General features: G+C 42.1%; 8 protein-coding genes and 1 non-coding gene across 11 annotated transcripts in view; 4 read left to right on the forward strand and 5 right to left on the reverse strand.

The window, feature by feature from the left end:
* nudt17 (nudix (nucleoside diphosphate linked moiety X)-type motif 17) overlaps window positions 1-315 on the forward strand; it is a 5,065-nt gene extending 4,750 nt beyond the window's left edge. For both annotated transcript variants that reach the window (XM_047599545.1, XM_047599544.1), the window contains exon 9: window positions 59-315. In XM_047599545.1, the coding sequence (XP_047455501.1) occupies window positions 59-218 (160 nt within the window). In that variant the 3' untranslated portion in view covers window positions 219-315. The remainder of the gene's footprint in view (window positions 1-58) is intronic.
* A 270-nt stretch (window positions 316-585) lies between these two features.
* LOC125016584 (leucine-rich repeats and immunoglobulin-like domains protein 1) lies at window positions 586-5,133 on the reverse strand. Its single transcript, XM_047599141.1, has 7 exons — window positions 4,906-5,133; window positions 4,351-4,731; window positions 3,990-4,274; window positions 3,812-3,899; window positions 3,533-3,590; window positions 1,186-1,212; window positions 586-1,146 (listed from the first exon to the last, which is right to left on the reverse strand). The coding sequence occupies exons 1-6, from the start codon at window positions 4,955-4,957 to the stop codon at window positions 1,186-1,188; spliced, it is 891 nt and encodes a 296-aa protein (XP_047455097.1). The 5' UTR covers window positions 4,958-5,133; the 3' UTR covers window positions 586-1,146.
* Window positions 5,134-10,036: 4,903 nt separating this feature from the next.
* On the reverse strand, window positions 10,037-15,795 carry LOC125016568 (dual specificity protein kinase shkD). 2 transcript variants are annotated; one of them, XM_047599121.1, is made up of 4 exons: window positions 15,647-15,795; window positions 13,707-14,275; window positions 12,368-12,478; window positions 10,037-10,579 (listed from the first exon to the last, which is right to left on the reverse strand). In XM_047599121.1, exons 1-4 carry the CDS (start codon window positions 15,693-15,695, stop codon window positions 10,523-10,525), a joined length of 786 nt encoding a protein of 261 aa, XP_047455077.1. In that variant the 5' UTR covers window positions 15,696-15,795; the 3' UTR covers window positions 10,037-10,522. The 2 variants fall into 2 exon arrangements, with proteins under 2 accessions (XP_047455077.1, XP_047455078.1); XM_047599122.1 differs by having other exon boundaries at window positions 10,037-10,955.
* A 655-nt stretch (window positions 15,796-16,450) lies between these two features.
* tg (thyroglobulin) lies at window positions 16,451-45,532 on the reverse strand. The gene is made up of 49 exons (XM_047597641.1): window positions 45,461-45,532; window positions 44,473-44,581; window positions 43,505-43,602; window positions 42,399-42,554; window positions 41,338-41,497; window positions 41,143-41,249; window positions 38,003-38,146; window positions 37,737-37,919; window positions 37,152-37,639; window positions 35,350-35,740; window positions 35,239-35,277; window positions 34,636-34,866; window positions 33,950-34,054; window positions 33,747-33,824; window positions 33,445-33,545; window positions 32,695-32,806; window positions 32,446-32,607; window positions 31,712-31,903; window positions 31,501-31,628; window positions 31,264-31,414; window positions 30,560-30,718; window positions 30,120-30,263; window positions 29,487-29,651; window positions 29,300-29,404; window positions 28,622-28,731; window positions 28,004-28,112; window positions 27,057-27,257; window positions 26,652-26,822; window positions 26,476-26,562; window positions 26,347-26,394; window positions 26,057-26,194; window positions 25,645-25,821; window positions 25,133-25,247; window positions 23,981-24,060; window positions 23,711-23,857; window positions 23,564-23,629; window positions 23,111-23,245; window positions 22,857-23,018; window positions 22,579-22,783; window positions 22,277-22,364; window positions 21,786-21,936; window positions 21,511-21,710; window positions 20,477-20,650; window positions 20,266-20,403; window positions 20,006-20,193; window positions 19,113-19,217; window positions 18,837-18,977; window positions 18,568-18,743; window positions 16,451-16,667 (listed from the first exon to the last, which is right to left on the reverse strand). Exons 1-49 carry the CDS (start codon window positions 45,528-45,530, stop codon window positions 16,579-16,581), a joined length of 7,179 nt encoding a protein of 2,392 aa, XP_047453597.1. The 5' UTR covers window positions 45,531-45,532; the 3' UTR covers window positions 16,451-16,578.
* Window positions 17,550-17,621, reverse strand: trnae-uuc. The gene has a single exon. It is a non-coding gene; the product is annotated as a tRNA-Glu (tRNA).
* LOC125015724 (zinc-binding protein A33-like) lies at window positions 39,398-40,869 on the forward strand. The gene is made up of 2 exons (XM_047597642.1): window positions 39,398-40,538; window positions 40,819-40,869. Exons 1-2 carry the CDS (start codon window positions 39,398-39,400, stop codon window positions 40,842-40,844), a joined length of 1,167 nt encoding a protein of 388 aa, XP_047453598.1. The 3' UTR covers window positions 40,845-40,869.
* Window positions 45,533-49,476: 3,944 nt separating the features above from the next.
* LOC125016410 lies at window positions 49,477-55,232 on the forward strand. The gene is made up of 6 exons (XM_047598892.1): window positions 49,477-49,623; window positions 49,838-50,233; window positions 50,310-50,585; window positions 50,674-50,761; window positions 51,253-51,310; window positions 53,839-55,232. The coding sequence occupies exons 1-6, from the start codon at window positions 49,572-49,574 to the stop codon at window positions 53,884-53,886; spliced, it is 918 nt and encodes a 305-aa protein (XP_047454848.1). The 5' UTR covers window positions 49,477-49,571; the 3' UTR covers window positions 53,887-55,232.
* Window positions 55,057-67,224, reverse strand: cmtm6 (CKLF-like MARVEL transmembrane domain containing 6). Its single transcript, XM_047598893.1, has 5 exons — window positions 67,093-67,224; window positions 64,716-64,836; window positions 57,553-57,729; window positions 56,613-56,711; window positions 55,057-56,520 (listed from the first exon to the last, which is right to left on the reverse strand). Exons 2-5 carry the CDS (start codon window positions 64,827-64,829, stop codon window positions 56,332-56,334), a joined length of 579 nt encoding a protein of 192 aa, XP_047454849.1. The 5' UTR covers window positions 64,830-64,836; window positions 67,093-67,224; the 3' UTR covers window positions 55,057-56,331.
* Window positions 67,225-68,040: 816 nt separating this feature from the next.
* On the forward strand, window positions 68,041-116,432 carry cpne4a (copine IVa). The gene is made up of 16 exons (XM_047599737.1): window positions 68,041-68,242; window positions 77,757-77,942; window positions 84,112-84,291; window positions 87,678-87,749; window positions 89,049-89,123; window positions 89,640-89,723; window positions 90,548-90,637; window positions 94,604-94,702; window positions 100,536-100,622; window positions 101,577-101,636; window positions 103,361-103,494; window positions 105,061-105,115; window positions 106,375-106,426; window positions 109,880-110,013; window positions 110,180-110,416; window positions 112,662-116,432. The coding sequence occupies exons 2-16, from the start codon at window positions 77,772-77,774 to the stop codon at window positions 112,791-112,793; spliced, it is 1,662 nt and encodes a 553-aa protein (XP_047455693.1). The 5' UTR covers window positions 68,041-68,242; window positions 77,757-77,771; the 3' UTR covers window positions 112,794-116,432.
* The last annotated feature ends 13,529 nt before the right edge of the window (window positions 116,433-129,961 follow it).

The raw sequence follows: 129,961 nt of genomic DNA on the forward strand, positions 1-129,961 counted from the left end.
TACTAAGTTTGAAACTTGAGCGCAGCAGAGCGACCTTTGACCTCCCGCTGTGCTCCAGTGTTTCTCAGGTGTCTGCAGACGGAGCTCTGACCGACTCCTCCCTCCCTCTGGCGGTTTTTATCAATCGGGCCCCGGCCAGCGGTCCGGACGTGGAGCGGGTCAGCACCGGCACCAAGTTCGCCCTGGAGCTGTGGCTGAGGAGACTGGAAAGACCCTGACCCCTGACCCCTGACCCCTGACCCCTGGATCAGACTTTCATTTAATCTGTCATGAACGTTGTTGCTGCTTTTCTAAATTAAACTCAGATTCTGTTCATTTCTTCTTCACGTCTCAAAATTATTCTCACATTTTGAGTCACTTTAAATCGGACCAGTGTCACCTACACTTATAAATAAAATACCGCCACAAACTTAAATTCAAAGAGTATAGACCCCTTCACAGTTTGTAAACAGTGTGATGTTTTGTGAGGGGCGGGGCTTAGCTGGAGGCAAAACATCTCAAACACTACAGCCTGTAAACACTGGCAGGTAGGGCTGTCTCCATATCAGATTTTCACCTAACGATTATCGTGGGCCAAAAAAAAAAATGTCACGATAACAACATTGCAACACATCTACTGAGAAGAAGAAGATGAAAAGATGATGATTTGTGGGTAGAATTTACTTTTTGATGATTTTTTTCACTGAAGAAAACTGAGCAAACCAACCTTCCCCTGGTTCCTCTGCATTACACTTCATTCACATACTTACAGACAAAAGACAAAATTTACTCCTTGACAGACAAACAAATCAATAAATTTTAACGCTGAACATTTTATTTGTAGATAATTCATACATACATTCATAGATAACAAAGGATAAGTCATGTGAAGCTTGTGGGAAAGACAAAGTCATGAATGATTCTGATACTTGACTCAAGTTTAAAATACTTCAAATAACTTAAAATGTTTAAACAACAGAATAAACTCAAGTCTTTTACTGAACGATCAATCAGGAGTTAAATTAGTCGTCTTTCAGCTTTGTTTGAATTATGAATCATGGCCTTAAAGTCAGTGTTGAAAAGACCAGAATCTGTTCTATTTTCTGTTCTGAACTGAAGACATGATAAACCACTAACAGCATCCAGTCCATCAGGTCGGCTCCAGCAGATATTTTACAGCTTAGAGAGGTGATGTTCTTCTGAGCATCACAGCTGCTCTGTAGCATCTGGAGGCTACAACAGAAAGTTCAAACAACACAGATGATATCAGATAAAGAAAAACATCAGAGTTCATTATCTAGAGCTGCACCATCTGAAACCTCAAAATTATCACATGTTCTCAGATGTTCCCTTTGTTGGTGAGTTTTCTCACATTTTATTTACCAGATATGTTGTTTATCTTATTTAGTCCAGACCTTCTGGGCTCATGGAAGTAGTAACTGTTAAGGGTTTGTTTTACTGTGGATAGTGCTGTCAAAATTAACACGTTAACGTGGATTAATCCATCATCGTGACTGATGTGATTAACTTTAACTCAGTGAAGCGTCTGCAGCAGAACGACTGTGAACGTGTCTCAGTTTGTCCAAGTAGCGTTAGCGTTAGCACCAGCTGATCCGGTAGTGACAGGCAGCAGAACCAACCCATAAAGATGGAAGACACTAAACAGCACGTTGGTCCTCTACATGGGACATTTGAGGACAAAGAAACCAAGAGGGACCAGTGGAGACACATAAAGTATCATCACACTCTGCAGGAAGGAGTTTTCTTTCCAGCTTCAAACAGCACATGAACCAAGCCACATCAACTCTGAGATTAATCTCATTAAACATTCTAATCCTTTGACAGCACTAATTGTGGATGAATCAGTTCCATTTACAAACTCCCCTGTTTCAAACACACTAGTGAGCATCAACCCAAGTTAACCTGCATGAGTTGGTTTACAGCCTCAGTTTAAGTTTCTCTGACCTCAGGTCTTATCCACTGACTTCTTTGTACCCGGTTTACAGGTAACTGCAGTACTCAGTCAATCTTTTACTAACATATAGTTTATCTGTCCATCCTCTAACAATCCCTGTTACATGTGTGTTGAACGAGTGTTGAGTGCAGGCTTGTTATTATTGTACAGTTGAAAGGTTTTGAGCAGTGTAATAATAAATCAGATGTGAATTCTAGTGAGTTTATGTGAGAGACTGTTCTCAGTTGCAGATATATTGCTTCTTTCTGGAGTCTGTTTGCTCAGGAACAATGAAATGCCATCAACAAAGATTTGATAAATGGAAATTTTAAACGTTCGACAGCACTAGTTGTCACAATATTTATTAATTCTGTGAGTGCAGCTTATTGTTATTATACGACTGAAACTTGTTGTTTATTTGTTGTTTTTTTTAAGCAGTGCAATCATAAATTCATCTGCATTAACCCTTATGAGTTCTCTAGTATTTTATCAATGACTCACTTTACGTCAGAAACAAGAAGAGAAGCTTCCTTCTGCTTTCGTGGTAGGAAGTGACAGTTTCAACACATGTGCTTCTCACATCATAACATATTGTGGATATTGCAGAAGAAGATTTGTAACCAGAGTGGTACAAAACAACAACTCCTCTGTTCAAAGATAAACATCATCCATCTAAATGAAGTCTATGGAGTGAATGTGAAGTCTGAGATGTGAGAAGCCACATGTGTTGAAACAAACACTTCCGTGTTCTGTTAAGAATCAAGAAAAAAAAACACACTATCTGGCAAAAAAAAAAAAAAAAAACAACAAAAAAAAAACATCCCCTCTAGACTGTGGGCGGAGCTCCTCCAGCTTTGACTCAGATCTTGTATTGATGATGTCAGAGTCTGAGTCTACAGATCATCCCAAACATTCTCTATGGGGTTCAGGTCTGGACTCTGGTCTGGTCTCATGCTCCCTGAACCTCTTTCACTATCTGAGCCCCATGAATCCTGGTGGTGTCGTCTTGGAATATGGAAGAAAAACTAGTGATTTGACTATTCTCCAACCACTGCATCAGTTGGTCTTAAATAACTTGTTGAATACGAGCTGAAAGATAATCGCATGAACTATTTCTCACCAGGAGACGCTGAGCTATTAGTTCAATTAGATCTAGGTGGAGACTTGTTGGTTTTGGCCAGGCTGTGTATATTATTATATCATGTTAAGAAAACAAGCTCCAACTTCCTGTTCAGTAATTGTTAGAGTTCATAGTAGGGGATCTTTTGAACCTAACTGATGAGCTCTTTCCAGTCTTTTTGCTATGCTACACCTATCCCACTTACAGCTCCTGAAAACCATGAGGCTGAAATCAAATGACAACTGTCTATCCAACTATCAAAAAATTCTTCGTTTTAGGGTCAGAGCTTCAAAATGAGCTCTTGCATTTTACAGTTTTAGACACAGAACATATTTAATAACATCATCTAACTTCTCTGAACATTTCAATTCATTTTTAAATTCAGTTTTCAGTTGGATGTCATTCGGATTGTTGAGGTGGTGTTAAGTCAGTAGTGTGTAGTGTGTGTTAATTCATGTGTATATGAGGGTGTTCTTCACCTTTACTTCCACATGTCTCTCAGCTGCTGATCTGCTCCTGTCCTGCAAACAACACGTCCTGTGAAGACGCCCAGAGGTTAGAGGAGGAAACAGGACTTTTAGGAACTGAAAATATTCCTTATAAGAACAGACGTTAGTTTAAAGTTATAGCTGTTGTCTCATTCTATTCTACAGCAGAAAATGTGTCAGTGAAATCCGTTTCATAGAAAAGTTTATAGTTTAATTAATGCAGTGTTGACTGTAATGAAACACAGACAGTGATTTGTGGGTAGAATTTACCTTTTGATGATGACTGAAGCCACGATGATGATGAGAACTGTGTGTCCACTGAACAGAACCAGACGGACGACTGTCACTTTGTTGATTCCTGTGAGAAGATTCGTTAGATACAAACAATAAAGATGTTGCTCTGCAGATATTCCAGTGATTCACTGAAGAAAACTCTGATCAAACCAACCTTCCCCTGGTTCCTCTGGTTTCCCTGGTTCCACCTGCAGGCTGCGCTGCAGAGACTGTGTCTTCATGTTGTTCTTCAGAGCACAGGTGTAGTTCCCAGAATCCTTTGCAGTCACGGAGCTAAGATGGAGGGTGGGGCCAGACTGTGAGAGGGCGTGTCCATCTTTGAACCAGGTGACGTCCAGCTGGTGGAAAGTGCAGTGTGCAGTACACTGCAGTGAGACTGATTCACCTGTAGACAATGTGTTCTTGTTCCTGGAGCTCTGTATCATCATCTGAATCCCATCTAAAATAAAAGACTTCATTAGTTTCATTTAACATCCATTAATATTTGTGTCACAATCATGATCTGATGTTCTTACCAACAACAAAGACTCTCACTCCTGTTGTGTTAGTAAAATGTCCTGCTCCATTATCAGCTTCCATCCTGAATCTGAAGCTTGCGTCGTCTTTCTTCTGAATATCTATGATCTGTAAAGTGCAGTTTCTCTTCTTGTCTCCCAGGTATTGATAGCGAGGGTCGTTGTTTGTTGAATTACTGTCGTACACAGACGGGGTGTTGCTATGACAGATTGGATGGTTCTGACACCAGACGACTCTGACGATCTTCAGTTTCTCATCTTTTCCATTTATCTCGACAGACGTTGCTGGTGTGAAGGTGCAGGGGAGGGTGACAGTCGATCCTTCTACAGCACAAGTTCTTATAAAAGGATAAACTATAGATGGTTCAAGACTCACTGCACCTGAAAGACCACAACACCATTGTATAGTGAGAGTACTCCAGCTGGCTTTGAAATCCATTCATTCTACCACAGACACAGAACAGGACGAACTGGGACACAACAATAAAAACACATAAATAGTTAAACATTTCTAGATTTCATTCAGCAGTGACCCAGACTGAGTCCACGAGTTACCTGGCAGCAGCAGCAGAAAGCACCAATGAATCAGTTTGTGTTGAACCCCCATCTTCCTGTTTTAGCCACTTTACTTCTAGTTCTTTCTTCGACTGCAGTGGTGGTGATGAGTGACTGAGGGAAAGGAGAGATGGTCAGTTACATGGTTTTTGTTGCGACTTCATTATTTCTCATGTCTCCTGAGACATTTTTCCTGAGAAGTATTTCTAACTCACTGTTAGGAAATAAATAGGTCTAGTTTCATCCAAAACACTGTGTCATTGTATCGTAGGTTTGCGTCAACTAGATGTTGCAGAACGACTGTCCAGCTTCCTCTCATCTCAACCTGCAACCTGTGAGGACACCACCTGTCAGTCAAAGCAGCCACGCCCCTTTATTCTGTTTCTTAAATCTAATTTAAACACGTGAGTCACATTTTAGTCATTTATCCTTCACAGCTTTATTCTCGTTTTAAAAGTCATTTTGTACTTATTACATTTAGTCAAACTCCAACTCTACGTCGTGTTTAGACATAATATTAATCAGAATCTTTCTTGTTTTAAACCAGTTTGATTGAACAAATTTCAAATTAAATAAAAATAAACAGAAGCAGAAGGAAGTCTGGACGGTCTGGACCCGAGGCTGTCACTTTATTTCACAGGATTCAGAACTACTAATTCAGGTACAGACACAATGAGGTGGAACGATTAACAGCGAACACATTTTGAAGCTAAATAAATAAATAACTTACACGAGACTTCATTAAACTAATATAAGTACTAAATAATAAGTACTTAGGTGAGAATTCATGTAACTAGTAAAATATTTAGAATATTTAAAATATTCTGCAGCTGTTCTCGTCTAACACCTGCTCCTTCTGACCAGCAGGTGGCAGCACAGTGCTGATCATCAGCTCATGTTCACACAGGAAGTTCAGAGATTCTTTGCAGCCCTCAGATTTAAACCAGCAACCTCCAGCGTTAACCTCCTCTCACTGAACACGTCTTCATATTTCTATCTTCACTTTTTACTTTAAGCCTTAATATCAACTGCTAGTGACAGTACACAAAGATGCCGCAGGTGTTTTCTTTTAAAAATTCTAGTCTTATCAAAAATCCAATCTTTTCCATATTGATAATGATGTTTAACTTGTCCCGTCACACCTTCAGCCAACAGGACGACGTGGGTTTGGACCAGAAGCTGCTGACTCACAGTCTCCGGGTGGAGGCTGAACTCTGGACGTCCCTGCTCTCCGTGTTTTCATACTTTAATACAATGCCAGCAGTTTCCTTTTTATTGAGGAGAAGGGGACTCATTGTTACGTACGACATTGTTCTGACACACTGTGTGGTCTAATATCAGTTACTTGGAGACTCCTGGTGGGGATTAAATACATTTGACCTACATCATGTGGAAGTAAAGTGTTCCAGGGGAAACGTTCACACAAGTCAAAGTCAGATCTAGTGGCTCCGCTTCATAAAATCCTGTAATCATCATAGTTAGAATATTAGACTCCGTTCAGAACATCTGTGTTCACGCCTGGTCGTAATTAATTCAAATCTCCAAACGCGTCCCCAGCCAGTACTGGAGATCAGAGGCCTGTATCATGAACCAGGATCACAGATTTATGGAGGAATCTTCAGGGTTAACTCTGGGTTTCTGGTTTCATGAAGCTGACCTGATTGAGATCGGAGCCCAAATCACTAGAACAGCGTTACGGCCTGAACGCATCTTCCAGGAGATAATCGCACATAGAAGAGGATGTTTTAGCTCAAACACAGCTCAGAATCAGGATCATTTCATTCAGGACAACAACCTGATGTATTGATGTGATGTCACAGCTTTATTGTTGCCCAGGTAACATGATAGAATGATGTTTTTATCTTTTTACTCCAGAGGGGTCACATCTGATTCATCTCTGCAGCTCGGTGGTTGGGATTCATGGCTTCATTAAATCTAAACTAACTGAACTATTGATGTGTAGTTTACACATGTATTTAATCTGCAGTCCTTTACCTTATGGCGTCTCTTCGTTGCAGCCAACTTTCTCCTCTTCATATCTGAGGAGAATAAATCTTTGCTCCGATTCACAACAAGACAAACCTGGATTGAGTTAGTGAGTTGATAACCAGCGTCGTGATACCGCTGATCCAGAAGTTCAGCTGGATAAGTTGGAGTAAAACCGGATAAGTTGAGCTCACTTCGTGATACAGGCCTCTGGTCTGTGTTTGCGTGTGCAGCGCCACCATGTGTTGAATATTGTATCAGCTGGAAAGAAAGAAAAAGGGATGAAGGAACAAATGTAAGACTGGAGGATGGAATAGAATGAAACCCACGACTCATTCAGTGGGTTCACACTAACCAAAATAAATGAGGTCACATGGTCCCAGACCACCTCCACATGTGGACTGACACCAGATCAGGGTTCACACCAGGACCAGATCAGGGCTCCCACATTTTTAACACTTTCCTCATATGGAGAGACGCTGACATCATAATTCATTCTCCTGTAATTTCCTGTAATCTTTCCACATCCCTTTCTCCAAACCAGCTCTCTGTTTATAAGTCCCAAAGTCAGTTCTGTTTGAGTTTTTCATAAAAGATAAAACCATTCTTTGTGAATAACAGTAAATAAACTGACGTCAGAGACGAACCCACCCAGAGAAAACTGTGCTGAGCCCAAAGCGAATAAAAGTAAGAGTCAACAGTGTTGACAGAAAGTTGGGCCCTGTCACAAACTGATGTGTTCCCTCCAACAACAAACACTCAGGTGAGTCAGTCATTTCCTAACAGCCGTCATGAAACGTCCGTCACTCATAAGTATTTTACTTTACATTTCATCGGTGTCCTTGTGTTTTACAGGATTTTAAAGGACGAGCATCTTAAAAAGCATCAATAATAAAAACTGTCTCCAGGTACTTTACAGCACTAAAACATGTACATAAAATTATTATCAGGCGATAATCGGGCGAAACTTGGCACATGACAATCATGTTACGTTTTCCTGAAACAATTACCTCACCTGGCCACGCCCACTTTCAGTTTTTCCCACTTCCTGTTTTCTTTGCTAGGTAGATTGGTCAACACAGCTGGCTCATGACATAACATCTACATTTAGAAGGAGCCTAGGATGCTAAGAAGCCACTATTAGCTAGGAGATTAGGAAGAGCTACTGTTAGCAGGGAAGAACTAATGTTTGCTAGGAGGCTAGGAAAATCTACTGTTAGCTAGGATGCTCAGAAGACCTACTGTTAGCTAGGAAACTAAGGAAAAGCTACTGTTAGCTAGGAGACTAGGAAAATCTACTGTTAGCTAGGATGCTCAGAAGACCTACTGTTAGCTAGGAAACTAAGGATAAGCTACTGTTAGCTAGGAGGCTAGGAAAATCTACTGTTAGCTAGGATGCTCAGAAGACCTACTGTTAGCTAGTAAACTAAGGATAAGCTACTGTTAGCTAGGAGGCTAGGAAAATCTACTGTTAGCTAGGATGCTCAGAAGACCTACTGTTAGCTAAGAAACTAAGGATAAGCTACTGTTAGCTAGGAGGCTAGGAAGATAAACTATTAGCTGGGACAACATTAAAAGCTACTCTTACCAAGGAGACTAGGAAGAGCTACTGTTAGCAGGGAAATACTAATGTTAGCTAGGAAAGGCAGGAAAATATACTGTTAGCTAGGATGCTAGAGAATTGAACCAATCAGAGCTCTGGACACCAGCTGTGTTTGAATAAATGCTGCATGATGTAATATGTCATTTTCTTCTGGCTTCACTGATAAAAGTCATTATAGGATTCAACCAACACATTTTTAGAAGACAAAACACAACAAAAAAATAATCAGGTGAACCCAACAACTTTAACATTTTAAACATTTTTTTTTTAACTGTGTTCCAGCTTTGATTCCTCCAGAACTAAACCACTTAGAGAGATTCTGACTTTTGTGACAGAAACTTAGGAGTCTTGTCTTTAAAAAGAGACCGAGACCATGAATGAGCTCCAACATGTTCATAAACAGGTTTCAGTCCAATGTTTTTGCAAAAAGTCTGAAATGAGAAGAGGATAATGTCGTAAAATAATAGAAACAAATAGAAGTTGAATCAGTCGAGCTCCTCCAACCTTTGACTGGATCAGCATGTTGAAAATGTTGCTAAATGTTTAACTGGTTTTGAAGTAATTTATCAAACAAAGTGAATAACGTGACAGAAACATAACGTGACAGAAATGATGTTGGAGGCTGAGCTAACGTTTCCAGGTAAAGAACGGTGTGTTGTCGACTGACTCATTGAACCCAGCCCAGTCTCTTTTATGTCAGTATCAGCTCCATCACTCCTCCATCCATCAAACAAAGAAATGAGTCGCTCCACACCTCGTCTACGCTGCCGTCTCTCTTAATAAATTAAACTTGAACTTTGGTTGAATACCTGGAATCCAATCTGCAACGCTGATGATTAGTTTCTATTTTCCGGCTGCAAACATGATGCAGAGAACAAACGGGACAAGGCCACAGCACTGAATCATAGAGTTATGATTAGCAGTACAACACTTGGAAGCTGGGAACACTTCTGTCATTTACTCATTTATTTATCGTCTATTTAACAGGGACAATCCATACGACATTGCACAAGACGACTGTGTAAGACTTGTAGCTTGGTAAAGATACTTAGACGTGACACGAAACAAAGATTAAAGCCTTTTGGAGCCTTTTGCTCCAATGGTCCTTGTCTCTGTAGCTCGCTCCTCGACCATCTGAAGAATCTTGAGGTCTTGAGACTTTCTTTCATTCTTTTTAGATAGAAGCTGTTTTTATTTTGTAGTTCCTGGTGTTTTAATTGTGTATCCTGGGTTTTTACTCTACTAGCACACTAGATTTTTAATGAAAAGTGCTTTATACTGAGGAGGATGATTGACAACATGTTGTTCTGGACCTTTGGGACAGAAAAACATGCTGGGACAGTTCTGATGAACTGAACCTCTTGTTGGACAGTTTTCTGTCTTTTTGATGAACTGAGACACCATTTAACCTCTTAAAAACAACTCTCAAGCTAGAAACCAGTTAAAAATCCATGTAATAATATTCAATATGTTTGTTTTATATCAGACTAATTATGATTCATAAATGAATAAAATAACACATTAAATACAAAGCACAAACTGTTTCAGGGTTAAAAATAATTTTATTTAAAAAGCAAAAATAACAGTGATATCAAACATATCATCAAACATGTGTCATTTGAAACATTTCAAGTCTCTATATATTTTTTATTGAAAATAATAATATTTATTGTGGGTGAAAACAGGATTCTGAATATTAGTAGCAGAGTCAATCGATCAATGTGAGTAATTAAAAACAATAATAATAATTATACATATTTACAGTATTCAAATTGGAATAAGGAATTTAGAATTTACTGAATATTTACAGACAATTTCCAACAAATTATAGCATCAATGATTCACCAATAGCTGGATAATGACAGAAAGTACCTTTCATTTAGTTTTTCATTAGCAAAAATATAACAGTTTATTAATATTATCATTATGTTTCTAAATTGTATGTTTCAGCATGGATGTCTTTAAAAATAAAACTCAAACAAGCAATAAATAAAAATTGGTCTAAATGAAGACCTGCTGGTCTGGTCTCTAAGGGTTCACCGTGTACATTCCCGTTCGGTTCTTCCTCGGTTTTCCGAGGTCGTTCTGAAACAGATAAATTCAGGAATTGAAAAGTGGCAGCAAGATCTAAGCAGTCTTTTCGTTTTCAGATGACAGTGGTCAGCACTGATGCCTCCCAGCGAGAAGGTCCAGGTTCAAGTCCAGCTCTTTCTGGGTGGAGTTTACATGTTCTCCCTCTGTCTGTGTGGGTTCTCTCCAGGTTCTCCGGTTTCCTCCCACCTCCAGAAACGTGCTCGTTAGGCTGATTGCTGACTCTACACTGACCCTAGGTGTGCGTGTGAATGGCTGTTTGTCTCTGTGTTGGCCCTGCTATAGGCTGGAGACCTGTCCAGGGTGGACCCGCCTCTCGCTTGATGACATCTGCGATAGGCTCCAGCAACCCCCCGCGACCCTAGTGACCCTAGCAGAAGATGAGATGAGATGAGATGTGTCATGAAGTTAAATAACTTAATTTCACAAACAAGGACATACTCTGGAATCAAGTCTTCCAGATATATGCACCCACCACAAATCTCACACCCTGGCTTCCTCCTACCAACCATCAGAGTACCACCAAGCCTTCATCCCATCCCAGTAACCTAACCTCTAGCCCTAACCCCAGCATCCACTATCCTTCTCTCTGCACTCACGCTAAAAGTGCATATATAGGTGGACTACGTATATATATATATGAAAGATACAAGCAAACCTGGTCAAAATAAACTTTGTACCTACTGAGGTGTGGCCTTGTTGGCGATTTACAATTTGTAGTATCCAGAATGAGTTCTTATCAGAAGAGGCCGGTAGGTCTGGATTTCATTATCAGGTGTGGTTAAACCAATAAAGAGCAATAAAGCCCCACCCACAAACGATCTGATTGGTTCCGGCAGATCTTTGTTGGAGCCTCATCAGTTCCCAATGCAGAGACTCCAAACCAATGCACATGCAACATTGTATGCGGAGAAAGTCGGGATCTTTGTTCCTAATGTTTCAGCAAAAATGCTAAGTAAACTCGTAAATGTTCCACTTACATTTGTGACAGTGGTACAATGATTCTGACAGTAATGATTATCTCAGGTTTGAACAGTTGTCGCCAACGCGCTGATGTCTCTGTTTGTCCCTGTCGTCAAAGCGACTTTAATCACGCTGCATGTGTACGTCCCAGTGATTTACTCACGGTTCCCTGTTCAAACTCTGACTCAGTAGAATACAAACATTTCTCCACACGCCCGTGTACATCTGACTCAGATCAGCTCCTATTAACACGCTGCAGGGAACAAACCTTTTGTCAGGTGTCACGTTACAAACACAAAGACACAACCGGCGCACACTGCACCGTCCTGACACGCCGCCATGTTCGTGAGGACGTGCAGCGTCAGTAATCAAGTTTAGTCTGTCAAATGTCAGATTCATCAGGAAGGATATACAACAGGACTTCACTGTCATATTCTAAAGAAACATCATGCACACTCCTCCAGTTCCTCATCTCATCTCATCTTCTACTACTGCTTATCCTCACCAGGGTGGTGGGGGCTGCTCCTCCAGTTTCACAAATTTTAAATCTACTGAACCACAAAAGGAGACTGAGCGATCCCATTGAGAAAAACACTAACTTTAAAGTTAATGCAAAGTAACTTGTCAACACCCTAATATGTGAGCACTGTGTATTGTGTAAATGTTTAGGTCATTTGTGTATAGGCTGTATTTATTCATTCATAAATGCTATAAACGCCCGGTAAAGGGACTGAAATTTAACTCAGGTGCATTTACATTGTCAACATGTTGACTAATCAAATAAAGAATTTGAAAAAAGACAGTGAGATCCTGACTTACGGTTAGCGTCCCGTTGGTGCCTCCGAAGTGACTGTGGGTGGAGTAGAGGGGGACGTCGTTCTGGCTGCTGTACTGGCTACCGCTACCCTTGTAGCAGCAGCACCACATCAGCTGGAGACAAAATGGAGGCTGTGTTACCTCAAAAACTCAAGTATGAACAACATCATGGGCCTAGACTGAAATGTTAAACCAGCTGTAACATTATGGCCACAGATTATTTGGTTGTAAGACAGGACACTGAACATTTGGATGTTGGAAACAGGTATAAAGACCAGACTGAGACGTCCAGATGACTGGATCTGAACATCTCCATGATTCTGGTCTGCAGTGATCAGAGGAGGAAGAAGAAGTAGAGGAGGGATATATTTATATAAACAGTACCACAGACACTTGTGTCCAAATGTGAGTACAAAATGTTGTGAACCTGCTACAGCTCCGGGCGATTGGGTAATGACGCCCGTGTCCTCTTTCACAAATAATTATCGTTCACAAACTGCAGAATAAAAGCCCAGCCAGATGTCGTTCATGACCCACAAGTCTGATGTTTCATTTGATTTGTTAACTCTCTGGGGTCAAAGGCTTTTTACACAGACTGACTCAGAAGTGACAGCTGTCTAGAAGTTCCCCTGGGTTCCTCTGGTTCCTCTCCCACTATGATGGAGTGATGTTTGTCTTCAATCTGTCTGACTCTCTGTGGATTATTTTTGGCTTCCAGACTCTTTAGAGATGGTTGTGGAACCTTTTCCAGCCTGATGAGCAACAACAACTCTTCTTCTGAGCCCCTCACAAAGCTCCTTTGTCCTTTACCATCACACACTTCAACACAAACATGAGACAAATCCCTGATTTATAGAAACTAAACCAGAAACTGAGTCTCATCACATTGATAGAAACACTTCTGGACACATGGACTCTGATTGGACCTAGAAATTAACTCTGTGATATGTAATATTGGCTCATTTTAGTCTAATATTTCATGTGTCATGTGTTTGATTGGGTTCTCTTTGTCTACTTTCAGGACTTGTTTGAGTCTCTTTATGAAGAAATGTAGAAGATTCTGAATTCTACAGAAAATGATCTACCAGGAACCATTGACCTTAACTCAGGCTATTATTATTATTATTATTTTTTTTAAGTTTTAACTAAGTCTGAGTAAGTCCTAAAGTACTGCAGTGACATAAAAGCCTTGACATGCAAACAAATGACTGATAAATCCTCAAATGTGACGCAGTTGAAATGAACCAAGTTGATGCTGTTTCCATTTGAATCACCAAAAGTGAGGCCTCCAGGATTAAATTAAAGAGGAACCAGGGTCGTATAGATCAGTACTGATGCTCACCAGTGCTATCAACACCAGGATCACCGCCAGAAGAATCAGAGCTGCCAGGACCAGCAGAGCTATTCCCCATCCAGGAACGCCTCCATTACCACCACTGCCACCGCTGCCACCGCTGCCGTTGCCACCGCTGCCGTTGCCATCGCTGCTGTTGTTGCCTGCAGGTGTGGTCATGGACGGCGTCGCAGTATTCTGGTTACCAGAGACCGAAGTCTCCATTGGGGAACCTGTCGATGTGCTGCTGTTGCCAGGTTGCATGGTAGTTGAGTTGGTGTCGGTGTGGTTGTTGTTGCTGGGTTGCGTGGTGATGGTGGATTGATTAGTGGTTGTGTTGGCAGTGTTGTTGCTGGGTTGCGTGGTGATGGTGGATTGATTAGTGGTTGTGTTGGCAGTGTTGTTGCTGGGTTGCATGGTGATGGTGGATTGATTAGTGGTTGTGTTGGCAGTGTTGTTGCTGGGATGCGTGGTGATGGTGGATTGATTAGTGGTTGCGTTGGTAGTGTTGTTGGATGGATTAGGTGTTGTGGTGGTGTTGTGAAAGATGGGAGCTGGCGTGGACGTTTGGGACGACACTGGTAGAATGACAGGAAGAAAAAAGTCTTAACGCTACGTTCGCTACAACATGGTCAGCGTAGCTCGCTACATTAGCACAAACTAGGAACCGACTCATGATACTTTGATATGTTGGAACAGACAGTTAGCTTAGTTTAACATAATAAAAGAGTTAATCTGGAAGGAGTTTTATATAAACTGACTTAAGCCCTATTAAAATGAGATTTGTTTTACTTGAGGACGTCCTGTGATTCACATATTACTTCCTACGTCTGCGCTTCATCTGGTTCATTCACACAATTCACGTTCTGTTGTAATGGCTCTGCTACTTTCCATCTCACTCCACATCATCAGAGAGTTTTAATTATGATGGATGATAAAATATATTGTTGATACTATTTATCCTGGTGAAGAAATTCCCAGCTGGCTGTATTTAAATCAGCTCCACCTTTTCAGATGAACATATTAATGGTTGATTTAATGGTTTCATCCCTGGTCTAGACAGACAAATAGTTTGGCGACATCTTGACTTTGCATCCTTACATCTGACCAAACTTTGATTTATAGCACATCCATCATGATTCTTAAGTGACATGAGCCAGAAAAAAAAAAAAGTAAATCAAAAGTCGGAAAAGAGTGAAAACTCACCCTTAAATCACAAGATGTCGATTAGTTTTTTATCAGAGGGCCTCTGTGTTACGAGAATTATGTCTCAGGTAATTTGAGGTGTAATTTTTATTTCACAAATCATGGACCTGGACAATTCACACGGGATTAAGATCACAGACGACCTCCATGATTATTAGGAATTAGGTGAAACATCCTCAGGTTAAACAAATCCTTTATACACTATCTTCAAATGGAACTTCTGAGCACCACTGCTAACAAGCGTCTAACTCTTGAATTAGGACTCGATATGACTGAATTAGAACACATTAACTTATTACCCATCCACTGTTTCTGTGGACGACAGCTAACGTGTCAATACTCTAAAGCTTGGAGATTAAAGATGTTGAAAACAACACAAGAGGGCGCCTTTCATGTTAAACATAACCCATCTGAAGGCAGCTTCTTGTCTAAGGAAGCAAGAGTATAAATAAATGGTTCGTAAATGGCTTAAAGTGACGTCTGGAACTAATGTTTAGTAATAAATGGTCAAAGAGATAAAATCTGATCCTCAGCTCAGGTAACAGCTCCGACTACATGTGACTACACACAAATACGAAAAGAACATTTTAAGAAGCTGAAAGTTAGATTGCTTTTTTTCTGTAAACTAAGGGATACTTTAATCTCTTTACCACATTTGAGCGTCACATACACGCATATATTCTTTTTATATTTTGTTCTTTGAGAAGAAGCAAACCCTGAAAAAGGTGGAGGAGATTTCTTACCCAAGGTGGTGACGCTGAGAGCGATGCATAGAGCGAGTAGAGTCTTCATCCTTCTGCAGGAAATCCAAACGGTTTGTGACAAAGATCTCAGTGTGAGCGGCTGCTGGAGTCTGTTTCCATCCAGAGAAAGGCTCCTTTATACACCTGCCTCACCTGCACACAGGTGGAGGAGGGAGGAGGGAGGAGGGAGGAGGAAGGAGGAGGAAGGAGGAGGAGGAGGAGGAGGAGGAGGAGGAGGAGGAGGAGGAGGTGGATGGGAGAGTCCTCCCTTTATTCCCTGAAATATCCAGAAACAGCAGAGCTCCACTCTGTGGTCACACAAAGACTTAGATTTTAGTTTCATTCTGACAGGATATGAGCATGTGAAAGAAATGTTTTTAGTGGCCAAAACATTAGGTACAACAGTGAATGCATTCTAATATAAATCCTCCTTCATGAATGAATCAAATGATATTTCTATAGTAACTTTCAAAACAATCGTTTTCACTTAGGTTCCCTTTAATGTAGAATGTAGTCTAATTGTCTAATTTGAATTACAATCTATTAAATTAAGTTTGAACTGATAATAAACATACACTGTCTGTTTGTCTCCACCTGGATTAAACTGAGCAAACAGTTCAGAGTCTCCTATTGGATAATTAGTGCATTATCGCTCAGTTGGTGTTCAACAAGTTATTTAAACCCAGCTGATGCATTAAGTAGCTTGGACCAGTCGTTGACTGTGATTGGCTGAGACACCTGTCAATCAAGGAAGTCACGGTCCCAACGCACACAGAGAAGAAAATCTCATTAAGTCGAGCTCTGGTGGTTTCAGATGCTTTTTATTGATGATTAGGAACAAGATCGATCGGCAGAAAAATGGTTTGAATCAAACAGAATTATGGGAGATGAAGCGGTGTGATGTCATCAGAGTGGGTGATGATGTCACTAGCTCAGCTGTAGGCGTCTTTCTCGGTCTGTGATTGGCTGGAAGGGGCGGCCACGGGGAGCACAGGCTGGACAGGATCCGCCCCCGACTCACCTGGAGACAGGAAACCGAAATCAGAGTGTTCAGCTGAGTCTGTTTTATAAAATTCAAGTGTAATAATCTGATAAGAATTTATGATAAACTGGATTTCCAGCAAACAGTTAAAAAAAAAAAAAAAAAAACAGAGCAGAAGAAATGTAGAATTAAAGGATCACTGCTCAGGATGAACTGACATCTAGTGGTTGGTTTATAGACTGCAACCAACTTTTACTCTGAGGAAACTTCAGTGGCAAAATAAATACCTCACTTTGAGTGAAATACATCAACACTTCACAATATGGCAGAAAACCTCAAACCCAAACATTAATAATAATAATTACTCCATCTAATGACTAATGCTAGTACAGATAAGAAACTCAATACAGCCATCTGTTGCTTGCTCTACTGACTGAGCTAAAAACTAAGTTCCCACCCTAGAAGTCGAACGGGGGCCGCCTCAGTGAAAACCAGGAATCCTGACCACTAGACCATATGGGACCTTGAAACTGACAACTGTCATCCTTTGAAAGGCAAAACCCAGTGAATTTCTCACTTAACGAATGTTGGTGTTGTTCAGGTTTTAGACTGCTCTACTCTGAACCCTTAAAATAAAGAAACCATTTAATTAAACCTAATTAAGGTCACCAATACGTTGCTACATATTGTGATCTTACTACAATTTGTTTTTGAGACCTTTAGAAAATCCAGATAATTCTCCATTAAACTGTGCACCACATGATGCCTGACCTGACAGAATCGGGCCCTTGTTCCTCATGTTCATACATATTCCTTTATGAGTGGCTTAATTTTGGTTACAGATAACAAAGAGAGTACCTTCTAAGTGCTTGTTCACGGTACCTCAGAGGTCTCACTCTACCAACTGAGCTAAAGATTATGTTCCCATACCGGGAGTCGAACCCAGGCCGCCTGGGTGAAAACCAGGAACCCTGACCGCTAGACCATATGGGACCTGGAAAGGCACAGAAATCCTTTCAAGGCAGCAAATTTCTCACTCAATGAATGTTGATATTGATTATTAGGTTTCAAAATGTTCTGTTCTGTACACATAACATACTAATAAACTAACAAATCAAACTTAATCACGATCATCACTATAATACTATATATTGTGTTATTACTGCAATTTAAGTGTATCCACAGAATTCTCCATTAAACTTAGTCTGACAGAATCAGATTTTAGTGATTCAGTCTCCTTCCTTTATCTCCATCTCATGACTAATGGTACTGCAGATAATATATAAAAAAAACAGAATATCTGGTGAGTGCCTGGTCAAGGTACCTCAGAACTCATACTAAGCTAAAGACTACATTCCCATACCGGGGGTCAAACCCAGGGCCGCCTGGGTGAAAACCAGGAAGCCTGAGAGCTAGACCATATGGGACCTCGAAGCCTATGTAAATCCTGTGGAAGTGAAGTTACCTGTTGATCAATAATTCAAAAAACAGTTCACTGTTTTACGTTGTTACTGAAAGTAAACTAAAGATAATGTTTCTGTTGAGGTCATTACTGTCCCGTTCTTCATGATTTACCTGAGTGCCTTAGGGTTGTGCAAGACGAGATCCTGTCTAAGTTTAGAAAGAAGCCTTTTCCTATTTTTGTGTGACCAGTTGTTACAGGAATGTGGCTCAGTTATGGATGAGCAGCTATGGTCATCTTCATAAGTAGTTTCAGGGAGACAGCATCCTTCTTCTTCAGTGGCACATATTTCTGACCATCGTCAGCATAACAGTGGAAAGAGATCCCATGCTTTCTCAAGAACCCAGAGGCAGTAAATACAATGAAAAAAACAAGGCCTCTAAAGCTGAACCTTGTGGAACCCCACATGGACACATAGCCCTGTCTGCCAGATAAAACCTGAGATGAAGACAGTAGAGTCCAATAGAACAGGCGAACCTTTCACGCTGGTCAGTTTGGTTCCCAGTTGGCCCCAGAATGAACAGGAGCCCTGACTCAGACCCTGCCGATGGCGGAGGGCGTGGCTTAACTGCAGGTAGGTGGGCGGAGCCTCGGAGGACAGGACTGGCTGCCAGCGGGGCAGATCTGAGACCGAGCGTGATGGGTTTGGGTTCCTGAGAAAAGACGTGAGGATAAATCAGCTTGTCTGTCTTAACCAGAACTCGACTGACTCAGAGTCCGATCGGACGTCAGAGTGGTGTTCTGACCCGGTCCGCACGAAGCTGGAGACGTAGGTCATGAAGGCCAGAGAGAGACGGCGGTCGGTTGAGGTGAAACGCTGGGAGCTCATTGGACGATGAGGAACCCCAAACACAAACTGAACATCCAGAGGAACAAACACATCAGCCCTGCACAAAAAATAAGACCAGTTAGATTTCAGTTAAATAAACTAAACCACTTCTACTTGATAATTATTGAAGGTTAATTGGAGGATGATGTATCTATTTTAAAAACCCAACATGGCATCATGATAGTGATGTTACCTGTCATGAGCACTGGAAGCTGGCTGGTGGTACAGGAAAACGTTAGCTTTGCTGTTAGCCCAGTGGCTAGCCATCTTCAGGGTGGGACAGATGATGAACAGATCTCTGTGGAACAAAAAAATAATTTTCAGGGCTGTCAATTAACTCGTTAACGTGGATGAATCCATCATCATAATTAATGTGATTAATAATTTGAACCCAGTGACACATCGCAGCAGAACGACTGTGAACGTGTCTCAGTTTGTCCAAGTAGCGTTAGCACCAGCTGATCCTGTAGTGACAGGCAGCAGAACCAACCCATAAAGATGGAAGACGCTAAACAGCATGTTGGTCCTCTCCATGGGACATTTGAGGACAAAGACACCAAGAGGGACCAGTGGAGACACATAAAGTATCATCACACTCTGCAGGAAGGAGTTTTCTTTCCAGCTTCAAATAGCACATTAACCAAGCCAAGCATACGTTAGTCGGGGATTCTGCTAGCACTTGGGCTAACGCGGCTAACAGCTGGAGACAAACCAAGACAAACCAAGACAAAGACAAGCTGCCAATGCTGCTGCTAATATGTGTCCACTCCTGCAGCCACTGTTCACTGGGAGAGACTGTTCTCAGCTGCAGCAACATTGGAATAAGAAGCGGTCAGCTCTCCTCTCATTGTTCAGTTCGAAATTATTTCTGTTGAAGGTGTTTAATGAACCCGTTCAGTGCAGATATATTCCTTCTTTCTGGAGATAGAGATCGAGATTAAACATGAATGATATATAATATATATATATATATAATCAAAATTAATCCATAGCAACTCTGAGATTAATCGAATTAAACATTTTAATCGTTTGACATCAATAAGTTTATATCAGACATGTTTAGCTCACTGTGGTTCTGCTTCTAACCTGGTGGCGTTGTTGAGCGCCCTGGAGAACAGGTTGTACCCAGCGGCAGACGGACTGTGGTCCAGAGAGTAGAACCAACCGGCTGCCTCCTTCAGCAGCTCGTTTCCTGAGGCTCCGCCCAGAGAGCGACTCAGGGCCTCGTAGAACGCCGTCTTCCCGTCGGCTCGACCCTGCAGAGCCTCGAAGTCCTGAACACAAGAAATCCTTCGTTAAATCTGAACCCCTTTACCAGCAGCAGAGTTTAGGACGTGACCTCTGACCTTTATCCTGCGAGCCCGGCTGATCAGGCCGTCGTGGTCTGAGGTTCCCAGCAGCAGGTCAACTCCGTGGAAGGACGACTGAGGGGCGGGCTGACGGACCGGGGCCCAGGACTGAAATGGGCCGCTGACCGCCAGCAGCTGCAACAAACTCAGAAAGTCAGACATCTACAAGCTTTGATCCACACAAACCGTCCTGGAGCTCAGACTCTACCTTGGTCTGAGCGGCGTTCAGCTTCTGGACAGGGGTCGCTCTGAGGCAGGCGGCCATCTTGTTGTCATCGGCGAGATCGGAGGTCATACAGCCGAGCTCTTTGGCCAGAGCAAGCGCCTGGAGTCTGGAGGTTGAGGGAGTCTGAACCAGTGATGGAGAAAACACAGAACCACCCTGCAGGAGGAAGAAGAAGAAGTTTAAACATGTAGTCGTTCTTCTAATGTTCTATTATTATTATTATTATTATTTGGTGTCTGCATTTCCAATCTTCAGAATCAGAATATTAATTCTTCAAGAAAATTGCTTGGTTGTTGCATGTAAGATGCCTCCTAAAAAGGCACCTTCAGCTGAGGAGGGAGAAAGACTCAAAAAGACACTTGAGTTTTTGGCTGAGGAGATTTGTGCAGTTAAACAACAGCAGAACAACATCCTGGAGCTGGAGGAAGAAATGAAGGTTCTCTGGATCCAGAACACAACGATGACACAACTCTAAGGATCATTGAAAACGTGGAGAACATTTCTATAAACAGACCATAACCTGCTGGACTTAGAAAACAATAGAGACCCAGAAAACAACTTCCTTACCAGCATTAATGACAACTGCTGCTATTAAAGAAGTAGTGCAAACATCTTTAATCCAGTTCAACGTCATAAGCCCGGATGCAAACTTCAATAAAATCAAGGAGTACGTAAGCTAGTTTACAACACCATTCAGCATTATTGCCATATCAGAGACTGGGATCAACGCTGACAAAGGAATGGATTTTGAGCTGGATGGATATGAGCTTAACTATATAAACAGAAAGAACAAAAGTGGAGGAGGTGTGGCCGTATATGTGGACAATAACTAGATCTAAAGTAGAGCAAAATTTTCCGACTCCAATCTGTTAGAATGTATAACTACTGAAATCTGTAATGACCCAGTAGGTATTAGGCTTTGATCTGAAATAAAGTAAACTCTGCAGTGTAAAGGTTCTTATCAGTAACTATTCTGATAACTGACTGGACGGAGTGACGGCCTCTTTTCCTCTCACCATCAGAATCATCCTTTGGAAGAGAGGAGGAGACAAGGAAGAGGAGAGGAGGTGAAGGCTGGCGATGTCAGCACCGCGACGCTCCGCCCCCACCGTCACTCTCATGTTGTCTCCGCCCACCAGGGAGATGTGGGCGTGGACCCAGCGAAGCACCGCCTCCTGATCTGACAGGCCGTAGTTACCACGGAGACCAGACGCACCTGAAACACAACAGAGGATTAACGGGTCGACCTGTAAGTTTACATGTGCAGGTGTGAGCGGGTGTTTTTACTCACCTGTGCTCAGGAATCCCAGCGCCGCCGTCCTGTAGCTGGCTGTTACCACGACGACATTACCAACCGCGGCCAGGGCGGAGCCATCCAAGAGTCCTGGGTTCTGATTGGCCGAAGGGTTGAAGAAGAAAACGAGGACTGGAACAGCTGCCCTCTATGACACAGGAAAAACAGACGTATAAGATAAAAAGAATAAGACAAGTATAAGAACATGTCAAACAATTAAAACGAATCGCGATAAAATCTCCTTCATGTTTAATATCTATTGATGCGTTTCAGTGTTGATGAGCAAACAGACTCCAGGAACAAGAGAATATATCTGCACTGAACGAGTTGATTAAATGCCTTCAACAGGTTCAACAACTTTCTGAGTCTTTTTTTGTCCACCATGTGTCCACATTAATGTGTCCCTGTTGCTACTAAGACAATAATAATTAATCGCGATGATGGATTAATCCACATTAATTAATCCACCTCCTTGTGGAAGAACTCACCAGTGAAGCTGGAGCGAAGATGTTCAGGTAGAGACAGTCCTCACTGGACCCTGAAGACTCTTCATCGCCGGGCTGGACACAACTGGGACTGTGGGACAGAACAAAGGAAAAGTGTTTGAGAGACTAAAATCAGTCCAAGGAGCATAAACACATAATCCTGTTGATTAAGGAGGGCTGTATGTTGTGTTGGATTGAATGAGAAAGTGTGTCCAAACTTTCTATCTGCTGAAACCAGATGGTAAACATGTCTGCAGCCTGTAGGGGGCGCTGACTGGAGGTTAGACAGGTGTACAGGTGGTTACCGTGGTCTGGTGGCGTCCCAGGTTCCCGTCCAATCAGCCGGCTGAGCTGCTTCAAAGCGGAGCGATCCGGTTGGTGGTCGGGCGTATGGGACCCCGAGGAACTGAACGACAGACTTCCTGTCTGGTCCCAGCGCTGTTTCCACGGCAACGCCCTTCAGGACCCCATGACCGGGGATGGAGACGGACGTCAGCGCCGGGATCCGCTCTGACGAAACGGAAGCAGAAGGGTGAGTGACAGGTGGTCGGCTCTGCTGTGATTGGGTGACGGGCTGCCTCACCTGTCCTCAGGTACACCTGTTGGGCGGGCTCTCTGACAACCAGTCGGCAGGAAGGGGCGGAGCTTAGCCCACAGGCTGTGGTGTCTGGGTAGAGGACGCAGCGAGTGGCAGACTCCGCCTCCCTGAGTGACACGGCAACACAAGACTCCGCTTCCTGGCAAGCTGACAGGAAACAGGAACAGAGGAGAATGTTGTAAAGCTTAAATAAATAATTTTGAGGAGATGTGTAGTATGATGGAAACTCTGGTGGTTACCGTGGAGACACCAGTCCCTGGTCTTGTCCGGGTTGGTGGCGATGTCGCGGCTCACGTGGATGACATCGTATGTGGAGAGAGACGGGTCGATCAGGAAGGAGGAGTCGGAGAGGAGACGCCACTCGTCCATCGACACTGAGACACATAATTTTATTGTAATATTTACTTCTCTCTGTTTGCATCATGTGTCCTCTACTGAACAGGACCTCGATCGCCTCGTCTTTAAGAAGCTTTATAAATACAGTTTGAGTTGAACTAGACTCCTTTGGATGATTGTTAGCTCGTTCATTTCTGTGGATGAGTTTGGAACAAGTAGCTAGTAGAGCTCCCCCTGGTGGCTGGATGGCTGGACTATAGGTTATAAGCTCCACCCCCTCCATGTTAGTGGGCGGGACTTTAAAAAAGCACACATTAAATACGGGGACTAGTAACATTATTGGATGACAGACGTACCGTTGTTTTTGGTCGGGGGCAGGGTGAATGGAGGACAGAGCGCAGGAGATGAACTCCACTGATTCACTGAAACACAAATGACACATCACACACACGCCTCTCTATGTGTGTGTATGTGTGTACTTTGTGTGTGTGTGTACTCAGTACCAGGTTTCTGGTACCAGCCGAAGGGTTCTGGTGTCGTCTTCACCACGGACGGGCGACAGTCCTGAGTCCTCCAGGAGGTCGAGTCGTCTTCACTGCAGGTCTGAACCCCGAGGCTGATCAGAGAGAGACACACCACGTCTGAGCTTCCTGCAAACGCACAAAAAACAACACAGCGAGTGATGTAAAAGATGTTCACACTGTCTCCCACCAAGTAAACTGATGAATAAAAACACATCTGAGAGTCTATGATACACCGGTAACCGTGGATACCTGGTGATTTGGTGTCACGGACGAAGCCGATACCACGGCAACAAGGATCCTCATCACAACGACGCTCACACTCCCTGAAGCTGAACACAAAAAAAGAGAGAAAGATTAAAAACATCTGTACAAGTTCAGACTCGTTTTAAAAGCACATTTTCTGTTTGTTATTGTTGTCTCATTGTGATGACATGTGTAGTTATGTGTGTGTATATATGTGTGTGTGTTACAGTTATACAGTATACATTATTTTTGCTATTAAGTTATATATGACCTGTTGAATTACATAAAAATGTGTTGTTTTACTTGTTGTCATATGATGGTTGTCGTTTGTTTTTTTTTCATTAATTGTTTATTTTTTATATAGTTTATATTTATAGGAATTATTCAGATTTTATAGTTTTGGTTTTGCAGAAAAAATAAATCTGTTCTAGACTTTGTCTGAAATTACTTTCATTGAGCAGCCATTTTATTTCCTTCTGGGTCCTTCTGAGTCTGTCCTCATGATTCTACATCAGCTATGAACCACATGGAGACTGGACTCATAGAATCTGGACCTTTAGTCTCCATCTAGTGGTCTAATGGTGCTACTACAGATAATACACACAATGCAGAAAGTTCTGTTTTTCTAAGGGTTTGTTGTGTGTGTGTGTGTGTGCGTGTGCGTGTGTGTGTGTGTGTGCGTGCGTGTGTGTGCGTGTGTGTGTGTGCGTGTGTGTGTGCGTGTGTGTGTGTACGTGTGTGTGCGTGTATGTGTGTGCGTGTGCGCGTGTGTGTGTGTGTGTGTGCGTGTGTGTGTGTGTGTACTAGGCGCAGTGCGTTTCCTCTCAGACTGACTCGTGTACGACAGATATGAACCATCTCTGGAAGGAAACTGCTCATAGAAACTCTTCAGGTCAGAGAGTCCCTAACAGCGCTCATTTCAGGACAAACACACATCACATCTGAGTATTCTTTCAGACAGAGAGTTCTTTGTATAATAGTAAGTGCTGTGATGCGCGTGTGTGTGTGTGTGTGTGCGTGTGTGTGTGTGTGTGTGCGTGTGTGTGAGTGTGCGTGTGGGTGTGTGTGTGTGCGTGTGTGTGTGTACGTGTGTGTGCGTGTATGTGTGTGCGTGTGCGCGTGTGTGTGTGTGTGTGTGCGTGTGTGTGTGTGTGTTACCCCTCAGGCAGCAGTGCGTTTCCTCTCAGACTGACTCGGTTACGAACAGAATATGAAACCATCTTCTGGAAGGAAACTCGCTCATAGAAACTCTTCACAGGTCCAGAGAGATCCACTAAAACACAACAGCATCATTTCAGGACACAACACACATCCACACACTCTGAAGTATTTCCTTTCAGACAGAAGAGTTCTTTCAGTAATATGATATAAAGATGCATGAGATTAAAGAACAGCCAGATAAAACTAACATGGTCACATTTTAGCAGAGAAACTGCTGAAGGTTAAAAGCTGCTGGATTCTGTGCACTGCTGTGGTTTCCAGCACTGCTGGATGTTTTCAAGTGCATGTGTGCGTGATGCATTAATAGACGGGGTGGGGAGTTATCATGGACTTTTATTTATTGATCCCCTTGAGGGCAATATTATATATGTTTATATATTCTGTATTTTTTATTGTATTTTTTGGATCCTTCCTCCAGTCTGAATGACTCTAATCTTGACAATCTTTACCTTTCTTGCTGTAGGTGTTGTTGGGCATCCTGTCCAGCAGGGGGCGGCAGGCTCGTCTCAGAGGTTTATCGTAGGCGCCACAGACTCGGCTGTCGGGAAACAACGAGCAGCTGAAGAAACCGGATGAGTCGGTGTCTCTGAGGTCAGCGAGCGAACACTGAGGCTCCTCATCACAACCTGAAACATCACAACACAACAGGCACGAAACAAAGCGAGACAACAGACAATAACCAGTGTGTTAACACATGAACCTGAGGATGTGTTCATATGAAGTAAAACACAATAAACAGTCTTAAATAAATCTATCTGAGCTACGAGGCGGTGAATGCAACTAGAGGGCACCATTCACATGAAGTTTACACTGAAAATGACTTGATTTGACAACATGAGAAGAGACGTTAGCGTGACGTACGTGTGAGACACCAGAGCAGTGCCTGCTGGGAGTTGTAGTTGTTCTTGTTGAGCCAGAAAGAGAGAGAGGGGAGTTTCCTCTGAGGGTCGACCAGGACGTCCACGTCGGTCAGAGACTCAAACTTCATCTGGACTGAAGCTGAAGACAAACACACGGACTCATCGATATTATAATAATAATAACAATAATTATAATACTACTACTACTACTAATAATAATAATAATAATAATATAATTCTCTAGGATAATTCCTAGAGAATAGTGAGTAATCATTATAAAGTGATACAAACCATCCAGAGGAGGACGGATCTCTGCTGCAGCACATGAAGAAGAAGAAGCTGGAACAAACAAACACACAATTAATAGAGATGAGAGACCAGGGGTCAAAGGTCACAGGTCAGAGTTCAGGGGTCAGGTACCTGTGTCCAGGTAGACGGCCTGGAAGCTGATGATGGAGGCCTGGTAGTCCTTGTTGTTCTTGCTGTGGGCCGGTAGAGCCGAATCAGCTGCACAGAAACAAACCCATAATAATAAATGACCTGAGTGGATTAGAATCCCGTAATAATCCTGAACGTTACATGTTTTATTCTCTCACTGATCGTAAACTTCTCTCCACCAAAGTCGAACACGAAGCTACGCTGACGTTCGTTGTACGTAAGCCCCGCCCCACAGATACGATTGGCTGCTCCCTGTCCAGTCACATCCCAGTCCTGGTCCCCACACGTCAAGACTGACGGAGCTCTCAGCCAACCACAGAGCAGAGATCCTGGGGAGGGCGGGGCCAAGGAGGAGGAGGAGGGGTTACTCTTTCATTCACATTAAATTAAATGTTTATCATCTGTCAATCAATTTATTCACTCATTCATATATATATATATTTATTTAGCTAAATAATTTCACAAATTCATTATTTCATTCACTCACACAGTCACCCATTCAGTCAGAAATACATTCACTCATTCACTCATTCACACATTCATCCGTCTCCATGGTAACCCACCTCCGTCCAGGCTGTTCTGGTTGAGGATGAACCCGTGGCAGCAGGCGTCCCGGCTGCATCCGTCCTGACAGAAGCGGTGGGCGTCGGACAGGGAGGTCGTCCCCGAGGAGAACACCTGAGTCCTGAACACACCTGAGAGGGCCTTCATCATCCTCATCCTCACGAAGCTGCGCTGCTGCTGCAGCGACGAAAACTCCACCCCTGACAAAACACAGCATGATTTATTTCTTCCTGGTAGACCATGGTTCTCCACTATCCTTCCAGTCTGTAATAAAGGTCTTAAGCCAGTTTTAGTAGTTTCTAGATGTTTCCTCTGCTTGATGCAGCCAATGATTTGACCCTTCTCCACCAGACTAACATCTTCTCCTCCACCAGACTAACATCTTCTCCACCAGACTAACATCTTCTCCACCAGACTAACATCTCCTCCACCAGACTAACATCTCCTCCTCCACCAGACTAACATCTCCTCCACCAGACTAACATCTTCTCCACCAGACTAACATCTTCTCCACCAGACTAACATCTCCTCCTCCACCAGACTAACATCTTCTCCACCAGACTAACATCTCCTCCACCAGACTAACATCTCCTCCACCAGACTAACGTCTCCTCCACCAGACTAACATCTCCTCCACCAGACTAACATCTCCTCCTCCACCAGACTAACATCTCCTCCACCAGACTAACATTTCCTCCTCCAACAGACTAACGTCTCCTCCACCAGACTAACATCTCCTCCACCAGACTAACATCTTCTCCACCACCACAGGATATGGAGGAAACAAGAAGCTGCTCATAAATACCTTGTTGAAGATAATCACCATGAACTAATTCTCCACCAGGAGGCGCTGGACTATGAGCTCAGTTAGATCCATCTTTTTTTTTTTTTTACCATTATAATGTATAATCCAGCTGTGATTGACCAGTTGCCGCGGTAACCGTACCTTTCTTCCTGATGACCAGCAGGTCTGACGAAGCCCCGCCCCTCACCCTCACAGAACAGCTCAGCCAATCAAAGCGCTCGGCCTGAGGATTACCCAGAAAGCCACTGGACTGAAGAGAGAAAAATACAAGATACATAACGTGTGAATGTTGGGATTAATTCATTGACTGCATTTTATTTTGTTCTCATTAATTAATTAATTTCCTTCATGTAGCCGTCTGTCTCTTCCTCCTCTAAAATAAATAAATAAAAGTATTTGGTGAATCTGTTCTGCAGTTTCATTGTCAGTTGTTATTTGTAACAAAAAATATTTAGAAAAAAAAATCTTCTTGTAGAGGAAATGCTAGAAAAGTTTCACTAATATAAGTTATCAGTGGTTTAGCTCTCAGTTGATGACTGCACATGAAGTTATTAAAATTACAACAACAACTATTACTAATAATAATAATATTCATAATAACACTACTAGTAATGACTCATACATATTTACATTGTAAATGTTCATTAATATGTTCTGTCCCATTAGGAGCAGGTTCTGATGCTGAAAGACCTGAAGGTCCCGATCACTGACTAACATGAATTAAAGTTTGACCCATGCAGGTGTATTTGTGGTGCGTACCTGCTGCGAGGTGTTGCATTGTGTGTTCTGAGTGTTGGTGCTGTACAGTTCACACTGAGTCTGTCTGCTGAACAGCGCCACATGGTGGCAGGACGGCTCTGCTGCACAGGCTGGAAGGAACAAACACACTGTCAGAAGAATCCATCACGACAAACCGGGATCAAACCGCTGAGTTAACTGATGAACTGTTAATATCTGAACCTAAGTTTCACTAATCACACGTTTTAAAAGTTGAAGCTTATTCAGACACTTTTTTACTCACTCAAATTGTATTTGAGTGAAAACACAGGACCCCAGCTGTGCCTGTTCATTAGGTACACTAGTGAATGCATTCTAACTGAAATAAGGTTCAGTCAGTGGAGTTTGTGCTGCTGTTAAACTGGTTTGACTTGAGGATATGATACTATCTTATCTCATCTTATCTTATTCAGACCGTTATGATAAGATTATTGCTCAGACTTTCGTCAGAAACATATGAGAATTAAATATTGATGAGTTTAGACAACTGGTAGATTTCTTTTACATGTTATTGCCATTTGCTCGTTAAGGGCATTTTAAAATTGTAAAAGAAAAGTGTAAAAATGGCAGAAAGGTAAGAACTGCTTTAAAGGTCCAGGCTGTGGGATGTAGTGACACCTACTGGTGAGCTCATAGGCTGCATGTTGGACAGCGCGTTACCTTGGACACAGGTGCTGAGGTCGGAGGTCATGGTCTGAAGGACGTCGGTGTCCTCAGCTCCGACTATCAGATCTGATCCAGGAACAGTCTGAAACCTGCGGAGAACTAAGACCGAAACACAGCAGACCAATGAGAGACAACGACCAGGAAGAAAGAGCTGCTCCCTGATTGGCTGCAGCATCTTTACCTGAGCACTCGTCGTCAGTGAGAGTCTTGTCGCTAATGGTCCACTCAAGCTCCGCCCCCTCGCTGCTGAAACACCTCCACCTTCCGGACAGGAAGTCGGGCTGCGCTGGCAGGAAGTCACCTTGCTGTGAACAGCGCAGGCCCCGCCCCTGACACTCGGTCTCACCTGAAACACACAGAAAAAATTAATTAACACACAGAATTAGATGCGACAATAAATTAAAACACATTCGGTGCTTAAAGAATGAAAACATACTAACTTTTTCCAAAAACTGAGTCTTTTCATTTTTAAGGCGTTTTATGACACGTTAATTTAAATAATATAAATAAAACTAAGACTAATAAATAAATCCTGATCCTAATGAACCAGTGTTGTGGGGTCTGTCAGGCATCAGAGACGCTACATCCCTGGTCCTTTAATAAAATTTTAATGCTAATGCTGTTGAATCTAATTCCAGGTGTTTCCTCCTTGTTGCATCTTTAGAGGTGAAGTCCAGACAAACTTTAGACAAACGTTTGGTCTCAGACATGTTGGATGCAGGACCCAGAACTCATTTGAAATGTCTTGTGATTCAAACATTTAATCAACAGTCAGCTGACCGGCTGGAGGATGTCCAGCGTGCAAAGGACTCACATTGACTGACAGATGAAGCTCCGACAGGTGAAGAGCCTTTTGGACACTTGTTGCAGAAGTCCCGCCCCTCTTCGTCCTGATAGGTTCCCTGAGGACACAGGAGACACGCCCCCTCTCCGGAGAAACTGCCGGCAGGACAAATGACTGCAGAGACAAAAAAAAAGGTGTTGAGAAAAATCATGATTTGAAAGCTTTGTTGGTTCTTACATGGACCCGGGAGGAGGAAAGTGTTTAATGAAGAACCCAAACTACATAAAAGCAGATGCACGACACCATGAAAGCAGCTTTTGAAACATCAACACAGGATAAATACAAAAAAGCTGGTTCTTCTAGGTGGCTGTTTGGACCACATATCCCACAATGCATTTGCAGTGAATCAGAACTAATTACAAGAGACTCTGAGTTAATGTCTGACATGTTTTCATTGAAAACCAACTCACCACAACCTGCAGAGTCACGTTCTAAGCGGTAGCCACGGGAACAGCCAAATCTCGGTGTCGTCGTAGAAACAAGTTTGGGCTCCGATGTGAGCGTGGAGCGGATATTACCCAGAAGCCCCTGAATTCCTTCCAAAAGTCTGGACTCATTAAGGAAAAGCTCTATAAAAAAACATACGTAAAACATCTTTAACATCTGCAACTAACCACAACAGATCAGTGGGTCCTTTAGAGTCTGTCCTCATGATTCTACATCAGCTATGAACCACATGGAGACTGGACTCATAGAATCCGAACCTTTAGTCTCCATCTAGTGGTCTAATGGTGCTACTACAGATAATAAACACAATGCAGACATCTAGTAGTGAAGGTTAGCTTAGCATTGCTATGTAGCATGTAGCCTTGGTGGTTGTTAGCTTAGCATTGCTATGTAGCATGTAGCTTTGGTGGCTTGTGTCCTGGGGAGTTCCATGTGTAAATCTCCATCTTCTTCTGGATCGTATAATGAGCTCAATGGTAGAATGTGATGATGTCCAGGAGAAATAAAACCCAGGTCCATGTCTAGTCCAGGTCTAGTCCAGGTCTAGTCCAGGGGTTGGTGAATGAGTTCAGAATGATACCAGGGTCCATAGAGTCCAGGATCGTGAACATGGACCCAGTGGTTCTGGACTACTGGATCACTTTCTCTTGCGTTTGTCTGAACTCACCGATGTCGTGGAGGTCGGGGAGCTCAGAGGTCGGGAGGTCGGACAGGGCGAGCGTCCATCGGAGCGTTAGCCTCAGAGAGTCGTCGCTGTCACACTGCAGAGTCACCGAGGAGTCGTCACACAGCGACACCGAGCGCTGAGACACGGGGAGCTACACACAAATAAAAGTTCACTGATCAGGTTAAATTATGGTTAAAACCATAAAGAATAATAATCACATGTTGGGTTTGAGTTGACCTGTGCAGAGCAGAGCCCCCTGCTGGTCATCGTGTTGAACAACAGAGACTTTAAGCTGCTGATCTGAGAGCAGGACGACGACAACGACCAGATCTGAGAGGACGACAACGACTGTGGAGGCTGAGAGACTGAAAACAAACAGGTGAGTTACAGACGGGTTTAGAGGAAGTGGTCCTTTAAGAGGTCAGAGGTCAGAGGTCAGGAGTCTTACTCTGACAGGCTCCACTTAGAGGTTTGTTGTCTCCGACCCATCGGCGACTCCCCGTCTCACACAGGAAGCTGCTAACAGGAAGTGAGTTGTGGTAACCGTGGTGACAGACCAGGTCACAGCTCTGGCGTCCATCAGGGGCGGGGCGGCAGACCAAAGCACCATGGGTAACGGGGGGGGCGGGGCAGAGAGGACCTGGACAAACAGAAATATGTGGACCAATTAACAGCCTCGACTAGATAAAAGTATTATCACACTCTGCAGGAAGGAGTTTTCTTTCCAGCTTCAAATAGCACATTAATCAAGCCAAGCATATGTTAGTCAGGGATTCTGCTAGCACTTGGGCTAACGCGGCTAACAGCTGGAGACAAACCAAGACAAAGACAAGCTGCCAATGCTGGCTGCTAATATGTGTCCACTCCATAAGAAGCGGTCAGCTCTCCTCTCATTGTTCAGTTTCAAATTATTTCTGTTGAAGGTGTTTAAAGAACACGTTAAGTGCAGATATATTCCTTCTTCCTGGAGTCTGTTTGCTCATGAACAATGAAACGCCATCAATAGAGATTAAAAATAACCATTATTTAATCGCGATTAATCACAATTAATCCACAGCCACCCTGAGATTAATCGGATTAAACATTTTAATTATTTGACAGCACTTTATTAAACTATTCTAAGAGATAATCATCATGATGGAGAAAGAAGACTGACCCTAACCACAAAACAAAGACGCTTACGGTCACATGACGGCGTACGTCCCGTTTGTCTTAGTGTTCTGGTCCCGCCCACTTCCTGTCCATCCTCAGACACGCACCAACAGGAAGTGACGTCGCACTGGAGAGGGTTGAAGGTGCCGTCGGGTCGACACTGGAGACTCTGCAGCTCACACCAGCTGGGACCTGAATGCACCATGAACACAGTTACAGGGAGACAGTGAACACATCACCACATCACATGGACGCGTGGACGTGTCTTTATGTTCATACATGTCAGCTGCCCGGCCGCGTCCCGCGTTGCTGTTTGTATCGTCTCTCCGGTCAGAGGGTTCACGCACCAGCCTGCAGCGCCTCCTGTCTGCAGCACCGAGAACCGACCGTCCTGGAACAGACACAACATATTAATGAACACTATTTACTGGTTTTATTTTAGATTCCTCTAGACCGGGGAGATTATTAATAAATGATGAAATAATAATGAATAATGAGAACTACAGTTTTTTCCATTTGTTTTAGTGCAAAGAAGAACAAGTTAATTAGGAGAATGTTCATATTTAATAAACTATCCTTTAACAAAAATGAAATTTCTTAAGGAAAATTAAGTTTAATTTGGGCTTTGTCTGCTGAGTGTCCTGGGTCTCAGTGTAAATTAGGAGTAAATTAGGAATAGAAGGTATTTTCATTGATAAATTGCAGCCTTTTAAGGTTTTAATGGCCCAGATGAGCCCACCTGGCGAGTCAGTTTTGTCCTGCAGGCCGTATGTTTGACACCTGTGTTGTAGCTGGTGGCTGTAAAAATGTAAAAGCTGCACAAAGTTTGTTTTTTTACACCAGCTCCACTTTAAGCATCAGCTCTGGTGTTTGCGTTCTTCTGCCCTCTAGTGGTGAGTAATGAGCAGCGCAGCTTGAGACTACACTCCCTGTCCACTTGAGATTAGAGTGTATTTATTGGTGAACCTAATGTTTTGCTCACATGAAGGAAACCCTGTATGTTACCTGGGGTCACATGTGTCCTCCTACCTGATCACACTGGGGTTGGTAAAGGGAGTTGGTGATGTCAGAGCCTTTCGTCCAACCAGAGAGCAGAAAACGAGCCTCAGCTCTTTGACAGCGAGTCAGACCTGAAGAACACAGCGTTGAGACAAACGGACAGACAGAGCATATTTTCAGAACCAAGCGATGAGTTAAACTCAGAAACAAAGATTAGGTCAGAAGCTGATTCTGATTCAACTTGTTTGAATTTAACCTGATCTCAGCTGTGAGCTTGAGTCATTTCTAAAAGCCTCTGTTAGTGTTTGAATGATCTTAAGGTGTTTTCTTACAGGTGGGCAGGCTGAGAGAGCGACTCTTCAGCGAGTTGGCGATGTATTCTCCGTCTTCATCGACGCACCAACACTGACCTGAACAAACACAATCAAACGTTTCACAGAAGCTTTTTCCTTCTTGGATGTGGACGAGAATGTTTGTGTCTTCATGATGTTTCACATGTCTGAAATTAAACTCGTTTGGATTTGAAGTGTGTGACCTGTGCTGTGGTAACACTGAGTGTGAAGCCAGCGTCCGTCAGCGCCGCACTGTGGAGAGAAGGGCTGGTACGAGAGTCGACCGGGAGGCAGCGACATCTGAAGAGCTGGAGAAGAAGAACAGACAGGAAGCACTCGCATCATCATCGATGATCTGCCTGTGAACTTTAACCCTCTTCATTCCTCTGGGGGTTTATCTTCAGGAACCAATCAGAGCTCTGGACTCCAGCTGTGTTTCAGTGAATGCTGCATGATGCAACATGTCATTTTCTTCTGGTTCCATTGATAAAAGTCATTATAAGATTCAACCAGTTCAGGTGAACCCAACAACTTGTTTTTTTTTAATTTTTGATTCCTCCAGAACTAAACCACTTAGAGTGATTCTGACTGTAGTGACAGAAACTTCAGAGTCTTTAAAAAGAGACAAAGACCATGAATGAGCTCCAACATGTTCATCAACTGGGTTCAGTTTATGTTGGCTACATGTTAAATAGATGTTTTATTGTGCAACAAGGCTGAAATGATTAATAAAAGAAAAGAAAAGAAAAAGTAATAAGAGTGAGTTAAGTTAATCTGTCTGAATAGCCTTATATCTGTTGTTTTTATCTTCCGTGTGTTTTATTTGTGTTGCACACACACACACACACACAGTGATCCCAGTGATGATGTTAATGTGATTGTGACTCACTCGAGGAAGCAGCCAATCGTATAGCAGCTTTGGAACGACTCAGCAGCCAATCAGAGACCTGCAGCTCCTGCTCTGATTGGCTGACCTGGAGCTCCTCAGGGGTCAGACGCAGACCTTCAGCCAATAGGAATCCGTATCCCAGAGGAAAGTGGGAGGAGTTAGACAGCGTGAGGATGCTCTTCACTTCCTGTCTGAAGGCTGTGACCTCGGCCAACGCCACCGAGCAGCTTCCTGAAACAGAACAGCAGCATGTGTTTAACTAGAGCTTTTATCCTGTTACTTTAAAGAAAGAGTTATTTATTAAATCTGACACCAGAAAAAAAAAGAAAAAAACGCAAAACTTAAAATCCATTAAAATCAGCGATGCTACTAATCACTGACATGTCCAAGGCTCTAATAACCCAGTTTTAATGAATGCTGCTTATTATTATGTATTTATATATATATATTATATATTTATATATTATATTATTATGCTGATTATTAAATAGAATATTAAATTATGAAGTTGTGTGTTGTTATTTTGTATGTTTTTGAATATGTATATTCTACGTGATGTATTTTAGTGTTTTATTTTTTTAAAAAAAAAACGTTTTCTCTGACCTGCCGACGTCTGAAGCTTCTGTTTCGTTTTCTCTGGACCTGAGAAAAGAACTTGGATCAGTAAAAGTTTCTAAAATCTGTAAAATCTGTTGAGTTTGAATCATGTCTTACATGTGACAGCGCCTCCTGTTGACCCGGGGGTCATAATCATTGTTTTCCCCTCTGTGTCGGCGCAGAAGCAGCGAGATCCGACGCATTGCAGCGGCAGGAAGTCTCCATCCTCTGAACACGCCGGGACGTGGATTTCGGCGCCGGCGGCCATGTTTGATTTCACCTTCAGCGCCATCGCTCGATCTTCCTCACAGCGGGACGGACAACGAGGCCGACGCCCAGCGACCCGTGACCCCGACACCTCTCGACCGCCAGAGTCCACGCACCAGCACTCACCCCCCCGACACTGGACCTGCTGGAAGCCACCGCTGGACGTACAGCTGGGAACAAAGATGGCTCCGTCATCATCATCATCCTCGTCAGAGCAGGAACGAAGCAGAGGAGTCAGAACCTAAAAGATGAGACGAGGAAGTGACAGAAATATTAGGCTTCTGTATTTGTTAATTCGAGGAAAAGAATCAATATGACGAATCTGTGAGGTGTAAAAGAATGAGAACCGTTTCCAATGTCATGGACAATTCAGTGATACATTCACAGCCCGGCCAAAAAAAAAATGAAGTCTCCACTTGGATGTAACTGAGCTCATAGTCCAGCACCTCCTGGTGGATCATTAGTTCAACAAGTTCTGTAGGACCAACTGATGCAATGGGGAGCTTTTTATTTCTCAAACAACCATGTGGAAAGACACAGAAGATGTTAGTCTGGTGGAGAAGATGTTAGTCTGGTGGAGAAGGGTCAAATCATTGGCTGCATCAAGCAGAGGAAACATCTAGAAACTACTAAAACTGGCTTAAGAACTTTATTCCAGACTGGAAGGACGGTGGAGAACCATGGTCTACCAGGAAGAAATAAATCCTGATTGATGGAGAAACGTTTGGAAGAAAAGCAGCAGTAGAACTCAGGGCTGTGTTTAATAGTGGAAGGAAGAACATTTCACACCATGGACAATGTGAAGGGAACTCAAGGGACTGGGACTGAACAGAAAACCACTAATTAGGGAGGACAACCGGGAAGAAAGGCTCCAGTCTGATAGGGAGCAGCACAAAGACTGGACTCTGGAGACATGGGGGGAGGTCATAAGGTCTGAAGAGTCCAGACTGGGCCTGGTCCAGAGTAATCATCAGGGGAAGAAGAGGGGCAGATGAGAGTTGAGATGGGAGTTTTTAGCGACTCGATTCTTTCAGCTAACTGATTGATTGATTGATTTATTTTACCTTTTTTTAGCTAATTGCTATTTAGCCACCTTTTAGCTAACTGTTGCTATAGTGCTATGATCTGTGGGGTCACTGCAGATGTTCAGGTCCAGGTTTAGAGAATAAGGGTCAGCTGACTCCATGAACACACTGAAGGAGCAGTTTCTTCCATCCATGGAGTTTTTCTTCCATATTCCAAGACGACACCACCAGGATTCATGGGGCTCAGATAGTGAAAGAGGTTCAGGGAGCATGAGACCAGACCAGAGTCCAGACCTGAACCCCATAGAGAATGTTTGGGATGAGCTGGAGACTCAGACTCTGACATCATCAATACAAGATCTGAACTAAAAACACTGGATGGAAGAAACCTGGAGACATTGGAGAAGCTTCTGATTGAACCAATGGAGTCAAAGCTGGAGGAGCTCCGCCCACAGACTAGAGGGGAGAATGTTTTTTATTGGCCAGGTGGTGTGTTAGTGACTGTAGATTCCTGGAAACAATGTTTATGTTGGAGTCTAAGGTCAAGTTCTAGTGCGAGGAAAATAAAACGTGAAGAAGTAGTAGAAGAAGAAGAAGAAGAAGAAGAAGAAGAAGAAGAAGAAGGACCTGGTCCAGGGAGGCTGAGCTGGAGCTGCTGAGACCCATCAGAGTGTTCTGGAGGGCGGACAGTAAGGCCGGGTCCTCCAAGGCTCTGCTAACGGACTGAACCCGGCCCCGGTTCTTCTGAGGACCCATGTGGGAGGAGAGCCGGTCCACGCCCAGAGCCCCCCGACCCCCCACAGCCCCACTGAAGTTCAGCGCTGCAGCGTTCTTCAGGAACTTCCCTCCAAACAGGTTCTCCTGGAGGCGACGGGGCGAGGAGGAGGTCAGGGCCTGAAGAGCTCCGCCCACCGACGGGAAGAGGCCGTGGAGGACCTCGGTGAGGTCAGACAGGAAGGAGGTGGCGTCCTCCTCCACCGGCAGGAGGTCCTGGAGAGGACGGAGGAGGGAGAGACAGGAGGACCTGGCAGAGGAGGTCTGGAGAGGAGGATCAACAGGACCAGAGAAAAGACGAGAAAGAGCCAGACGGCGCTGAGAGAGGCAGTCACCAGCTCCTGGAGGAGGAAGAGGAGGATTAAAAACATTAAATGAACAAAAACAGAAGAAGCAAAAATAGGATTTAAAGCAAGGAGGAGGAGGAGGATCACTCACCACAGGAGGCGTCTCCCTGCTGCCGTGTCCCAGGAAGCTCTGTCCCCGTGGGGTCTACGCACCAGCACTGCCCCCCCCTCTGACACTGGGTGGAGGTGAAGGCTCCTCTGGAGTCACAGGACGGGATGAAGATGCTGGACGCCTCCTCCGCCGCCCTCCGCTCCTCCTCACAGGGGGACGGACCTGGTTCAGAGACAGGGACCAGGTTTATAGACAGGGACCAGGTTTAGAGACAGGGTTCTGATCCAGGTCTAGAGGCCGTTTACATCTGAAGTGTCCGGTGGTGGCGAGGCGGACTCCCAGCATCCTCCTCTGGAGAACCCTGTACACGTTGGTCTGAGAGAAGGAGCCGCGAGAGGGAGGACCAGAGAAGGCGGAGTCATACACCTCCGTCAGCAGGAGCTCCGCCCCTAGACAGGAAGCACACACCTTCACCATCATTAAACACATTAAGATGATAAAATAACTGAGATGTTAAAAACATGAAATGTGAAAAAAGTGTTTCACATTACTTTTGACTTTTTCGATACATAGGATGAATATTTATGTGTCAAGTGTTGATTGTGTTCTCTTTGTCGACTTTCTGGATGTTTTGAGTCACTTTTATGAAGGAAAGTAATAAAATTGTGTTGTGTGTTGTATCCGTGTCCTGTACCTCTCGGCCTCTGCTTCCTGAACAGAAACAGCTGTTAACACAACATTTATTTACAAGGAGCCATAGACTCACACACTGGACACAAGGACTCAACGACATGATCAACACTGGAAAATGTTAACAGAATATTTCTGTTTCCATTTCTGTGTTTTGTTGGGTTATCTTTGTCTACTTTCAGGACTTTTGAGGATATTTTGAGTCATTTTATACAGAAACATAAAAAAGACGTTAGCTGGCCAATACTTTCAGAAGTAGAACTGTTTAGTTTAAATGTTTGGGCATCGTCATGTTTGGAGACCAACAGATTCACATCAAACCTCATCCCTCATGAAACTGAGGCGCTAATGTCCTGATTGGCCGTTCGCTGCATTGCTCTCATTGATGGCCAATGAACTGTGATTCTACATGAACTCTGAAAGAAAATGTCAGGACATTTCCATGAAGTCATGTGAAAGAAATGGTCATGAGGAAGATAAGGAGCCAAGAGATCATATAGTATATATATATATGTAAATGATGATATATATAGATATATATATAATATATATATATATATATATATATATATATACATAGTTCACACTGGAGGAACTCACTCCACAATTAAACACAATCAGACTGACTCTTCCTCTGACATTAAACCTTTGGACTGAAACACTCCCTGAATAACGGGTCAAAATTCAACATTTATCACAATAGTTCTGGTTAAGCTCCACCCCCTCTCTTGATTCACCTGAGACAAACCAGGAACCAGTTTATTATTGTGTGTGAGTAAAGAGAGACACAGACGATCAGATTCAGCTTCAGACCAAACTAACACCTTCCTCTGAGTGAGTCCAGCTACAGGAGAGAAAAGTGGAAACTACAACACTGCTGCTTCAAGCTGCTGACTCTCCACACACTGATGGTGAGTTTGACCAAAAACAGGAAGTTAGTAGAAGATGGAGGAGAGCCATGACTGACTGGACTTCATGTCTGCTGTGTTGAAGCTTCACTCAGAGACTAAATGGCTTCCAGATCAGAGGAGGATCTCTGCTGTCCGGTCTGTCAGGAGGTCTTCAGAGATCCTGTTATTCTGTCATGTAGCCACAGCTTCTGCAAAGTCTGTCTGAAGAACTGGTGGAGAGAGAATCCATTACATGAGTGTCCAGTTTGTAAGAGAAGATCTTCAAGAGATGATCCACCTTTAAACTTGGCCTTGAGGAACCTGTGTGAGTCCTTCTTACAGGAGAAAGATCAGAGATCTCCAGAGGCTCTCTGCAGTCTGCACTCTGAGAAACTCAGACTCTTCTGTCTGGACCATCAGCAGCCAGTGTGTGTCGTCTGCAGATATTCAGAACAACACTCCAACCACAGATTCAGACCCATTAATGAAGCTGCACCACAGCATAAGAAGAACCTTCAGGAAACTCTGGAGCCCGTAAAGGAGAAGTTAAAGGTTTATGAAGAAGTTAAAGTGAAGTTTGATGCAACAGAAAAATACATCAAAGTCCAGGCCCGACACACAGAGAGGCAGATTAAGGAGCAGTTCAAGAAGCTTCACCAGTTTCTAGCAGAGGAAGAGGAGGCCAGGATGGCTGCACTGAGGGAGGAAGAAGAGCAGAAGAGTCAGATGATGAAGGAGAAGATGGAGGCTCTGAGCAGAGAGATAGCAGCTCTTTCAGACACAGTCAGAGCCACAGAGGAGGAGCTGAGAGCTGAAGACGTCTCATTCCTCAACAACTACAAGGCTGCAGTGGAAAGAGTCCAGCGCTGCCTCCTGCTGGATGATCCACAGCTGCCCTCAGGAGCTCTGATAGACCAGGCCAAACATCTGGGCAACCTGGCCTTCAACATCTGGAACAACATGAAGGACCTGGTCTCCTACACTCCTGTCATTCTGGATCCAAACACTGCTCATCCAAGACTGATCCTGTCTGAAGATCTGACCAGTGTGAGAGGAGGAGATGAACAACAACTTCCTGATAATCCAGAAAGGTTTGATTCTTATCGGTCTGTCCTGGGCTCTGAGGGCTTTAACTCAGGGACTCAAAGCTGGGATGTTGAAGTTGGAGATAACACAGGATGGATACTGGGTGTGTTATCAGAGTCTGTCCAGAGGAAGGGACGAATAGAGTCTGGATGGTGGGGAATAAGGTTCTATAAAGGTAAATACTCAGCATTGTCACCACCAAATCCTCCCACTGTTCTCTCAGTATAGAAGAAGCTCCAGAGGATCAGAGTGAATCTGGACTGGAACAGAGGAAATCTGTCCTTCTCTGACCTTGATACTAACACACACATACACACCTTCACACACACTTTCACTGAGAGGATGTTTCTATATTTTGACACTGTGGATAAACTCCCAGTGAAGATTTTACCAGTGAATCAGATCGGTTAGAGATAAACAGAATGATTATAAATGTGTATTGTGCTGTCCCTTAGGCCTCAAGGTCCTACTTCCTGTTTAAAGAGGCAGCTAGTCCTGACCTTCATCCAATAGAAATGTTGGAGCATCAGTTGATGAGAGGAAACCACCAACATCTCACAACTCAACTGGTTCTGATCTGAGGAATGGGATCAGATTCCTCCAAGCTGCTGTAGACACTGATCAGCAGTTTACCGTAAACCGGGAAGGACTTATTTACTTTTATTTACTTGTATTTATATGCCATGTGTTTGGTTGTGTTCCCTTTGTCGACTTTCTGGATGTTGTGAGTCATTTTTATGAAGAAAAGAATAAAAATAAAATTGTGTTGTGTGTTGTACCTGTGTCCTGTATCTCTCGGCCTCTGCTGTCTGAACAGAAACAGTACGAGGAAACCAGCGGGAAAAACTTCCTGAAACCAGTGAAGGTCTGGAAGGCCTCAGGAAACCTGGAACAACAGCAACACACACATAAACATAAACCACTAAACACACACACAGACACACACACCTGCTGAAGGCTGACAGGTGTGGTACCTGTTGAAGGTGTGCAGCAGGTCCAGCTCTGATTGGTCGGTGGTGTTGATGAATTTACACTGAACAGGGAGGAATGCGCCATCGTCATCGCACTGAGGAGGAGACGCAGAGTCGGCGGCGTGAAGGAGACGCCTCGTCCTCACCTCACAGCTGCCAGGACCTGGAGGTCAGAGGTCAGAGGCAGTGATGTAATCTGACTACTTATTTCAGTAACCAGTAATCAGATTAAAGTTACTTATCCAAATCATTGTGCGATCAGTAATTCCAAAAATTCATAATGTACGATAGTTTGATCCCTTCAGTACATGGCTATTAGCAAACACACACATTATCAGCTGCATTGTCAGTGCTACTATATGGTCCAGGTAATGTTTTACTGTAGCAGATGGTACAGAGTCAAAATGGGTAAGCATGATAATATTCCTCAAAATATGATAATTTTAAGACTCTGGTACGATAATTTGTCATTTCCTGTCTGGCACGACTGACTCCCGTGAAATTCCATGCAGTAACACAATGTAAACATTCAATATTTCAAGTTTCTGTATCAAACGTATTGATATTTTGAGAATCAGTTTTAGAGCATAAATATCTGGTATCAGAGGTATCGACATTTCAGTATCAGTATCACATCACCACCACCCAGAAAACAAAAGCTGGAGTTTGGTGCAAAACCACTAAATGGGGGAGAGTTAAAGAGGTTGACCGGGCTGCATGTTAGAGAAAATGTTGCATGCATTTTTTTTATAAAAATATGATTATTATTATTTTTTTTTTTCAGGAAATACTTTTAAAGTTAAAACTGTTACAAAAACATTTTCAATAAAGTAACTATTGGAAAAACCAGTTGTTATTTTCATGTAGAGGCGGCTGAATGTAACTAATAAAGTAACTTTGAAAATCAAGTAATCAGTAACCAAGTAACTTTTTAAATGAGTAATTGGTAATCAGTAATCAGATTACTTTTTCAAGGTAACTATGTCAACACTGGTCAGAGGTCATCCTGTCAGTCAGAACTCAGGGAGGCAGACTCCTCTGGTCTGGAGGGATGTTCTACTCACAGCGCTGAGGCCTCCCGCGCTGTCGGGTCCCGTAGAGCTCCATACCGTCCTGGTCCACGCACCAACACTGCCCCCTGCTGGAGTCACACTGAACAGACTCAAAGAGGCCTGAAGGAGAACACTTCAGGACGGACTGGAGCTGGCAGGAGGACGGACCTGAAGGCAGACACATTCAGACAGAATCCACCTTAACTCCTTTCCTGTTTGTCTTTTGTTGTTGTTGTTGGTTGTTTGTTTTTTTGCTGTCGTTTGTTCTCTCCTCCTTTAACCCTACATGGACCAGGAACCTTATGTGATAACTTGATGTCATTATTTCACATTCTCAGGTCTAATCAGGGACCAGATATGGGAGATTCATTCATCTGGATTTACTGCATGAATATTGAGTCTTCTTATGACCCACAATAACACTTTAGGGTTGTGATTTGTAATTTCCAAATATTTCAATGAGAGACCTGTAAAGGATTAAGCTGTTAGATGACTTTTCTTTTATTATCTGGATTTTTTTACAATGTCATGTTTTGTCTTTACGAAACTAAAATACGATACAAAGTTAAATGTCTGATCTTCAGTTAATTTAAGAGTGAAAGGATGTGTTCAGAGAGGGTGAACTTTCGTCTTCACGTTGTCCCCGGGTTTTGTCCCTGTAGCTCACGTCCCTTCGCGCTGCAGTATATGGTCCTGCTCCAGGGTTCAATGCGTTTATTGATTAGAGGGATTAGGTTAATGGTTATTGACTAGTTGTGAGCTCTTAAGTGCTAGTTGTACAAATACCAGCGGTGAGGGATAAAAGGACTCTGTGTTTGTGACGTGGAATTCTTGGAGAAAAGAAGTGATATATAAGTAATAATAAGTGTGTGAACTGAACGAGAGGGGATTCTACGACTGGCACCTGGAGCTCCCTCAGATTCGGCAAGAGTTTAGACCCTGTTCATTCATGCAATAAACCTTTTAAAATGCAAGAGAAGACATGTCAGCGGTGATCACTTCTTTACGTCAACACATCAATACACAACAGGGCTTCGTTAAATAAACTGTGATGAGAAATTAATGGATTAAATCAGAGAACAGACAGGAATAAAGCTCATCGATGAAGAGTTTCTCACAGTGAGGAGCAGAGTTGTTGGTTCGAGTCCCGATGACCTCCTGACCTTCAGCATCAACGCACCAACACTCGTGACTCCGCCCACTACACTGCACAGGTCTACACACAAATAAACACAAAACACCACAAATAAAAAACTATTCCACATATTAGTTTCACTTTGTATCATATTTAATAAATCAGACATTAACCATCCATCATTCCTCTGATTGGTTCATGGGACAGCAGCATCTCTATGAACCAATCAGAGCTCTGGACACCAGCTGTGTTTCAGTAAATGCTGCATGATGCAATACGTCATTTTCTTCTGGTTTCACTGATAAAAGTCATTATAGGATTCAACCAACACATTTTTTAAAAAACAAATAAATTCAGATGAACCCAACAACTTCACATTTTTAACTGTGTTCCAGCTTTGATTCCTCTAGAACTAAACCACTTGTCTTTGGTCTTTAAAAAGAGACCGAGACCATGAATGAGCTCCAACATGTTCAACAACAGCATTCAGTTTAGTTTGTCCTAAATAGACTGAAATGATGAGAGGTTAATGGTAGTTTACTGACACATAAATATTTAAATATCTGACCCTAATGTTGAATAAAATCCATGCATACACTACCAGTGAAAAGTTTGGAAACACCAGAACGTGTGTCCAAATTAAGGTGATATTTTAATGATCAGTTTAATTAAATGTGAATCATTGTCATTGTGTCAGGTGTCACGCAAATATACAATATCAATACAGTAAATGTTCATATTGAAATATCAGTAATAATACGAATTCTATTATTTTCCAAATGAGTAAAGATTTCCAGGAAAACAAATGTCTCAGAAACTCATTTATCAAATTTGATCAATCTGGAGCTGAAAGGTTGAAAATGCAGATAATAAAAGCTGCTGTCTGCACCAGTTCTTACATTTCTGTCTTTAACCACAGGATATAAATTTAAATGTGAAGGTTCCACATACCTGAACTTTCCATCCTGGGTGCAGTGAGGGACGTCTCCTTGTTGCTTGTCCACAGCCGAGCCTCTTAGGAGCTCACATTGGCTCAGAGCGTCGGCCTCCAGCTGATACTCTGAACAACAACCACAGGAAATGATGCCAGTCTACAGCAGTAATCACTGTTTGGAAGAAAGTCAGCTCTACGTGTCTGTGAAGGTTCTCAGGGAGGACACAGTCTGACTGTGGTTCTGTCAGTCATCTCTGTCTGGTATATGTTCATTAATGAATCCATTCTGGATAAAATTCCTTCTTATTTATCCATTAACACGGTAACAAGGAGGTTACAGTCTCCACTCAATGGGCATTTTGCGTTTGGTTGTTTCCAAAATTAAGAACATAATTGGAAAAGAAAACTTTTATTACTTGGAGTAAGTTTCAAACCTCATCTGCCTCATGTTATAATTCATTCCATAATTCACCAGAAATATTCCAACGACATTTTACATGACAATTTTCCAGAAAAAATAGAAAGTTCCCTCCACCAGCGAGGAGCAGAGACATAAATTCCCAAGTAAACATGCAGTAAAGCCAACAAGTAAAATGTATAAATAAAAACTCTCTTTTCTCCTGTTGGAGGGTGAACACGTCAAAAAAAAAGCACATGAACCACGAACAAATCTGTAGCTCAGACCAAGGGGATCAGTAATTTACCAAACACAGTGTCTGCTCTCAATGGAGACACAAGATCAACCCACTTCTTCAATTCATCTGTTTTTAGTCTAATCAAGTCTAATTAGTTTCTCCATCCTGTGATGGCTTTTTTTTTTACCTGCTACCAACATTATTCAAAATATATATTTCTCTCCTGAACCTGTGATCTCCTGGATCTCCTCCCAAATATAAAACTTCAAATGTAAATGGAAGCTGCACTTTCAGAGTTGTTTCCATTCTCTTCTTTATCTCCTGCTAAGCCTAAATAAGTAACCAGACCGGTGTGTCCAGGTGGTCTTACCTGAGGCTTTGCCCTGCAGCAGCTCGGGGCAGCAGACCAGGATGCAGGCGATGCGGAGCAGCCAGGCCATCGTTTCCGTGGTGACAGACTGAGCATCGCCGCCTCCTTTATAAAGCTCCAGACCTGCTGAGTCACCGTGACGACGGCCGACCGAGCCACGCATCTTCATCCCTCTCCTTCCTCCTCGTCCGTCCATGGCGGCGGAACCGGGCGTCCTCCACCTCGACTCAAGACGCCAGCGTGGAGCCGTGACCGCCTCTGATTGGACGAGAAGATCTCCAAAGACCAAAGGCCAAGGTTCAGTGCTCAGTGTTATTGTTACTGACGCAGCTTCACCTGAAACAACTTCATATGAGGAGAAACAAAGCACCTCTGTCAGGTGGAGGAGGTTTACATGGACAAAACATTTATCCATGTGTCACGGCGCTTTCTCCTAAAAAGTTAATGTTTTAACTAAAGCTTCACAATTAACAGGTTGATTAATCATCATGATGATTAAGTTTTTACCACACTTCACTGAGGAGCTGTGACATCCAGACCAGGACCAGAAAGACCAGATCACAGGTTGGTTCACGAGAACTGAACCGTCCCTTATTTCTGCTGTAATCTGGGAGATGATGCCTCGAGCCCTTATCTTTTAGTTTCTTACCAACTTTCTTCTCTCTTCCTACTCATGTATAGCACATTAACAGCTGTGTGCATGTACAGAAACATTTAGCCACAGTCTGAAAGTCTGAAAGCATTAAATCCACCATCTGAGGTTCCCACACTCAGAGTCTTTATCACCACAGCTGTAGACTGAGGTCACACTGGAACCAGACTGAATCAACTCATTTAAGTGTAAGGATGGCAGTTTGGGATAAAACCCCTCTTTTGTGTTTTCTGGTGTTTCTGGCAGGTAAGACATGATCTGAAGCAACAATGTTTGATACTTGTTCTAAGGCTCAGCAGTTATCACTGTGTTGTTCTTTCAGATGCTCAGACGCCATCTGTGAGTCCTGAACCATCTATAATTTATCCTTTTATAAGAATTTGTGCTGTAGAAGGATCGACTGTCACCCTCCCCTGCACCTTCACACCAGCAACGTCTGTCAGGATAAATGGAAAAGATGAGAAACTGAAGATTGTCAGAGTGCAAACTGAATGAAAAATGAATTGATGTGTTTAGTTTTCTAGAGAGGTGAGCCTCATTGGTTTTTGTTCAGGTGTAAATATTGAGTTTGAACATGTTTGGACAGACGTCGCTTAGCAACAGGACTGAAAAACAAGAGAAAACAACCAAGTTAACTGTTAAGTTCAAATTCACTTCCCATCACATCAGAAGATCAGTGATAACACGCTGGCCCTGGTTTGTTTAACATATACGAACAGAAATAGTCGATGAGTCCTCTTGACACTTTAAATAACAGGGAAGTCACGTTTCAACACAGCCAACACTGTTCACAGCCTATTTAAGTACAAAGAACCAACCTGTAGAAATCTCTAAAGTAGTGACGAATACTGGAGGATGTGGTAACTTTGAACCCTGACCCTGATCTTTTCTTTGTGAGGAAAATAAAGAGGTTTAGATACACTTAACAGGGTTGTGTGAGGAAGGTCAGCAAATTTAAATGTGTGTGGAGGATTAACAGAGTACTGCAGTTACCCAGAAACCACATGTACAATCTTCTCTGTGCACAGATAGGTTTAGGTCTGGATGGTTGATTTGGGTCGATGCTCACTGGAGTATTTAAATAGAACCTATTCAGAAGTCAAGTCAGAGGCCAAACTAGTGAGGATCAGAGCACAAAATGTCTGTGAAGGTTCTCAGCCATCCAGGTCATGGTTTATATCCAAAAGCCTTTTACAGAAAATCATCTGGACTTGTTGAGTTTAGAGAAGACGTTTCATCTGAGGATCTTCTTCACTTCTAAGGGACTGGAGGGAAGTTTGAGGTTTAAATGGAAACTCTGTGGGTAAAACCATCAGAAACTTACTGGACTTGATTCTGGTGCAACCAGAAGCAGGAACTGATGCAACCAACTGGTGCAACCAATTACCATTGTTAAGTCCTACTCTTCTGTTCAGTCTGACATAGATGGACTCCTCTACTCCTCTCATAGATGAACTCCTCTACTCCTCTCATAGATGGACTCCTTTACTCCTCTCATAGATGAACTCCTTTACTCCTCTCATAGATGGACTCCTTTACTCCTCTCATAGATGAACTCCTTTACTCCTCTCATAGATGGACTCCTTTACTCCTCTCATAGATGAACTCCTTTACTTCTCTCTCAAACCATCCGTCTCCTGTGGCTCAGATTTGGACATTGTTGTCTTCAGAGGAAGACGTCCTCTGTCCTCCAGGTGGGGATGGACCTCTGAGTGGTGTCTCTCCTGTTGGTCCATGAGTCTGTGGTTGTTTGGTTTCTGTTCGTTCCTCTGGTTCTGTCTGGCTGTTTAGTCTTCAGGGTGGACCGGTTTCTGTCTAAATGTATTTTTTAACTGGGTTTGAAAATAAACTGGAACATGGTGTTTCCTGAATAATCAGGAATGACCATCTACGCAGGGGATGGACATGTTCTTCCTCCTAATAACACCTACATACATCTGACAACATTTTTTGTGTGTTGGGGATATCACACAGCTCTATATTATCAACATCTCAGCTGTTTGAACTCTACCTCCAGACGTTACAGAGGAGCTGGGACGGCCAGAAGAAGGAGGCCAGGATGTCTGACATCACCTCTATCACCTGTAAAATAAACTGTCCCAACTTTAATCCTACAACCATCCTGTAGCTCATTAATAGACACCAGGCAGGAAACAGGGAGAACTCAGACTAAAGCTAATGCTGCAGAAAGAATACATGAACTGTTCCACACAAACTTTACTTTAATATTCTAATTCACTCTTTATTTTTTCTCCTTTTACACAAATGCTTACATTGCTTCAGTTAGTATCTTCGTGTCATTTCTAATATTTCTATTCCTCTTAAGAAATGTAATGTTTAAATTTGTACGACTGGAAGAATCTGGGAATGGGATCATAATGGTACTCGTAAATGCTACTATAGCTCCCGTCTGGCTGGTGTATTGGCTGAAATGTTTCTATATAGACAAATTTTTTATTGTTTATACGTATTGTAATTTGTCTTTTGTATTTAAGGCCTTGAGTCTGTAATGAAGTTTCATCCATTCATGAGACGTTTTAAAGACTCAAATATTTCTTTCATTCTTGCAGCCTTTGAATATTTCTGTAGATTTGATCAAATCTCTGTAAAGATATGAAATAATGAAACATGAATCATTTTATTCCAGTAATTGAGGGAGATTGTTTCTGCCCAGAGAGAAGAACACTCAACATTCATCCACATCTACCATGAAAGAGGAGGAGAGGGAAAAAAAACTACTTCCATGTGATCGTCCTTCCACAGAAAACGTCTTTCAAAAGGCAAAATATGAAAATATGAAAAAATATGACATTCAAGATTCAAGATGATCTACTTGTGTAGTGTTATATGAATGAAACTGAGTATTTTATTGTTAAAGAGAAAGAAACACTTCCTCGTCTGCTGTATCTTAGGATGTTTTCAATCCCATCACGTCGTCTTTTTAGAAGACGAGTGTTGATGTGATTTGTTAAAAAGCTGAGTTGTGGGCAGATGCTGGATGTTCATTCATTATTTCTTCATCCGAGCAGCAGGTGAAAGGTCTGGAGTTGGTTCCATGGTCTAATATCAATGCATCAGGGTTGTTCAGACTTTTTCTAACCACATATCTGCTGTAATATTGACCAGAGCTGAATCTGGAGCTGACAGGATTCACAGCATGAACTGGGTTTGATAGAAAAGACGAAGAGATGATTTCTCCCTGTGACACAAGACGGAGCGATTTGTGTAGTTACTGTAAGTGTTGAGACAAAATGGAAGTCAAATAATTATTCTGAGAGAAGAAGGAGAAGTTAAACATTGACGTCAAAGGTGTTAAAACCACCTACACTCAGTATATTTCATCACCATAGCTGTAGACGGAGGTCAAACCGGAACAGTTCAGTTTCTTATCTCAGTCTCACTGACATCCTCCATAAAACTGGACAAGGAATAATTGAATCAACTCATTTAACTGTGAGGATGGCAGTTTGGGATAAAACCCCTCTTCTGTGTTTTCTGGTGCTTCTGGCAGGTAAGACATGATCTGTGTCTGTTACTGTTGTTGATACTTGAATGTAAAAGGTTAAATCCAGAACTTTTCAAACACCTCATCCATGATCGTTGAGAATCTGCAGCTCCGACTCATCAGTCTACATTTTCTATCGCTGGTTTCAAACTAAAAGACCAGGAATAATTCAGTGAGTGTGTTTTAAGACTCAACACTTATCACTGTGTTGTTCTTTCAGATGCTCAGATGCCACCACCTGTGCGTCCTGAACGATCTATAGTTTATCCTTTTAGAAGTACTTGTGCTGTAAAAGGATCGACTGTCACTCTCCCCTGCACCTTCACACCAGCAACGTCTGTCGAGATAAATGGAAAAGATGAGAAACTGAAGATCGTCAGAGTCCTCTGGTGTCAGAACCATCCGATCTGTCAGGGCATCACCCCGTCTGTGTACGACAGTAATTCAACAAACAACGACCCTCGCTATCAATACCTGGGAGACAAGAAGAGAAACTGCACTTTACAGATCAGAGATATTCAGAAGAAAGACAACGCAAGCTTCAGATTCAGGATGGAAGCTGATAATGGAGCAGGACATTTTACTAACAGAACAGGAGTGGAAGTCTTAGTTGTTGGTAAGAACATCAGATCATGATTGTGACTCAAATATTAATGGATGTTAAATGAAACTAATGAAGACTTTTATTTTAGATGGGATTCAGATGATGATACAGAGCTCCAGGAACAAGAACACATTCTCTAGAGGTGAATCAGTCTCACTGCAGTGTACTACACACTGCACTTTCCACCAGCTGGAGGTCACCTGGTTCAAAGATGGACACGCCCTCTCAGAGTCTGGCCCCGCCCTCCATCTTAGCTCCGTGACTGCAAAGGATTCTGGGAACTACACCTGTGCTCTGAAGAAGAACATGAAGACACAGTCTCTGCAGCGCAGCCTGCAGGTGGAACCAGGGAAACCAGGGGAAGGTTGGTTTGATCAGTTTTCTTCAGTGAATCACTGGAATATCTGCAGAGCAACATCTTTATTGTTTGTATCTAACGAATCTTCTCACAGGAATCAACAAAGTGACAGTCGTCCGTCTGGTTCTGTTCAGTGGACACACAGTTCTCATCATCATCGTGGCTTCAGTCATCATCAAAAGGTAAATTCTACCCACAAATCATCATATTTTCTTCTTCTTCTTTCTATGTTTGTGTCAGTAGATGTGTTACAGGGTCCATCACAGTCTGAATAAATAAAACTACATTTTTTTTTTGCGACTGCCAAAATTAACGTGTTAACACAGATTAATCCATTATCATGATTAATTTAACCCAATGAACTCCTCTGCAGTTCATTTCAGGCAGTTTGTCCACGTGGAGTTAAATGTGCAGTTGATCCTGTAGTGACACATTAATGTGGACAAATGTTGGTTTAAAAAAGACACAAAAAGTTCCTGAGTCTTTTTAAGTTGTTTCGTTGAAACTGTTGAAGATGATTAATCAGCATGTTGAGTTCACTGACAAATTCTGCTGTAAAATAGAATGAGACAACAGCTATAACTTTAAACTAACTTCTGTTCTTATAAATAGTATTTTCAGTTCCTAAAAGTCCTGTTTCCTCCTCTAACTGTTCCTCTGGGCATCTTCACAGGACGTGTTGTTTGCAGGACAGGAGCAGGTCAGCAGCTGAGAAACATGTGGAAATAAAGGTGAAGAACACACTCATATACACATGCATTAACACACACTACACACCTTAACACCACCTCAACACTCCCACTGACATCCACCTGAAAACTGAACTGATACGTTCAGTTTTGTAATGAGAGGAGAGGCCATGTTGGTTTTTCTTCCACTGTGAATCTTTACAGACGTTAGACTGGACGGTGTCTTTAAGAGACTGAGAGGAAGTGATTTTAGAGGAAGGAGAAACAAGTCTGACGTCTTCAGTCACACATTAATCACTTATTTATTTATTTGAAAATGAAGCTGAAAATAAATGGCCATGGTTGAGAACATCATGTGCTCAACAGTGAACTAAGAAAGGCTGGAATGGAACATCCTCACTGAGGAGCCCAGAACAAGTCCAGCAGTCCTGTTTTTATGTGACGTACACAAAAGACGCACATTGAACTGAAACGCCTCGGCCCAACTCACTGATAAACGTCTTGATGTGCTCAGTCCACGATGGACGACTATCAAGGACTAGGCCCAGTTTCATGGGACACAGCAGCTCCAGTTTAGACTTAAACAACCCAAAAACACTGCCTTTACACACACGTCCTCCATCTATACAAATATTCAAAGGAAGGAAGGGAGGATCTACCCCTTCCCCTGGTTTCTGTGGGTTACATATTCAGACTGAACAAAAACCTGAACGTTAGACAGATGGAGCTTAGCAACAAGACCTGAAAACAGATAAGCAGCTAAGTTAACTGTGGAGTTCCTGTAAAGATGCACCTGCCATCTCCTCTAAGGTCACTGAATAACTTCAACATGTAGAAAAACAGAAGTAGAAATGTTTAACAGAAAGGGAAGAGACTCCTGTGGTATCTCATACATCATCCTCTATAGAGTCTATGTTCACATCATGGATTATAAATAGATGGATGATGATTAATGAAGTTTTTCAAAAGTCACCATCTTTGTGCCTCGTTGTCATGTCAACCATAACGTGTGCAGTAGTGAAACATAAGCGTGTAAATTTGAGTCAGTGTGTTCATGAAGCTAAAGGTCGGCGGCTAACTGTTCCAGGACGTATAGTCCTGACTCACAAAAGACCAGACGTGCTGTTGTGGTCCGAAGTAGAAAAGAAAGTTGTGTGGTCCCGTGGGAAGACAGACTTGAGGTAGATAGATGTGCGGAGACGGCACCAGAAGCTGAGCAGCGAGGCCCAGTGGAGGTCGGCTGCAGTGGATTTGTTGCAAAATCCGCCATTGCTCTCCTGTTTGAGTCGGGCATTCAGGGAAAGAACAGAGGGTCCCTGTAAAGAATATGTCCCCGGCAGCGGAGCCAGCGAGTCAGTGGCTACGCAGGAAGCACGCCAGCTGGGGAGCATGCTAAGCTAAGGCTAGCTGTGTACTGTTAATAGGTAGCAGTTGTAGTTAGATTAATCTAATCTGTCGGTTGAAAGGCTCATGGTGGCGCCGTGGCTGCATTGAGGGCGGAGACTCCAGGACTCACTGTTAAACCTTCCTGAGGCGTCGTGGGACGAACTTAACAAAACATCGGGGAAGGGACAAGCCCACGTAAAAACCCCAGTGATGTGTCGCATACTGCACACTGCTGTTGGCTAGGCTAGTTAGCTGGTGTCTATTAGTGTTTTATTTCTGATTCTAAGCGAGGGGAGAGATGTTGGTTGAAGTGTAGTTGAATGTCCCATCGCTTCTCATCACTTGCTGCTGTGGACGAGGCTACGTCGCTGGTGTCTGGTTGTATCTTATTTCTGACACAGGCAGAAAGGAGAGATGTTTGGTTGGAGTGTGGTCACATTCCCATCACTTCTCTTACCTACTGCTGCTGGCTAGGCTAGGCTAGGCTAGGCTAGTTAGTAGCTGACCGCTGGTCTGCTGGTTGGTTCTCCAGTTGGACTGAGCTTCTAAAGAAGTTTTTCCTCAGATCATGGCACAAGGGATCGTAACATCTCGTCCTGTGTTTTAATAAATACAAAAGAAACCGGTTCATCCATAAAATATAAAAACCTGTAGAGTTCCAGCTTCCATGAGCTCAGAAGGTCTGGACTAAAGAGAAGAAGAAAATCATTTGGTTTTAAGAACCAAGCTGCTTCACTACTTTGAAGCAAATGTGTTTTTCTGTTGTTGGAGTAAAAATGGTTTGACCTAATCCTAACCCTACATGGTTTAAAAGGTTGAACAGATATTCATCAATTTAAAAAAAAATAATAATAATAATAATAAAAAAAGGTCAATATGAACTCACACTGAATATAAACTTGAAATTTGTACTTGTATGAGTTATTTTTTATTTTATTTTGTTGTTTTTAGGCTGTTGAAAATCAGCTGAATGTGATCTTTTCAGTTTTAACTGATCAATTAAGAGGCAGACAAATAATAAGAACCATTTTCTTCTTGCTGAATTTAAAATGTAGTGACATTTATGTGTGAATTCAGTTTTCTCAAGGAACAAATAATTAAATAAATAAAAGGTGCACAGGGACTCACCAAAATAAATCAGACATGTCATGATGATGAATTTTCTGGTGTCATTTGTGTCGTAGCCTCCAGATGTTACAGAGGAACCAGAAGAACGAGACCAGGACGTCTGACGTCACGTGTGTCACTGAGATTTGTCTGTTGTTTAAACATTTTTAGGTTATTTCAAGTTTTTTTATAAACAAGTATCAGAATTATTTCACGTGACTTACGCTCTGTTATTAATGTTAGTTAATGTCCTCAAGTTGAATTTATCAATAAGTAAAATATGTTCAGTGATAAAATGAGCTGATATGTCTTTCACCTCGGAACGACGCATATTTTGTCTCGTTAACTATTTGAATTCATATTTAGTTGTTCTCCAAAGGTTTGACTCATTTGTTGAAATAGAAATCACATCTCTTTGCAGCTCTTCACAACAGAACTGAATTTCTCATTCGTTTCATCAAATTACAAATGTCTTTGTAAATGATTAAGTACATGTAGCACGATTTCCAGATGAATGGATCTTGTTAATGTAAACCAGTGGTTCTCAAAGAGTGGGGCGCCCCCCACTGGTGGGACATGGAGACACGACAGGAGGCGTCGTTCTGTTTGTTCTGTTTGTTCTGTTTACTCTGACGTATGGAAGCGACTTAATGTGTGAGAATGAAAATGACAGTATGAGAGCAACATCTGTGTGGCAGTGACCACTGTCAATGAAGGACTGGGCTCAGACTGATTTCATTGGTTCATCGGTTCTTTGACACGATGACAGGACGATGACTATTTATAGGAGAAAGGAATTTAGTTGGGATGCACGAGTGAAGAGTTTTGGGAGAGAGATGAGGTTTTGTAAGTGAACTAAGATGTTGAGACAAACCAGTGGAGAAAAACTGGGATCAAATAAAATGTCAGAAAAAAACTAAATGTTGTTCAATAGGAATATATATTAATGTATATGTCGCGGTGTTGAATGGTGATATTAAATATTCAGTATCGTGTTTAAATGCATATAATGATAATATGTAAATGATCCAGTTCCATTTGTACGAATTAAACATCTGCTCCTGTTTTCTTCTGTTACTGAGTTTAATTTATCTAAAAGAGAGAAATGAGATTTTATGTTATTTACATTTATGTTGATATCGTCATATTTTCGTCCTGTTTACCTTTAAAAGCAGCTTCATAACGAACGAGAGTCTGAGAGATTAGACTCTCAGCTTCATGAAACTATTCAGACTCGAGTGTTTGAGGTTTGGTTCAGGTTTAACTGGTCATGAAGAAATAAAGAAGAAACTGACTTTACTCCAAATCTGTTTATTATGTGATTGTTTGTAGAAAGGTTTGAAAGACACAGTTTGTGTTACACACTATAAGACGACTAATGGAAAACAAAACCTGATTTTCAGCAAATTCCATCCGTTCAGTGAATCCTGGGATTCATTTTCATTATTTCAACTTGTTTCCTGATTGTCACGAAAATGTTTGGAGGCAAAATAAAAATAAATGATTTATTCTTTAATGGATTTGTTTTTTTTTAATGATTTAACGTCTATAGATTTCAAATCATTTTGTAAAAAAATTCTTTCTATAAAACTGTTTAAAAAGTGTTTGAGTGAAACAAACAGGAACGTGTGACAGTGAACACAGGAATGTTAAAGTAAAAACACAACACACCTGGAAAATGATGCATGAAAAAAGAAGAATAAGGCGTCTTTTCTTTCTGATCTTAACTTGCAGTCCGCTTCATTTTCTGGGCATAAAAACATGAAATCTGAGTTTTTCCTTATTTTTCTCTGTCACTGGACATAAAGAAATATTTCACCCAGACATTTATTAATTCATCTGATTCCATGGATAAAACACACGCATTCATTAAAAATGATGAATGAGTGACTCTAAAAAAAAACCTCCTGCAGCAGAGAAATAAACTCTGAGTAACATTTAAAAAACATGATCATTAATATCTAGAATAGTTTCCATCATTAAAAATCAGACGATAATTAAGACGTGATTGAGTGTTAGAGTGGAAGAAAAATTAAACAAAACAGAAAAAACAAGTAGAGACCTTCACAAAACGTCCTGAAACACAAGTAAGAATATAAAACTATATTTATATTTATACAGAAAATGAGACGGCTCCAGGAAAGGCTTTCAGAATAAAAGATCAGATCAGAGGTTCAGGATGATGGAATGTTTTTAGGTGAACAGCTCCACCTGCAGGACGCTTGCAAACATCACATCTAATGAATCTAATAAAACCGTTGTGATTGGACAGAAAAGACGAAAAGGAAGAAGAAAAGTTTTCACGGATGATTCTCTCTCGGGTTCATCTAAGACGTGTATGACACAGTGTTTGTGAGATAATGATTTGTTGCCTAATGTCATGACTTTGGTGCAGGATAAGAAGCGTATGGAGGCGTCTGGACCAGCGCTGCAGTGGTTTGAAGCTTTTAGTGTCGGTCTGTGTGTGTCTCAGTATGTGGACGTTAAAATGTCCTGAGGTTCCTCCTCGTCGGCCGTAGTTTCAGAGCAGAGCGCCTAAAAAAAGACACGTCAACAACATGAGGGCGGAGTTACTCTCCCCCGTTGGCCGTGTTGAGTTTCTCCGTCTCTGCTGGAGGATCCGCCTCCCCCGCCGTCGCCCCCGCTGCCACGCCGTTCCCGGGCTGAGGCTTCCCGCCGCTCTTAAAGGGAAGCCCTATGGTCTTATAGAAGTAGGCGCAGTCAGCGATGAACGCCGCCATCGCCAAGAACCCGAAGATCTGGAGGAAGAGAAGGAAGAAGACATGGTCTCAGAGAGAGGTTCAGCTCAGAGGAGGAGGAGGAGGAGGAGGAGGAGGAGACGGGTTCTCACCACGGCCGCACTCTCCAGACCCGTGCCGCTGTTCTGTGACGCGAAGATGATGGAGGCGATGAAGAACAACACGCCCATGGCAGCGGTGTACAGGAAGTCCTGAAGAACACAGACAAACCAGGAGCTTCAGAACCATGGACAGAGACCAGGGACGTCCCCCCAGGTCTGAGCTTCAGAACCATGGACAGAGACCAGGGACGTCCCCCCAGGTCTGAGCTTCAGAACCATGGACAGAGACCAGGGACGTCCCCCCAGGTCTGAGCTTCAGCACCATGGACAGAGACCAGGGACGTCCCCCCCAACACTCTAACACTCAATCACGTCTTAATTATCGTCTGATTTTTAATGATGGAAACTATTCTAGATATTAATGATCATGTTTTTTAAATGTTACTCAGAGTTTATTTCCCCCCCAGGTCTCATGAGCTTCAGTCACACGGGATGAACAAACTAAATGAGTTTCCCTCTAACGTCCAGAGTCGTGTCTCTGCTGCAGTTCAGTGAACTTATTGAACCTTAATGTTTTTCTGTCCCGTCTGTTTTTATTCCTCTTTAGCCATAAAAACATTTAAAAAAAAAAAAAAGGTACTTTTTTCCAATGAAGTGTCAAAATTGTCCACATTATTAATTACAAATTTCTTCCAGTGTAAAATAAATATCTAGAAACTTTAACAGTTGTATTAAGTCTTAGACGTTACTTGCTGATCTGCTGTTGAAGTATTTACACAAAGTTCTCCATCTTGATTTTGACTAAAAAAATATTTTAAGAAGTTGTACTTCCACTGACAGGCCACTGGGTGGCAGTGTATTGACTGATACACGTCCACCAAAACTCATACAAACACATACACAAACATAAACTGCAGCCTGCAGCCACCAGGGGGCGCTCTAGTAGCTTTGGCTTCACTCCAGTGGGGGTTCTGAGTGGACGGGTTCTTACCAGGACGCTCCAGCAGGTGATGTTGACCTTCTGGTGCAGCTTGGTGGAGAGGAGGATGAGGAGGAGCAGCGTGAAGAGGAAGGCCGTGCAGCTGACAAACTCAAAGAAGTAGAGGGCGGAGCAGTTGTTACAGTTCATCACCACCTCCTCCAGGATGAAGGCCACGAACGAGAGGAGCTGCAAGGAGGAGCAGAAAATACATCACCCGAGTTCATGTCCACGAGGAGAACATAGAGGAGGACATGGAGGAGGACATGGAGGAGGACATGGATGAGGACATGGAGGAGAACATAGGGGAGGACATGGAGGAGGACATGGAGGAGAACATGGAGGAGATACTACTAGTCCTTATTCCTCCTCCTCTGAGATACAACATTAAAACCAAAACCAGGATCTAAAGGAGGCTCAAAGCGTTTAAAGTGAGAATAGATGAGTGGACAGATGTGGAGGAGAAGGAGGGAGGAGGAGGAGGAGGAGTTGGGAGGAGGAGGAGTTAGGAGGAGGAGGAGTTACGAGGAGAAGCAGGATGAGGAGTTGGGAGGAGGAGGAGGAGGAGGAGGAGGAGGAGTTGGGAGGAGGAGGAGTTACGAGGAGAAGCAGGATGAGGAGTTGGGAGGAGTTGGGAGGAGGAGGAGGAGGAGTTAGGAGAAGTTAGGAGAAGGAGGAGGAGTTAGGAGGAGAAGTTAGGAGGAGGAGGAGGAGTTAGGAGGAGAAGTTAGGAGGAGTTGGGAGGAGTTGGGAGGAGTTGGGAGGAGGAGGAGCAGTGACTGTGAAGTGAATGTGGTTCCTCCTCAGAACCACAGGAACCGTGAGTCAGTTATAAACAGACTGAGCTGAGACCAGCCCTGGACCACAGACTGAAACCAGACCAGAACCGGAGCTAAAACCAGAGCTGACGTCAGGAAACTTTCCCCAAACTCTGGAAACAAACACTTGGTCCATGTGGAGAATAAATAGGACGAGTCCTCCAGACGTCACTCACTCGCTGTCCACGTCCAGTCAACGCCTGCGGCCACTTTATTAGGTACACCAGAGACCAGTCCTGCTGCAGACCTGGTCCCTGAGGAGGTTCTGCTGTCCAGCTTTAGTTCCTAATATCATGACGTGTTTCCACATTAGAGCAGCTGGTCTCTGAACGTGTTCACTAGTGTCCCTCATGTTTTGGTAAAAACCACAGACGCTTCCATCACTGCAGCTCAACACGTCCAGATCCAAACCGTCTCTGATCCATCGTCAGTATTATTCTGCAGGATCCTAATAGTTTAATGCACAGATGTTTTTCATTGGATTTTGTCTCTGTTGTGTTACATTTATGTGCAACAAAAGCTACGATGACAGTTTCATTTCCCTTGTGGATCATTAAAGTCTGAGTCTGAGATCGTTTAACAGGCAGTGGGACAGTGGGACAGGTAACTGTGTAGACAGTGGGACAGTGGGACAGTGGGACAGTTGGACAGGTAACTGTGTAGACAGTGGGACAGTGGGACAGTGGGACAGTTGGACAGTTGGACAGGTAACTGTGTAGACAGTGGGACAGTGGGACAGGTAACTGTGTAGACAGTGGGACAGTGGGACAGGATGACAGGATTAATAATATTAATAATGATTATTCCTTCATGTCAGGCGACAGGGACTCTAATTAAATGAATGAATGTCAGATCTGTGAACATCCTGAGTCATTTTGTTTAGTGGCAGAAACATAAAAATCTGTTTCTCACAGCGTCTCAGTTCCTCAGCGTTCAGATTCCTGGAAACCTTAAAAGAAATAACCAAAACCAACCCCAGAGGTTCAACCGTCCTCAGACGTTAAACTAATCCAGATCATGATCAACCAAACTTCCCCTAACGAGGAGCAGTGGACTGAACCAGATCAGACCTGGAAGATAAGTCACGTCTACAAAACTATTAAAACAAGACGTGAAGGACGAGCTGCTGCTCATTATTATATCATCCTCATTTTAGTTTTAAAGGACATAAACAACAGAACATTACACAGACTAACGCTAATATTATTATGATGATTATTAAAGCTGCTCATGCTCTGGAACCAAAGGTCATTTATCATCAGTAAAACAACTACTTGGTTCTGAAGTTTTATTTATAGATGAAATCATTCTGGATTTGTCCTTAACTTTATTTTCCTGAAGTAAATCTGTGCTTCTTGTTCTTCCCCTGAAAATTCATACGTGAATCTACACCCACTTGCCAAAACATTAGGTACAGTCGTGACTGTTCCTCAGGGTTTAAATCACCTGGATGATGTTTGTTACTAAAGCAGAACGTTCTCTCCGTGTGTTTACGCTGAGAACACACGTGTTTGTGGTGCGTCGTGTTTTTCCATCTCATCAGGAAGTCGTTTTACTCTTTACGTGCTGGTCAAACCGCAGTTTTTCTGTTTGTAATTCAAACTGGGGAACTTTTAGCCGTTAGCTTAGCTTAGCTCATCCAGACAAACACACCAGAGAATCTGAGGCTCAAACTCGCTTCATCTGCACATTTATCACGGTATCACCTCCTCTGGTGTAAATGATGCTCCAGCTCCTGCCTCATGTTCATAGCAGCTCATCAGACCCGTTCAGAGGTTAAACCTCCTCCACACACACTGACTGTGGAGATGAGCGTTACTTTAGTTGTACCTGTACATGTGGAGTGAGAATGAATTTGAATGAAATCTGATCTAAACCCAGAATTACTGGCAGCACATTTTTCCTGCAGGTCCTTCCTCCCCTCCCTGCACATCCTCTTTTTGTCCAGCGCCGGCTACTGAAAGAATCTGAGCTGAACAGGCCCTCAGGGTCCGGATGCAGCCCAGCCGGCCCCCCCTCCACCCCCATCCACCCCCCTCCACCCCCCTCCACCCCCCCCTCCACCCTCCATCACCCTTCACCGCCTCCTTTAAGCAACTGTTGCGACAGCGGAGGGTCAGGAGCTCAGAGATCTGCTAACGACAGCCAAACGGACACTTCTGCAACACTTTCACTTCCCAGTGAGGAAGAGGAAGGTTCGGCCGGAGAACGGACACACACATGTTGCACCACAGCCTCAACGCTGAGCTACAAACTTCTACAAACACGTCACCTCCACATCTTCCCTCATCAGCAGGAACTCCCACGTGTCCCACACGTCCCACGTGTCCCACGCGTCCGTCCTGCAGCCTCTCACACTGAGCTTCACTCCACCACACGTTACTGCAGGATTATGATATTCTACATATTTTGCAATATTCTACATAGTTCACTGGTTCATTTTAAATGCAGCTTAAATACAAGCTGCATATATGAACCTCATGGACAGAGACGATTCACTGGACAAACCGAGTCAAAAAAACGATATGAATCCAGTCGTTCACGACTTTTTCTTCTTCTTTTAAAGTCAATAGAAAGAAGTTCAAGTCGATATCGTATCTGAAGAAAAAGCGTTGTGATACATCCGATATATTTGGATTAAAATAGTTCTCAACGAATGCAATGAAACCAAACTGCACAGATACTGTTCAGAGTAAAAACCACTAAATATTCACTGAAAGAGACGGAAGTTTTGATGCCGGGGGTTAAAATACGCACAGTTTAAAAGTAGATAAATAAATGTGTGTCACGGTTTGTGGAGCTGAAGAGACGTCCCAACAAATACACTTAAAAAGCTGCAAAGGACACGTCTTCTTTTTGGGCTTCTCGTATTGTATGAAATATACGTACATTTGTTTATTACAGTAAGAAGTTTAGAGAATTGAGAAGTAAAAGCAGTTATTTCTGAGTAAAACTTACTATGAGAGTATTTACTGAGGAACTAACTCAATTCCACCGATTTAAGGGGAAGAGGTGGAGTTAGATACGTGTTTAACTCCTGTGTGTGTGTGTATATGTGTGTGTGTGTGTGTATTTGTGTGTGTCCACGGTTTATATTGTATTTTTCTCAGTTAAACACCTAAACTTATAATCAGACCCTGTGTTCTATGTGTAATCAGTTTGTCACTGTGAACGGGACAAATGAAACGAATGTGTGTCAGTCCTGTGTGTTTAGCCTTTTAGCAGCTAGCGCCAAAAACCAGAAGTCACAGAAGAACTGGCGGGTGCAGAAAAATAAAGAAGGAAGTGTCGTCTGAGACGAAGTGGTTTACTACAAACTACACTTCAGCAAAACACCAACAGACACAAAGACAAACCATTAAAAAACGGATTCATACGACGCAAACAGGAACATTTTCTCTAGGAGGCTTCACAGCCTGAAAAAATTAAAAACACTGATCCAGGAAGGAAAATTTAGACGTAGAAAATCTGCAGCTTGTTCCAAAATCTCCTCAAATTAATGCAGTTTAACAGCAACACAAACTCCACAAACTCCACAAACTCCACAAACTCTACAAACTCTACAAACTCTACAAACTCTACAAACTCCACAAACTCTACAAACTCTACAAACTGGCCACTGACGAGTGCAGGATCAAATCTGCAGCACCAAAGAGAAACGACCTTATTTATTTATACAGGATGGAAGCTAACCCTTCGCTAACCCTCTGCTAACCCTTCGCTAACCCTTCGCTAACCCTTCGCTAACCCTGCGCTAACCCTTCGCTAACCCTCTGCTAACCCTTCGCTAACCCTGCGCTAACCCTGCGCTAACCCTGCGCTAACCCTTCGCTAACCCTCTGCTAACCCTTCGCTAACCCTGCGCTAACCCTGCGCTAACCCTCTGAGGTTATGACACGACGCACAAATAAAACAAAAGTGACGAAAAGATTCATCAGTTTCCTGTTTGGTTAAAATAAGTCAGCGAAATGAAATCAACCTGGTTCAGTTTCAGAGGTTTACATGAGCTAGCTGTTAGCATCACTGTTAGCATCACTGTTAGCATCTGCTCTGCAGCCTCTGTTGACTCTTGAACCATCGGACTAAACTCAGGACTCAGTTTTAGGAAGGAAGACGTCTTCAGGTTCTGTCTCCTCCTCCGTCTTTGTTGTGTCCTTCACAGCGTGAACTCGTCTTCTTCTCCTCCATCTTCTTCGTTTCCTCCTCCTCCTCAGGATAAACTCCTCTTCCTCATCCAGAGGATGAACTCGTCTTCTTTTTCTCCTCTTTCATTGTCTTCTTCTTCTTCTACATCTTTTTCTCCTCCTCCGTCTCTGATTCCGTCCACATTTGTTGACGTCTTCCACGTGAGACGTTAAAGAAGCTAAAGAAGAACTTTAAAACGTTTCCTGTGTCTCTGAGTTTATTCTGTGTCAGAGCTCAGTCTGAATCCACCTTAGACGATAAAAACAAAACTAAACAGAGTCTGAAACCGGTTTCACCAGAACTCTTTTCCCACAGCGACACCACAAACTGGAAAACTGGTTCCACAACATTTTATTACAACCACTGTTCACAGGTTTAACATCAACCGGTCACTGGTTTAATTAATCATATCTGATTAAATTCAGGTTCTTACTCAAAGCAACTTCAGCCACTAAATATTAAAAATCTTAAAAACCTAAAAATAAACTCATAAAACATTTTAAAAATACAAAAATGTAATGAAAATAATACAATTAAATATTTATAAAAAATAAATAAAATAAAAAAATAAAATAAAGTAATTATAGAAATATATATATAAAAAAAGTAAAAACTAAATAAACCAACAAGTGGAGCTCAGAGAATTCTAATAAAAGTTTCTTTGTGGTATTTTCGTTCTATGGCCTCATTTCTTTTTCAGTTCTGAGTCAAACCTCTGAAACATGAGCTTTATGGAGTTTCTAGACCATTTGTCACGTGTTCGAAAGACTGAAAGCAACTCAACGAAAAACAAACCAATAATAAACTCAGTCAGTCTGATGTAAACAGCATGATACCCATAAAAACCCTGTTAGGTTTCAAATGTCCTTTCTGTTGATATTATATTTTAATGGTTCATCCTCCTGTGACTGCGTCTGCACCACGTGGCCACAACAACAACACAAACCACGGTAGGAAAAAGCTGCTAAAAGGCCACGATGACAGAAACACAGAGCGGCAGAAACACGTGTTCAGGTTCAGAGGCTCAAAGAGTTTAGATCATCAGAAACAGAAACGAGCTCAGAACTGAACAGAACTGAACATGAACCCAAGACTGAACCGATACTCAGACACAACACGACCGGACGTCTCCATCAGGTCTGGGTCCGGTTCAGGTTTTATCCGATACCGGAGTCAAACCGATTCTTTAGAAACGGAGCCTTTTCATTTTTAACGCATTTAGTGACACGTTGGTTGAACAGAATATTTATTTAAATAGTATAAATAGAACTAAGACTAAGAAATGAATCCTGATCCTAATGAACCAGAGTCGTGGGGTCTGTCAGGCATCACAGACGCTACATCTCTGGTCTCTTAATAAAATGCTAATGCTAATGCTAATGCTATGTGTGGTCAGATGTTGGATCTAATTCCAGGTGTTTCCTCCTTGTTGCATCTTTAGAGGTGAAGTCCAGACAAACTTTAGACAAACGTTTGGTCTCAGACGTGTTGAAGCTTCACTTCCATCCATGCAGCTATAGAGCTAAGGAGGCTAAGCTAATGAAACACTCACTGGAACCAGATCGGTCTGGTTACTACTGTTAGCATCAGCACCGTTAGCATCGGCACCGTTAGCATCGGCACCGTTAGCATCGGCAGGTGAATGTGGAACAAACTTGTCCCACATGCAAAATTTGCAAAAACACGAGGGTGTCTGAGGACAGCAACACAACGAATTCATTCCACCACCTGAAGAACAACCACAAGCCACAAAGAGGACGATGAGTCAAGAGGAAGCAGCAACATCCTCCGGTAAATGAGGACGACTGATGTGTGGACACAGTCCCTGTTCTGGGTGACCTGTCCCTTACTTTTTTATGAACGAGGGGAAAAAAGATGGCGGTTACTACGGTAACCAGAGGCACAGCTAATGACATCACAGACGTATCGGTTTAAATGTGAGTATGTTTCCTGTGTAGATAGAAGTGAAGTTATTGAACCTGGAGTTAAGCAGCTTCTTAAGGAAAAGACGAAGCAGAATATTTTATCATGATTTTCATCGTTATCTCCATATTATTTCAGCCCACGTCACCCGTCCCTTTTACAGACTTATGCGTTGTCATGTCTCACTCCTGTGACGGACTGAAAGAAGACAGACCTCGGTGAAAGTGAGGCTTGTCTCTGTGAACTCACCACTTCCAAAATCTTCAGCAGGAAGCGGATTTTGTTGAGGAGCTCCGTAGGAACCACGAAGAAGGAGGATTTGGGGTTTGGAGCCGTCGTGGGGGAGTAAACTTCCATAGCCATGATGGAGCTGAGGGACAGAACAGAAAGACGTCAACAGGCGGACGATGGACCATCTTCCTCAAAATAAAGTCCAGAGTTAAAGCTCGTTCACACTCAAATTCACATTCAAACTTCTTTTTTCTGAATGTCCTCCCTCCTGTTCTCACCGTTCTGTGTCTTTGATGTGTCTTTAATTTTGTGGTGGGACTTTTTAAACCCTCTGTCCTGATGTGGATCTAAGATTCATCTCCAGAGGAGTTTTAAACATTTGATCTGGTGTGAATCTACTCACCTCAAAGAGACTGACGTCATCTCTCAAAAATAAAATGAAACACAGATTCACTGAGCTGATCCATGGCCACCATCCTGGTAACCAGTGTTATAGTCCTGGTTATTAACCCTCCATCGTTCCTCTGGTGGTTTATGTGACAGAGCAGCTTCATGAAATAAATCCTAAATATTCTGGACTGATGAACTGGTGGGAGGTTAAACTCTGGGTTTTACTTGGTCACCAGCTCGTCGGGGGTTTTCTGATTCATTTCACACATCTGATGTCATTAAACTAAAATAAAAACTGTGACCTATTGATTTAAATGTTAGAGAAGCCACAAACCTCTGGAACCAACGGCTACAACAGTTTTATTTTCAAGAAATTATTATTAGAATTATTAGAATTGTTATAAATAGAAACTGAAAATACCAAAATAAATTGAAAGTGAATGAGTTCAGGACTTCAATAATGATACTTGGACATAATATACGAGAAGAGATGTGAAAACATGTCCAGTCCTTTCTGACTCAACACCGTAGTAAACACACTTCTTCTTCTTCTTCTCTGTCTGCGTCTCATACGTTCGGGTTAACGTCCTCTCATGGTTCGTTATGCACAGAAATCTCTTTACGGCTCTTTACGGGCGCCTGGACGGCTCGGGGATAATTATACGTCTGACTTAAACTCAAACCTACAGCCTGTGTTTCACTGTCAGATAGTTTCTTATTTGTTTACTTTACAGAGCGTCCGCTTCTTATTCCCATTGGTTGGTTTAAAACATTTAAAGCTTCAGCCCTGTTGGACCAGGAGCTTTTATGATGTAATGTTGACTTTACAAGTCGTGCAAACGTCAGTGAAAACCAGCGAGATACGTTTAAAAACCCAAAAATACAAATAATACAGTTACTCACACAGTTCCCCCAAAACTACTAACTGCTATCACTACATAATAATTACGTTAAATTAATGTATTAGATACATTTAAAAAAAGACTCATCTAAGAACTGAAACACTAACTTCTTTTTTATCAACATTCATGAAATTTACATTAACAAACAAGAACAAGCGTCAGGAGCTTCAGCCTTAAACTCACACGTTTCTTATTTCTATCTGATCATATTCATCATATTTACTGATCCCACTTCTTCCAGAGAGACATCAACAGTTATAATAATCTAATTCAGTCCAAAACCAATTATTATTAATTATTATTAAACATTAATATATTTATGCAGTAAAAGCTTCCAGTGGCCGATACTGATCCATGAACCACTGAACTTTAAACTCGTGTCTTAAACAGATCGACAGATATTCTGGTTAAATAATAATTATCCCGGAGTGAAAGTGAAACCAGACACACAGGTGTGTAAGGTGTACAATGCAAATACTGACGAACAGTTTACACAATAAAAACGGTTCAGATCGCCAGAAGGAAGGTCCCAGTTTGTACTGTAATAAAACACCACCAGACTTACTTCAAAAATATTATCATTTAATAATTCCTTGGTTACAGATTATTAGAGAAACTGTTCAGAAGACGGGTTTATTCTCGCTTTGTGTTCCAGTGAATTCGGAATTCGTTTCATCTACTTTGCTGTAGTTTATTTTGATAAAATCTGTCTCTATCCCTTTTTATCAAAACTCGTCGTTCTCCGCCTTTATTTCCTCTGTAATCAGATGGAGGGGAATACCTAGAAAATTAAATGGGCTGCCTCGAAGTAAACGATGAAGAGGAAAAGTGAATAATACAGAAAAGCCGGATGGATCTTTTACAACATTTATCAAGTTTTTTATTTGTTTTCGACGGATAAAGTGACACTTTTCTGTAGAAACGCCTTTAAGAATTAAATTGAGCAAATTTTAAACGCAGTCTGGCGTGCGGCCATTCCCAGACACACACCGGAATTCACTTTTAATGGTGGCCTGAAATCTGCTCAACGTAACCGAGTAAAACTAGAAGTTAGGTTAAATTATCAACTTATTAAAACAGGAAAGTGTAAGAATTAAACTCACCGCTCAGTTTTTCGCCAGCTCTGAACAAAGTTTCCAGCTACGAAGTTCAACGCGAACTCTGCTTTGTTTCTTTCACACGAACTTCCGCATTTACTTCTTTTCCTGCGATTTACGTCAAGTTACAAGTCTCACTCTCACTTCCGGTAAAGACCTTCAAAATAAGTTTCATATTATGTCCAAGATCATTAAAAATAAAGAATTATGACATTAAGTTCATTTAAATAAACACACATTAGCTTAGTGTAGTGTTTATACATTAAATATTAGATTGTTTATGATTATAAACTAGTTGTTTGAATTATTTACATACAGTATTATTTATTTTTTTATACATTTATAAATTTTCAAAAGAAAAATATTATGACTTACATGGTAAATTAAATTAAGTTAAATTCTTAAAATTTGCACAGTCATTTTAAATCACCATGTTTCATGATGTCAAAAAATAAAATAGATGTTTAGTACATATAATGTTATTGCATTAAAAATTACGCATGCAAATGTTTGCAGAGAAAAATTAAATTATATTAAATATGCACAGTTACTTTAAATCAGCAGTTTTATGATGTCAAAAATAAAATAAATGTTTAGCACATATACATTAAATTAAATAAAAAAATATATAATAAATAATATAATAATACAATATATATTTTTTTTATCAAATTACAACATATGGAATGTCACTGAAAAAGTGACAGTTTAACAAAATAAATAAAAACATAAAGGGGGATAAAGAATGTCTATAAAATACATCAAATCTAATCTAATCCTAGCTGATGAATGAATGAATGAATGAGTCTTTAATTGGGTTGGAGGAGCTTTCCTGTAGCTCCTCTGTTCGTCCTGCAGGAGACGCTGCAGGTCTCTCTTTCTCTCCTTCTCCTCCTCCTCCTCCTCCTCCTCTCGGTGCAGGCTTCCCCGTCTTTAAAGCCGTCGCTGGTGGCTGGAGGTGGTGAGGACTCCCCAGTAGCCACAGGAGGAGGAGGAAGAGGAGGAGGATGAAGCTGAGCGTCCGTCAGCGTGGAGCTGATCTCAGTTCAGTCCGTCTGAGCTGAAACTGGAAACTTTGGGATTCTTTTCTGGCTCTGGAGCTTCTTCTTCTTCTTCTTCTTCTTTTTCTTCTTCTTCTTCATGTCCATCTGAGCAGGTAAAGGCAGAGACGCTGTGACGTCCCTGAGGATGTGATCAGCTGCTGCTCATCTCATTGATTCTGTTGTGCTCTGACATTAAACTGCTGCAGTTCTAGTTAAATCCTATAAATCACCTCCTAGAACACAGAAATATCTTGGCTGCACTCTGCTCTCCTTCAAACTAGAACGAATCATTACTAGTAAAGAAGAATTCAACATCCAGCCATGAATAAATCAGTGTTTTAAGTGTTGAGGTCAGTTTAATTCTGAATGAGACGGAGCAGATGATTTATCAGCTGATCCTGGACCAGGTTTAAATGTGTGGTTTGAGGATGTTCTGAGGCAGATTTCTGCTCCTGGTGCAGAATATTTAAAACCTTTAACAGAACTTCACTCTGCTGTCGTTGGTTTGTCTTCTCGTCCTTTGTGCATTTAATTCTCAGAGCTGATTCAGGGTTTTTCATGTTGGTGTAGTTCTTGTTTCTCTTGCGCTGTCTAATCATTTTTTATTTATTTTTATCAGACTCAACCGTGACACAAACTTTCAGCTACAGCAGTAGAAACGTCCCCAGATTTTATTGACACTACTTCGATTTCCTCAGATCTCTGTCTAAATCTGAGACCAGTCAGTCGATTATTGTTTCAGCGAATCAATGAATCCTTTAATTAAACACAAAATTATTCACGTTTTATTCAAATAGAATCACGACATCAGTTTTTCTATTAATGCTCGTGCACAGTGTTGAGTCTGATTTAATTATTGCTCTGGATTTGGAGCTGAATGCTAGTGGAAGCCTACATGGTTTAGATCTAGAGGTTTATGAGTTAGCATCACCATTAGCATTGCCTTTAGCATCACTTTTAGCATCACGGGGTTCTGTTTCAATTTTAAGAAGCATGCAGCTACTTTCTGTTCTCATTTGAGATTGTATTTATGTCTATGTACATTACTCAGTTTGTGGATTTTGAGGACCTTCATGCTGTGATGCTAACCACAGCTAAAGGTTGCTAACACTCACTTAGAGCTGAATATTAATGAAAACTATGTAGTTTATTTTCTGTCTATACCTGACATGCTATCTGTTAGCATCAGCATCGCTGTAAATTAATTTCTTATTACAATCAGTGGGTTAACGGTTTAAAGCTGCAGCGTGGAATCTTTGGCTCCCCCTACTGGCAGTGAGAGGAGCTGCATGAACACCACCTTTTCTTTTTCAGACTGTTTCAGATTTATCGGCAGCATCTGAAACAACAGTTTCTTAGAAACTACTTTTTATTCACTTCAATCACAAGAAAACTTAATTGCATTTGTAGTAAATAGTTTTATTTTTGTGTGAGTGAGACCTCCCCGCGCAGCGAGACCCTACGGAGACCAAACATAGCAGCAATATATATATAATAGAAGTTTAATGAATGAATGTTGTTGTCTAGCTCTGTTCTATAGACTGTATATAAACATGGACGCCGCGTCTCCACTTTCTCTCTTTGGCCAAACTGATGCTATTTCCCCATGGATACGGGCGGCGCCATCTTGCGAGTTTGGAGTCAGAGTCTAATCAGTACGGTCTGAGGGCGGAGCCACGATATCAATGCTCCACCCACCCTTCCTCCAGACTCACTGTTTTCATTTAATGAATCCTCCGCTCTGCTCTTCCTCCAGCAGCTACAAGGACATGTTGGATTATACACTGAACTTGTTTGTAAAAATAGTTTTTATAAATCTCACGGTCCCACGGGACCTCTTTATGGAGCGGTTGGCATGGCAACTGGTGGTCGCCATGATGTCACATCCTGTTTCTATTGCGTCATATAACGAACTAAAACGAATCAACATTCAACATTATATTAACTACCTAAAATGACAGAAAGAAGATCCCTGAAAAAAAAAAAAAAATTATGTGTATTTTATAATTTTGGTTCAACCCAAGTCCCGCCCACCAACAAGGAGGGGGTGGAGCTTATGACCTCTACTACAGCCAGCCACCAGGGGGCGCTCTACTGGCTTTGGCTTCACTTTAGAGGCGCTGTTCTATATTTATTTACAGTCTGTGGTCCGTTCCCAGAGAACTCTGGGTTGTCTTCGTAGTAACGGCCACTGAGGATCATGGGTAGTGTAGTTGTGTCAGAGGGTAGTTGAGTTTTTGTCATCGTCTCTACAGGAAAAATAAATGTGTTAGAAAAGGTCTCTGAAACTCCAATAAACAGAAACACATCAGAGTCACCAGATGCGTCGAAGCGGCTGTGAAGATAAAATATTAACGCCAGTCCAGTGAGTCGGATGATTCAGAGCAGCGTGTGTTCTGCCTTCATTAACAACACGTGACCAATTAGAAACATGATGGATGGAGTTCGTTTAGCTCGTTAATAGCGTGTGACCACACAGCTCTCAGTGAATAACGACTGATCTGCCAGACGCTGGATTTTCCCATCTGGCTATGAACACAGCACAACTAGTAAATACTGGACTCCATGATGAGTTTAAATCAGAGTTTATTTTCAGACAGTTTGTGGGCAACTGTTTATTCTTTAAACTGTGTCATTCACTTGTGTGTTTCTGACCTGTAGAGTTGTGTGTTTGTGGATTCTCTCAGCCTGTAGTTCCGTGTCAGTTTCCACTATTCATCCATGAAAAGATGAATGAGAAACACAGTAAACTTGTAAATGAGTAATTTATCTTTTAACATGAGCAACAAAATAAAATGGTCCCTGTAAATCTTTGTCTCTGCTACATCAGCGAGTGTAAAAGTTCCTCTAATAGCGGCTGGTGTTCCATGAATAGTTGGGTCTCCAGTAATGGCCGTTGTTTACAGGAACAAAGAAAAAATAACCGTATATTTCACTGTTGATGCACTAGTCAGCCAGTTATAGATGTAGTAACACACAGGTGCCACAGGTGGCAGTAACTACATTTGAAGAGCCACACATGAGCCCAAACACTGTCCAAACCACAGAGAGCTTTAACAGCACGGTACCAAGAAGAAAACTGGACATGAACTTCAAGAAGAAAGTTTTGAAATGTGCAGCAAAATACAGGAGAGGAATCTGTGAAACGCTTTAATATTTACCCACAAAGACTGAGACACCGGTACGCTGTGGCGCAATGATGATAAGTTGCCATCATTTTACAGTGCTGTTTCTTTGTTGTTGTTGTTGTTTTGTTGCGTGTACAGTGTCACTGCTAGTGTAAAAAACAAATGAAAAAACATAGCAGAGTAAATAGTAGGAAAACACATGTACCAATATGAAACAAAGGGAATTAGAAAGAAAGGCTTCCCTCTAATTAAAGCCTGCCTCCAATATCCACCTAATCTGGGAGACTGAGTCTATTAGAGGAAATACAGTAAAGAAACTCAGCGCAGACTGACCGTGGTTCTACCAGTGACCATGATCCATAATAAACGTGTCCCTCAGGAACCGGTGGGATTTCCAGAGAATGACGTCGGGCTGATTAACGTACACACTTCCACTAAAGATCGCGTAGCTACACATTTGATTTGTTTGATTTAAAGAAAAAGAAAAACAGGGAGTCAACAGGAAGACTGAGCTAATGGGAGGGGACCAGAACTTTGATGTACCTTTCTGTCAGAGTGGACGGTGTCATTGGGTCATTTAGTTTGATCTAAACTCCTGGATTCGCTTGAAGGGTGATTTGACTGGAAACGCTTTCACACACTGGGTCATGGTCCAGTGTGGAAGCGGCTGTCGTCTTTAGATTCCTGGGGAGCTGAACATCCTGAGACCATTCAACCATCTTGATCTGGAGCCTCGTCACCACCGACGGGGACGAGATAAAAGCTCTGAACAGCTGGACTTTTTAAAACTAATGAGTGTGATCTCATGGTTATTAAGAGGAGAGAAGTCAGGCTGAATGGTCCCACAGAGACTGTTTGGATGGCTGCTTGCTGAGGTCTGTTCTCTCACATCGTTTTTACCCACAAACATTTAGTTTGTTCTGAGCGTGGAGCTTCTCGCTCACCCAGAAAGCAGCAGCGCTTCTGAATGAGGTGAATTATTAACCGGGCGGTAGAGCTCCAGCTGTACGGGGATCTGTGTGATGTGATTCTCATGAGCAGCTCTTTAATCTGCTGCTGGATGTCGGCTCAGCTGGTGGGAGATTCATCCTCCGCTTGACTGAACAGGCCGAGCTTCGACGAGGCTCCACCTGCTGAGAGCTCGCTGAGGTTTACAGCAAAACCACTCGAGGTCGGAGAAGACTGACGAGCAGCCTCACAGGCAACACATTTGACTCTCTGAGCCGAGGATAAGAAGCTGGTTTTACATAATCAGGATTCCCCACCATGTCACAGAAATCAGTTTAGGCAGGGAACAACAGGTATTAAAGAAAACTAGTGGATGATGTCTCCTCCGAGCTGATTTACTGCAGCAAACAACACAAACTGAATTTCATTCTTTCGAGCAGTAATAGAAAATACTGGGTTTAGTGTTTCAAATTGATCTGATGCACAAATGAAACTCCCTCCAGTTATAAACAGGTCTTTTTTCACTAACATAGAGCTGCTTTAGTTCTTTTTCATGCACCACTTCTTGCAGTGATTCCCAACCCGTTTTGTCTCGTGTATCCATTCACCCATTGATTCTTCAAAAGTAGGACTAACTGATTACTAAATGAACATTTCATTCTCAGACATTTTCTTCTTTTTAACTCTGATGAAACATAATAAATAAATAAACCAGAGTGAGGCTTTTTTGATTTGGCCACAAGCAGAGAAATGGTGTAAGACGCCTCCAGTGCTTTACTTTCATCATTACAGTCTGACCTGACTTAAATTCCAGCAGCTTTCGTTTGTAAAATTCTTCAGTTTTTCCGACCTAGCAGTGTTTGATGCTCTGGTGTCGCTGTAAATGTTCTGGCCTCAATGAGTTATTCACAAAAGAAGCACTGAGGCAGCGTTGGGTCTGCAGACGTATATTAATCCAGTTTTCAGTGCCTCGGTTTCTCGTGGGCTCCTCTGACCCCTCTCCTGGATCAGCTGGAAGTTTCAGCCATTTATCCATGTTTGCCTGCAGGTAGGGGGTGATTTCATTTGGCTGCGGTTGCCACAGGTTATGTGTCCCCGAGGACACTACTGATTTATTGGCAGGCTTATGAAAATATTCACTTAGTCTTGGAAATAAATGATGAAATGTTTCCATGTACCTGTGCAGTTTCTCTGGGAATCAGTTACAGAAGCAGTCGTCCTGATGTCACCTACAATGAATCAGCTGCTGCATTTGTTCAGTTCTTTTAAATACTCAGAAAACCATCACGTCATGTTTTTATTTATTTATAGGATTAATTGTATGATTTCATTTGATTAACAAAAACAATTTGCACATGTTTGTAACATGTTTAAGTCTAATTGAAAGGGCTGTTTTAATTTAGTTTTATTTCCATGGGAGTGGTCACATGTGCATCTTTATACATCCATTTTTTCATTTTTAACTTACTCTGGATTTTCCTGTCATGTATTTATTTTAGGGCTGTTGGTAGATTAAAACATTCAATTCACTTGTTAACATCTGTTTTATAGGCATCTGGAAAGGCTTTTAATCATCTTATCTACGTGGGAGTGGACAAGTGTAGGTTATGATTAATATCAACAGTCCAACACAAAGACAAAACTACCCTTCCAGAATATTGTTATCCAGCCATTTTGATCCGGTGGTCACTCAGTAACAGTAACAGTAAATGCAGATAAATGCAAGAGTTTGAAGATGAACTAGGTCAAAAACTTCTTCTTCTTCTTGTCAGCTTAAAAAACGTATTTGCTACGAACACACTTTAGGTTCTTCTTCCTAATTTGTGCATTAATTCTGACAACATTGATAGAAACAATGGACAATATAAAACCTTGTGAGTAGAGAAGTTTCCGTGAGCGATCTATCAGTGAAGGTGACATCCCAGCTACTGTGTGTGGCAAAGCATCGAGTGGTGGAGGTCAGAGGTCATTTCTGTCCCCGAGCTGCAGCTCATTAAAACAGAGTGAACAGGAAACGGTGACACGTTCACTGCAGGATGATTTGTCTCCTTCAGAACAAAGAAACCCTTCTCCTCAGCCTCCTCGGTGCAGATGCGTGTCTGTTATCATTTTCTTGTTAACCGTGAGATGAGGTGCATTAATAAACGGTGAATTATTGAGCAGTGACATTGGCTCATAGTCGCTCATTGTGACATGTAAATGCATCCAAACGTGACAAGAACAGGAGGCAGACTGGTGTAATTAATGCTGCCTTCAAGTGATCATCATATCCAACCAGCTTTCATATAAAACTACCCTTCTATGTGTTTGCTGCTGCAGTCATCTCACAGAGACAGGAACTCTGTTATTTAAATAATGTGATTGGTTTTGTGACAGGAGGAGCTGAACACGAGGAGCTTCTCTTGTAACTTCAATTTATTATAAGACAGTTGTTCCCAAAGAAACACGTCTCCAGGAAGATATGAGCTCCAAAGCACAAAGAGGAGCTGCCTCGGGAATTTATACTTTTCACTTCCCAATACATTAGGTACGCTGGTGAAAAGGAGTCCTGCTCTAAAGCTCATCTCTGTGAAGGTTCTGGTGTTCAACAATAGTTTAAAATAACTAACAGAGTTATAGAGTGTGTGTTTTTTCATTGTGGAGGCTGTGGTTTGTATTGAATTGTAGTTTGTTCCAAAATATTAAACATCTCCTCAAATATCATCCAGTTGAATTACCACCTTTCAATATCATGGACATTAGAACAGTAATTCCAATGTATTCATTTGTGTACCTAATGTTTTGGCAAGGGAGTTTATATGTCAAACCACAAATGAATACAAGTGATAGACAGCACTGATTCAGAGCTGGAGAAAACAGAGTGGAAGAAAAACCCAGAATGACTGTACTGCATTGTCCTTCATCCGGAATCCATATTTCGTAAATTGAACTTGTGCAGGTATGAAGCATTCATTAGCTTTGATAAAAAGCCCTTGGTCAGATGGTACTTTTGCGCTGAGTGATGACATTTCACAAGAACTTTGGGCATTTATCTGAACCGACCCCAGGGTACATGCGACAGTACACAAATGTCCAACCTCCATACCTGGTAAACTATTAAAATATACTTAAAATGAGTATTTTGAAGACTCATTTTATGTTATACAAACTGAAATCTGTTAGACAAAGCTGTATCAGAAAGATATAATCATGACATTGATATATTTGCACATAGTGGTGCATTGTAAGTCCATCCATCTATCCTGAGTTTTCTCTCTTTGGTTAAAATCTATGTTCATTTGGTTTTAAACATAGTCAACTCGATAAGTGAGATTCATTCTAAATATTGAATCGATCAATCTGAACTCAGTAACTGGAGAAATAATCAATAATGTCAATATGAACACATGAACTCCATGAACATATACTCAGAATTTATTTCCATCATCTCCTTGTGGCTGAAATTCATCAGGAATATAAAAAAAGTAAAATGATGCAATTTTTACTGATTTTTACTAATCGGCTGTGAAATGAAACCAGAAGAACCTAAACAGCTGATCTCTGAGTTTCTGAAATAGCCTCCTGAACTCTTCTTCCTGGTATCTCGTGTAACCTGAGCCGTTTACGTGGGGGAAGGACGTTTTATATTTTTACTGAACGATGTCAGTAACTTCCTCTTGTGGAGTTCATCGGATACCTTAATCAGATGATGCTGCCGCTGATGGGATAATGGAAGGAAGTGGTCAGTGGTGGGGGTGGAGATGCGATCACTTGGTCCTGAGACAGCAGAAATGACTTCCTGTCAGTTCATCAACAGCAGTGATGGAGGTGGTGAAGCCGAAGATCACAGAGGTTATCCCCCTCTGCATCCCCCACCCCACCAGAATGAATGTTGATGGAACTCATTGACATGTGATAATATAAGAAAAAACCTCCAGAGACGTGAAGTGGGTAAAGTTGGACTGGTCTTAACCAACAGAACCAACTCATTCAGTTTAATGACAATGTTTGTGAACACTGAGTTGAGTAATTTCCCAGAAGGAAACACCGTCCATCATTTTGGTTCCTACCTCCAGATCCTCCTTGACAACAGCAGCTTGGAGCATCGTCTGAATCCTGATGATGCTGCATTGAAGTCTTTGGTAATGATATGATACACTAGACAGATTTTCATGTCTAATGAAAGACCACCAGAGTGTGGGACGTCCACTGACTTTGACAAGGCTTTGATCCAGAACATTATGGAAGAGTTGGGACATTTTTGGAAATCCAAAACACCTCAGGAACACAGAAACCTTTAGTTTGGATGCACAACCAGGACAATTTGTTTTTGTGGATGCATTCGGGGTTTTTTGAGTTCTGTTTTCCATGAACCATGTGTAGAGGAGAGGCCAACCAAGTATTCAATTCAATTAAATTTGTCTCATCTCATCTTCCGTACCGCTTAATCCTGCACTAGGGTCGCGGGGGTTGCTGGAGCATATCCCAGCTGGCTCAAGCCTATCGCAGGGCTAACACTGAGACATACAATCATACACACTCACACTCACACCTAGGGTCAATTTAGAGTCAGCAATTAGCCTAACGAGTATGTCTTTGGAGGTGGGAGGAAACCGGAGTCAATTCAATTTATATAGCGTCAGTAACAAAACATATTGTCCAAAGACGCTTTATAAAAACTGAACTGAAACCTCCAGAGCAGCCTGAGGGCGACGGTGTCAAGGAAGAAAAACCTGGAGCAGAACCCACATCTGGTTCATATCAACACATGTGGTGAAGAATCAAAGCTTTGGATTTACTGGTCGACTGACATTCCAACCTTCACCTGAGCTTACGAAATTTGTTTAGTGACCCAAAGAATGGAACAGCAGATATGAGCCCCTGAAATAGGGTTGTTCTCTCAGGTGGTTGAGGTCTGACTAGAGCTGCTGCTCCTTGTAGGTGGTTTATACTTCTGCATTAAGTTGGTGTTCTGGAGGTGGAATATGTTTTCAGCAAGAGATGAAGATTCTTCTGGAAGGGTGGAAGTTTTAAACATTTTATTCATTTAATTTTTTTTTCCACTTTATCTTTAGAAAATGGGTAAAATTTTGGAGATTTGACTTTGTTGAAGATACCTCCGGACAGTGAAGATTTTATATGTCCACATGTTCTGGATTAATTCAATCTGCAGACGGAATGTGAATCAATGAAGCTGATCAGCGTCTCATTCCTGTTAAATTAGCTGTTTCATCAAATACTATAATAAACTGAATACACACAGTGAATGAAGTGATTTAAGATAATCTGTTATTCTAATTTAATTAGCCCTCATTCAGCAGACGTGTTGTGGCTGTTGGTTGCATCCATCTGAATCCTGACAGGATGCAACTATTATATGTAACTCAGTTCTTATGGATCATTCAGAGGCTGGTGAACGTCTTCTATTGTAATAAAAGCTTTTTCTGAAACTCTGCTCTGAACTAGACGCTCTGAAATACTCAGAGCTGGTTTCGGTTCTGTCCGCTGTTATTCAGATACATATTTTCGTCCTGGTCTGATGTGTCTTGTGACCTCTGTGTTTCCCGTCCAGACTTCCTGTCCCGCCATGAGTGACATCTACGAGTCAGCGGCCAACTCCCTGGGTCTGTTCAACAGTCCCTGTCTCACCAAAGTGGAGCTGAGACTCACCTGTAAAGGAATCTCGGACCGAGATGCTCTGTCCAAGCCCGACCCCTGCATCGTCCTCAAAATGCAGTCCCATGGACAGTGGATGGAGGTAGGTCCCCACGGCAACCAGTGTCCTTTAAAACCTGCTGGTTTAAAGGGTTTAAAGTTAGTGAAGCCAGTCCTGTCCTAAATCTAGTCTCCATGAAGGATCTGGTGTTCAGCTTCAGTTTAAAAGAACTCAGAGGTGTTGAATCAACTGTGTTTTCATTTTGCTGAACTATTGAACAGTAGCTTGTTCTAAAATATGTCTCATCTCCTCAGTTCAATCCCATTCAACAGTTCACCACAAACTCCATCATCCAGATTGATCCTCCAGGTGAATCATCACCTGTTTCCACTTCAATTCCACATTATTGTAGTCAGGAAGGAGCATTTAGGTTAGAATGCATCAACTACTGTACCTAATGTTTTGGCAAAACAAAAAAATGAATGAAATTAAATTATACCCAACCACAACTACAACACCAACAGAGTTTTTTTTTTCTCTGCAGTGGTTAGTGCTTCCATGACTCCATGTTCTCCTTGATTATTGAGTCACTATATATGTGAGCAAAAATGGTGAGTGCATGAGAAGGGAACAGAACAGAATAGATTTTAATGCCATTTGCGCAGGTATGTTGGAAGACTTGTGCAAGGTTCCCAGAGTGAGCCTTTTTCTGAAAATACAAGAAAATAAAGGTAAACATTTTAAATAGCAACACTAATATACAATATATATGCAAATATAAGGAAGAAATATAATTATAAAAGTACACAGGAAGGTAATTGCACATCAGGTTATTGCACTTGTGTTATGACTCTAGGTCAAAATCCTTTTTTTTTTGTTCCTTCAAAGAAAATTGTGACCCAGACGTGTTATGAGAAAACAGACTTCAGAGTAATGAAGGGAAAAACGGTGGAAGAGCCTCCAGTTTATGTTATGACCAGCCTGGGGGGAAACCAGTACGAGTCCCTGCTCCCAGAATTAAAAAACAATTTTTAGTTAGTATTTATCTCTTCAAGGTGAGCGTAGCCAAAACAACAACCAACCAACCAACCAACAGGATTACTATCTGAATACCAACCCATGTGAAATAGAATACTATGTTCTTACCTGACTCCCCAACCAAAAACAAGAGAAAATGAAACTAGCTTCCCTACCTGGCAGGATTGTGGTGGTAAAACACTCTGAGTGTGAAGTGATCACAGGAAGAGAGAATGAGCCCCAGGCATCTCCTACAAAGACCTTTTAAACTCCAGCTCCTCAGGTCTCCTCCAAACCCTGACTGGTCTACAAGAAGCTGAAATAAAAAAAAAAGATGAAAGAGAGCATAGCAGCACACAGGCACTGAGACACATGACTCAGAACACATGGTGTGAATAAAAATAAAAGCTAATGGAGTATAACAGAGACAGTCCAGACCGTGAGGTGTGATGCTCTGTAGGGAGGCGTTAAGTGTTCACGGTGTGAATGAGGAGGAGGATGTGGTGATTCCTTCCAGTCTTGATGTCCCTGACTTCCATCCTGATAGTAAATGAAGTAACTGTGATAGAACCAGGACCTGTGGGAGCTGATGCTCTCTGGTCTGAGGTTGTATCTGAGGCCACGTCCACACGTAGCGAAACAGTCTCTTTTTTCTCTGGTTCTTCTTGTGTCGTTTAGAGAATTTCTCCGTAAATGTCCATCCATTGCAAAACTGCATCTAGTTGTAGAAAGGCTGTACTACATATCCCAGGCCTACGTGTGGCGCTGTTTCTGCTACAGACCTCAGCCAAAAAGAAGAAGAAGAAGAAGAAGAAGAAGAAGAGGAAGAGGAAGAGGTGGAGCATGCACACCAACCCTGCACGCTGTACACAATCATACAGTCTGGATGAGAGTCTGTAATCGTTTTCAGGTGATTATGTTGGTGAAGGTGGTGAGCTGGGTGGTGTTGGTGGTTGGGGTCGGGGGTGTAGCTTGTGTCCATGGAAGGGACGGCTTGATTAGTCTTGTGGAGTTTTTCTCTCGGGCTCTGTGGTGTTTCCAAACCACACCCTGAGTCACTGTCCTGAGAAAAACAACGAAATGCAGTTTATCAGCTCTTTGGTTCAGGAGTAATAAAAATAGAAACTACAGCAGCTACACACAATAAAATACAATCTATATAATAAAAGCACCAGCGGCACAGAAATGTGTGGAATTGGTACAATGAGGGGAAAACACCAGGATTTAAAACAAATTAAACAATAGTGCAAATGCACCAACTGAGTGTAGGTGGAATAAATGTGAATATGGGGATTTGATGGCTTGAGAGTAGAAGCTGGTTTTTAGTCTATAAAGAGAGAGAGAGAAGTTAACCCAGAGTTAAAACCATTTCCAAACACAGCTACAGTGTTATTTATTTATGTATGTATATTTTTTAGAAGTGGGAGCTGGGACACGATTAAAGGAGCTGATTATCTTTGACAAACTGCCGGAGACAAGAGGACGTATTCAGCGTCCGATGTTTTTCTGGTGCTGGTTGTTTGTTCCTGGAGATAAATGGATATTAGCAGCTCTGTTGATTTAGCCTGAGCTGCATTATCATCAGCTTCCCGTCACATTAATGTCACCGCTGCTGATTTAAAGGCTGTTTTCACCTGCATGAGCAAAGATCCGTCAGGTTAAACCGCCTCCACTCACACAGCTCTGTTCAATACGACACAGTCAGAAGACGAGTCGCCTTCGCTGTCCCCAGCCTCAGCTCCAGCTTCTCTGAACGAATCCTGCAGGAGCGTTTAATGGACTGAAAAGTGCTGAGAGAAATGAATGAGTAAAATGAACCAGCAATCATATAAAATGAGAGTGGCTTAAAGACTCAGGAGTCTTCTCCTTCCCTTCTGCTCTCGTTGAGATGCACTGTAAAACACGCTCTGGTTGGATTAACTGTTCTGAAGAAGAACAAGAAGAAACTGAAAGAAAAAAGTGAGTGAACTACAAACAAACTAAAAAAGGTCCATTTTAACGTAGGGAAAAACAACATGTGATTAATTGCGATTAACTGAGATGAGCCTTTGACACAAACACAGACCAAGACGACAGAGGTTTGGTTTCATTCACCACTAAAGATCCTCTAACACGACTAAACGGTGACACCAGCAGTGAATATAACGTCTAGCACAGTGAACACACACTGCTCAGCGTCTTTTAAGCCTGGAGCTATTTTTATTTTACTTATGAAAGGTGCTTGGAAGATGTTTTAAAAAGTAAAGGCTGGATTAGCATCACTGGGTGCCCTGCAGGGACAACTCCCTCCATCATCAAACCTCCACCATGAACAGTAATTTTGTGTGGATCCATTGTATTTTATTTGGTTCATAAATCACAAAATCACTGGAACCAATTTCTGAGCCTCGATTCACAAAAGACTTGGTGGATTTCTCAACACACATCCCATTGCTAAAAAACACTTTTAGTCTGTAAAGCTGCTTCATCTCTCTGAGGAGACTTCATGTCTTTGACCCTGTTGAACCAGCTGAGAGTCAGACCTTCAAACCCTTCAGGAAACATCATGCGTATACAGATTATTCACATAACAACAGCAGATGGAGAAAAAAAAACATTCATCTACATTTTTTCTACAAGTTTTCTTAAAATCCAAAGACATTTGTGTGTCTGAAAAGTTGTATCTTCAGGTGGCGTTTATTTGACTGGCAGCAGTAACACGAGTGAATCCCGTCCTTCTGTTATCAGCCATCTGGAGCTAAACTGTTGGAAAGCGTTCTCGTTTGTTATTGACACGACGGATGATGAAGCAGGAACTGACATAATTCTCAGCTGCTTTCTGTTTGTTTGAGATCTGAAGCTCAGACGAGTCCAAACAGACTCCGTGGGCTACGGCTCGTCCATATCTCCCCACGCCGCCACTGAAGACACACTGATGACTTCTTTATTGGGTAAAGAGCACACACATTTAACTGCAGCTTCTTTAATGGCTGTAATTTGAGACTTTCCTAAGAGCAGCCTCTTCAGCCTCCAATGATTCCTGCAGTTCTCACCCAGCAGCTGATGAAATGTTAAGATCAGAGGAACGGATGGATATCAGTCACACTCCGATATTTCATGTAATGTCTCACAGAGAGAAGCTTAACCCAACACAGATCCCTCTCAGCAGTGGTCTTTGATAAGCTGTGGTGGAGCGTGAGCGGACACGTTAGGAGTTTTAAAGCTGAAGGTTTTTATTCTTGAACAGTTACTGCTAGCTGGGAGGCTAGGAAGCCAGAATGAGCTAGTATTAGCTGGAAAGCTAGGAAGAGCTACTGTCAGCTGGGAGGCTGGGCTCACAACTCAACATGTTTCTTTCTTCCTCAGTAAAAACCTTCCTGTCATTGTGTTTGTTACGACCAGATTTTCATAATGAGACCAGCTTGTGTCTTGGTGTAAATTGAACGATGATTATTTCCCTTCGTCTCCTTCCCCGCTGAATAAATAATGATGCCGCTGATCTCAGAGTTCATCGTCTCTCTGTTCACCATCCGAGTGATTCCTGTAAACACCAGCTCTGACGGCTTGATTAAGTAACGAGGACTCCACCGTTAAAACCAAATCTGCGTCCTCATTAGCAGCAGAGAGATATCGTCACATCAAAGGCACTTCTTCCTTTTCTTCTTTTCCTTTTCATCTGGAAACACGTGAAGCTCCAGGGAAACCGATGTGATCCATGACTCATTGTTTGTTCAGGACAACACAGAGGAAAGACATTTGTAAGCTCGCTCCAACTCTTCGCTGAGGTTTGAAGAGGAACATCTAGAAGAGAGAGGAGAGTTTAGGAAACTGTCTGAGTCTGCTGCTTAAAAGTTACTGTTACCTTCAAATAGTCCTACATTTCTGCATAAAAGTGACTCAAAACATCCTGAAAGTTGACAAAGAGAAACCACTAAAAACACATAAAACAGAAACATTAGACTTGTTAGTTATTTATTCAAGAAAATGAATCATTTGTTCAAATTGGTGACTTTTAAATAAGTAAGTGAATCCTTCCTGGTTTCATCTGCAGCAGATCCCATTGCTTCAGTTGTGAGATGTTGGTGGTTTCCTCTCATCAGCTGATGCTCCAACATTTCTACTGGATGAAGGTCAGGACTTTGACTTGTTCCTAAACATTCATCTGGTTCTTCTGGAGAACCACTGGTGTTCTTGGACTCCTTGTCTTCCTCCATGACCCAGTTTCTCTTCACATTCAGCTCATGGACTCATGTCCTGACATTTTCTTTCAGAGTTCACTGGTAGAATTCACAGTTCATTGGTCCATCAATGATGAGCAGATGCAGCAGAACAGGCCCAAACCAGGACATTAGCGCCCCCATGTTTCATGGAGGGATGAGGTTCTGATGCTGGAATGCAGTGTTGGTTCATCTCCAAACATGACGATGCCCAAACATTTAAACCAAACTATTCTACTCTGGTCTCATCTGTCCACTAAACATTGTCCCACATGTTCTTTGTGGACAGAGAGCAGTGTCTTTGGTTGTTGAGTGGATTCATCAACATTAACATCAGCCAATGTGAGAGAGGCCTTTTCTTTTAACCTTATCTTGAAGAAATAAAGATGCATTACGTCGTCATTTTAACAACTGTATGCAAACAGAATGAAATTGTGTTTCTCTCAGAGATCTGTGCAGACTCAGAAAAAAAATCTAAAAACCACAGTATAACTTAAAATAAAATAAAATAAAATAAAATAAGGTAGGTAAAAATAAAGTAACTTGTTGTCTCCCCTCGGCCTCGTTAAAAGAAGAAGTGACTCCTCAGTCTGACCTGGTCTCTGGAGAGAAACCAAACAATAGGACGAGAAAGTCAACACACCAACACGGGAAAACAGAAATAATGAGGTATGATTGTGCTCCTGAGTTTTAAGGTCGAGAAACCAAAAGTATTTCTCTCCGTCCAGACTCAGATGTGACGTTTCCCCAGAGGTCGGTCAGATTTTACCTGGAGCTGCAAACTTTAGGTAAAATGATTAATTCTGCTTCTTTTTTTTTTTTTAACAAAGACGTTAGAGAAACTCCTCCTCCTCCTCCTCTTTATTACCCCCCTCCTTTATGAATCAATAAACATGAAGGCCAGTTGGATGCCCATCCATAAGAGAGACATACACAATATTAGGAAGGCGGTCTTAATAATATGCTGGATCGGTGTAGTTTCATATAATATAAACATGAGTCCCAGTTCCCTCTGTTGACATATGTCTCATCCCTGTGCCTGTCGGTGTCTCCTGCAGGTGGACCGCACCGAGGTGATCCGGAGCTGTGTCAACCCCACGTACTCAAAGGTTTTCACCCTGGACTTTTATTTTGAAGAGGTGCAGCGTCTGCGCTTCGAGCTGTTCGACATCAACAGCAGCCACAACGGCCTGAGGGAGGCCGACTTCCTGGGCTCAGTGGAGTGTACGCTGGGACAGGTGGGTCCAACTCAGCCTTTTATTCACGTTACACACAGTCACTGTTTCAAAGAGCTCAGCAGGAACCTGGAGGTTCAGGGGGGGTTCAGGTCTAATCTGAGACTTAATAACTTAACGTGGGAGGGACGTTCCAGCTGGTTCCAAAACCTGGATCTGGATCGTCTCCCCGAGTCTTCCTTCCTTCCTTCTCTCCTTCCTTCCTTCCTTCCTTCCTTCTTGGTTCTGATCCAGTGTTGATGTTGGTCCTCTACCTTTAATGACCATGAATAACCACAGAACTGTCTTTATTCCCAGAACCTAAATAATCCACTGATGTTTTCATCAGTCTTGTGAAGACTTATGGTCTAGGACCCATGTGACCTCATTCCTTTGGTTTATTGTGTGAACAGACAATGAGTCCTAGTCCCCAACTCATGAAATAGTTTTTCCTTTAAATGTTAGATAAAAACCATCCTTGTTGCTCTCTGTCGTTTAATTGAAGGTTTTTCTTCTGGGTTCTGTTGCTTCTTTCTCTTTTGTCTTTGCTGTGATTATAACTTGGTTGAGAGACACAGAGAGCGAAGGCGTCTCAGTAAACGAGTTGAAAGCTAAATGAGCTGGAGGGTCTGAAGATGTGTTTGAGCTGCAGGTAAAACATCAGGAAGCTGTCAATCATCAGCCTCACCTGAACTCAAAGGTTCAACTTTCTGAGTGAAAACCTTGTGAAGCTTCTTCTGATCGACTTCAGAACTTCAGAAAGTCGACTCTTCTTCTTCTTCTTTTGTTGCTGAAAAGCTGATTGTTGATTGGTTCCTGAATGCAGCAGAGATAAGAAGACGTGTTTGTGTCAAACGTTTCACTGATACACAAGAAAGATTCATTATTTCTGCACCTCAGGACCAAAATGTTTTTCTTCAAAGGCCACTGCTTTTTGTTTTTGGGGGCATAACTTCTAAAAAGAAGAAAATACGTGATGATAAATTCTTCATGGACACGAACATGAGTGAATTAATAAGCTCAGTGTATTTATTTGTGGTTTGTTTGTGTTCTAGAACGAAGAGAAACTGTGTTAAGAGCAGAGGAGTTGCCCCAGGTCGTCTTAAAGCTGCTTTGAGGTTAAAATATGGAGAGATTCAACACAAGGAGAGCACAGCTTTTTAGAATCAGATGAAACGACTGATTCATGTTCATTAATCTGACAAATCTTTGACGTGGAAAGAAAACGCACTGAAGGAAAATGACATGAACCAAACTCCTGGTAAAAATATTCATAAGATGGTGAGATGAGAGGACGTTCGTCCAGATGAGAGGACGTTCGTCCAGGACCATGGAGCTACATAAGACCCAGGACTGAGAATAAAGCTTGTGTGCCAAGGAGCTGCTTTAAAATGGCTGTTGAATTATTGACAGGACAGAGATCGGTATGTATCATTTAATGGGCATTCCTCATACAGAGCTAACATCCTTCGGGGTGTTCCCCAAGGTTCTATCCTTGGACCTCTCTGGTTTAAATAAAATATTTGCCAGGAGTTTGCAGTTTCTTCTTAGCTCTCTTTTTGGCTGATGTCGCACGTCTGGTTGTATCACAGAGAAATGCTGATTGTCTGTTTCTAGTAACTAAGGGAAGTTTCTTGCACAAAGTCATGCTGCTTTGTTGCCGTTTTTATTTATATTTCCACTTTATTTTTATCTTATTTTCTTTTTTCTTAACTATACTTTTTTATTAAATCTATGCTGTTTTACTTAATATCTATGTATTATAGTTAATATGGTAACAATATGGGACCTGATGCATAATTTCATTCCATCTTATGCTTCTGGTTGCGATTGACAAATAAAAATCCTCGTATCTTCGAATTGTCATCTATTTACAATTTGGCAAAAAGTAAGACAAAAAAACATTCAAAAGAAAATGCCAAAATCACAGAAGTTGTCATGCGTTCCCATATTTTTTTTTTTCAGTTTTCCTGTGATAATGATTTTATTTGTCCTGTTTTCTTGAGATCTCTGTAAAAAGACAAAGACTTGACGTTAACTCTGTAGCAGAAGAAGCTTTTTTATTCGCCGTGGTCACAGGTGTCCTCTCTGTTGGTCGAACAGCATTAGTAGAATTAAAGGGTGAAAACAGAGGAGAAGAAGTGGAAATGAGCATTCGTATTGTTTCAGGATTCACGCAGAGTTTCTTCATCTGCCGTCGTACTCAGATCGTTTCATTTGTGGACATCCGACCGTCCTCAGCCCCCCACCGCGAATCAAGACGCCTTGGAAGAGGTTTAACGTTCGCAGCTGAAGAAGAAGAAGAAGAAGAGCAGCAGCCAAGTCTGAGATGAAACGATCAGCTCGGAGGATGGTGGAGAGTCGGGAAAGGCCTCCTCCTCCTCCTCCTCCTCCTCCTCGTCCTCGTCTTAGCGGCTGCCAGCAGTGTGGTTCGGCTCGTCTCGTCTCAGCTGAGGCCAGATGGCTGACGGAGCGCTGCAGGTTTCTACTAAATGTCCTGGAAGCTGAGAGGAATTCCTGGCAGAAACAGGATGCACAGATTCCAGCTCCACAGGAAAAGAGCGTCTCTGTTTTTTCTGCTGAGAGTTGAATTCATGAAACAGACGAATGAAGCTTTAACCCTTCATGGTCCAGGAACCATATCTGGTAACTAACACTGTTCCTCTCAGTGAAGCATGTGGTTTTCATTGAGCCAATCAGAGAAGATCCAGGAAACATTGTCAGGTCTAATCAGGGTCTAATGTGGTCTACAAGGTCCCCCTCTGAACTGGTTTATTAGGAACCATGAAGAAGAACAAGTGTTCATAATGTTTCTAAGTATGATGTTGACAGTGTCTGAATCAGCTCTGATGTTCTAATGTGACAAATACATGTTTACATTAGTTTAAGGACCAGAACCAGATATGAGACCAGAACCAGATATGAGACCAGGAACCAGATATGAGTCATTCATTCATCTGGATTTCACAAACGTAACTCTCTGGGGTTCGACATTTAGAATTTCCAAGTATTTCAAGTAGAGCCTATGAAGGGTAAAACACCACTGGAGAAAAGAGTTGTCACTTTCTAAGAATGTCTTCGATCTTTGGCCTGAAGTTTCTGCCAGAGGAAAGTTTATGTGAGTCTTTCTGTTGAGGACCCGATTCTGCTCCAGCATGGACTGTCAGGTCGTTTACGGGCAGCACAACATGGTTTTATTTACAACAAAATGAGAAAGTTGTGTAGATTCTTTTTGCATCATTTGAAAAAAGATATTTAGAGGAAACGTTTGTCTGGTCGCAGTGTCCATCCTCACCAGTAGATGTCACTAAACCCCCCAGACTGGTCCTTTAAGAACAAGAACAAAAGAACCTCAAACCTTTTATCTTTTTTAGTGTTTTTGAGCCGACTCTCTGTCTCTGTGTCTCCAGATCATCTCCCAGAGGAAACTGTCCAAAGCTCTGCTCCGACCAGGAGGCACCGTGGGTAAAGCCATCATCACGGTGAGCTTCTTCCACTCCGTCCTGTGTCTGTCGTGTCTCTGTCCTCCGTCTCACCATCTCATTCCCATATTTGTGTCGTCTTTTTATCGTCTCCTTCTTCTCCTCCAAATTTCAGTTCCTGGCAGATTTTTCTCTCCATTTATTTCTTTGTTGTATTACCATCTTTCTCCCGTCCTCTCATCCCCTTCTCATCGTTCTTTCCTCACCATCCTGTCACTGTCTCCCTGTTTCTGTCGTTGGACGTTTGTCTCGTGTCTCTCAAACCTCCAGACCTCCAGGCTTTTCTGATCCTCTCAGCTGGACCGTCACCGTTATTTATTTTCCTCCTCTCACTCGTTTCATTCATCTTCAGATTCACAGCTGGAAAATCCTCGTCTGATCTTCTTCTCCTTCACCTTCTCTGCTCACATCAGTCGCTTCACGGGGATTTATTTTTGAAAGGATTTCTGGCCAGGAAGCTGATCCAGGACTTTTATTTTCTTCTTTCCATCTTTCATTTGTTTTTTTTAAATTTAATTTATTGCATTTTTTTATTGCGTTTTTTCCTTCATTTTTCTGCTCTTCCTTTCCTCTTCTCTCATCTCTCTTTTTGTAATTTTTCTTTCTGTCATCTCTTCTTCAGCGGATTCTTCTTTCTGTCTCTTGGCTCATTGTCACTCATCTTCTCCTTCTTCTTGTCTTCTTGATGCTCTAATAAATAAAAATTAAATGAATAATATGTAATAATAATATGAACCCAATTATAAATAACAACAAAGGTAATAAACAATAATTCATAAAAATAAATGTGGACATTTATGTTAAATACAATTCCTGTTCCCCTATAAAATATTTATTTAATAAAACTAACCTAAAGATAAAGGCTTGACTTCATCTGTCAGAACATCTCTGACAGGTGCATAAGAATTATAATTAATTATTATAATTAATTATTATAATTATTGCAGTTTGCAACAGCAACATAGAGGCAGAGAAATCACAAGAACAAAGAGCGGACTGTGTAAAAAATAAATAGTAAATAAAACAATATATAAGTACTGGTGTATATATACAAAAAGTATAGAATTGCAAACAGCTAATAATTGTCGAATATTGTGCAGAGCTGTAGAGTAAGAAGTGAGTGGTGACACTTTTGAACATAGAGGACTAATAATATTACAAGTGTTCATTGTGTAGGAAGGAGAAACCTTCTGTCTGCAGCCACCATCTTCTTCTCGTCTGTCTCTGGACACTAGGACAGCTTCAGTTTCCTCTCCTCTGTCCTCAGTGTCCTCTTTGTCTTCGTGTCTTTGTCCTCAGATTAGTGCCGAGGAGCTGACGGGGAACGACGACTACATCGAGCTCTCGTTCAGCGCCAGGAAGCTGGATGATAAGGTAACGGTGTCAGTTAAACCCATTAGTGCCCAGAGAGAAAAGACATTTATTCCCTTTAATGCTCATCCTCATTAACACGATTATTATACTTCATCATCACCAGGACGGCAGCGTTTAGTAAAACCCTGACTATAACCTCGTATCATAAGCTCCTTTATACATGCAGATTATTTACAGCATTTTTATCCTCTTTGGATATTTATTCTGGTGCTAATGTTTGGTCGTGTTAAAAGCTCGCTAATATTTTCAGTGATAAAAATCTTAATTTTATGTTTCTGAGGTTGTTTTTTGTCACTTGAAACATTTTCTAATTGATATATTTTCATCCAACGTTTCTTTTTAGTTCGTTTGGTTTTCAGACTGTCGACCTCCACACACCAGGGGGTGCTGCAGTCAGTCAGAGAGTCCCTGGTCATGTTTCTGATTTCCTGCTTTCTGTATGCAAATGTGTTTTTATCATTATTATTATTATTATTTTGAATTTGAACATAAAAACGTGTGTGTTTGTGTGTTCAGGACTTCTTCAGTAAATCTGATCCGTTCCTGGAGATCTACAGGGTGAATGACGACGCCACCATGCAGCTCGTCTACAGAACCGAGGTACAACCAACACTTTATCAGAGAAAGAAAACTTCTTATAATCTGATCCAGTCTGTAAATGAGCAGCAGCGCCACCATGTGGTCAGTAGAATACTGTATCAGCTGCTGTCTCTAATGGATCTCTACCTACCACTGGACCAGAACCAGGGACACATGGTTGGAGACATGATCCAGGTTTAGGAACCAGATGGAAAGACTCTTGAAATAAATTAAGTTCTAATTTATTTTAGAGACAAAGAGGATTCATGTGGTGACAAGTTATTTCCTCAGTAATAATCTGTGTCTTTATTGTCTAATTATACAGCTTGGATATGGATCATCTCCACATTTAGGAAATTCTGAGGAGATGTGTAACTTTTGCCAAGTTCCATTTACCTCGGAGGTCAGAAGTCCATGAAAAACTTAAACAAAATTAATTTAGTGCAACCGCAACTAATAAACGGAATATCACAGGAGCTTCTAGTCACTGTTTACACATGGGGCGGCCATCTTGGAAGCTCAGCTTGGACGTAGTGAGGATTCAGACACCGTTAACTCCACATGGCTGCAGACCTCCTCCTCCACAGACCAGCCCTGGTCAGTAGCTGGTCTTTAATGGGACCAGGACTGAGTGGGGTCACATGGTCCCAGACCACCTCCTCATGTGGACTGACACCAGATCAGTGTTCACACCTGGACTCTAGAGACCAGACTGACTTGTGAAGTAAAGCAGAGTAATGCTTCCAGTGCTGGGTGTTTATTAAAAGAACCCAGATTAGATGAAGGTTAGCACACGTGTGCTCCAGATTAGTCCTGACCTCGTGTTCTTTCTTTCTCTGTTTCAGACGGTCATGAATAATCTCAATCCTGTTTGGAAAACCTTCAAAGTGTCTCTGAACTCACTCTGCAGTGGAGACCATGAACGCAAGCTGCAGGTACTGATGAGTAGGATCCACTCAGATAAGAACCAGAGGTGGATCTGTGTCCTCAATAAAAGGTTCTGGAGATTCAGTTTGAAAGGTTTTATCCAACAACACCAACCAACCCTTCTGGTCTTAGTTTCCTCCTTTATATGCTCAGACTTGACAGTTTGTAGATTAGATTCACTGTTTCTCACTCTCAGACATTTACAGCCAACACAGTGAATTCAAACATAGTCCTCCAACCAGTCAGAGCCATTCAACTGGAAACTAATTCAATATCTAAGACAAGATGACGAGAAGGTGACAGGAAGAAGAAATTATGAAGATTATTATTATTATCATTATTATTAATGATTCAGGACATTTATTATAATAATGAGGATAAAGTTCTGGTCATTACGTCTCTTTAACCTTTTAACCCTGTATTTAGGTTCTATCATAAACTCTCTGGTTTTTTATCTCTAACCTCATTAGAACCGTTTCCCCTTTTCCTTTTTAACCAAGACTTTAGTTTAAATCTACGTGGACCAGCTTTGTCTCCTCAGTGTGAAATTCTTTTACGTCCTCACTCTCTGGTCTCTGGTGTCAGTCGATGGACGTGTTGTCTCCGGTCTAAATGTGGACGTCTGGGTCAAACGTTTGTTGGCTCTGATTCTTACTGACAACAACTGCTTCACTCAGCGTCTTAGAGCAGGAAAGTCCCCAATCCTTCCCAGTTATAATTAATAGTAGTAGACTATAAATAATAGTAGCAGTAGTAGCAGTAGTAGTCGTCGTTATCCTCGTCTGCTCTGTGTTATGATGAAGTGACAATAAAAACCAGTTCAACTTGAAATGAAAACAGAAAATAAAGAAGAAGCAGAACTTTCACATCCAGACACATAAACACTGTGTGAATCCTTCCTGAATTGGACTTTTATTTATTCTCTTTAACGCAGATTTGAATCAGACTCAGAACCGACTGATTGTTGTCATTTTCATGCACATTTTGGATTTCAGAGTGAGATGATGCTGCAGTGAGACGGAGCCAGACTCACATCCTGAATGAGACTAATGAGCGTCATCACATTAACGTCGTTCTGCTTCAGGCTCAACATTTACACTCACACATCTTTTACAGAGGATTTTCAAATTAAAACCCCGCTGTGCTATCAATGTTTCTTACGTTCCGCTCAAATCTCCCATCGCTTCTAAATAACAGCCCTGGTGGAAGTTTACTGTCACAAACCAAGATTACTTAATTAAAATCTTTTTCTTGCATTTAGCCTGACGAGCTACAGAGGCCGTGTTGATCTAACAGAGTTACTGACACTTAGCCAAACAACATTTATCGGGATCTTTATGAATCATATTTAAATAAAGTTACCGTTGCATCCAGAACACGTGGAAAAGAAAAGAGTTTTGATTGTGTAATGGTGGGTGGAGCTATGCAGTGACGCACAACAGTGTGTCCTGAATTATTCTCTACATACAAAAAGAGAAAGTAGAACCCAGTGAAACAGAAATATGAGACTAAAATGAACCAATATCACTTATCAGTGAGGATTGAACCAGAGTACATGTGTCCAGGAGTGTTTTCATCAATGATGAGACTCAGTTCCTATTTCAGTTTCTATAAATCAGGGATTTGTCTCATGTTTGTGTTGAAGTGTGTGATGACAACAGATCAAAGGAGCTTTGCGAGGAGCTCAGAAAAAGAGTTGTTGTTGCTCATCAGGCTGGAAAAGGTTCCACAACCATCTCTAAAGAGTCTGGAAGCCACAAATAATCCACAGAGAGTCAGACAGATTGAAGACGACTGTTCCCCTCCACAGGAGTGGTCCACCAACAAACATCACTCCATCATAGTGGGAGAGGAACCAGAGGAACCCAGGGGAACTTCTAAGCAGCTAAAGGCCTCTCTCACATTGGCTGATGTTCATGTTGATGAATCCACTCAACAACCAAAGACACTGCTCTCTGTCCACAAAGACATGTGGGACAATGTTTAGTGGACAGATGAGACCAGAGTAGAATAGTTTGGTTTAATGTTTGGCATCGTCATGTTGGAGATGAACCAACACTGCATTCCAGCATCAGAACCTCATCCCTCCATGAAACATGGGGGCGCTAATGTCCTGGTTTGGGCCTGTTCTGCTGCATCTGCTCATCATTGATGGACCAATGAACTGTGAATTCTACCAGTGAACTCTGAAAGAAAATGTCAGGACATGAGTCCATGAGCTGAATGTGAAGAGAAACTGGGTCATGGAGGAAGACAAGGAGCCCAAGAACACCAGTGGTTCTCCAGAAGAACCAGATGAATGTTTAGGAACAAGTCAAAGTCCTGACCTTCATCCAGTAGAAATGTTGGAGCATCAGCTGATGAGAGGAAGAGACAAAAGAGAAAACACAAGACAAGAGACAGAAGACAGAGGACCAGACATGACGAGACAAAAGAGACAAAAAAAGCCAAAGAGAAAAGATAAAGACCAAACATGATGAGACATGAGAAAAGAGACAAAATAGAAAGGACAGAAACCAGACACAATGAGACAAAAGAGACAAGACAGAAGAAACAAGACCAGATCAGACAAAACACAAAGTCAAGGGATAAGAGGAACCAACCAGAGACCATCAGTGAGGGGACAAGTGGACATGATACAAGAAAGTCCTGATGTCAGCTGATCAATGAGTCCATCAGATCCAGACTGGAAGACGACAGGAGGACTACTGGAGGACGACAGGAAGATGACTGGAGGACATCTGAGCTGGAACTCAATCACTGGTTTAATTATTGACTCAGAGACTGAATCCGAACTATTAGTGTTTTAAATGTCAGATACACGTCCACATGTCCATCGTGGCTTCTTATTGTAACTGGTCCCCACAGAGACAGACATGTCCCAGATGCTCTGTCAAACCTGAATAAATGAAAATATTAAAGCTCCAGAGCCAGAGACCCCTCCCTCCCCTCCTCCTCCTCTTCCTCCCCCTCCTCCTCACCAGTGTGGACACCGTTCTCCTTCACCTCCTCACATCTATTTTTCATGAACTCTGTCAAACTGTCCTCATTCCGTCCTCCGTCTCATTTATTCTGGTCCCAGTGCTGCCAGTCGGAGACGTCCACTGGGACGGAGGCTCCAGGATTCCTCCAGGCCGAGACCAACACCCCTGTCCTCTAAGTGGAACGCTACTTTTTCATATGCTCTGGATGTCCACAACCAAACCACTGCCACCAGGTCTGTCTTCATGGACAGAGACAAGGGGCAAGACATAAGAGGAGACCAGAAGAAATAAGACACGAGACAAAACAAGATGAGAAAGTACAAAGGAATGAGACAAAATAATAAACATGAGACAATATAAGACGTGAGACAAGTCCAAAGAAGACCAGATATGAGACCAGATGAGACGAATGTCTCAGATCTGGTTTTAACTGAGGCTGAAGAACAATAAGAAGAATCTGAGTTCGTTCTCTTTGGTTTTCTGGCACTAATGGACCAGTTTACAACAAACTACACGACATGTCTTTTTCTGATATTAGAGGGAAACTAGAGCAACTAGAGCAGCAACTAGAGCAGCTTCACACAAAGTCCCAGAAACTAAACTAAGAGTCTTAAAACAGAACAAACAAACATGTTCCTCCACCGTCTCCTCACTGCAGAACCTGAGGGTTCAGGGTTCGTTTAGTCCTCATGGTGGTTGGGAGGATCATGTCCAGGCTGAACGTGTCACATAAAAACCTCCAGGTCCTCCTGGTCCAGGTCCAGGTCCAGGTCCAGGTCCAGGTCCAGGTCCTTCTCCAGGTCCTCTGGTGTAGCTCCTAGCTGAGCCCAGAGGAGCCTGATCTGAGGAGTGACTCCAGGACAGGAGCTTTGATGTTAGTGAGGAGGTGTTAGTGAGGAGGTGTAGTTGAGCCCATCATCAACAGACTGAAGATTGATAGAAGACGTAGAAGGACGTCCTCTAACTGATTTCTTGTCTCTGTCCTTGCAGTGCACCGTGTGGGACTGGGATTCCAACGGGAAGCACGACTACATCGGTGAGTTTGAGGCCTCATTCAAAGAGATGAGAGGAGCCATCGATGGACGACAGGTGAGACGACACCAACCCCCCGACATCTAAACCCGACTATTTAAATAACACAAGGCTCACAAAAGCTACGTCCACATGTAAAGTGATTCCCTGGTCGTCCATGTCTCTGTAGAGGACAGTTGGTCTCTAGTAGATGTCCCACCCTCTGGTCACCCTGACTAGCTGAGAGACAAGAACCCTCTGAGGTCTTCTGTGTCTTCAGGTGGTCACTGCTCTTTATTAGTCTGACCCTGTTTGGTTTTTCTAGTCTTTCTCCTGGTTTTATGTTTTGCTCTTTCCTGTTTTACTTCCTGTGTTTTCCCTCCTCTGATTCTGGCTCCTCCTTGGTTCCTTGGTTCATTAACTCTCCTGTGAAGGTGTTTATTTTGTCCTCTTTTCTCTTAGTTTGTCAGTTTTCTTGGTTCTCGCTGAGCTTTTGTTTTTAGGTATTTGTGTTCTGGGGTTTACCTGCCGACCCTGCAGTGCCTCTGGTTTGGGGTTTTATTAAGGTTCTTTGGTTTGTTTCCTTCTCTGAGCGAATAAGCTCTCAGCTAATAATGAATACGCTCTTAAAGAGGCGCTGGTCACGAAGGAGAAGGCTCAGTTATCTGTTCACAGCGTTTCTCCTTCAGCTTCAGACTGAGCGACACCAGCTCCCAGTTACAGGAACCAGTCAGAACCTCAGAGACTCCAGGAGACACGACGGCAGCCGAGTCCGTCTGGCACCAACAGCCACAAATGTACCTTTATGTAGAATTATGATGGAATCATTTCCTCAGACGTGGCTGTAAAGTCCTCTGTCATCTCTGAGGAAGCTGCTCGTAGTCTGCTGCTCGTTGCTGGAGGAAGCAGATAAAGAGTTATTTCCCTGAGGAGGAGGCAGCAGATGGAAGATGAAGTGAATACTGGGCTCTCTAAATAAATGGTCATGTTGCTGTGGGACGCTCTGCTCCGTGTCTCTCACATCATTTCCTGAAAGACTTTCTCGGTATTACACATAGATGCCCTCGTGTTCCAAATCAAATCCAGCCAATGGGGAAGGAAACTAGTCCTGAGTCCAAGGACCACGACACAAATTTTTCCTCTCATGAATGAAGCTTTAATATTGTGGAATGAATGTTTATATTGAGTCAAGGCTGAGGGATTAAAGAATGTGGTTATGATGGGACATTTTTTGTAGTAAATTTAAATCCTGATAATAATGCAGTGAAGTCAGAAGTGAAGTTACAAAACAAAACAAATGTGCCACATGCACTAACACAGATAAACTGACGGCCATGTTTAAGAGGAAAGTTTTACCCAAATGGACAAAAATGTCCCTAATGATGCCTGAGGGTTAATGTAAGTTCTTAAATATGTTAAACTATGTAGCAGCTGTTGTGTATTTGGAGGCTGACGTGTCTCCAGCTCTGAGACCCTGAGCCCCGGCAGGTTGAAGCAGCAATGACCTGATCTCCTTCAGGTCCTGCGACTCCAGGTTAACCTCAACGCGCCAATTAGCAAAGTGACGGCCCTTTAAAAAAGCGCTCCTGAGAGGCCAGAACCCCTGGAGTTTATTTAGACAGACTGGTGATGTGATTAACTGCTGAGCTAATGAAGACACAGCTGTCTGAAAGAAAGAGGATCGAAACTGGCTGCTAATTAAAGCAGCCGTCCTCCACCTTGTGTGTTTTCTCTGGAAATTCCCAGAAGATGACAACAAGAGGCTGAAAACCCACAAACCCCGAGCGGAGGATTCCTGGGCTGCAGCCGGAGCTGTCTCATTATCATCTGCAGTTTAATGAGGGGCCGAGCGGCGGCTGGAACCCGCCTCAGGCTTCGTTAACCGCGCAGCATCTTCTCAAATCATCATTTGTTGAACTTCCACGATTTTTACCCACATTTGACAAACATCATTTCCCATCAGCCCTCACAGTTTGGGGTTTAAATGCCACCTCTCAACAGAAAAACACAAGGAACCGCAGTTAAGAAGCGCTGGAAAAAAGAGACGAACTGAACGGGAACAAGGAAAGAAAAACAGAGCTGCCTCCGTCACATATTTCTACACTTCTGCCTAAAAATGGCTCAACTGATCCTGAAAATAGACAAAGACTTGCAGCCTTTAAGGGTCACCTGTAACCAGATCTAAGTCACATACATTCAAGTGTCCCAGTGTACAGAGAGTTCATGTGTATAAACATCTGTATTTATTAATCCTGTGCAAATAGAGCTCATTGCAACTGACACCATCACATCACAGAGCAGCAGGACAACGTGCATCCATGTACTTTTACCTCCACTATCTCCTGCTCTGTAATGAGCAACACCTGATACCTTCTTAATTAAACTGTTGTATATGTGTTTCTGTCCTTGTTGTTCATGTTAACTTTACATCGACCTGCTGAGCGACTACAGATGGAAACCAGCCTCTGGTTATAATCTCACATCTTTACGTTAACATGTGCTGTGTCCCAATAAATAAATGAAGGAAATATTACATGAGGTGAGCCCTTGTCTTCTGTTTCTGCTGATCTGTCGTCTCCAGCATCTTGGAGGAATGTTAGTCCGTTTTTGTAGGATTACAGGTTGAATTAGACTCCATCTGTTCAGACTCATCAGGTTTGGAGATGAACCTTCAGGAGCTGCAGTAATGTCCTGGTTAGGACACCTCATCATTCACTATTTTACTACAAGTCTCTTAATACTGACAGGAACGGAATAAAATGAAATGAATGAATAATGCTCGGTGTGCGGCTGAAATGAGCTGCAGTGTGAAGACACCTCCTTTCGTTCGCTCCAGCACAGGAGCAGAACCTTTGGGGGAACCTCCGTCCTCCTCAGCTTTTATTTATTGGCCTCCTTCCTCCGCTGACAGCTTCCTCTGGACCGACGACACTGAAACAAGAAATCCCTCCGAGCGGAGGCTCTGCATTCATACATCCTCCCTCCATCCTCCCTCCTCCATCCATCCTCCCTCCCCATCCTCCTCCCTCCTCCATCCATCTTCCCTCATCCATCCATCCTTCATCCATCCTCCCTCCCCATCCTCATCCCTCCTCCATCCATCTTCCCTCATCCATCCATCCTCCATCCATCCTCCCACACAGATTCTTTTATTTAAATTCAGGACTTAAGCAGAATATTTACACCACCTGGCCAAAAAACCCTCCTCCCCTCTGGCCTGTGGGTGGAGCTCCTTCAGCTCTGACTCCATAGATTCAATGAGAAGCTTCTGTCTCCAGCAGCTCTTATGTGTTTCATGTTTGATAAATGAGTTCCTGAGACAATCTGATCCTCGTCGTCTGCAGCCATTTCCAAAATGGCCGCCTTTGTGGGCTTTTGTTTGTTTTCAGGGAAATTTTCACTGATTTAACCGTGTCATTTAGGTCATTACTTATATTTCACTATTGGTTTCCCCCAAACCCACGGTGCACTGGAAAGAATGACTGAAAGAAAACAGAAGAATAGACAGAAAAATGTATAAAGAATCCAGGACAGATTGTAGAAATTAAATTAATTAATTAAATTAAAGGCCTTTCACTTTTCAAACCCATTTCAGTGCCTGGACCTGGATTTTTTTATGCGTTTCTCTGTGTGATTTTTCCATTTTCCTTCAATCATGAATATTTCCTACAACCTTTAATGACATATACTTTATATATTATGTTAGAGAAACATCAGCTATGATACAGCAGCTGTATGTGGTTACTATTACAATTAAATGAGTCATCATAATGTATGAAGATAGGAAGTCAGAGACAGATAAAGCTAATTTACTGAGTCCATCTTTGTCTGAACAAGAACAGAAACTGAAGAAGCAAAAATAAAAAAGGAAAACGTTTGATTTTTTTTCTGAAAAAAAAAAAATTGATGAGTGACGTTACAAACTATAATAGAAAAGTGGTTAAAATGATGCCGGTCCATGTGTGGAGGAGGTGACCTGAGCCTCAGGGCGTCTAACGTCCAACATCGTCCTCATCGTCCTCATCGTTTCCTGGAAATTATGCTTTCAGCCGTAAACTACAGGCTCCACAGTCTGAGGCTGAATGGGAAGAAAATGGGAGATTGGAAATTATTCTGCTCTACGTTTTCACAATTTGTGCAGAAAGTGAATGAAATTTATTTGTCACAGTGTTTAAAAAATAAAATGACTCCAGAGAGCTGAGAGAGATGGACAGGGACAGGGACAGGGACATGGACACGGACATGGACATGGACCGTTTAATGAAACTAATAAAAGAGAAAAGAGTCAAAAACGGAAGGAAGGAAGGAAGGAAGGAAGGAAGGAAGGAAGGAAGGAAGGAAGGAAGGAAGGAAGGAAGGAAGGAAGGAAGGAAGGAAGGGAGGAAGGACTCTGACTCTGACTCGGACTCCTCTGAATGAACATGTATTTGTTTGGTTCTTTTATTTTACAGGAAATGAGTTGATGTTGTTCAGCAGAAACAGTGAGATCAGGCTCCGGCTCTGAGGCGTTTCACAGCCTTTTAATAAAAGAACTGAACCAATAACTCCAATAATGTTTGTTCCCACAGTCCCTCATTAAACAGACTCCAGTGAAAGAAGCTTCGTCTTAACAGAACAAACGAGCCCAGAATAAAACTCTCCCTGTTTGTTCCTCTCGTCTCTCGTCAAACTCGGTCTTGTTTCGTTTCCCTCCAGAGCCTCGTCAGGAAAGTTTAACACGTTATACGTTTATAGAAAATAAACTGAAAACTTTGTGGTGCAGACGTGATCAAAGCTACAACAGCGTTCTGTAAAATACCAACAAGCCGACTGTCCGTCCGTTAGGACTCAGGTCTCTGCTTTCACCTGAGCAGCTGATGAACCAGGAACCTTAAAGTCTAAGACTCTTCACCAGTGGAGACATGTTGATGCTGGTCAGAGATCAGAGGAACGTCAGAGGAACATCAGAGTAGATCAGAGGAAGGTCAGAGGAACGTCAGAGGAACATCAGAGTAGATTAGAGGAACGTCAGAGGAACGTCAGAGTAGATCAGAGGAACGTCAGAGGAACATCAGAGGAACGTCAGAGGAACGTCAGAGTAGATCAGAGGAACGTCAGAGTAGATCAGAGGAACTGAAAAGCGCAAATGGCTGTTTTCTCATTATTTATTTATTAGTTTTTACTCATTATGTTTGTCTTTAAAATACTAATATAATAATCTTTAAAATATAATAGAGAGAAAATAATGACACAAAGGTGAGTTCAGACATCTAACATCACATCACATCACATCACATCACATCACATCACATCACATCACATCACATCACATCACATCACATCACATCACATCACATCACATCACATCACATCACATCACATCACATCACATCACATCACATCACATCACATCACATCACATCACACCACACCACACCACACCACACCACACCACACCACACCACACCACACCACACCACACCACACCACACCACACCACACCACACCACACCACATCTCCCACCAGAATGAAGTTACATTTAAACAGAAATAACGTTTATTGTTGTTATTTAATGTAAATACTGTTTTTATACTTTCACATTGTTCTTAAATGTTGTTGTTTGGCCGAACTTTTCCTCAGGGCGTCACCTGCTTCTGGAATAACGACAATGTCAAAAACAACAACAACAACAATAACAACAACAACAACAACAATAATAATAACAATAATAATGCATTGGTTTTATTTTGTGCTTTTCTATTTTTAGTTGCTCAATGTGCTAACAATTGAATGCATTATTCATTTGCTCACACAGTCACGTGGAGGAGGAGGAGTAAGTGGAGGAGGAGGAGGTGGAGGGGTGGAGGAGGAAGTGGAGGTGGAGGTGGTGGAGGAGGTGACAGTGACAGTGTGTGTCTGTGTGTGTTGCAGGTGCAGTGGCCGTGCATTAATCCCAAATACAAAGTGAAGAAGAAGAACTACAAGAACTCTGGGATCGTGATCCTGAACCAGTGCAAGGTGACAGAGCTCGTCCTCCACCTGCTCGTCTGGTTGTGTGTCAGGTTGACGTTGTCGTGGTGTGACAGCCCGTTAGAGGAACCAATTAGGACGAACCTGACACTTCCTGCCCGACGCTGGTGGATGGAGCTCAGTGAGGGCCGGATAACATTTATCCTAATGACACTCGACACATGAAGAGCTCCCGCTTCACAATGATTTAACGGCTGCTCTGAGAGAGCGACGCCTGAATGAAGTGTGGCACAACACGCCGACAAATTACTGAGGCGCAGTGAGGCAGCGAGCTAATTCACAGCTGATGGATGGAGGGATGGAACCAAACGCTGCGGAGGAGCAGGAGGAGGCTGCAGATGACAGAATGAGATCAGGTGACGGGCGGCAGGTAACCAGCAGCAACCTCCTTCCATCAGCTGATGTTTAATGATGGTCAACATCCGCTCTGATCTCATTCTGTCTGAGCAGCCTGGAGGGGGTGGGGGCACCGAGGAAAACCAGAGCCCCAGATAGACCCAGGTCTACATTTAGTTTCATTATCAGAAAAAAAAACACACAATCTAGTCTTAAATATGAGGAAACATTTAATTATTTAATTCATTCTCCATGACCCAGTTTCTCTTCACATTCAGCTCATGACTCATGTCCTGACATTTTCTTTCAGAGTTCACTGGTAGAATTCACAGTTCATTGGTCCATCAATGATGAGCAGATGCAGCAGAACAGGCCCAAACCAGGACATTAGCGCCCCCATGTTTCATGGAGGGATGAGGTTCTGATGCTGGAATGCAGTGTTGGTTCATCTCAAAACATTTCATGTGTTTCGTTGGGTTCTGAATCATTTTTATGTTGAATGTTGAGGTTTTCTGTGACTGGAGTGAAACAGGATTTTAGAAGAATGTTGATGCTGCTGATTTTCAACATTTTAAATATTTAAACTCTTCTTGTTTTTGTCCACAGATCATTAAGATGCACTCGTTCCTGGATTACATCATGGGAGGATGTCAGATCCAGTTCACAGTGAGGACACACACACGCACACATCAACACACACACTGACACACACACACACACCAACACACACACACTGACACACACACACACACACACACACACACACACACACACACACACACACACACACAGCGACACACTGACACACACACCGATACACACACCGACACACACACCAACACACACACCAACACACACACCAACACACACCAACACACACCAACACACACCAACACACACTGACACACACACACACCAACACACACCAACACACACTGACACACACACACACATACCGACACACACCAACACACACACGTGGATAAACACACAAATGCACACAGGTCATGTTGTCGTGTGTGTGACGGGGTAAAATAAATTAATAACCCATCCTGTGGTTCCGTGTGTCAGTGTGGCCCCTGGACCTGGCGTCACCGTGGAAACAGTAACCAAGGCAACTCTGCTCGGGCAGCATCCGCTCTGTGTCCCAGTTACGGGGGGGGGGGGGTCTGACCGGCTGAACCATCCCAGCGTGTTTCATGTTCCTTCATTTTGGGTCAGTTTCAGTTTAATTAGTGAAACGACGTCATGAGAAACATTAAGTTTATTCATTTATAATAATTATTTAATTAACGATGGTATATTAATTCCATTATTACTTATTTATTTATTGATTTATTTTTATATTTTAATTATTAATAAATAATTTTATTTTATATATTAACTATCTTGAGTTTTTATTTTATTTATTATTTTTCATGTGCAAATTAACTGTAACCAAACAGTTTCTGTTGTGGACCAATAACGTCTCAGTAGCAAACTAAATGAAATAAAGGCTGAAGTGATGGAGACATTCGTGACCATCACAAACAGGATTTCTCAGGGTTCATTTTCTGACCTAAAACATGTCAGAAACATGAGGACGTCCTCTTTAAAAGCGTTTCCTGGTTCGTCAGTATGAGTGAATACGAGAGGAAGAAAAGAGCGTGAGCAGAGAAATCGCTCGTGTCCCGACTGAAAACAACATGAAACATTTAAACGTTCAGGGAGAGTTGACACGTGTCGAAATGATTCCTCTGAATATTTCATCAACAAAAACATTTGGTGTCTAGAGAACGATGGAGGAGCTCAGCGGCTGATGTGTAGTTTAGTTTAGCTCCAACAGGTAAAAAGGAAACACAATAGTCACACAGGAATAGACACAGTGAAAATAAATAACACAAAAGAAAAAAGAAAAATAAAAGAGACATAAACATGGACGCGTCTCCTCCACATATAAATACATCTGAAACTACAAGAAGACTCTTTGGTTCATCGTCCTGGTCATTTTAAACCTAATAGTGTTGATTTTAAATTATGACACAAAGAGACACACTAATCAGCCACAATATTATGACCAGGAGAAGTAAATAACATTAAAACCATCTAGTGTGATCTGCTGGGAAACTTCTGGACCTGACATTTGTTGGTGTGGATGTTACTTAGACACTCCCACTGAGACCACCAGATCCCAAACTGATCCAGACCCAGAAGGTCCGTGTCCGTTCTCTGATGAGTCACCTACACAGTATAAGGAAGGTGGTCTTTATGTTATGGCTGATGGGTATGTCTGGGTCACCTGATCTCTCTGAAGGGTTGGAGGACTCGATGACTGGACATTCTCAGACGCTGGTCTCTGGGTGGTTGTTCCAAAACTGAATCTCTTCTGTGATTGGTCGCTCTGCCTCCAGGTCGCCATCGACTTCACGGCCTCTAATGGAGATCCTCGTAACAGCTGCTCCCTGCACTACATCCACCCCTACCAGCCCAACGAGTACCTGAAGGCCCTGGTGGCCGTGGGGGAGATCTGCCAGGACTACGACAGGTTGGTCCAGTAGAGCCGGGTTCAGCCAGTCCGGACTCAGGGTCTCAGTCTTCTCTGAGGATTTAGAGGCCGGTGGTTTTCTTCTCGTCTCAGATCCTCCAGGCTTCACTCTGTTCCTCCCAGGCTTTTACCGTATCACGTTTCATTAAAGTCACAGTTTATTCTGGTCTTGAAGAGAAAGTGTTTCAGATCTGAGACAGCTCAGTTCTGTCTCCTCCTCACTCCTCCCCAGGTAGAAGTTATGATGGTTTAAAGCTGTTTCTCCATCACGATGCACCCACTGATCGTTCTCCTGGAGTTAACCGCACTCCTCAGAGCGCTGCCCAAACTCCACACACTCCACACACACACATCCCACTGAGCAAGCACACACAAACTCACACAAACTCACACAAACTCACACAAACTCACACAAACTCACACAAACTCAGATAAACTCAGATAAACTCACACAAACTCAGACAAACTCAGACAAACTCACACAACCTCAGATTAACTCAGATTAACTCAGATAAACTCAGACCCGTGTGTCATTGTGTCAGAGTCTACGTGTTGATGCAGTTACGTCATATTTTGCAGCTTTGCTCAAACTTCATGGGTTGATAAGAAGTTAAAGAATCGGTTTCATTAAAGCTGAAGTTCTCTAACTAAACAACAAACTGACTCTGTGGTTAAAACTTAATTAAACTAAAGAAGATCTTTTTCTTGAAGCGATAAAGAAAACCAACCTTTTAATTTAAAAGCCGAACCACAAGTCAACATTTCAAAGAATAAGACTGAAATTAGTCAGTTGTTAATTTTCAGGTCACGACTTTATTCACTTATTAAAAGAGGAAACTGTTGCTCGTGATTACAGATATAAATATATTTCAATGACTTCAGTAATTACATCATCAGGTCTCACCTGCTCCATCTTAATTAAAGCAAATACGTCCCCATTAAATCGTCCTCAGACAGAACTGAGCAGCAGCGCCACCATGTGGTCAGTAGAATATTGTATCAGCTGCTGTCTCTGATGGATCTCTACCTACCACTGGACCAGATCCAGGGATACATGGAAGGAGACTTGGAGACATGATCCAGATTTAGGAACCAGATGGAAAGACTCTGACATTAAGTTAAGATCTAATTTATTTTAGAGACAAAGACTCGGATCAGACCTGAACCCTGAAGCTTCTTCCATCCTCAGAGGAACCAGGTCACTGCTGAGAAACAAACACCTGTGATGATGAAGGAAATAAAGACACGGGGAGTTACTGAGGAAATAATGAGCGGCGTCTTTATCGTCTAATTCTAAAAGTTTGTTCTAAAATATGAATCAATGTGTAACTTAACTCCACGTGGCTGCAGACCTCCTCCTCCACAGATCAGCCCTGGTCAGTAGCTGGTCTACACCACCTCCACATGTGGACTGTCACCAGATCAGCGTTCACACCTGGACTCTAGAGATGATTTCTGAATCTTAAATCAGTCTCATTTCATCCTGTGAATGTCTCCTGTACAGAGGACATGGTGATAATAATATGACAGTAGAAGTATTTAACTCTTTCTTCTTTTCCATCTCAGTGACAAAATGTTCCCGGCGTTCGGCTTCGGAGCTCGAATCCCTCCTGACTACAAGGTAATTCAGCTGCTCCCAGCATGCATCCTGTCAGCATGGGGGTGGGGGTGGGGGGGTTTGGAAGGTGAGGCCGACCTGGTCAGAAGTCTGTGATTAACCACCGCCCCCCCGTCCTCGTTGCCCCAGGGTGCCACCGGGTGGAATTGCAGCTCCTCCTGCCCCCTCGTTTCCTTTCCCATGATCCCCTGCGGCGCGCGGCCGCCGCTCGTCTGACGCTTTATTCAAAAGATCTCCTAAAAGCACTGATTACCTCCATTCAGAGCGCGCTGCCTGAAAATAAGTGTCATCGCCTGATTAAAGTTAAAGTTAGAACAGAATAATGTTGAACAGTACAGAATGGTGCGTTAACGTGTAATCAGACTGATTCACGGCGACGGCTCAGCTCTGGAAGGTCAGGTCACTTCCTCCTGGCACGAAATAATATGAAACATATTTAGTTTTAAATCTTTAAACTGATAAGACACAGAGGACACAAAGTAAAAAACCCTGAATCTCCACTGGGTCTGAATATCTACAGTGTAAAGACTTCTGTGAAGGCTCAGTCATCCAGGTCATAGTTTATCCACAGTTTAAAATCGTGTTAAAAAATGGAACTGGTCTTGTTAAGTTTTTGAGAAGATGTTTCATCCAAGTAGCTTCTTCAGTTCTAAGGGACCGGAGGGAAGTTTGAGATTTAGAGCCAGAAACTGATTTGTTCCCTATGAACTGTGGTCTCAAAACTCTACAAATGCAGTTGCCTTTTAAAACCCTTTTTGAATCTACGCTGTAAAAAATAAATGATCTTGCAGCAAAATAAATCCAATAAAACGAAACAAAAAAGACACATTTAGCATCAACTGAACTGTAAAGCAGTGATAAAGCGACATCTATATTAGAATGCATTGGCTAGTGTACCTAATAAACTGGCATGCTGCAAAATTCAGAAACCAGCTTCAGTTCCACACATGTGACCCGTCACTGGTGGAAGTAAAGCTCACAGTTCAACAACCCTCAAACCTAAACGCAGCATCGGCCTGGGGGCCGTTGCCCCTGGAAACCGGGCGAGATTGACACTTCCTGTGCAGCCACCTGTCCTGAGAGCGACCAGTAAGAGGATCAGTGCTTCAGCGCCTCGGATTAGATGTCAAGAAGAAAATGAAAGGCTGTGAAAAAAAGATGAAGGCGAGGAGATGGAGAGTGCTTATTTCATTGTTGAAGTTCTTTTATTTTTCTGATGCAGACATCAAACATACTTGTGTCTCCCTCCCCTCCCGCTGCAGGTCTCCCACGACTTTGCGGTGAATTTTAACGAGGAGAACCCGGAGTGTGCAGGTAGGTGCTTTGATTCTCTTCAGTCTTTGAACAGAAAAACAGCAAGAAACTCAGATATTTGACAGGGAGCCTCAGAAGTCCGAGCGGCCGCCACTCTTTGATGTGAGAATTAGTTTGATGGCGACGAGGTGGAAGGAGCCACATCGATCAGGACGTTGATGTCTCCAGGTGACTCAGCTGTGAATGAGTCCAGGTTTGGTCCACGTGTTGGACAAAACTACATTTAACCTTCACCAGACAACAAACTCAGAAATCTCCATCTTCTTCTGGATCGTATAATGAGCTCAATGGTAGAATGTGATGACGTCCAGGAGAAATAAAATGTCCAAAGGTTGAATTGTGTGAACGTTGCCTCCTGTAGTGAATCAGTAGCATTTTGGAGCGAGATTCACTTTAAGAGGTAAAAATCCCAACGTGGAGGAACTTTGGGTTCTTTGTTAGATCCTAATGTCCAGATGGAGAGTGGACCTGGTTTTGTTTCACTAGAACCTTTGGAGAACATGTGAGCTCTGTGGTGTTCTAGAAACTCTGGGTCCAGGTTCATGCATTAGACCTGATCCTGACTGATTTGGCACCCTGGGGATTCGGAGCATCTATAAAAGACATTCAGTCTGTGTTTGGGGTTTTTGTGCAGCACCAAAGGTGAAACCAACCTTTTAATTTCTCATTCCCAGAGACTGATCATCCTGACAGGTTTTAACTCTTAGCTACTTACTAAGCACATACTTGATCGTTGCGTTTAGTCCGTGATACACAGATGGTTTGTCCAATCACCTGAAAAGTCTCTTTACATTTAGAGTCTCAGAGGACAACCTCCCAACTGGAAATAAACCTGTAGCTAGGAGCGTCTCGATCAGACTGTGATTTCATGGCTGTTACACACCAAGCTGCTGGGGTGGTTCTAGTTGTTGCATCACTGGTTCTTGTCCAATCTCCTAATTAATTCACTGATTGGCTGTTAAGCTGAACGACTACTGTACAACTGTCTCCAGCCCTAATCGTCTTCCTAGCTTCTTAGCCTCCCAGCTAATAGTCGCTCTTCCTGTTTCCCCATTTGCTTAAAAGATGAATCCCGACTCGTGCCACAAACTGAACTGAAGCGAAACCGACTGAAGAGGATTTTAAATTTTATTGAAAACCACTGGATCACCTTGAACACTGTTTTTCTCACTATTTTTGTAAATTTGTTCATGACGATAATTCTGTACATATTTTGCGTACATCATTTTCTATTTTATTTTACGAGATAATAGTTATATTTTACTATTATTTTGTTTTAACTTTCTTTTTACTTTAGTGTTTTTTTTTTTATGTGCATCTAAGCTACTGTGATGAAGTAAGTTCCCTTGTGGATCATTGAAGTCTGTCTAAGGTGTGAAGCAACATTTATATTTAATAAAGGACGTGTGGTCTACGAGCTACCATTAAGCTAATGCTACTAAAAGGAAAGTTAAATGTGACTCAATACCAAGAATGTTTTTGATGTTAATGTGAACATTAACTGAAAACCTAAGAGAGATTTGAGCTTTAACATTTGAGCTTTAACAAGAGAGTAAGAGCATTTTTTAACATTAGTGAAAACAAACTCATTGAAGGAAAAATGATGGGTGTGTGTCTGGGATGTGTTTAGCTTAGCTTAGCATAGCATAAAAACTGAAAGCCATTAGAAAGAGATTAGCTAGAAGCATCAAAATAAGTTCCAACAGATCCTTATACCTGAACAGGAGAGATGTTTCAGCGTTGGAGCGTTTCCATGTTTCCTCCGTGTTAACAGGACGTTCACATCTGTTTCCACTTCTTTATTTAGTGTTTATTGGTAGAGAGAGAGAGAGAGAGAGAGAGAGAGAGAGGAACAGACGTCTTGAAGGTCTCTCGTCCTCTTGGCTGCTAAAGGTCACTGATGAGCTCAGAGAGACACTGAACACTTCATTAAGTCTGAGTGTGTGTTGGTGTGAAGGAGGTTGTGTTCTCAGTGACCTTCAGACACTAAATCACATCAGTGCTGCCTCTGGGCATGATGGGACGCCACTCAGCACATCCAGACAGAACGTCCTCCACAAACCCCACGGAACCACAGATAAAGCTTTAAAACAACACTTCGTTTATTTATCACAAACTTTAGTTTGTGGAGATTATCAGTCGTCCAGGTCATAGTTTATCTAAAAAGGCAGCTGGACTCGTAGAGATTCATGTTTCATCCAAGTAGTTTATTCAGTTCTAATGGAGGAAGGAGGAAGTTTGATATTTAAATATGACTTGTTTTCCATATAAATGACCAGAAAAATGAATACAACCAAACACAGAGAAGACGGGTGGTTTAAAGAGGAGCAGAGGAGGACTGAGATAGAATCTGACATCTATTTATAATCCAGTCTGAACTTCTGCCCCCAAGAAATTTCAACCTCATTCACACCTGGAGACTGGAGCCTATGACTGATAATGGGTCTACACCATGGAAAGAGGGCGGGGACAAACAGCCCCCCCTCCTTTAACTACAGGTCGGTATCTAGACGTTAATGGACATTAGTTTTTTTCACAGAAACAACACACAGACTTTTTTATTTAAATCTCAACCTTCCTCCAGTCCCTTAAAACAGAAGAAGCTGCTCAGATGAAACATTTTCTCTCAACTCTACAGGTCCAGTTGCATTTTTAAGCACTTTGTTTGGATCTTAGCTTTAGCGTCTTTGTGCATCATTTATCTCATAAATACATGACACCAGGATGCATTATGGGTAGAGGACGGTGGAGTCAGTGTGATGTTTGAGACCTTGGATCCTTAAATTTACGTGAATGATCCTTTGACTCGTAGCTCCTCCCTCCACTTTCATGGACACAGGATGATGATTCTCCCTGGAACCAGATCTGAGTCTAGTCCAGGACAAACCATTTTGATCCATGGAGACTCGCAACCTGAAGCAGGACTTAAAGGATCCGATGCCAATATCAAGATACTTCAGAGTCTGGAAGAGGTTTTGGCATTTTTGGTATTAAAAGAGGAACCTGCACAATATTAGGCAGGTGTTCATAATGTTCTTTGTAGTTCACAGACTGGTACAGGTCAGGACCATCATGGCCCAAACCAGTCTGGTTCTGATGGCTCCAACAACACATAGAGGCTGGCGTTCAGTTCTGAACTGAACTAAACTGAAGAAGTTAATCGGATGGGTGGTGAAATTCTACAAGTCCAGTTTCCTTTATTCAACAGCTTTTGGATTAGCATGACCTGGATGACTGAGAACCTTCACAGAACCAGAGTCTGGTTCAGTCGACTTGTTGACACAAGGTGGTGAAGATGAAACAAGAAGCTTTGGTGGAGAACCAAACCCCATATGAGAATCCAACATCTTTGTGAATCCCATGGACTGGCAGCACCTTCAAACCGTTCCTCAAACTGGTTCTGTTTTGCCGAACCCTTCTCTGGTCATAGTTTCTGTGTTTGTGTCCTGTCAGGTATCCAGGGTGTGGTGGAGGCCTACCAGGCCTGCCTACCTAAGCTGCAGCTCTACGGCCCCACCAACATCGCCCCCATCATCCAGAAGGTCGCCAACTCAGCCTCACAGGAGGTCCACACCAAAGAGGCCATGGTGAGAGAGGATTTATCCAGAGAGCTGCTTAGTGAAACTTCAGTCTGTTTCACCTTCACAAAAACAGTCAGGAAGCCTGAACCTTGACCTTTTCTGGAGATAGTCCTGGTTTATTTCAGGTCTCGTTGAAGAGGTTTGATTGTTTTTCTCAACGTTCATCTTCCAGCAATACTTCATCCTGCTGATCCTGACGGACGGCGTCATCACAGACATGGCCGACACCAGGGAGGCCATTGTGCAGGCCTCCCACCTCCCCATGTCCGTAATCATCGTCGGGATCGGGAACGCCGATTTCAGCGACATGCAGATGCTGGACGGTGACGACGGGATCCTGCGGTCGCCCAAAGGAGAACCTGTCCTCCGGGACATCGTCCAGTTTGTCCCCTTCCGCAACTTCAAACACGTGAGTCCACAACAAAATGTAATCATTTCTGTGTTTGATCTTTCTGCTTGAAAAAAAAAAAAAAAAATCCTCCTTGAGGAGTTCCACATGGCATGGTTTCAGTTCTATTATTCTTACATGTTCACATGTGGTTTTTATTTGCTTTGCTCATAGTGCTGATCACAAACTCCTCGAAGACACTGATATATTTGACTGTAGCACATAAATCACTGACTAATGCAACATACAGCAACTCAATAAGACAAGAACTGTGGAATCAGAGTCGAAGGAAGCTCTCAGGAAAACAGCTTGTTTACTAGATGAGTTCTATATCATTGTTATAGCAGCAGCTCTATTCTTGGACCTGGATGCCAACATTCATTTATTTATGCACATTAATTAACATTTCTGTAAATGTGCCAGTGTTAGCCAAGAGGCTAATTTTCCATGCAATGATTAGACACTGCATACAACTAAAATAATGATAATGATAAAAGATATTACTGGTTCCCTGAAATGTGCTCACAAAAATGAATTAACAACATCATTAAATCTCCATCTTCTTCTGGATCGTATAATGAGCTCAATGGTAGAATGTGATGATGTCCAGGAGAAATAAAATGTCCAAAGGTTGAATTGTGTGTATGTTGCCTCCTGTGGTGAATCAGTAGCATTTTGGAGCCAGATTCACTTTAAGAGGTAAAAACCCAAAGTGGAGGAACATTTTGGGTTCTTTGGTTTGATCCTTATGTCCAGATGGAGAGTGGACCTGGTTCTGTTTCACTAGAACCTTTGGAGAACATGTGAGCTCTGCGGTGTTTCTAGGAACTCTGGGTCCAGGTCTGGTCCAGGTCTGGTCCAGGGGTTGATAGATGAGTTCAGAATGATGTCGTTACTATCAGGGTGGTTTCTAGTCTCTGATCTAGAAGATATTTTAGTGAAAAGACCTTTTTATTGTAATGGTTTTCTAAATGTCTGGTGTCTATTACCAGAATTTCATAGTCTGTTTAACTGGACTAAAGAACTCCCCTTTCACCATAATGTTCATTTGTTGGATGTGTTCATGTTAGCTGCTGTAAAGCATTCCCTCTTGTTACTGGGAGCAGTGTTGTGTAAATGATTATCACAAACACATTTAGCTGTTCACCGCCTCTGTTGTTCAACAGCTAAAAACCTCTAAATATGGGCACCAGATGGTGCGTTTATTTGAAAAATCTCATCTCGATGGAAAAGCATGCCGTGCTTATATATAACTGTGTGTGACCCTAAAATAACTGTGGGTGATTCTGAAATGTGAGGAAAGCAATAAGCCAGGACGAGGAGAGTAGAAAGTGTTTTAAATTCATGATCACAACATATTAGAAGTGGAGGAGGAGGATTAAATTAGTTTTCACTCTGGAAGAAGGAAGGAAGGAGGGAGGGAGTCTGGCGACCAGTCTTAAGTGGGAAATTTTTTATTACTCTCAAATGAATTTTCAGTCTTTAACACGTCTGAAGGTTATTGACAGTAGAGATGTATCTGCTCCGTTCTGACTCATTTTAGAGACGCTGCTTGTGTCTTTCCTCCAGGGTTTAATCTGTGTGACGGATGAGTTTCTGTCTCTGGACCTGAAACACAACGACTCTCATACAGACAATAACTGCTGCTGATGTTTCTCGAAGGGAAGTCAAGAAATAAAAGCCAGAGGGTCCACCACAGCACAGAACCCATTTAAATACAAGATATGCTGCATTATGCATGTGTGTGTATTTGTGGGTGGGGGTTAAATATTTTACTCTGTTCACATTCTTGTTGATGAACTTTCAAAATAGTACAAAATCCACTTCATTAACCTCATAATTCCCTGGGTTCAAGGAGGTTAATGTCGTTTAAAAAGACAAATAAATCAGGAATAGATTCAGAACTATCAGGTCTGTGTTCCTGACCCTGGTCTCTGTGGAACCTGGTCTCTGTGGACCTTGGTCTCCATATGGACCCTGGTCTCTATGGACCCTGGTCTCTGTGGACCCTGGTCTCTGTGGATAGGTCAGACTTCAGTAACTTTGTGTCAAACTATCTTCTGGATTAGAGAGTTTAAACCACCCTTAGAGCACTACAGTGCTTAGCATCATTCCGGACTGATTCAGGTAGAATATGAAGTGAAGGCAGTCGAATGCCAAAGTACCAGAGTGACCCTTTAATAGGATCCTGTAAGGAGCTGCCTTTGTTTTTTGTTTTTTTGTTCTATGTACCACATGACCGCCGTCCTCTCTTTCTCCATCTCAGGCGTCTCCAGCTGCTCTGGCTAAGAGCGTTCTAGCAGAAGTGCCCAACCAGGTGGTTGACTACTACAACAGCAAGGGCATCAAGCCCAAAGTGCCCAGTCAGTTCCCGTCTTCCAGGCCGTTTGGCCCTTGAGCTCCGGCGCTACTGCTGCCCCAGGACAACTCTCTTCGACTGAGAAAAATGTTTACTGTCTCTTGTTTAATGTTAATGTGGAGGTTAAAGGTGCTACACAAAGTATTTTACCAGTAAGCAAACAAGGCCTCCATAGTGGAGGTCTTCACAGGTCCATTCATTTCTCTGGGGCCAAGAGTCCAAATTTTTCTTGGTCCAGTTGAGTCAGGTCCCATTTTGAGTGTCCACTACTGTTCATGGTGTTATTTATGGCTCATGGTGTCTCAGTCACAGCAGGAAACAAGCGAGGAACAAGTTTAGGGACTGATCTTGAGTTTTGGGTCCAATCTGTTGAGTTCAGGTCTAGCTGAGCTCGGATCCACGTTAGATCTCTGGAAACAAATATATGCATGCATGGTTCGGGTTCAGGTTTTGCTGTGAACACGTCTAGTGGGAGGGACTACAAGAAGGAAGAAGTTTGACGGATTACACTGAAGAGACAGAGGCCATTCTCATCTCATCTGATCTCATCTCATTATCAGAACCAAGATAAAGACGAATGGAACTCATTTCTAACCTGTAAATATTGTTCAGTTCAGCGTCCATGTGTAATTCTTATTAGCATAATTTAAGAGCTTGTTCCTTCATCAAAGGTGTTAGCTAGGAAGCATGACTTTTTGGGGAATTGTAGCAAACCTTTTGTGTTAGTGTTTACAATAAAGATCCATTAACATTTTAGCATTAGCATTTACAACATTTCAAACCACAATCATTTCGTTCCAGTGGCTTTTCTAAGGGGCCGTAGAGTTGTGTAGCCTGTTGGTACTGACAGAATCTAAAAAGGTTGAAGGGACCGTAGATAACCCTGCTCGATGGAGTATAACCTGCTGAAAGTGCAGTTATTAAACCATGTGATACACTATGTTAACAAATGAGCTAAAGCTAGCCAACACGTATAATGCTATGTAGCTTCCGAAGTTTTGAGCTGATTATAAACAGTAGTAGTTTAAACAAAAATTTAATAAGACCCACTCACTCCATGTTTTTATCAGCAGTTGCAGACCGTAAACCCAGTGAGCAGGGATTTCTTTGAAGGGTAAAACAAATCTAGAGACGTAAACATATGCAGATAAAAGAAGCTGGTTCCTTAGACAGTTCCTGTGTCTTTAACAGTAGCATTAGGCAGTAATTCCTCTCATCTGAAGTTTCATGTTGAAAAATGCTAAGTGAAGCACCTTTAGCATCCGTTGTGCATGCCGGGCCGATGATGGCTGAGCAGACTGTAGCGTTCAGAAGAGTTTCAGACATGGAAAGCACACAAACAGTGACCAATTCAAACACTGTTTCCCTGCAGACAGCATGACGGCGGGGAACAGTCAATGAAGGAATGTATGAACACCCCTCTCCCTCGTCCCAGTTTGTTTTTATAAGAGTTTATCGAAATTTTGCTATATTTCGTAAGGTTCGTATGTTGTAAAGCATTTTGGATCTCTGCCAGATGAACAAGCGAGCTGCCTTCACAGACGTCTGCATCCTCTCTGTTTTTTCATAAAGGCGAGGCAGATGCATGAACTGTTGTTTTGCATGCAAATCTCCATGTGGGACTCCTCAGTCCTTGTGGTTTCTGTTTCCTGGTAGTTGAATAATAATGATGTTTACAATGTGCCCGACGTTGGGGCTGTTCTACTCTCAAGCATGTTCACATGTAAACGAAAATGTGTGAGTAGATTTAAAAGCACAAAACTGAGTATCTTTGGAGAACTTTCTAGATTATGGTGATAGAGTTTGGTCACTTTGTGGCACAACATCTGTCCATCTTGTCTTCATGTCTCTGGAACTAATTCACTTCTTACTTTTTAAATATGGTAATTTTATTCATGATGATTGAAACAACCACCTCTGCTGCTGTACTACACATCATTCCTCCACTGCTTATCCAGACCGGGCTATTAGTTCCAAGATGTCCCAGATGTCCCTGTCCCTCGTCTCAGTCTCCTCCTTAGGGAGGAGTTTTCAGGCCAGGTGGGACTATGGATCCCATTAACGCACAAACAAATTCTGGGTCAGCCTAAGGTTCTGCACACGGAACAACTCCATCTGCTGCCTCCTATGATGATGTCAGTGCTAACGTTTGAAATCAGAACCACGCCGTGATCTGTCCGTCCATTTTTTGCTGCTGATTTGGTGTCCATCCATGGTGGTACCAGACTAAACACTGTAGTCCATCCATCCTCTGAACTATACTGACTATCCAACTCTTCCTGGAGGCTTCCCAGGAGTCTCTAGGTAGCCAGACTAAGCCGGGGAATCCAGACAACAAAAAGAGGCCAAAACTAAGACAGCTGTTGGGTTTCTTGTGGACGTTTCACCTCTTGTCTAAGGAGCTTCTCCATTTACAGGTGGACACCACCAGGTTACTATTAAAACTCCCAGCCTGGTTAGCCTGAGGCTCTTTCTAGATAGCTCCACCTTGGTGATGCTAAAGTCTAAAGACAGGACTCTTCCGTGATCTGTCCGTCCATTTCCAGCTGCTTATTTGGGTTTCAGTCACAGTGGTATTAGGCCAAACAAGGTAGTCCATACAAGGGAGCTTTTCCTCAAGGTTTCCAAGAATTTCCAGGTATCCAGAAAACACTAGCACTCTATAAAACCTTAGCCTTAGTCTCATCCTCCAGTATTCCTTCTGAGCTTGGTGATAAGATGCCTAAACCACTTCAACAAGTGTCTGTGAAGGTTCTCAGACCAGGTCACAGTGTTGGTGGTTTCTTGAAGATATTTTTCCACTTGTCCAAATAGCTCCTTCTTCTTTTTTTAAAGCAGTTCCTATTAAAACCTGAACTGCCTATCTATCAGTCATTTATAACTGAAGACACGGTTGAAACGTTGTTAGGAATCTCAACAAGTGCAGATGTCCTTGTTTCAGCTTGTTTTTCTATGTAAATATACCTCAAAAAGCCTCACATTCAACATAAAGGAGCACCTGGTCGTAGGCCCAGTTCCCTCTAAGATGTTCATCATATTTATTTCAAAATCTTTTCATACAGGCTGTAATGAAGACAGGTCATTATTATCACTGTGAAAGGTCAGTGAAGTGTTTACATTCCTGCTGATGCTGCAGCAAACTACCCAAAGTCCTCCCAATAGCCCCCATGGCCTACCCTGCCCAGATGAGATATACTGTAGTTGCCCCCAGGTTGTTGCCTTAGTTGAAAGTGTTTAGGAAATCTTCACAGGCCAGTAAACTGTTCAGATTTCACCTGGCTCCTGTCAACACAACATACTGGAAGAGACTCTTACTTAAACGTGTGATTTCTGTTGCTGAATGGATGTTGAATTTCAGATTAATGAATGAATACGACCCATGGACAAAGGGAATAAATCAGCCTTTAAGATGTCATTCAAAGTGTGTGACATTGAAAAATAACAGCAGCTGGTTTCCCTGAAAAAAACTATGACATGTCTGGTTTGTCAGTTTTTAACTGGTTTTTAGTCTCTGCCAATGATTTACTGCCACTTTTGTTTGTCCCGTTGAACAAAGAGAACCAAGATGGAGGACAGGTGTTGAGTCACATGGCCTATTGTTGTGTTAACATGCAGTATTGTGTGCAAAACAATGACAAAGTGACTTATGATAATAAAAATTTTATCAGTAACCTCAGAGTGTCTCCGTGTGATATGACAGGTTGGGTTGTGGGAGTGGCTGAAAGCAGCAGAGTTAATAAATTATTACATTTTACTCAGTTTACTAACACAAACTTTTTTCTGATGTGTATGACCATGTTACTCTGCTGTCCAGCATATTAAGACCTGACCCCAAGATCTGAGCAGAGACAGTCCCCAAAGGAGTCACTCTATTTCTGGGGCGGCTAGTGTTGAGAAAAATCATGATTTTAAGACTCTGAGTAAGTTGAGACTTTATTTGTAATGTTGAACATATTCATACAGATCATATCACACTAGAAGTGAGACACTGTTCCAAGGACACCAGCTTCATGGCCTTGATGTTCCTCGTGATCAGGATTGAACTAAACAGTGATTTGGATATTTCCAGAGCAAAAACATAACGGTAACAAGTGACCAAGCCCAGTCCCATGTGTTAATGAAGCTCACAACAGTATATAAGATGAACTCACATGGCTCTCAGAACTCGGGCTCTTTTTTAAGGATTAAACTCTGCTCGCATCAAACTTGGACCGTCTTTGATCTTTTTAGCTTTTTTTAATTATCTTCAAGTGTTTTTCTTTGACTTTCTCTGAAGATTCTTTCTGACCTCGAAGACATTTCAGATACTAGTAAATTCCAGGAACTACAGGCTATTGTCTGGCTTTACCCTGCATCTCATTTTCTTTCAGCATTAGCTCGTTCCTTATGATTGCATGTTCCTTTTCTAGTGGAGTCCCAATTAAGAGTTATTTTTTGTACCCTGTCGGATCTAATGTTAAATGTCCTAAAGTTAGTCTTCTAATGTCCTACAATACCACTCAAGGATAGAAATCTTTGAATTTCCAAGTACTGCAGTGAGTGCCCTATAAAGGGCTAATCTCATCATCATCCTTACATCACTGGTTGCAGGTTATTGATTAATGTGATTGTAAAAATGTGGAACCTGTCATTGAGCCAAAAGCAAGATTCTTAACCTGCCTCCACGGTCCTCAGTATTAAAGCTATATGTGAGGAAGAGAAGGAACAAATATTCTGTTACAACACTGGCTAAAGTGTATGAATTTTCATTTTCAGGTAACTGCTGATCTGTCAAGAGATTTTTATACAAAAATGTAAAAAAAACACAGGAGGATGTGAACACGATTGCATCCAATCAGGAGAAAAAGATACAGCTGGTAACTGCGACCTGTCGCTTAGTAGACACATAGCAGGAGTCAGGGGGACGGTTGAGCCAGACCATTCACTCAGGAACTCCACAACTTTCACCCAAAATGGAGCCACTGATGTCCATGCCCACATACAGTGCAAAAAATTTTTTACTTATTATTAATTCAGCAGTTACATTCTGTGTAATCTCACAGGGATATGGTAATATCTGTGTGGATGCAAACACTGTCGACTGTCCAATGAATGTTCTTTCAGTCAGAGTTAAAGTAGAGAGGGGAGCTCGAACCTTTATTCTCCACTCCAGAAATGTTCTGGTCCTCCAACGCTGCCACAAACTCTCTAACCCTGTCTGGAGTCTGTCTCCAGGAAACTTCTTTTAAACGTTGTTGTTGTTGTTGTTTGTCTGCAGCCTTTGACCTGAGTGACTCCATGGATTCTGTTTAGATCATCTCCTGCTACCAACTCACCACACATCCACTCACTGTCAGCTGACACAGGGTTCTGGTTCTTCTTCACCCACAAACAGAAGAAAAAAATGCTATTAAAAGATAAGAAGTGATTTTTTGACTGAATCAAATATATTTATACATCAAAACAATCCCAGTCTGTTCATGTTTTATCAGTATTTACCATCAGGGCGCCGTTGTGTGAAATGTGTGTTTGCCGTCGAACGCTGTGAGAGTAAAGAGGGAAATGAAGGAGGATTTTTTCCCAGCTGTCCCAACATCCTCAGCAGTGGTAATTAAACCACTTGGCTGTTTGTTCGGAGGCGTGACGGCTTCACGAGGAATAGGAGGAGGAGGAGGAGGAGGAGGAGACGGATGAAAAGAGGCCATTAGCTTCGTCAACGAGACAAAAGAGAAGCCGCTAACAGGACATGAAGAAACGAGGAGCCGCTCAGAGAGGAGGACCAGGGAGAGAGGAGTCCAACGCCTCAATATGAACAGAGACCAGAGGAATCCTTTGGGTTTTTATCCGAGTGTTAACTGAAGTGAATTAATTAGCGTGTCATTCTCCTCCTAAACTGCAAAACAAGAAATGAGGTTTAAAACATTGTTATTAGTTCTGATAATCATTTGACTATCTATGGTTCAAGAGGCCACAAATTTCTTCAAATTACAGTTCAATTCAATTCAATTCAGTTTTATTTATATAGCGCCAATAACAATACAAATCGTCTCAAAATGCTTCACAAAAACCAGCCTGCAACCTCCAGAGCAAGCCTAAGGGCGACGGTGGCAAGGAAAAACTCCCTTTTAACAGGTTTAACAGTTCTGACTAAAACCACTAAACTGCTCAGAGTAGGTTGGTCAGTAGCAATATTTTATTGCAATATTTTAGAATTTGTTATTGCTGGACTGGATTTCATCTCTGACTGACAATAAAACAGTGAGTTACATTTGGTCTTTATCGGTTTTTAATATGTTCACAGATGCTTGAAAGAAGAAACTGTGACAGCGTAGTTGTGTTCATCTAAAACCTTTAGGATTGTTCTAGTTTTCACTTAGATACTTGAAACACAGAAACCAAACCTTTTAATTTTTTGGCAGTTTTTAATTTTTTATTGTGTATATATTTAAATTTATTTTGATGGAATAATTATTTTATTTTTTTTTTTGATGAAAAAAACTGGGAGAACAAGTGTTGCCATGATCATCAACTGTACATCACTTCATCATTAACCTACTGTTTGTTCTTTATGCTCAAGCTGAAGGCCAGGCTACGGTGCTACAGTCTGGGCTCGATGTGCATAAACCACCTAGATTTTAATTTACTGGGTAGCAGCTGGAGTGAAGACAAAAATAAAGTGGAGGAGGAGAGTTTTACAGTTGTTCTTTGATGAATACAACTACATCATCAGCGTAAAGATGAACATTTGCAGTTATTTCATTGGAGTTGATTCATAAAACCACAGAACGACAAAGGTCCTGATACTGAACCTTGAGGTACCCTGTTCACAAACATGACATGGGATGAAATGAGGCATTCAGCTTCAAACTGGGGACACCAAGAACTCCAGAAACTTTCTCTCAAACTTTTCAGACAGTTTGTTTTTTGTCGGAATTATTCAGCAGAAACCTCCTCCTTATGATTAGTGTCGAGACCCTCAGCAGTTGTTACCCTGACTGGCCAAAGGTCTTCATTTAAAACGGTTTAATCAAAGCAGGTTCAACGGGTTTTTAATTACGTCGGCCTGTGAATGTAGGAAACACCTCTGGACTAAGAGGAAGGTTAATGAGGAGCAGCCAATGAGGAGCCAGCCTGCAGCTCTGTGTTATAAATAGAAGGACGTCCACCTAAAAGGAAAAGAGTCTTTAATTTGATGCTTCAGACAGTTTCAAACCAGTTTATGGATCTTTTTAAAACCTTTCGGAGCAATTATTTGACGACAACACATGTCCCAAGTATAGAAGAATCTTTATTTATCTATGTATTCGTTAGCTTTCCCCTAGGTAACCACGTCATTTCATATATTTCTGATTCGTCTTTGTAGAAGGGTAATGAGTGTTGTAGAGGCTTCATGTGTCCTACTGTAAGTCGGCTTCAGGCTTTAAATCTGAGGAGAATGTGAGTTTCAAAGAGGCGTGACGGCGGTTTTGGATGCAGACGCTGGAACAGAATCAGAGGCGAGCTGAGTGACGGCTCGCTTCTCCTCGGAGGAATCTCATTATCATATTCAACTAAACGCTGCCAACACACTGTGGCTGAGGGAATCCTCGCTGAGAAGGATTTCTTTGACACTATCATTAATTCAAAGAAATATCTGAATAATTAAATGAGCTGAAATCAGCTGTACAGCAGCAACTCTGGTAAATAAATGATGATATAAGTGACTCCAAGCCATGTGGAAGAAACACAAAGAGCAAACAGTGTTTAAAACGTTATTTGTGTGTATATGTGATAATTTCATCTCCAGAGGCTCAGACAGAAATATTAATATTTGATTCAAATCGGCAGAAACAAAGAAAATCCATTTAACTCAATAAAATATCTGAGAGGTTATAATTTATCAGAATCTATTCCCAGCTTTGATTTGAAATTCAATGTTGTTTTGCAAAGAGCTTTCTACCGCAAAATATATTCACTGTCCAGATCATTAGGTACACTAGTGGTGTTCAGCTTCTGTTTGAGTGGGATCCTGATTCATCTTTTCATTTTCAGTTCAGTGGTTTGTTCTGTTGAATATCATCGTGTATTTAATTGTCCTGTTTGAAGGATATGGAAACCGATGTTCTTGTTTTTCTGTTGCAGGAAACTCATCAGGTTTTAGCTTTTCACAGTAAAAAAAAAAAAAAAAAAAAAAAAAAAAAAAAGAGGAAATATGTTGACTGGACTATTTTACATTTATTGCATGAAAAAAAGATTAATTACATAAAATAGTGGCAGATGTTCTGATGAGTCCAGTTTAACAGCAGCACAGACTGTGATCAGCTGGACGTTCACATTAGAATGCATTCACTAGTGTACCTAATAAACTGGCCAGGGACTTTACATTAATCTCAGTTAGATGTAAGTAGTAATGATTACTTCCACCTTTTGTGTTTAAACACATTTAGACTCAGACTGAATGTGTCAGACTGTGTCCAGGGAGTTTTAGTCTTAATCAGCAACTTTTTTATGCAATAAATCGTAGAGTTTTATTTTTCATGCGTTAAGTGTAAAGTCTATACTGTAAACCAGTGTATCTCAACCTGTTCTTGAGCCATGGTACACACTTTACATTAGAAAACTCCCACAGTGCACCACCGAATAGAAACGTCATAAAAAGTTTAAATAAAAAAGGTTAGGGTTAGTTGAACGCTAAGTTGTTTAGTTGAACACTAGGTTGTTTAGTTGAACACTAGGTTGTTTAGTTGAACACTAAGCTGATACACTCACAGGAACAGAAGAAAGACCCAGATGAAGATGTTGTCTCTCTGTGTTTTTAGTGTTTACAGCAGCTCATTTACAGGCAAGTAGTTTTATGTATTTCTCTTTTAATCTTCTCTCATTCATCTTCATGGTTTCCCTCCATAAAAGCTGCATCTTTCCCATCTGTTCACACACTTGAACAAAATATTCAGTGTTCTGCTTTGCAGGGACGGGTGTTTTGTTTGGAACCTTGTCTCTGTTAGACCGATTCTCTCCTCACACCAAACAGAACGGAGTCAGAATAAATCCAGAGGAAAGAGAAGCTTCACTGTCTTGACCTCAGCTTCTTTTCTTTCTCCTGACCTCTACTCACATTAAGACCCAGTTCAGTCCATATTTATCCATCATCTCCATCACCACTGACTTATTCTGTTGTTTGATTGTTAACAGGTAGATGGACAGGTTAATTATCTACATTCTGCCCTCTAGTGGAAGAGGATGTAATTGTTCTTCGGTGGCATAGACGAACCAAAACTAATTATTTGCAGTAAATAAATAATAATTTTGTGACCAATTAAGTGAAACTGGCTCTACAGTGGTTGGACTCTCTGATGTAAACACAGAGACACATTCATGGAAATGAACAGGAATCTTCCTTGGAGACGGGGACTGGGTCGTCATGTCTCTGGACTTACTGAGCTGCAGGTTTCAGACTCAGTGAGTGAAACTCAGTCAGAGGACACCACAGCGAGTCCTCAGATCGTCCATTAATCCATTTAGCTGCACACTCTCTCCCAGATTATCACAGCCTCCATCTCCAGCTCAGATGGATCGATACAGACAACAGTGATTAAACATCCTCCTGCTGGGCTCAGACAGCGAGCTCGGTGTTCACACTCAGCTGACAACACCACCCCACCATCACATTACACCTCCTCAGCCCTGTAGACCCTCGGCCATCCCGAGAAACACCTAAATAAAGCTCATTTAAAATAACTTATACCCAGTAGATCAGTACAATAAAGACCAACGTTTGACAACACCATAAAGTCTATTATGTATTTACTTTTTGACACATTAGACAAAATTCGGGCAAAATCTGACTTAAAAACTAGAAATCATAATTTATCAATGTCAACAAATTACAGTCAAAATTAAACATAACTTTACCCACAATCCCCTCTGCTTCACTCTGCCATGTTGGATGTCATCAATTACTAGTGGAGCTGCTCTTTCCATTGTACCAAGCATCACATAGCTGGAACTAACCAGCTAGCCTCAGCTAACAGAGAAAACACACAGGCACACTTTAAGTTTCTCAGTCATCATGTCAGAATTACTACTTTTGTCTCAATATTTGTCATTTTATAAGTCATAAAACAGCTGATAACAGACATACCTGATCTAGTTTTTATCATCCCCTGGGTCCTTTAGAGTCTGCCCTCATGATTCTACATTAGCTATGAACCACATGGAGACTGGACTCATAGAATCTGAACCTTTAGTCTCCATCTAGTGGTCTAATGGTGCTACTACAGATAATACACACAATGCAGCCATCTTGTAGTGAGAGTTAGCTTAGCATTGCTATGTAGCATGTAGCCCTGGTGGCTGGTAGCTTAGCATTGCTATGTAGCATGTAGCCTTGGTGGCTGGTAGCTTAGAATTGCTGTGTAGCATGTAGCCTTGGTGGCTGGGGTCCTGGGGAGTTCCATGTGTAAATCTCCATCTTCTTCTGGATCGTATAATGAGCTCAATGGTAGAATGTGATGATGTCCAGGAGAAATAAAATGTCCAAAGGTTGAATTGTGTGTACCTTGCCTCCTGTAGTGAATCAGTAGCATTTTGGAGCCAGATTCACTTTAAGAGGTAAAAACCCAACGTGGAGGAACTTTGGGTTCTTTGGTTTGATCCTAATGTCCAGATGGAGAGTGGACCTGGTTCTGTTTCACTAGAACCTTTGGAGAACATGTGAACTCTAAGGTGTTTCTAGAAACTCTGGGTCCAGGTTACTGAAGTCTGAACCATCTAAAGACAAACTTTTAAACTTTTAAAACATTATTTTCAGGGAGATTATTCAGAGTAAATGTTGGTCTGAGCCACAGAGACTCCAGATGAGATAAAGTAACACGTTTAACTAACCTCCGTTACCTTTAAATATCTGAACACCTGGCGTCTCTGTCTTCACCTGAGTGGAAGAACCCACCGGTCCCTGGCCTGGAGCTCCCCTCCATGAAACTCATTTATCAGCTGCTCTTCCTCCTCCTCTTCCTCGCTGCCCTGGGGGGGTCTTGTCACCGTTAGAAGGCATTAACGTCTATCTCTGCCACCCGGCTGTAATCTCCCCCGTAAATGTCGACGGTCTGGAGACGTGGCGCTGCAGAGATGGAGTGTTAGCTCCATTTTATTATTGACCAGGCATCTCTGAGGGCAGATTACACCGAGGCCCCGCTCTCCGCTCGGCTTTGTTCGGCTTGTATGAGGCAGCAGGTGCTTCCTCCTGATAACAAATAAAACAGCAGCAGGGATTTCCTCAGATATCTGAGTGACACCGGCGCCTCACATTCAGCGTGGACGCTCTGGATCCTCCGCACTGTTTAAATCCTCCTCTGGCAGCATGAAAGACGGGACATGAGAAAAGACTCCTGAACTGTAAGAAAACACAAAGTCCAGATTCTTCTCCTGAAAAACAACTCCCTCTGTCAAAAATGGAGCCGAAGCCAAGCTACAAGTTAAAGTTTATTGCAGTATTCTTGTGTGGCAACACGGTGTAAAACCATAGTGTGGATTAATTCTGCAGCCGATCACAGGACAAAAGTGGACAAGGAATAAAACCTCAACTGATTTTAACTAAGGTACCACATTACTAATTAGCAAGTACTCGTTTGAGGACGTCAGGATTTCATTGTTTGAAATTCTGTCTTTGCTCACCCACAGTTTTAGATTTTTGCTGCACATTGGTGACTTCATTATAATATACAGTGGAATAATTTGCATATCCACATATCTAAACTAATCTCTCTGGTTTTAATAGTTTTTATCGTCTATTTATTTGGTGTTTCATGTGTGATTATTTTTATAGATGTCTTTGTTTCATGCTTCATTGGTCCATCCATCCACCCTGACCTCCTGTCCTCATGTGTCTTCATAAAAACCTGGAGACAGGAAGAAAAATCCTTTTCATTTCAGTTCCCCTTTGAGTTTGTCTCAGGCTTGTAGTATGACGCCGTTCGTCCTTTAGAAGGAGCCGACTGTTTTTTTTAGCTACGAGGCAGAAAAGACGTCTGAGAACTGGACGTCGGCTCATTTGAATAATTTTAATTTTTTTCATATTTCATGTCTGAACGTGTTCCCCAGAGTCTGAGCAGGAGATGGAGGCCAAATAACACGTTTCTTTAAAATGAGGCCACGCCCGCCTGGAGCTCTTCCATCAGGGCAGGAAATAATGGGGTGTCAGGCCTGCACCTCCTCCTCCACCTCCTCCGCCTCCTCCCCCTTCCTCGCCACCAGCCATCTCTCTCCTTCCCACCACTCAAAGGACAAATTAAAGCTCAGAGCCCACGTTGCTGCAGAGAATCAGAGTTCAGGTTCTGCTCCAGTGTGGACGGATCAGTGAAGGATCTGATGCTACGTTTCCATTCCACTTAGAAGAAGAAGAAAATTTTAGAAATATCAATTTTACACACAGCTACTGACACAAACTCCGAGGACAGGGAAGAAGAACTAGACTCACAAAACAAAGACCTCCTCAAGGAGCCCATGAGGACCAGTGAACCACAAACTGAGCCAAGTTCACAGTATCACTAGAGAGTTAGTGAGTTAGTGTTAGTGAACTACTCCCACTGTCTATCGTTTCTACTTTTCATTTTACAGGAAATTAAGAAGGAATAAATGAGTTAATTTGGACGATAAACAATGGTTTAATTATTTAGCTGAGTCTGAGTCTTTACTCTGAACACCTCAGAAGAAGAGTGGATCTGAAAATCTGCAGTTTCATGAAGTTTTAATTGTGTCTCTAATTAGTCCAACCTGTAACCAAACAGACTATGTACACCGATCAGCCACAACATTATGGCCACAGAGGGGAGAGGTAAATGACATTTAAACCATCCAGACCAGACCAGGCCCAAGTCCGTTCTCTGATGAGTCACCACATGGGAGACCAACATTAGGAAGGTGGTCATAATGTTATGCCTGATCGGTGATTCAGCTGGAGTCTATCCAACCTGTCAGGTTCTAAATTTAATAAAAGATTAGATACGATAAACTTTATTGTCTGTCATGAGTGGCAGATTCAAATTCAGCTTTGACGGGTTCATAAAAAACATTGAAACGTTACAAAACAGAAATAAATCCATATAATCAAACTGCCCTCATTAAAAAGGAGGGGGCTGTTAACAGCAGCATGAGTCTCTTTATGTCTGTTAAAGGTGGTTGTTGCTGAGGGGTTTGATGTCTGGTTTTATTAGTGGGTTTTTATCAGGGCTGATAATCAGTGATGTTCAGATGTTTATCTCCTGTGTGATCGGCCTCAGCGCTTCACCTGCTCATTTACCGGCTCCCTGTAGGTGGTTTTTCTTATGTTCTGTGTTCACTCACAGACTGATTTACTGAATGTTTAAATTAGATCGAGGCTGTAAATTGACTTTATTTAAAAGATTCATGTGCAGTTTCCAGAGTTTGAGCCGAGTCGTGACAAAAAGATGATGAAAACCCTGTGGAGTCAGATCAAGAACTGTTCGCTCCACTAGAGTCGACATGAACCAGGTCAGAGGTCTGATGGACCTTCAGGAGTTCTTCAGGGGTTAGAACTAAAACATCCCTCTACGTCTGCTTTAATAAAATGTTACAGCATGAACTCACTGGAGGTTCGATGGTCAGCAATGAATCAATGAACAATAGATCAACATCCTGCAGATCAGAATCTGACCTGAGGAGGACCTCCACCATCCTCCAGCCTGCAGCTCTTCATCCATCTTCCTGCTCCTCGTCCTCTCCGGCCGAGTCGTCCTCATCCAACCAGACTTATTAACCTGGAAACACCGACTCATCCATCTCGGTTTCCAGGTTTCTTCTTTTTTAAATTCAGTGTATGGAGCCGAGCGACGTCCCCTCTGCTGCTGCAGATAAACGTCTTTGATTCTCTCGTTTAGAAGTCTCATAATGGGCTCGTTAATGAGCAGCTCCACACCAACAATGGAGCAGATGGACGCTTTCCTCCCAGAAATTAAGCAGCGAGACGTCGCTGCACCGCTGAGGTCTGGAAAGTCGTCTGTGGTGATGTTTACACAAGACCATCAGCAGCCAGACGGACGATGGTGGAATCAGAAAAACACATTTCCTCTTGTGTCCACAAACAGACGAGAATGAATGAAGCAGCAACAATCTGCCAGGATTGAAAATATCTGCAGGATGCTCAGTGACGTGGCCCAGGAGAGGACAAGGACAGGCTCCAAATGGACACCAATAAGGACCAAATAACACCTTATCTTATCTTATCTTATCTTATCTTATCTTATCTTATCTTATCTTATCTTATCTTATCTTATCTTATCTTATCTTATCTCGTCTCGTCTCGTTTTGTGTGCATAGAGACACAATAGTGAGCAAAACTACCACTGATAATCAGCCAAGGCTGAATGAATTATCCTCTAAATTAAATCCGTCAGCTCTAACAGAGACGAGTGAATGTGGAGACGGTGACATTATGAAAGTCAGTGATAAGTCATGATTTGACCACTGAGACCTTTTCAGCTGCAGCAGCTCAAGAAACAATCGATGTGCGGTCCAGTTGCTGCACGGTGTGTTGGATTAGAGCTAACGCTTCAGATGGACAGCAGCCTGATTGAGGTTTCTTCTTCTTGTCAGAGAAAAAGTGAAGCCGTGGGCGACGGAGTGAAGCTCCACTAACGAGATAAGACAGAGATTGGAAAAACGTCTTTTCTCCCACGAGACAATCGGCTGGTGATCAGATTCTGACAGAAGGACGTTAAATAAAATGGCTGAATGCTGCTTTAAATGAACACAGAATATTATAACTCAATAATTAAAGTCTGAGGCCTTGTTTAGAGCTTATAACACAGTGCAGCCATCCTGTAGTGAAAGTTAGCTTAGCATTACTATGTAGCATATAGCCTTGGTGGCTGTTAGCTTAGCATTGCTATGTAGCATGTAGCCTTGGTGGCTGTTAGCTTAGCATTGCTATGTAGCATGTAGCCTTGGTGGCTGGGTTCCTGGGGAATTCCATGTGTAAATCTCCATCTTCCTCTGGATCGTGTAATGAGCTTGATGGTATTTAGTTCAAACTAATCAGACACAATATTACTGAAGTCTGACCCATAGAGATCAGGGTCCACAGAGACCTGGGTCTACAGAGACCAGGGTCCACAGAGACCAGGGTCCACGGAGACCAGGGTCAGGTCCATGTTCTGGACACTGGTTCTGGGGATAGTCCTGGTTTATCTCAGCTTCTTTATTGATTTATTATTCATTTAAGGGTTGATTCATGGAGAATAAAGTCTTATTTTCTGATTTTAAAGCAACGCCTCGTCCTGGATAAAGAGCTGCTGCTGAAGACGCGACAGCTTTTTTTGGTGGGATTTTTTATGAGAGCAGCTGATATTTCTTCGTGTCTAGTTTTGCTGCAGGTGAAATGTGTCCTGACGTCTCTCTGCCTGTGAAAGTAGATTATTTCCCCAAAATATTCAGGAGCGAATGATCTGAAAACGCCTCGAAGCGATCGATGAATGAGGTTTTGGTGCTGAAGCAAATTAAAAAGCTTTAAATGGGCCATCTGCTCGACTTAATTAGGGCAACGGTCAGATCCATCAGACGATCATCAGCAGCCTCCTTTAGGTTTTCTTGTTTGTGTCCACTTTGTCCTTTAGAGTAACAAGAACTCAGAGGCGTCAAAGTTCCTGATCAACAAGTGATTGAATGAAAAGCCACAAAGAAACAGAAACTGTCCAGTTATTCTCAATATTCAAGTTGTTGATCATCAATCATTTTTTTTTTTTTTTTTTATTCATTCAACATTTTTTCTGAATTTTATTAGAACACTTTATATGTTATAGTTTTATTTATTTATTTATTTTTAATTCTGGACATAATTTTGATTCTGTTTTTAGACATTATTAAAATAATAGAAATTCATTGTCTGGATATGTTTGTTTTCATATAATTTTCTTCACATTTTTCTGACCTTGTAATAATATTCTAACATTTGTTCATACATTGTATATACATTACTCCATAATTTTAGAACATTTTATTTGTAATTTGTTTTGGACATTATTGTGACTTTTTGTTCACTCTTGTATTTATATATTTGTTTTTATACATTTTATTTTTAGACATTTTGTAAAATAATTTATTATTTAAATATTAGGAATTCATTGTCTGGCATTCATTTTTCTGACCTTGCATTCATTTATTTAAGACATATTTCTTCTTATTTTCAGGAGATTTTTTATCACTACTTTTTGATGTTTTATTTTTAAATGTTCTGAATGTTTTTATTTACATTTTCTCACATTTTCTTGACCTTTAAATTTTCATTTAATTATTTGGATTTACTTCTGAATATTTTCAAGACATTTTTGGAGGTTTTACAAATAAGTGTTACCTAGACATTTTTATGGTATTTGATTTATTTTTCAATTTTTTTTTTTTTTTTTTTTTTTTTTTTTCAGACATGCAGTATTTCTCCACATATCTCCAGGAGATTCTATTTGTTGTGGTTTTGAGACTGTTACTTCGTTCTGTTGGATATTTTTCTCTTATTTTCTTAATGTTTTTCCGTCATTCTTGGAGACATTTCATTTCAGACTTATCTGCTGTAATATTTATAAGTGTCGGACAGGTTCCTCCGACATGGCGACAGGACGGTGAGTGTTTGAGAGACAGGAAGCAGCTGCAGGATGAATGAAGTGTACCTTAATGATCCACGTCTCCATCCATCACCGTGTCTATGTCACCAGGAAGCTCCATGTGAGTCTAACAGGAAGTCATCTGAGCGTTAGATGCGTCGCCTCCGGCCTCGACAGCAGCAGTCGACATCCGTCACTTTGAAAAGCGGCAACGACCATCTTGATGGCAGCTTTACTTCTCCTCAGGTCCAATTTCATGCAAACAGATTGCAGCAGTCAGACTCTGTGGCCGCACTGACGCAACTACCAAGCAATATGTGGAGGACAGATTCAATTCAGTAAAAAAAAAATAAATAAATAAAAATTAATTTCTGTTAATTAGTGTCTTTTCTAAGAAGAGCCCCAAGATTTCAATGTATGTGAACATGTACTGGCAATAACACCATTCTGCCTTTGGTGACATTCAGGTACCATAGCCTTGGTGACTGTTAGCTTAGCATTGCTATGCAGCATGTAGCCTTGGTGGCTGGGGTCCTGGGGAGTTCCATGTGTAAATCTCCATCTTCTTCTGGATCGTATAATCAGCTCAGTGGTAGAATGTGATGATGTCCAGGAGAAATAAAATCTCCAAAGGTTGAA

This window comes from Mugil cephalus, chromosome 11 (assembly GCF_022458985.1).
Source record: "Mugil cephalus isolate CIBA_MC_2020 chromosome 11, CIBA_Mcephalus_1.1, whole genome shotgun sequence".
Classification (NCBI taxonomy): domain Eukaryota; kingdom Metazoa; phylum Chordata; class Actinopteri; order Mugiliformes; family Mugilidae; genus Mugil; species Mugil cephalus.

Excerpts from the sequence above, each read along its gene's own strand:
- LOC125016584 (XM_047599141.1), bottom strand. The coding sequence starts at position 4,957 with ATGGGGGTTCAACACAAACTGATTCATTGGTGCTTTCTGCTGCTGCTG. Across the intron at positions 4,275-4,350 it reads AGTGAGAGTCTTTGTTGTTG|ATGGGATTCAGATGATGATA; the intron begins GTAAGAACATCA and ends CTTTTATTTTAG. Across the intron at positions 3,591-3,811 it reads GCTTCAGTCATCATCAAAAG|GACGTGTTGTTTGCAGGACA; the intron begins GTAAATTCTACC and ends GCGTCTTCACAG.
- LOC125016568 (XM_047599121.1), bottom strand. The coding sequence starts at position 15,695 with ATGAAGACTCTACTCGCTCTATGCATCGCTCTCAGCGTCACCACCTTG. Across the intron at positions 14,276-15,646 it reads TCTCAGCGTCACCACCTTGG|TGTCGTCCCAAACGTCCACG; the intron begins GTAAGAAATCTC and ends TCATTCTACCAG. Across the intron at positions 12,479-13,706 it reads TCCTGGTGTTGATAGCACTG|CTGATGTGGTGCTGCTGCTA; the intron begins GTGAGCATCAGT and ends TTTTGTCTCCAG.
- LOC125015724 (XM_047597642.1), top strand. The coding sequence starts at position 39,398 with ATGGCTTCCAGATCAGAGGAGGATCTCTGCTGTCCGGTCTGTCAGGAG. Across the intron at positions 40,539-40,818 it reads GGGAATAAGGTTCTATAAAG|GCCTCAAGGTCCTACTTCCT; the intron begins GTAAATACTCAG and ends GCTGTCCCTTAG.
- tg (XM_047597641.1), bottom strand. The coding sequence starts at position 45,530 with ATGGCCTGGCTGCTCCGCATCGCCTGCATCCTGGTCTGCTGCCCCGAG. Across the intron at positions 32,608-32,694 it reads CGCGGCCGGGCAGCTGACAT|GTCCCAGCTGGTGTGAGCTG; the intron begins GTATGAACATAA and ends TGGTGCATTCAG. Across the intron at positions 20,194-20,265 it reads GCCGGGCTCGCAGGATAAAG|GACTTCGAGGCTCTGCAGGG; the intron begins GTCAGAGGTCAC and ends TCTTGTGTTCAG.
- LOC125016410 (XM_047598892.1), top strand. The coding sequence starts at position 49,572 with ATGGCAGTTTGGGATAAAACCCCTCTTCTGTGTTTTCTGGTGCTTCTG. Across the intron at positions 49,624-49,837 it reads TTTTCTGGTGCTTCTGGCAG|ATGCTCAGATGCCACCACCT; the intron begins GTAAGACATGAT and ends TTGTTCTTTCAG. Across the intron at positions 51,311-53,838 it reads AGAAACATGTGGAAATAAAG|CCTCCAGATGTTACAGAGGA; the intron begins GTGAAGAACACA and ends TTTGTGTCGTAG.
- cmtm6 (XM_047598893.1), bottom strand. The coding sequence starts at position 64,829 with ATGGCTATGGAAGTTTACTCCCCCACGACGGCTCCAAACCCCAAATCC. Across the intron at positions 57,730-64,715 it reads TGCTGAAGATTTTGGAAGTG|CTCCTCTCGTTCGTGGCCTT; the intron begins GTGAGTTCACAG and ends TCCTCCTTGCAG. Across the intron at positions 56,521-56,612 it reads GTCTGGAGAGTGCGGCCGTG|ATCTTCGGGTTCTTGGCGAT; the intron begins GTGAGAACCCGT and ends CTCTTCCTCCAG.
- cpne4a (XM_047599737.1), top strand. The coding sequence starts at position 77,772 with ATGAGTGACATCTACGAGTCAGCGGCCAACTCCCTGGGTCTGTTCAAC. Across the intron at positions 89,724-90,547 it reads AGCTCGTCTACAGAACCGAG|ACGGTCATGAATAATCTCAA; the intron begins GTACAACCAACA and ends TCTCTGTTTCAG. Across the intron at positions 103,495-105,060 it reads ATCTGCCAGGACTACGACAG|TGACAAAATGTTCCCGGCGT; the intron begins GTTGGTCCAGTA and ends TTTCCATCTCAG.